We start from the raw sequence: 143,747 nt of genomic DNA, 5'->3' as shown, positions 1-143,747 counted from the left end.
TATGAAGTTGATCTCCACAGTAAGCTAGAGGGAAGACAAGGGTTCTGAATTGGGTACCATTTACCGTTTTTTGTTTGCTTGTTTGTGAGTTGCACATTTAAGATTAAAATTTTTTTAAAAATTATTATTTTTGGCTGTGTTGGCAATGCTTCTTTGAGAGTGACATCCAGGAACTGGGTCCACTTGTATTTAAGATTCCTAACAGTCACAACTTCCGTCCTTGCCGCCATATCCTCACTGCTGCTTATTCCTAAGCCGAGTTCAGAATTCTGGCTCTTTCCTGAAATGATTCTCCAAGCCTCAGCACATGAACATCTGACGCTGACGTCTCCGCTTCTTTCGTAGGAAGAACCTGACCCTTGACTCCCCACTTTATCAACTTGGCCCATCTCCGGACTCTTCAAATCCAGTCCCTGATCCTCCCTTCTGATAGTCTACTCCCAGTGTTCCTGTTCAAATAGTTATGTCAACTATGCAGAGCAAGAGGCACCTTCCTGTTCTAGTATTTTACAAAGTTCTATATTCCCTTTCATTAGTCCCCAAACAGAATCTTTTCTAAATAGCTCTCCTGCCATTTGGTTATTCCTATAGGAATCTCATACTAATTCCTTTATTACAAGATGCTTGTTCCATAAACAGATTATTTCTAATCTGGTATTTAGAACAGATTTCTATTAGCACACAGATTGTAGTGATTGCAAAACATCATGCATATTTGTGATATCTTATGAAAGAAATTGATTTTGGTAGAGGAAGATGCTTTGCTTGCATCTCGCCACCCCGTCCTACACTCTGCTTTAGAGTACAGGCAACGCTGGGGATATTCGCACCAATATAGAGTATTCCTTTTAGACGTCTTCAATTTAATACCAATGGGGAGATATTCACAGGTATCCAAAAAACAATTCACTTCTTTCCTGGAAAAAGCCAAACACAGCAGGTGAGTTAATTTGAATAATTGAAGCTGGCGGATAGTTTTAACATCAAGCGTGGGAAGGGTTACTATGGACAGGACTGGGACCAGCTGCTCTCTCTCGTGATAAAAGCCAGAACAGGCTGTAGATAGAGCATGGGGCTACCAAACAGAGGAAACCTTGGCTTTGGAGATGAGGTCTGAAAATTCCTCCTCTGAAAATGAAATGAAGATGAGCCTTCTATTCTGGGTACATAAACACTCAGTAAAAAAGTGGAGTAGTTTTGCTGATACAATATTTCAAAGCCTTCAGCAAAAGACCAAGGTATGTCTCATGTTTAATCGAAAGGAGCCAGAATGAAGACATAACTGGTATATAATTGAAGTAAACAGTAATCTTCTCAATTGTAATGTGTTGGAAGGACGGTAGTCTGTGTGGAGTCTAGAAATCTAGAGCCAAAGAATGAGTCATTTATCTCCACCCAGTTTGGGGAGGGGCTGTGCCGGACTGGAGTGAGTAGTGGAGCCCTCGAGAGGAATATCTCTGTGGGGAGATGCCAGGAGGGTTTTCACAAGGCTTTGTTCTGGTTCAATGCTCGCTGAGAAATCTTTCTTTTTCAACTTTCAGTTTTTATTTGTAGATATTATTTTATGTGATACATTCATTATCTTCATCATAAAGTTATATTTTTACATTAAATATATATTTTGAAAAATAGAAACATTTCACAAAATCACTCAATTTCACTTATCAAGCAACCATTTTTGGCATGTATTTTCTTCCAGTCTGTTTTCTAGGAATATGTATTATAATAGGGTGCAAACAATTTTGTTTTCTGTTTTTTCATTTAACATTCTATCAGAAACATATCCCATACAGGTAGATCATAATCATCATTTTTTTTTTTTTTTGGTGAGGAAGATTAGCCCTGAGCTAACATCTGTTGCCAATCTTCCTCTTTTTCTTTTTGCTTGAAGAAGATTGTCCTTGAGCTAACATCTGTGCCAATCTTCCTCTATTTTATATGTGAGTTGCTGCCACAGTATGGCTTGACGAGTGCTGTAGGTCTGCTCCCAGGATCTGAACCTGTGAACCCAGGGCCACTGAAGCAGAATGCGCCAAACTTAACCACTACACCACGGGGCCAGCCCCATAATCATCATTTGTAATACCTCCTCACAAGGATTACAAGGCTTGTTTGTATATACAACACAAAAGAATTAATTACAAAATTTCTGTGCTACCACATGAAAAGTTTTGTAATGGAGGTTGTCCATGCCAGCATGAGTCTCACCTGTGTCTGAGGCTGCACGGCTCCCTAAACAAGAGGGGTGATACCTTTTCATAAGTGTAAGAGTTGGGTACCCACATTGCCTTTTTCCAGACTCATCCTGGGATTCTCTGCCTGGCTATTCATTTGAGTTCAGTGATGAGTTTGGACCGTGGGCCAGTCTTTTTGATTTAGTAACCCCCCAAGACATTCCTAAGCATCCCTAAGACATGCCTTTCAGATTTCTGCTCTCACTGACAAATCTCTGACCTACCCTCGCCCTTGCAAGACCCAGGCATTTGGAATACTGAGCCCTCAATGAAGCCCAATGCCCAATCCCTTACCTTGTGGCAACGAAAAGCTCAGACAAAAGCATTGGGAAAATGAAAGTAGTTTTACTTGCAAAATTTATCAAGTTACTCCAGACTTCAAGAGAGCTGAATAACCGAGGTTAAAGTTAGCTTGTTCATGGCAGAAAAACATGTTTCTTCACATGATTGTGATCTATAAATAAAGGTTCACACATATGTGTAAGCATCAGTTTTGTAAAAGTCAAGGGTAAAATTGTTTTGATTAGAGAATTGGGGCTCAAGCTTTCATTTACTTGGGGGAATGGTGCTAGGCAGGTTGTTCTGTCTTTTTTTGTTTTTTTTTTTTGTTTTTGCTGAGGAAGACTGGCCCTGAGCTAACATCCATGCCAATCTTCCTCTATTTTGTATGTGGGTCACCACCACAGCATGGCTGCCAATGAGTGGTGTAGGTCTGCACCTGGGATCCAAACCCGCAAACCCGGGCTGCCAAAGCGGAGTGTGCCAAACTTTAACCACTACACCATGGGGCTGGTCCCCTGTTCTTGCCTTTTTAAAAAAACTTTATCAGAATGCCAGGAGGAGTTTTTTCCCTCTGACTGAATTTTCTGATGTGCTTAACAGTAATGGCAGTAGGACAGCGTGCCAGTTTTGCTTTCTCATTTGTTTTGGAGAGAAACTGGATAGAAGCGTGCAAGGATGCCACAGGAGGACAGAGAAGGGACCAATAAACCACCTTGGCTGTATCAGTTAATCTGTTACTACAATACAGCGCCTAACAAGCAACCACAAAGTCTCAGTTGCAATAACAGTAAGCATTTATCTCACATGTCTGCGGGTCCTCTGAGGGTCAGCTGATCAAAGGTCACCTCACTGGAGAAGTTCTGCCCATGAGTTTCTCATGCTCCTACTGGGACAGGCTCAGGCATGTTCTTTTCATGGTGATGTTAGGAGTTTATTTAAAGGGGCTTGGAGCTGGCACATTATCATCTCTGCTTCTGTGCTGCTGGCCAAAGCAAGGCACAAAACCAACCTCAAAAGGAAGGGATAAATGAACTAATCCTAGGAGGATGAGGGAAGAGTAAGCTTAGGGGTTTGGAATGGTATTCCAACAGAAGGAAGGGAGGGTAGGGAGGCAAGTATGCATGGAACAGAGTGATGTGTTTGGGAAAATAGAAGTAATTAATTGAGGTGCGAGGAATGTGGGAAGGTGACTGAAGATGAAGGTCTTAAGCGATAGAATAAGGCTAGACTATAAAAGGCCTTCGTACAAAACAAAGGAGCTTAAATAATTATAGAGCCGTGGAAAGCCATGTCAAAGTCTTGGATTTGCCTTTGATAAAGGTCATCATGGGAAAAGTATGTAGGAAAGATTGTCATGGTCAGAAAGGTGTCAGGGAGTTCAGTAGAGAGAGTAGAGAGGATATTGAAGGGGATGTCATAAGAGCTTGAATTAAGGCAGCGGAGGTGGGAATGAGGAGGAGGGAAGAGATATAAACAAGGAAGAATCCACGAGATTGACAATCTAGTTGCTGGAGTTATGAAAAGAAACCTTGCTTCTCAAACCTTGCTACTCCAAGGGTCATCCACAGACTAGTAGCATCAACTTCACCTGAGGAGCTCATTTTCTGATTTGGACAGTGTGGGAAGGCATGGGGTAGATGTTTAGTTCAGTTGAGGGCCTGTTGTGTTTAGGTCTCCATGGTTTGTTCCATGGAGATGTCCAGTCTACAGTGCCGGGTCTCAGGATAAAGATCTGGAACTTGAATCAGTGCATTTGGATGAGGTTACCAAGGGAAAGTGTTTTAAACCCAAATAACTGAAGTACCAAATATCTGAGCACTGAAGTCAGATCCTGGATGCAAAGGGTGAACTAAAGAATAAAAAGAACCATCTGAGGGATAGGAGGAAAACCAGCAAGGTGGTGTAAGAAAGCCCAAAGAGGAAGGGTGGTCAGCAGGGTCCAGAGCCGTGGACAGGTTAAGTGAGATTTTTAATGAGAGAGTCTATTGGACTTGGGAACCAGAAGGTTATTGGTGACATTGATGAGGCTAATTTTAGGTGAATGATGGGTTAAGTGACTCAGCCAAGATCACACATATGATTTAAATGGATAATTTGGGACTCAGACCAAGGCTCTGACTCCAAGTGGGTTTCCACCTGGTGCACCCCAGCTACTGATCCATTTCTAGAGATAAATTAATATGTTGACATCTGAGCCACGAAAGCCTTTTTGGGAGGGAGGAGAGCAAAGATACCTAAATGATGGTTTATCAAAAAACATCTGGTAAGTTCGTTAGGTCAAAGCTCTTGGATATCCTGATAGCCCCTAGTCGAACAGATACTTTTGGGATCCTAGATATGCAAAGCTGAGGATTCCCTTCAGCCTGGATCCCTGGTGACTCCAGCAGTCTGCAAGATCCTCCATCACATCATCTCTGTAGTTTCCTCACAGCGACGTGGACATCAAAGAACTTTGGGGTCCTTTCTTTTTACTCCACACAACTGGAAGTTTTGACTAGTAGGTCAGGCAAGAAGGGAATACATAATGTTAGTCCTTAGCTTTTCCACTCTCCCTTTGCAAAAGATCCTCCTTTTTCCACGTGGGCAATAAATACTGTGACTAATAAAATGTCAAATCGCCGGAACCTAAAGATTCGTGAAAAATCCCCTTCTCTTCCTTCCAGTTAAATATTGACACACAAAAATAAACTATCTGGCCAACAGTGTGGTTTCAAGCATTTTTCCAGGCAAAATAGGCACGGGAAAAGAATGTAAAGAATCTTGACTGGTATGCATTCTTGGGAGGTGAGGCAGGACTGAACGATTTCCAGTTTATGGGGACTGTGCGGCCTGAAAGACAGATTCGAGCTCTAACCTCCACTCCCCTATCTTGTTGTTTTATTTTGCACAGTCTTCCATTCAGTTTCTTAGATTACTGGAATGCTATATTACTGAAAATGATTTTGAAGTTGATTTTTTAGTACTTTTCTGTTTATGTAATCTATGATATAGAAATAATCTTACATTTTCTTTTTTGAGAGAAACTTCATTTTTTTTCTTTTTACCGACTTATTACATTGGTTGAAACTTCCAGAATAAATTTAAGGTAATGAGAATTGACATATTTTAGTCTTTATTACTTATTTATGCCTTCGTTGTGTCGCTATTAGCTATTACAGCTATTTGAGACAGGTACACATTTTATAAGCATTCTTCCATTCTTGTTTAGGGTTTTTAAATCTGTTTTTTCCCCTAGAAATGGATATTGAATGTTATCAAATGATTTTTGGCATATGATTTTTTGTGGTAATTATTGATATAATATATCAAATTACTAGGTTTATTCAAATCAAACCATTCGTATACTCCTGGAATAAAATTCCTACTTGTTCATGAGTTTTCATTTTTGTGCTGTAATGTGGTGATGATGGCGTTACATAGTAGTTAAGAGAATGTGTTCTGAAGGCAGACTGCCTGAAGTTAAGTCCCAATTCTACTATTTACTAGTTGTGTAATCTTGGGCAAGTTTCTTAACTTCTCTGAGCCTTGATTTCCTCATCTGTATAGGGGGGAGATTAGCCCCCGACCATACAGGGCTGCAGCAAGGGTACAATAGATTATGCGAGTCAATTATTGGATGATGCCGAGGGGGGTTGGTGGTGGTGGGAGGTGACGGCTAAAAGGAGTGGGATTTCTTTTTGGGGTAATGAAATGTTCCAAACTGAATTATGGTGGTGGAGGCACACCTCTGTGAGTATAGTAAAAGCCATTAAATTTAAATGGCTTTATTGTATTTTTTTTGCAGTAGAGCATTCACAGAAATTTTATTCCTTTTTATTGAGATATAATTGACATAAAATTATATTAGTTTCAGGGGTACAACATAATGATTCAATATTTGTATATATTGCAAAATGATCACTTACAATGAGTCTAGTTGACATACATCACCACACATAATTACACTTTTGCTTTTTTGTGATGAAAACTTGTAAGATCTAGTCTCTTAATTTTCAAATATACAATACAGTATTATTAACTATAGTCACCACGCTGTAAATTACATCCCCAGGACTTATAGTATAACTGGAAGATTGTACCTTTTGACCATCTTCACCCATTTCACCCATGCCCTAACCCCCTCCTCTGGCAACCACCAATCTGAGCTATGTATCTATGAGTTTGTTTGTTTGTTTTTTTTTTAGATTCCACATATAAGAGATCATACAGTATTTGTCTTTGTCTAATTTATTTCGCTTAGCATCATGCCCTCAAGTTCCATTCATGTTGTTGCAAACAGCAGGATTTCCTTCTTTTTGTGGCTGAATAGTATTCCATTGGATATATATACTACATTCTCTTTATCAATTCATCCATCAGTGGACAGTTAGGTTGCTTCCATATCTTGGGTATTGTAAATAATGCTGCAATGAACATGGGCATGCATATATCTTTGCAAATTAGTGTTTTTGTTTTCTTTGGATAAATACCCAAAAGTGGAATTGCTGGATCATACGGTAGTTCTATTTGGCGGAATTGTATTTTATGTTGGTGCCCAGTAAATGGTAGCTAACAATATTAATATTGATAACAATATTTAATATTGTGATTGAGAGCTTGGGTTCTGTAACAGAATTGCCTTGCCCAGCTCAACCACTTACTAGTTGTGTCACCTTAGGCAAATTACTTAACCTTTTATGTGTATTAGGTTCCCTTGGTGTAAAATAAAAATATTAATAGTATCTACCTCTTGGGTTGTTATAAATATATTGATACATTTGAAGCACTAAGAACAATGTTTGTCAAATAATAAGTTCCCAGGTAAATGTGAATTTTATTAAAATTATTTGTTAGCTAATATTTTATTTAGGATTAAAAAATATTTTTTCTAAATTATATTGGTTCATTATTCTGCTTCTGCTTTTTTAAAAACAACCTTCTCTTGTAATAAAGGAGATACTATGTTATTATATATCCATTTAAAAAATTATAAACAAGAAAATAGAAATAAAACGAATCCACAATCCCACTGTTGTAAGATAGTCGTTATCATTTTGGCATATAGCCTTTTTCCTTCTCACTCTCATTCTCTTTCTCCCCAGACAAATATGTGTGCATATGTGTTTTGTTATATATATTATAAATCGAGTATGTATATTACATGTAGTATATCTATTAATACACATAACACAATTTATAGGGATAATTCATGAAATAGGATTATGGTCTTCACTTGGCTTCATCTGATTTTAAAATTCAATGATCCATTGTGAACATCTTTTCATATCAATAAATATCCTCTAATTCTTTTAAGAGATGCATGACAGTCCATATGATGTACCATAATTAACTTAAGCAATTTCATACTGATAACTTTAGGATATTTCCAATTTATATTATTATATACCACACTGTAACATATAGCATATTAATACTTAGACTGTTAAAAATTAAATACTTAAATGTCTCAATATTTTGTTCTACTCTATAACTCAGTTCTTTATATGTAAATTACCTGAGCGTTATTTCGGTTTGTGTGACTTGGTCTGCTCACCATCTATTCCTCTTCTAATGCACCTCTTTGCATTGTACACTCTGGAAAGCTAAAACCTGCAGTTCCCACACACCTGTGCAACTAATGTTTCTCATGTGATTTAGGTTTTATGAATTGAATGTACTTGTGTGAGATGTGACTTTGCAAGTGAGTTGAATGGGGAGAAAGGTAGGGTATCTGACATCCATTTCAGTGAAACAGAAACTAGCAAAGCAGTATAGTTTCAGATCTGGCAACTGTAGAAGAAACTTAGCAGTTTGGCACAACTCTCTCAGCCCAGACCTGCCACGTAGCTTTGGGAGTCATTCCTGGAAGTACAACCTCTGGGCTATTTTTTTTTTTTTTCCAGTCCTCTTAATGATTCTGTAAGCCATTTAGTACCATGTAATAAATTCCTTTCTGGTTAAACTAGCTAGAGAAGACACTGGGTTTTTGCAACTAAATGGGATACATAATGGTTCTAATTTTATTTATCCCAAACATAATTCACTAACTAATCCATTCTCTTCCCACCGATTTGAAATGTAACCTCTATCATATGCCAAATACTTTTACGTATTTTAGTCTGTTCTTCTTTTTTTTTTTTTTTGGTGAGGAAGATTAGCCCTGAGCTAACATCTGTTGCCAATCCTCCTCTTTTTGCTGAGGAAGATTGGCTCTGGGCGAACATCCGTGCCCATCTTCCTCTATTTTATATGTGGGATGCCTGCCACAGCATGGCTTGAACCCCTGGCTGCCGAAGTGGAGCGTGTGAACTTAACCATTAGGCCACGGGGCAGGCCCCCTGTTCTTTTTTTGTTAATTGAATTTTTTTTTCTGTTTATTCTACTGCCAATACCACACTTTTTTTTTTTGTTACTGTAGCTTTATGGTAATCTTTAATATGTATTTGGATAGGGGTCCTCTATTAATCCAACATTTTATAAACCTCATGAGCTTTTCTTCCAGATGAATGTTTTGTCAAGTTCTAAAGATATCTTTGTTGAATTTTAATTTACTTCAGGAGGTAACTTACATCTTATGATATTAAATAGTCCCATCTCAAAACATATTTATGTCTCTCTATTTAAGCGGTCTTTATTTCCATAAATAGAATTTGTTTTTGTTGTTGGTGTTGTTTATATTGATCTTACAGATTTATTTTCATTCCAGTTCCCAGATGTTTTACATTTTTTGTGATTGAGAGTGACATAATCTGTATTGTATATTTTAACCAGTTTTATCTAAAATATATTGATTTACACGTTTTTTTTGTTTGTTTATTTTTTTGTGTGTGTGAGGACGACTAGCCCTGAGCTAACATCTGATGCCAATCCTCCTCTTTTTTGCTGAAGAAGATTGGCCCTGGGCTAACATCCGTGCCCATCTTCCTCTACTTTATATGGGATGCTGCCAAAGCATGGCTTAACAAGCGATGCGTCGGTGCATGCCCAGGATCCGAACCTGCAAACCCTGGGCCACCGAAGTGGAGTGTGTGCACTTAACCACTGCCCCACTGAGCCGGCCCCACACACGTGTTTATTTTTAACAATTTACTTCCCTGGAGTCTTCCATAAGTTCTCATAATTTTCAGTTACTCATAGGCTATCAGAGTAGTCAGTCTTATCTGTAAAATTATAGTGTTTACTCCTTTCTAATACTTACATTTCACGTTATCTTATTATGTAAAGTTATAGTTAATATAGCATGGTGGATTAGGTATCTTTTTGATGGATCAGCTTTGGACCTTAGTAGGATCATGAGAAGAGGAAATCCTTATGGTAGGGTAGTGTCCTTGAGACTGAAGAAATATCTACCGAGTTCCATTCCTCCTAGGCTATGATTCAGCATACACTTACCCTCCCATCTGTCCATTCATTCAAAGACTCCCTTGCTTAGCATGATCTTACTGTCCCATATTTAGCCACAAATGATCTCATCATTTTCCCAATGGAAGCCAACACAAATTTATATCAATAGGAGCCCCTGTTCTCTGAGTCCAGAATCTCTTCCTGATATCCATTCCTTCTGTATTTCTGTGGCAAAGCCATAGTGTGCAAAAGCTATTTCTGAGTATGCCAGCCATTAGAATATAAAAGAGAACTTGCAAAGATTTGAAAGAATAGAAATAACCAGAGTTAATGAGTGGAGAAAACAGGCACCTGTTGTTGGTAAATGAATTCCCTATGAACTTTCTGGAGAACAACTTGGAAATACGTTTCAAGATCTTTATAATGTGCATATGCTATGTTAATTAAAATTCTTTGGTTGCAAGTAACAGGAAGCAACTTGGGTTGATCTAAATAAAGAAAAGGGGTCAGAGAGTTTATTGTAAGAATACAGAAGTATCAGGCAATTCAAGGGCAGAGTTGCAGTTGGGCCTTAAAACTATTAGAACCAGGATATGAGAGGTGTCAAGAACTCAGCTCTTGAGTCTCCTATCTCTCCCCTCTGTGCCGCTGTTTGCTTTACCTGTACTTGTCTGTTACTCATGTTTGTTCTTGCTATGGAGCTTGGTTCTCAGAATCGTTGTGCACGGCTTTTGGCACTTAGCATACACTCCTCTGATGCTATGTTCTTGATCTTCAACGTGCCTCTGGACCACCGTGTTCGGGTTTCCCTATATAGCCACTTGGTGTTCTGACCTCTTAATTTTTGACTTTAGTCTGTCCTCAACTTTTGCTCAACATTTGCATTTTGGGCCGTTCTATCTTCTGACATTGGTTTCAAACTTGGTTCTAACTGGCTTAGCAATACGCTTATGTTATATCTTATCACTAAAGTACCTAAAATTACCACTTCAACCTGGAGATAAGTGATTTTTATAACATTTTTTTACATTACACATTAATTTTCAAAGAAAATTACTGGCCCTCTCTGTAATTAGGGTAAGTGTTAGAATAGAGATTTTGAGGGCCGGCCCTGTGGCTTAGCGGTTAAGTGCGTGCGCTCCACTGCTGGCGGCCCGGGTTCGGATCCCGGGCGCGCACCGACGCACCGCTTCTCCGGCCATGCTGAGGCCGTGTCCCACATACAGCAACTAGAAGGATGTGCAGCTATGACATACAACTATCTACTGGGGCTTTGGGGGAAAAAATAAATAAATAAAAATTGAAAAAAAAAAAAAAGAATGGAGATTTTGTCCTGGTTTTGATGTGGGGTCTATTTGAAAGACACATAGAGCCCGTTCAGACGTCATTCTGATTTGGGGCTGCCAGTCTGTGCCCCAGTATAGTAAGTATGGGTTGTTCATTTCATCTTTCTTGGCTTATAACAATAAAGTGACTCAGCTTGGGCTTTTATAAAACAATAAGTCATCCCACACTATGGAATAAAGTGTAGCACTTTTGTTTAATGATCTTGGTCATCACAGTGAACCCCCATCCCTCCTTCTCTCCACGTGTATATCTATGATGAATCTCTATTGTTAGTTACCAATTCTTAGGTTCTTGGTTAAACCCTGAGACTGGAGGGATCACTACTAGGCTGGTCTTCCCTGGACACCATGTCACAAGGGATATATACCATGTTAATTACCTCTGGATTTTAGATAAGACAAAATGATTTCACAGACCAAAGTTCATAAAAGACTAAGGTCTAGGGACAGAGCAAAGTTTAGTCCTTAAGGTACTTTCTGCTGTGACTACATGATTTCATCAACTTTTTCCATTAGTCTGGCTCTTTTTGGGTTCTTTTTGCTGTCTATGAAATGTGGGGATGCCGGAATTCTGTCTGTTCTATGATGGTAATGGTTCTGGGAAAAAAAAAAGCCATCTGCAAAATTCCTGAAGCTGTGGTGGGAGAGAGTTTAGAGACTTCTCTGGCTTTAGGCAGGGAAAAGAGTCTTTTTCAAGTTGAATGTTTCCTGAAAGATTTGCCCCCATTAATCAGAAAGCCTTTCTTCTATGGCTGCTTTCTATTTACAAATATTTAACAGCCCTTGGCAGCAGGAGGTAGGGTTAAGAGCTGTGTACTTGTAGACTTTCTGGTATAATGCTGCTGTTTCTAAAAATGGAAAACTTCATTAGTTAACATCCAACCTATTATGGTTTTAATCATTGTATCCTTGGGTGAGCTGATGTCTTAAATGTTAACATGTATGGGGAAAGATATTTCCAAGAAACAAGACAGGCTACTTAAATCAGTGATGATAATCTATTTTTATGCGTGTTCAAAGCAGCTGGATATAACAATTTGAAGTCATTAAAAATGTTTCTCATTCATTCTTGATAGATTTTCCAAAGGACTGTTAGTAGTTACTCTTGTTTATTCACGAAAAGGGCATTTAAAGAAATAAACCATTCCTCTCTTTAAGAATTGGCTCTGATTATTCTTCTTTTCTCAACCAAACAAGTGAATTTTTATAATGTCAATTATTTTGGTTAGTAATTAATTTTCCATTTGCGGTTAACAGATATTTTGTATGGAAAATTAATTGCTTTATTTTCTCAACTAGCATTCTCCTCCATAGCCTGAAAATTTTTAATTTTTTTGGTTTTGGTGAACTATTCAGTTCACATTCCCTCCTAATCTGCTCATATGTGTGTTAGCTGCTGGTTGCTATCCAAATGTGGAATTCATTTAACTAAGTACTGCCAGGGCCTTTTCTGTGGGATTCCCCCCCTCCTCCCCATTTCTGGAGACTTCTGTTCCTGAATGCCCGTGTCTGGGAAAGATTATCTTGGCAAAGAAGGAGGACATTGGGAAATAAGAGAGGGCAGCTCTTTGTTGCCAAGCAGAAGTAGTGCCTCGCTGATTTCAGAGAAATGTGAGTGAGAGAAGCGGGAAGCTCAGAGTCCCGTTGTGTTTAAGAAGTGTTAGTGATCTCATTCTTTTCCTTAAGTGACTTCAATCCCATAAAGCAAAGAGGGAAGCCTGAGAGCTTGACATTCAAGCTCATTAATCCCCTTTTTACACAGCCATGAATACACTGATATGAGATCCCCCAATAGTAATGTATGATTTGGTGGCGCTAAGATAATACTACTGAGCACTCAAAAATGAGTTACTTGATATATTTGTCTAGTTTATGGGATTTTGTTACTATTGCACATTACATAGCTGTCCTAATCAGTGGCGTTGTCTTCAAATGGTATGCATCAGAGGCCAGTTGTTAAAATGTTGAAATACTTCAGGAATCCTCTGGGTCTTCCCTAGATCCACTAACTAAGGTGTTATTCATCTGGCAAAATAGGGGCCTCCAGGCCTCCTATTGATGATGACCTTTCCAATCTTTCAGTGCCTGGGCCATATCAGTCAGTAAATGTTTTCACTCTCACTCCTAATAACCAATCTCCTTTCCAGTTATTGTTTATGCCAACTCATTCTTTCATTTTTTATTCATTTTTTTCAACAAATACTTACTCATGACCTGCTAAATGCAAGGCATTGTTGTAGGTGCTACAGAAGCACTGGTGAATAAGATGGATGAAGTCCCCTATCCAGTGGCATTTTCATTTGGGTAGAGAAAACAAGCAATAAACATGAATATATATTTATAACAAAGATATATCAATAATATCAAGAATATATCAATAAACAAAGATATAAACAAGAACATTTCAGTAGTGATGGGTGCTATGAGGTAGTATAAAGCTAGTGAGATAATTGCTAAGGAGGTTTGTTAGGTGGAGGGGTCAGGGAAAGTTCCCCTGAGAGGGAGTGTTAGCCAAGACACGAATGGGCAGTTCTTCTGATCTCTATTGGGCTTGAAGGGGAGGAAGACTATCCTTTACCCACTCTAGATCCTTTCTGGCTGGGCTACAAATTAAATTGACATGAGACCGAATAGCAGGAGAAAATCAAACAAAGCTTTATAACACGTATACATGGGAAAGACCCAGGGAAACTGAGTATCTCGACAAAATGATGGAGGTTCTCCTCTTAAATAGAAAGACAAAGGAGGATGTTGGGGGTGGGAAAGTCAGCTATGAGAGCTTACCAGAAAAGCAGAGTAAACAAGAGTATGCAGATTTAAGTCCTCGCCTTACACACTAACAAGAGTTTCTAGAGATAAGGTCATCCCCATCTTCTTCCTGGTAGAGAGGGGGAGATACTTTTACAAGAGGAGATTTCCCTTATAAACGTAAATGTCTCTTACAGAGGATAACTTCTACTTTTACTTGGAATGGGCTTAGCAAGGACCCTCCCAGTCTATCCATACCCACAGTTAAATTCTTTTAGGCAGGTAGTAGGGGGGATGGGGGAGGTCAAAGTTTCTTTCAGAGAAAATAATCAAGGTAAAGAGACATATTTTGAGGTGGCCAATTCTGGTCCCCCACAGGCTCCATAGCGTGTCTAAGAGTTGCTGGGTGGTCAGCTGGAGCTCCACTCCATTTGCCTCTCACATGTGTCCAGAAGCCTAGATTAGGCATTTCTATGGCAAGGGTAGAAGTGGAAGAGACGGAACATGTTTTTCCAGATTCTGCCTATGTCACATTTGCTGGCATCCTTGGCTAAAGGAAGTCACCTGGATAGATCCAGTGACAAAAAGGAAAGGTACCACAACATTCAATTGCGAGGGACGTGGATAAAGCAAGGGGTGAAGAAATGGGGTCATTAATGCAATCAATCAACTATATATTCTTCTGTTGATTTTTCTCTTTTAGCTAAAATATTTAAATTTTGAAAACCTCATCATTTTTTTCTCCTTTTCTATAGCAACCTGTTCTTGTAATTTTGGATGCATTGTCTCAGCATCTTCTCAAATTTCTCCAAGAAGACTAATTAGAATATGTTTTTCTTAGATCTTCTCAGTTCTGTGAGAAATTGGTTTTTCCTTGGGGGTTGTTATTATTTTTTGTAATTTGCCCATTTTGGTCCTTCTCATTGGTCCTGTGGTTTTTCTCAGATGTCTGCTGATTCTTGAGCCTATGTTCCCTTCCATGAAGAAGGGTTAATTAACATAAGGTGCAGCTGTGAGCTTTTTCTATAGGGCTTTCCTCCAAAAGGCCTCTTCCCTGAATGGCAGGGCTGACTACAGGGTTGGTGGACTTGGCAGGCTTTAATTTAGAGAGTAAAAGTGATGAGCAAGCAGGCGAATATCAAAATGGGGATGATTTTACTCCAAGGTGCCAGTCTCCACATGGGCAACGTTGATTCTATCCAGGTTTAGATATGGATGTTTTAGAGAATAGCCTCTAGTTTTTATTGGGAGTTAAATGCTGGTCCCACCCATCACTCTGCATGGTCAGGGGCCTGGGAAAGGAGTACGTGGCTGAGAGGAGCAGCTGTTCCACTGGCTGAAAGAGGTTTCTATTTTTCCTTCCCCTTCCATTCTCTATACCTGCCTCTGTCTAGCCAGAAGCCTCTTAAGCGTTTAGCCGAGGAGAATGGCTTTTACCTTCACTGGATCATTCTCTTGTTTCCTGTGCTCTGTTATCTGTCAGCATGACCCCATCAGCTTTCCATCTTCCAGAAATTTATTAAATCTGTGGTCTCCTAAGGCCCCAGACGGTGAGACAAACACATGCATTTCCTCTTCCGTCTTGAACCCGAAGCTCACCTAAACATTTATAACCTCACAGCAAACCCCTTCCAGATTAAGATTACCAAACATTAAATCCTCAAGGAGTATAAGTAAATCAATTTATATTAACTTAGTCCATTTTAAATCACTGATAGCACCTTATTGTTCAATTTTTCCTTTGTAACAACAACAAAAAAAGGGCATTAATTTTAAAGATTTCCTTTCAAAAGGCACACCCTTGTTAAATCCACTCTTGATTGCCTTGTGGTGTTAGCCATTCCAGGAGCAAGTTGCCCATAGCAATTACAGGTTTAACCTAACTTTGAACACTCTTTTCCTTACATCTGTTATACAGCTCTTAGAAGCTTCTTTAATCTATCTGGGAAAGACACAATTAGACATGAATGAGGATTGTTTTGAAATCTCTCTGCTGAAAAACATCTCAAATAGACCCTTTTGCCCCCACACCCAATCCCCTCCATCTACCCCCAGCAAAGAAATTTCCTGGAGATAAACTGTTCTCGAGCCAATGATTCTGTCCAAGAGATTCCAGGCTCCCAAGGGCTTCGGGCAAGTTGCCCACGCCGCACGCTGGTCAGTAGCCAGGGGTTGTCCAACAATACAAAGCGCTAGTTCGGTTGCCCCCATCTTTGAGGCTTAAGGTTTAGAGAGGGTGAGAAATTCCTTCATCCCTTTGCTTTGAAGTTTTGGTGGGAGGCTTCTCTCTTTTGCCTGGCTTGGAGAAATGAAAAGAAAATCTTAATGGTATATACACAACGTCATTGTAAACGGTTCTAAACACGTTCATAAGAGCATGCCCTTTTTTCGGAACACTGGAAAACTTATCTCTGGCTGGAATCTTGTTTGACCATTGAATCATGAAAGGCATATAATTATAATTCCTAGATCTTAAACAGAAAATGTCTTGGCTTGTTTTGGAATCTGTTAACTTCAATGAATAGTATGTACTGAAGGATGAAAAGAACATATATTAAACCAATTAGGCCTTTATACGCACATTGCAGTTGCAACACTGCTGTGGACACTCTTAGACCCTAAATAGCTCCCAACATTTGAACTGTTTTCAATTAAACTGTTTTATTTTAATTGAACTTTTTTTTTCTTTTTTTTTTGTCTACAATAGTTATGAGGTAGAAACTGGGATGAGGCCAAGTGGTTTGCACCATGGTGTCTGGTTCTATACACCAGTATGTAACCAGCCCTGCATCTCTCAGTGGTCACCAGTCTAGGAGACACACAGGTCAGCTTTCTTCTGTAGGGACTAACAAGCATCCAGGGGCTCTGCATGTGATCCTGGACCCCCTTTTCTTGCTTTCATGAAGTCAGGAATCCCTTCACCACTTGCCCAGATCCCATCCTAAGAAGAACAGAGGATAGGTAAATGCATCTGAGAGCCGGAGCATTGCATATGAGGTGACTGAGTTCCTAAAGGATGGTTTAAATAATGTTACTGGACCAAGTTTACTATGGTAAACTAAAAGGTAAGTTTCTTCTCTATGCAACAGGTGGGAATAATTGAGAAGCAATGAAAGGTACATTTTCTATATTTTCTCTGCACAGTGGTGTGAATAAATCTGTGACTCTGATAGTGTACGTATTTAATGACCCATTTCTCCAGCTTGGGATACAAACGTGTTCAAATTTCTTATTTTTCCAATTATTAATTCAAACACCCACTAATTCTTCCCCTTGAGTTCTCTCCTCCTATAACCTCAGTTGTCCAAGGACCCCAGTCAAAGGAGACCAGCTCTGTCTTAACATTCTGGAGGAGAGAGGGAACCAGAGGGAGGAATCAGTCCATCAGTTCCACGGTGCAGTTGTTGCTGTTGGAGACCTGTCCTGCCTGTCCTCTCTTGCAGTGGTGTCTTTGCTAGTCCAAACCCATCCCTGTGCCTTGGCAAGAGTTTGGACCAGCAAACCTTTGCGTGGGTCACTGGGCCAGAGCTGCTTCCCACTTCAGCCTCATGCTGTTACCGAACCAGCCTCCCCTCCCAAATTTCATACCCCTGTGTTGAGCTCCAACACCATCCCAAACTTCCCCTCCCTTCTGCTGAGTGCTTTTGGGGAGCTTTGCTCTTCTTTCTTGCTAGCAGACTTGGCCAGACCATCACAATCCATCCTGGCAAGTTCTCCTTACTTTGAATCTCAGGCATAATGAGTTGACTTTCCCCCAGGAAACCAATGGCTTCCTGAAAATTGCTCTATCTTGCCTTCAGGATATATTAAGATCTCTCTGGGAAAAGCAAACTCTATCAAACGACAGAAAGGTTCTCCTTTGCCCTTCAGCTGTGAAATTAATCACCTCATTCTACATTTGTCCAACTAATCAGGGCCCCTAAAGTGATATCTCCCGTTTCTGCTATTTGAAATTCGTCCCAAGAATAGAAGCACACGTGCAATGATTTTCAGTGTTATTTAAAATATGCAAATGATGCAAAATGTGTAACAATCCAAATATCCCACACGATTGTTGAGATATTACTTTGTATTTTCTTTCAGCTGCTGGAAAACTTAGAGATATTTGAGATGGCTTTTCCATCTGGAATTTATTCCCAGTTTTAAGGCCTTTGTTTCCTTTGCCACAGATGTTTTTGCAGGGCCAAAAGCCTGAGTTGCTTGAAGACAATCTTTCTTCCAGGCACTTGGGAAAGCCTAAAACAGTTGGAAAGATTGTGTTAAATTGTTAAATGTCTCAGAAGGGAGGGAAGACACAGGAAAATGATCTTTTTTTAAATGAGCGAGGTAAGAAAGCAGCAAGAGAATAGAGGACAGTAGTCAAGGCTGAGAAGGGGCCAGGAGTCTCCGGGGTCCAGTGGCGGTAGAGACCCCTCTCTTGGTGCCCTGGTGAGACGGCAGGATCCTCAGGGTACATTATTGCTTAGAGCATCTAAGGACACCGGGCTCTTAGGTACAAGAGTTCCTAGACTGACTCTATGATGGTAGAAATGCCCAAATATGGCATGGAAGTGGCCAAGGTCACAAACATCAAGTGATCACATAGACTTGAACAATGGACATCTCAGTGGGGACCAGTGTAAACCAAAACCTAGAACATCCTTCCCAAATACTGTGCTCTGCTTACGACTCCCAGAGCCTTTGCGTTACCCACTCTGACAGGAGTTGGAAGCCCAAAAAAGACCAATAATAAAAGTGAATTTCTGCTTCGAGTCAAGAGATCATGATTTTGCCAACTGATAATTTTGTTATCTGTGAGGATCACTTTTCTTGCCCATAAAATAAGGATACACACTACCAAGTTTATGATTCCATCTCTGAATATTCAAAAATCCAAATTTTCAGAGGAATGTTATAGGTTCTTCATTGCCCCAGGATAAGTCTCCAAAGGAGGCTGTGGGATAAAAATTCATCCTCCTAGGATGTAATAAACCCTTCAGGGCTGGGTCTGCACCTCCCCCTCACTCTTGAGAGTGTCTTGCCAAGAGTTACTCATAGTTAAAGGACCCTAGTCTCTGTTTTTGCTTATTCTCCTATGGGAGGCTAGAATAGACTATTCTGCTCTTATCTTGTTTGCTCACCCATCTTGGACCTATCCTTTAAGACTTATTTCAGGAATCGTCTTCCTCAAGAAGCTCCCCCTGACTCCACGGCCTGGGTTCCTTCCCTTTGCCATGTGCTCTTGCAGCAAACTGCCCTATGGCTCCTGAGACATCCTCTTGTTAACATGAAGCAAGTCGTCTTCTCCAACAAAATCTTGATTTTTAAAAAGCAAATTCCACAGAAGATTCTGATGCATGTCAAAATTATCCAAGATGGAAACTCACAGAGGGATAAAACACTGTATTGGAACGGTGAAATTGTTAGGAGCACAGATTGTGGAATCGGGTTGCATGGGGTCAAGTCTTGGGCCCACCACTTATTGTGTGACCTGGTGTAGGTTATTGACCTCTCTGTAAGCATATATCCCACAGGGTTGTTGTGAGGAGTAAGTGAATTTATATATATATGGTGCTCAGGACAGGGCCTGCCGGTCCTGCCAACACCTACCACTTAGTAGCTCTATTATTATCTGAACTGAATGCTGTTATGTATATATATAAATAATTAGAATTCTAGGACTATTCAAAGTTCTCTGTTGAATGTGGTGGTGTGGGAAGAGCTGGGCCCTGGACCACTGTCCTTCTCCTTTCTTTCCCTGCCTCTGGGTCTACCCATGAAGGACCTTGTGTACACAATTGTGTTCATTATCCTCATAACAGCTGCCCCCCAGCACAGTGGTGTGCACACCAGAAGAACTGTCCACTCTGGGGTGGAGAGACTCAGGAAACCCTGGGGTGGAGGGACTCGGGAAAAGGCTTGTGCCAGTGCTGAAATTCTGGGGTTCCTAATACCTGGACCATGGGTTAAAAGGAGCGATACAGGCTCTAGATGGGCGTGTCTCCTTGGCTCTTTGGAGCCCTCTCCCCATGGCTGGAGAAGGACCAGAGTGAGTGCTTCTAAATTATGGGGCCAAAATCAAGGCCTCCCCTTGCCTGGATCTAAGGTTGGTACTGGTCTGTGCTGTGGATTATTCACACCGACTGAGACTCACTGGTGCCGGTTGATAAATTACATTGTTTAGTGCCAAGTTTGGAATTTTCCTTGCTGAGCAAGTCCTTTTGTGCTATTTGTGAAATATTGTCAAATCTGCTTTGAGAATTTTCCCAAGTGTGAACAAAGATGTGAAACCCTTGACAACAAGAAGAGTTATGGTTTAGCATACTTTAACTGGGACACTTCCCCTTTCACACTTCCAGCACGTAGAGGCATAGACTTCCAAGGAATAGTCTTCATCAGAGCTACAGAAAAACCTCAATTTCCTCTTCAATTCTGAGAACCCAGATTGCATCCATGATAGATAGTTTGTAAACAGTAAAGAGGATAGAAGATTGTCTCCCTGCTTTTTCTCCTTTCTCTGTCCTTGTCTCTTCTTGGCATTTGTGACACTTTGAGGACTCCAAAAGCCTGCCAGAATGCACATCTCCCATGACTAGTAATCAGTAGTAGCTTTCTTGTAGAGAAGAAGACAGCTAGTGGGCTGAACGTGTGCTGTTAGGATCGCATAGAGAAAAGGTGGAACATGCAGTTTCCATCTCATTCCTTTTGTAGGTAGCTAAGGTTGAATTTGGAGAGTTTGTTCTTTACCCTGAAGTTCAACTGCTTCTTCAACAAGAAAGGAAGGCAGGGTCCTAGACCAAACTAAAAGATTGATTTTGTTATCAGGATTTATGCCTTATCTGCTAGTGTTTTAAGGGAGGTGTTCGAAATAAAAGGCTAATGTGTCATGATTCTTTAATAAAATCCGTAAAAATAAACTGCATCCATAAAAATAAACCCAATAATAAGGGCTATTTCCAAATTGAAAGTTCAGAAAGTCAAGAAACTCAGACTTTGGATTCAAGATGGTGATTTCAGCATACGATTTAACTTTTTAGCTCCTTCCTCTGTTCCAAATTTCAAATGAGTCAATCAAAAAAATCCAGTGAGAGGGAGCACTGGATTAGCAGTGGAAACTAGGGTAGGGTGTCAGCTACAAGTCAGAAACTTTGAGTATTTTTTTTTTTTTGCAAGGTAGAAGTAGGTGAATCTGGATTGATGACTCATGAAGGCAGACTGTCTAGGAAGCATATGGAAAAGACCTTCATCCAGCAGAATTCTCTGGAATCCTTTAACCCAGAATGGCAGAGGGGAAGAGGACAGTGATATAGTAGATGCTCTTATGCCCCACTCAGATCCCCTTCCCAGGCCTGGAAACCTATCCTTCAGCTCCTCCGCCAACACACTTCTCCAGAGGAATGCCCTCCAATGACAGGAGCTGTCCCGTGTGGTGATGCCTGAGAGGTTTCCTGCTACCACCACCTGACCTCTGCCCTGGGGTGGCTCCTAGCCAGGCTGACCAAAGCACAGGCATAACAACAGTTCAGTCTCCTTGGCCTCTGGGGAGAACAACCTCTGTGGCATAATTTATGCTCCAGAGCCCCCTGTGATGTCAAACTGAGCCATGCTGTAGCCGAAACTACCCCTTTGCCCAGCTCCTTTGTTGCCCAATCCCGCTTCCCTCCCTCCCTCAGGATTTCCCCTGAGAATACTCCCGCAGTAAATCACTGGCACGGGATCTTCATCTCAGGCTGGGCTTAAGGGAACCTGACCCAAAACAGTGACTAGAAGTGGTCCCAGGAAGCATACTCTAAGGACGGGATTCTGGAGTCACATCACACACTAATGGCAGTGAGGACTCCATCACTTGGCGTAGATGGAGTACTGACAGCCCTTGGCACACTACAGCAGTGCAACTGCTAATAAATATATTTGTGGTGAGCAAGTGAAGGGAAATACACTAGTTTGTGCAATGTCTCTGCCCTCGTAGTGCTCATGGCTATTTGACATTATCTTGTTTATATCTTTGTTTTCATGTTTATTGCTTCTTTTCCACTGGAAACCACCACATCTGAGACCTTGTTCATCTTGCTCACTCGTGTTTCTCCATCACCTACAACAGTGCTTAGCATTTAGTAGCTAATCAGTGACTATTGGTCAAATGAATGAATAAGGAATTAATGAATCGGCTGGAGGAGGGAATGGCTGAAAAGAAGATTTGTTAGTAGGTGTGATGGTCAAAATATTTACTGATATGGCCCAGGCACTGACAAGAGAAAGATCACCATCTATAGGGCGTGGAGTCCCCCTCTTGCTAGGTGATAACAGTTTAGTTAGTCCATCTAGGGAAATAGTCTCTATTTAGCCTCTCAAGGGGTTAGCCAAGAAGAATGCTTTCTACCTCTACTGCATCATTCTTTTGTTTCCTGTGCTCTGTTTTCTGTCAGCATGACTCCATTTGCTTTCTATCTTCCAGAAATATATCAAAATCTACAGTCTACTGGGACTCCAGGTGGTGAGGCAAACACATGTGCTCCCTCTCCCATCGTGAAATGGAAGCCCATCCAAACAGTTAAAATCCCACAATAATTACAGTGAATGTAATTGTGAATATGTTAGAGCTTCAGTCTGCCACTTTATTTGTTGCTTTCTATTCGTTCTCTGTTTTTTCTCTCTCTGTTTTCTTTTTCCTGACTTCCTGTGGGTTACTTGAACAGTTTTTAGAATTCCATTTCGATCTATAGAGTTCTTAAGTATATCTCTTTGTATAGTTTTGTTGTGACTGCTCTAGGTTTTACATTACATATCTGTAACTTACCATTGTCTATTGATGTCGACATTCTACCAGTTCAAATGAAGTATGGAAACTTGGGCTCCCGTTACAGCCCTTCAGTCTCCCGTATTTATAATATAATTGCCTTAAATACTTCCTCTACACACATTTAGGACCCAGTGGGGATGCAAGTCTTAGCTCCTGACTTGACTTAGGCTTTTCTGACTCTGCTCCTTCGGGGTTGGAGCGCCTCATTATAAACAGGTCAGGGTGGCAGTCTAGGTCCCCAATCGGCCTTTGTTGGCCTGGATAGGGGTGAGGTCAGCTTTTTCTCTGGTGTTTGGTGAAGTAGAGCAATTATTTTTTAAAACTTTTCTGTCTTGCTAGGCTGCCCTTTTCCCGGCTAAAGGAAGCGGGCTTTAGTGAAGGCTTTTTTGGGTACACGGCCATTGGTGTTTCTGCGTTTCCAACTTCTTCAGCTCCAAGTCTGAGACATTTGAGGCAAAAAAAAAAAAAAACCTAGGGAACTCACCACTGTGTTCTTCCTTGCGTCTGTCTTTGTCTTAGCTGACCTGCCTCCTTCTCTCCACCTTTCATGGTCTTCTTATGTTTGTTTTATATATGATGTTCAAGGCTTTTAGTTGTATTTAGTGAGAGGAATAGGGAAAAGCACATCCACTTCTTCCTGGGAGCAGAAGTCTGCTGTATAGATTTTTATAGCCTTTGGATACTGACTAAAGTGAATGTATTATTTATTAAAAATACTAAATAAAAATTAAAATAAAATCAGGGCCGGCCTGGTGATGTAGCAGTTAAGTGAGTGCGCTCCGCTTCGGCGACCCGGGGTTCGCAGGTTCAGATCCCAGGTGCGCACCGACACACCGCTTGTCAAGCCATGCTGTGGTGGCGTCCCATATAAAGTAGAGGAAGATGGACACGGATGTCAGCCCAGGACCAGTCTTCCTCAGCAAAAAGAGGAGGATTGGCATCGGATGTTAGCTCAGGGCTAATCTTCCTTACAAAAAAAAAAAAAATTAAACTTAAATAATGCAATGGAAACAGTAAAAAGCAGATTGGATCCTGTGGATATGAGATGTAATGAATTAGATAATCAGACATTTACCCTATCTCAGAGGAAAATAATATGAAATTAATGCAATGAGAGTAAAGATAGTGAATATGAAGGGCAGCTCCAGGACATGCATTCTAATAGCAACTCCAAAAAAGTAGAACTGAACACATGAAAGATGGTCAATAGCAAAGAAATAGTAGAGCACACTTGACAACTCACAAAAGGACAAAAAAAAGTTGACAGAAATATGTGAAAAATATCCAAAATGTCTCCAGGAATAAAAAAAATCAAATTAGGGGCCAGCCCGGTGGTGTAGTGGTTAAGTTTGGGTACTCCACTTCTGTGGCCCGGGATTCGAAGGTTAGAATCCTGGGGTTGGACCAAGCACCATTCATCAAGCTGCGCTGTGGCGGCATCCCACATACAAAATAGAGGAAGATGAGCACAGATATTAGCTTAGGGCCGGTCTTCCTCACCAAAAAAATAAAAATAAGAAAAATAAAAATCAAATTAAAGCAAAGGGATGAAGTTTCTCTCTTATCAAATTGTCTCATATTAAAATTTTTTTTTTCCCCAAAGCCCCAGTAGATAGTTGTATGTCATAGTTGCACATCCTTCTAGTTGCTGTATGTGGGACTCGGCCTCAGCATGGCCGGACAAGCAGCACGTCAGTGCACGCCCAGGATCCGAACCGGGCCGCCAGTAGTGGAGCGCGCGCACTTAACCGCTAAGCCACGGGGCCGGCCCTCATATTAAAATTTGATGGCATTCTAAGTTAGCCAGAGTCTGAGAAATGGGTACTTTCATACATTGCTATTGGTTGTGTAAATTGTTGCAAGATTTCTGGCAGGTAATTTTGCAACATACGTTAAGATTCCTAAAAATATTTATTGAGTCTGACTCAGTTATTTCAGTTCTATTACTGCATCCTTAGTAAATATTGAAGAGAAATGTGCAATGACTTAGCTATAGTGTGGTGTATGGCAGCTTTCTAGAATAGCAAAAATTAGAGACAATTATATTAGCAAAACCCTCAGTGGTATTCACTATGTATCAGGCACTTTCCTAAGCACTGTCCACGTATTAACCCACTTAATCCTTCCAACAACCTATGAACTAGATGCTATTATTCTTCTTATTTTATAAATGAAGAAAATTGAGGCACAGAGGGGTGAAGTAAATTGTTGGGGTTTGAGTCCGTGCCTGAGTCTGTCCATGCCTTTCACCACTCCATCTGCTGTCTGTCTAGATAACACTTATGCAACATGTATATAATGGTTTGTTATATGACCATTAAAATAACATTGTAAATGTTCATATTTAAAATATAAAAGTATGTTCCAAATTTATTGTTAATGGAAAACTAGCAGGTTACTAAATAATACGAGGCATTCTTGGGGAAAAAAATCTAAGTGTAGATTTTTAAAATGTAGAATCTAAGTGTAAAAGATTCATGTCAATGGATTAATGGTTTTTCCTTTAGAGCTGTGGTGTCTTGGAGTCATTTTGTTGATTGTGCTGTAGATATAATGATTTACCCAGTAATGGTAAGTTCTGGGCAAGTGCCAGATAAATTCATATTCATTGCAATAAGAAGAGAAGTCTTTCGCAAGGAAAACTGAATTTTCTCCAAATTTCTCTAAAATTGGATAAGCAGATGCGTAATTCCTTCCAAAATTGTCTTAAGTGTTTAAAAATTAAAAACTGTGTTTTCATAAAGCTTTGCAAAACTGATCTCATAGTGAGAAACTGGGTTTGTCAGCCATCAAAACTGAGATAAAGATGTTTCCTCTAAAAAATTAGAGGCGTTATCAAAAATTATCGTAAAAATTGTGACTCCTCAGGCATTTCCTGGTCTTTTTGCCTTCTTAAAAATTGAATTTACTGTGGTTCTTTGCTCTCTCCATGTCATTCTTCTGTAGGTCTCTCTCTCTTCTTCAGTCAATTTTTTCCTCATTGTCTGTCACTTCTGAGAGTACTTTGGGGAACGGACTGACATTGGGGTGGTTCTTTTACCCGGTTGCCATATACAAAGCGACCTGAGCAGAGTGACGTGGGACAGAATGATCCTGAGATCACTCTTCTCTCCTGAGAAGGTGATCTCTGAGTAGCAAGGTGACAAATGAATGAAGATAAAATGAATGAATCCATGACACTCAATGGACTTTCTTAAGATCCTTAAATGTAATACATAGCAATAATTTTTAAAGCCAAGATAGCAAAAGTGGAGCTGACATTAAATCATATATTTAGTCCATACTTGAGTTAAGTATCAATTGAAATAAGGAGCATCATACTAACTACCATGGTGTTAACATTGCTAAAAAAGAAAGTCAGAAAGCAGTGTCGTGCCAGCACTTCTAATTTTAATCACAGCTCTAAATAGTTAAGAGCACACCCAGAAAATGAGAGTGTCTATCTAAGTCTGGTGTTTTCTGTGGTTAGCATCTCTCTGACATAACTTTAGATAGCACAGGTGGTGTCTCTTCTTATGGACACAATTCTAAATATGGTGATGTGTACTTTCCAGAGGCTGTGGTTTGAAGGGAGAGTAATGATGGCTACTTGCGTAAATGCAAGTATGATGACGAAGATCCTGAGAAAAAATATCCCTTTGGAATCTCTTAGAAGTTTTTAATTAGGAGCGATTCAGTAAGGAAGGCATGTAGAGGTTTAGAAGTCATGTAATTATTTTCCTTCACATTTATTTTGCTTTATACTCAGATGATGTGATCTTTTAGAAGGCAAGGCAAACATCTAGACACATATATATTTTTGTTTATAATTATAAGAAAAACACTGGCAAAGACTTGTTTTTCAATCAGACCCTCACACCTATGAGCCCTTCCTACTGATGTAGTTTCTGACGCTTCCATAAATGTAATGGCTCACAGTCCCGAAAGCCACTGAGTGAGTAGTGCTGTTGTTTCTATACTGATCTGTACCAAAGTAAAGATTTATAAGTGTGTAGATCTTGGTGACTGTGCTACTTAGATAGACTTGAGACGAGTAAAAGAATGGTGACCTGAAATAGATTTGCTGTAAAGATTTGAATCCACATGGATGGGGCAACATCCTCCCCAAAATGAGGAAGACTTTGGTTAAAGTGGGGAAATGAGCATAGCATCAAGCTATTGCTCCCCAAATTCTCATAGAGTGACACATAGACCATGTTAAAATGGAAACATGCACATCAGTACTGCAAATCAGGAATGGGTAACAGGAACCTGCAAAAAACTGGTGAATTTCTGCCAGCTGTAATAGAAACGGGCGAGGGTGTTGGAAGCTACTATAATGGACACAGTCTGCCCCCTTGAGAACAAGTACCTAAGTCAGCAACACTGGCACACTAAGTGTGCACTGATATTGGAGAGGCTCTGAGACGCCTCCCTCAGAGCAACACCAAGCTGGGAGGCAGTTTCCAGCTTTCCTCCTAGATCAAGCATTGAAATAGAGCAGAGAGCCTGGTTCTGGGCAGGAGAATTTGAAGCTCTCATCTATAACATGTAGTTAGAAATATGAGTCTGGAGTTGGAGAGAGAGGTTTGAGCTAAAGATAAAAATTTCAGCTTGTAGGGGCTGGCCTGGTGGCGTAGTGGTTAAGTTTGCATGCTCCACTTTGGTGGCCTGGGGTTCACAGGTTCGGATCCTGGGTGTGGACCTACGCACTGCTCATTAAGCCATGCCGTGGCAACGTCCCACATACAAAATAGAGGAAGACTGGCACAGATGTTAGCTCAGGGCCAATCTTCCTCACCAAAAAAAATTTTTTTAATTTAAATTTAATTTTAATTAATTTTAATTTTAATTTAATAAAATTTTAAATAGTAGTCCCCCCTTATCCACGGTTTTGCTTTTGTGGTTTCAGTTACCTGCCATCAACCACGTTCCAGAAGCAGATAACCCTCCTTCTGACATACTATCAGAAGGTCAATAGTAGCCTAATGCTACTCACAATGCCTACGTCATTCACATCACTTCATCTCATCACCCTAGGCATTTTATCATCTCACATCATCACAAGAAGAAGAAGGGTGAGTACAGTACAATAAGATATTTTGAGAGAGAGAGAGCACACATTCACATAAATTTACTACAGTACCTTGTTATAATTGTTCTATTTTATTATTAGTTATTGCTGTTAATCTCTTACTGTGCCCAATTTATAAATTGAACTTTATCATAGGTATATATATAGCATAAACATAGCATATATAAGGTTTGGTACTATCCACCGTTTCAGGCATCCACTCGGGGTCTTGGAATATATGCCCCACGGATAAGGGGGGACTACGGTGGGTGGTTATTTGTAGCTGTACAACTAGAGGAGATCAAGGGAGAGTACACATAAAAGAGAGATGCTCCCTGAGGGTCGAGCTGTGGCGTGTTCTGATATTAAGAAGCTGGGAGAAATAGGAGGAAAGAAAGAACCAACAAAGAGGATTCAGGAGGAGTGAGCAGGTAATTCCTAAGCTGTTTCAACTATTCCAGAGAGGCTTCTTGATCAAAATGATAGACTGAACCCTTTCCTTTCCTCCCAAGATTTCACTGATGTGACGGTAAGTGTATACGGATAAGAATAAATCTATGTACATGCTGAAACCAATCTAAGCGCCATTACTTTGACAAATATTTGGAAAGAGGAATATGTCTTAATGTTCTTTTTCATGAATAATGCAGGGCACAGGAAATGCGAGCTGCAGCCTGAGGTACACAGGAGCCAGCTGTCAGGGGAGATGGGAAGGATTTCACATGAGTAAGGACTCCAGGCTCTGAGGCAGCAGATACAGAGAGCAGGGAGGGCTGTGGGTTGTCAATCAGGGTGGCCAATGAGGGGCTTATATGTCGAGCAGGTGGACTGAGAGGCTTCACCACCAGCTGGAGCCCCACAAAATGCTCTGTGAGTAGACTGGAAGATTTGCCTGGGAAGGGGCCTTGGTATGAGGGTTGAATCTGGGTAGGGAGGCAGAACGGAATACCGCGAGACCGTTACACTCTCACAGGAGATGGAAGGATGGAGTGAAATATACTGAACTATTGTATCCTCAGAGTGGAGTCCTTCATCACTTAGGCAATTTGGGGGGTTCAAACTCAGCCTGCCTATACCCTCCCCATGAACCACATGAACCATATGTGCAGAACTCACAGATAGCCATCCCACTGAAGAGAGGCCTTGCTGTATAAATATGCCAACAAAATTGCAAAGGAACCCCACTCCTGCTACCAATATGAATCAGAACAAGTCTTCATTTGTAATTGTAAATGGTAAGTCAGTGATCACCAGGCATATATGGAAAACAAAGGCATGAAAGAGGAGAGGCAGAAGAAAGAGGAAGAAAAAATAATGTAAAGAACAGAAGAGAATATAAAAATTCTGTGATATCGTAAATGATACTTCATCCATAAAATAGAGGAAATAAAAAGAATTAATGGATCTTAAAATACGTTATCAAATTAAAATAATTGAATTTCATTATTTGTTTGGCAATGCACAAATATTTACATAATCACATTATTGTAGACATTTTGTTTCTTTTTCTCACAATTAGAATCAGCTGATAGTCAACACCCAAATTTTAATTTACTGCTGAACAAAATGCAAATATTATAGATCCTGACAACATAGGAACAGGGTAGAGTTGACTGACAGAGCATAAGGGGAAGGGAAAAAGTGGTGAGGGGAAGTGTGGGAGCTCTAATTGTATCTTACATAGTCCAGCATCAATGGGTAACCTTTGCTTAAGTACATGTTTTAAAAATTATAATGATAATATAACTGATAATAAGTTAACATATCTCAGGAAATCAAGAGGGGGTTTGAGTAAAAGTGCTGTAAACTACCCATCTTTATGAAGGGAGATATTACATACCTTTTTAAATTGACCATTTCAGAAAGAGACATAAGCATATTTGTTAGAATTGCAGTGGTAATTGCCAGAAGAACTGAAACCAGAAATGAGTAAAGTGGTTTGCACTTAAGGCTGGAACTAGAGATAAATAGGAAGAGAGGACCTTTTATTTTTTATTTGTACCCTTATTAGGCGTTTTTTTTAAAAGAACATGTGTATATATTGCTTTTATAAATAAATAACAATTATTTAAAAATAAACTAACCAAGATCATAGAGAAAGAAACTCCTAAGTTTATGAAACTGTCATAATGCTGATGCCAAACTCTAACAGAGAAGAAAATGATAAACTTTTAATTTCATTAACTTATAAATATCGATGCAAATAAATGTTAATAAAACAGATTTGGTAGTAAATTAAAAGATTGATATGACACACCCAAAGAGAGTTTATTCCCAGAACATAAGGATATTTCAACATTAGGAAATCAATTTATACATTTCTACACATTAACAGATTAATTAAGGAAAAAGCCACAATCATCTCAACAGACTGAAAATTCAACATTCTCTCCTGATTAATAAAATCTTATAGTAAAAGACAAATATAAGTATACATTTTAACATGATTACAGTGGTTGAAACATGTATGACAAAATTTAACTCCTTAATATATAAAGTGCTTTTACAAAGCAACAAGAAGATACATCTAATAGAAAAATAACAGTAGGAGGCAAATTGCAGAGTAAATCAGTTGTCCCTAAAACATTGAAAAAATGTTCAACCTTATCTTATTTAAAGAAATGTAAGCACAAGCTACAAAATAAAAATTTTAAGCTATTGTATTGGTAATTATTAAAATACTAATACTTAGTATTGGTGAGGTTGAAAGAAATGGACTCTCTTGTCTGGCTGGAAGACGTATATGTTGATAAAATAATTCAGGAGGATAACTTGTCAATATATTAAAAAGCATTAAAAGTATATCTACCCTTTGATCTAGAAATTCCATTTTTAGGAATTATAGCTGAATAACTCACTTAAGATATATGCTCACAAAATTTAGCAACAGGATTAATTATCAAAATATTGTATTTTATAACAAAAAATAGAAATAAACCAAATGGCCAACAATAGAATAATAGTTAAATAAATTACACTGTCTGTATAATAGAATATTATTCAACCATCAATAGTGATGTTGCACATGAATATTTGTTGATATGGAAGATGTTTATGGTACCTTCAGTGATAAAAACAAAGATTGAAACAGTATAACAGTATGCTCTTGTTTTCATTAAAATGATTATCTATCATCTATCTATTTAACTACCTACTTGAAAAAGACTAGAAGAATATTTATCATGATGTTAATGTTAGTTATAACTGGTTGTTTTCATTTTCTTTATTTTGTACATTGTATATTATTGTACATTATTGCTTATTATTTTCAAAAAATAAACAAGTATTGCTTTTGCCATACAAAAGTAAATGTTATTTTAAAGTAAAACTATGTATATATTTTCTCTTTTGTGTAAAGTATGACAAAGGTTTAATCTTCTTTTTATAAAACAACTCTTACTAATCAATTAGAAAATGAACAACACAATAGAAAAATAGACTATAGATGATTCCCAAAATAAAAACTATAAATCACCTAGTAACAAGAAAAATTCAACCTCGCTAGTAATTTCAAAAGTAAAATCAAAATGAGATAATCCTTTTCTATAACCAAATAGACAAAAGGCTTCTAAAAAGTAGAGAATTAATTCTTTATGACAGCAAATGTGTAGGGCTATGAGATCTCTTGTACAATGCAGAAATGGGAACTATTTTTAGAGAATGTGACAATGCATAATAAAAGCCTTAATATTGTGCATGCTATTTGGCCCAGCCATTCTCTTTCTCAGAATTTCCATAAAGAGATAATTCTGGACATGTGCATATAAGGATGACTATTACAGTATTGTTTGTAATAGTGAAAATTAGAAAAAAACTCAAATTAAAAAATAAGAGGTTAAATGAATTACGATATATCCATACAATGGAATATCATTCAGAAATCAAATTGGACTTTCAGAAGAATATTTAATGCCTTGGAACAGGTTCATAATATACTGCAAAGTGGAAGAAAGTGTTCTTTTTCTGCTCCATCACAATACCAGGGAATGGAGTTTTTTGGTGCCACGTGCTATACCCTGGTCCTCTTTCACGGTTGATATTTGATCACTTAAATGACGTTGGTGCCTCACCGATGCCTGTCCCGACACTTACTAACAATGGCTCTGTGAGCGTCTCTCTCTTGTCTCCTTTTTTGAATTTGTACAGTGATTCTACACCGGGAAAAGTCTTTACTTAAAAAAGAAAACAATACTGGTAAATAATGGGTCCATGTTCCTGAGCTACAGAACCCTGGGACGAGCATGAAGAAAATGAGATAGTGATCTTAAACCTAAAAATGCATTTAGAGCTAACGAAAAAATAAACATGCCATCTCTTTGACTTTTTGATGAAATTGACAATGCTAAAATATACTTTTTTGCTATTCAATAAAAAGACTTGGATATGAAATTAATAGTAGAAGAGGTATAGTGTGTGCTTTAAAACTACATGCAAATTACCGATCACCTTCACATAGTCTTCGAAGCTCAGTTGTTCACTCTCTGATGAACTGAAGCACCACAGAATGGTGGTTGAGAGCCAAGCCTCTTTCGATCATAAACTACACTCTATTGCTGTGTGCGTTTGGGCCAGTTACACAATCTCTCTCTGCCTGTTTCATTACCTAAAAAATGGGCTTAATGATAGTACTGACATACAGCTATGTTAAGTGGTTTAAGTTAATAATTTAGAGGCCTTAGAGTACACATGGTAAGCCTTCAATAAATGCTAGCTGATAGTGTTATTTTTATTACTACCACTACTATAATGGGAGTTCTACTTGTTATTTTAGTTTTCAGTTACTTTAAATATTTAATAAAATTGAATGGTTTCCATAGTATTTACTTGCTCGCTCACTCATTATATTTACCTATATCTCTATGATTTTTTGTAATTTGGATTTTGTAATTTGGGATCTTGAATACCAGAGCCTAAAAAAACACACAGACCGAGCATCCGTGAGGCTCTAGAAGCCATGAGGAAGAGACGGGAAAGTAAGGGCAGTTACTCAGCAGCGGGGAGGGAAGCAGAGACCAGCTCAAATAGAACGGGGGCTATGGAAACCTGGTTCTGAGGGACAACACGACATCTGCCACATGCTGGGTCTTCCGAGGAAATGTCCCGATCCTGCTTGTCTGTGGGGTAGCTTTTCCGATTGGCCTGACTTCCGTGTCTTTCTTTTATCATAAACTCTATCAGCTGAGGAAACCTGAGGACATCTTTGAAGCTGGCAGAGCATCTGTGACCCACATATGTGAACCATTTAAAGTATGCCATGGATATCTACATGAAAGTTCTAGACTTGCTGGTGGCCCTCTCCAATTTTTCCACTTTTTTGGCCTCTTGGCCTTCTGTTTGGGACTCATGCTGCAACCTTATTCTTCATCTAGCCGTTTGGATGACTGTCTCAATTTTGGACTTACAATCAGCACCTTAAGCACCTCACGAGGTCTCAGTCCTAACGTCCTACTTCCCCGTTTATGAGTCAGAACTGTGAATGAGCACGTCCTTATCTTGTCATAGCCCCTGCAATCTGCTCTGGCCTGATAAGGGGAAAGGTTAGATAACAGACAGGTATGCAGTGACAGAGCAGGAGTAATGGGCAGTCAGATTGAAGGGGAGGGTATCTGAGCAAGAGGATTTCATGGGTGAGGGAGAAGGCAAAGTCCAGGGTAATTTCTATGTTTTTGTCTTGGTTTCCTGGAGGGACTATGAACAAGAAATGGCAGCTTTTCCAGCAAAGATGACAAGTTGTGGCATGCAGGTGGATTTGGAGAATTCAGGGGAGCCTTCCAGCAGACAGTTGAAAATCTGCTTTCAAGAATTCAGACCATTTCTCCATTGCCCTAACTACTAATTAGTTTGAACCAAAGTAAGCTGGTGTAAAGTAGACTGCTATTTTCTCTTCCCTGTGTATTTGCTTTTCAGGAGAATCTGGATTCATACTATATCAGGACTAAACTCATATCATTCATGTTGGCCTTAGATAAAGATATATTGTGTGGGGCTCTACTGAGAAATATAGTGCACCAGGAATCTGAGTTCCAGAGGGCTTTTTCAAGAATCAAAAGATGTAACAAGATGGGTTAATAGTAATGCAGAAAGTTGGTAAGCAACACTATGTTAATTCTACTGCCTATCGAATTGGTTTCTAGAAGGAAAAAAATGTCAGAATGCACAAAAACATCAGGTTTGAAGTAACTCGGAGCCACAAGAGCATCTTGTGAAATCTCATGGTATAAACCATGGTTTCAGAGATTTAACAGACTGTGGCAATTAAATTAATAGATGACACATTTGAAACGTATGGCTTCAAAAGCAAGTACAGAAGAAAATAGTAATACTTTGCAAAAGGTATATACATGTTAGTCCTCAAGGTTATTTAGAATATTATATTTCTGCCAAGTGTTTATTGTATGTATGAAATAAAAGGAAAAAATATAGCTAAATAACTGAAAAAGGACAGGAAGTCCTGGAAAGAAGAAATAAAGATTAAAGCAAAAGAAAAGGTACCAATAAAATTTTCAAAGAAAAATTAAAATTAATAAAACACAAAAACTTTTTTCAGAAAAACTATAGGAATAAAATAAGCAGATTAAATTCTTGACAAGTGCACACAGAAGAAACACTTCCAGAAGAGTCAATGACAGAAAAGGGAACTAAAAATCACAATAAGAATATAGCTTTGCAGATTTGTCATTTTATTCCTTAGACACCCCCTATCAATAAAGTAAACCACAACTTGTAGAATGTAAACAAATATAAAAGTATGCATTTAATGCAAGAAAGAAATTTAATAAAAAACTAACACCCGTCTTTGGGTGGGGAGACGATGAATGGTTTTTTCCTTCTTTTTAGTTTTCTGAACTTTACCTACATTTCTTACAGGAAGATACACTACTTTTATAATGGACAGGAATTAACTCTATTAAAAATGAAGCTCTGAACTACATTTCATATTAAAATTTCATACAGCAGAGTCTGACTCGGCTGCCAGCTAATTCAGGAACCGAACAGGATGACATTCTTTCCTGTACAATATGTAATACAAACTTTCCCCACGAGGAAGAATAGTTATCTCCGGTCATCTGACACATTTCCCAGCCTGCGTTTGCAATCATCAGCTTTCAGTAGATTGGTCTACTATACGAGTCCTGCACTGTCTTTGTTTCTCCCAAGAAACAAACAACATGCCGCTCGTGTCTATTATTATTCTTTCCTATTTGGGTCTTGTTGGCCTCTGGCGTTGGATTCCTCCGGCTCACAGAGTCTGAGCGGAGACTGCAGTGTTCTATTTGCACATCTTCGACCTTAGACACTCACAGTTCCCTCTGCCCTCTCACACATGCGTTCCAGAATTCGGTGGATGCTGGTGAAACTGGGTCTGTCCGCAGGCAGCTTGCTCCAACACAGGCGCATCAGATTGTACAGCTCCAGGGGGCAGTTATCAGGGCAGGAGAGGATGTTGCCATCTCGCACGTAGTAGATGACCTCCTCGTGGGCCATCCCGTAGTAGGGCTGCAGGCCGTAGGAGAAGATCTCCCACAGGACCACCCCGTAGGCCCACACATCAGACTCCGTGGTATAGCGGTTATAGAAAATAGACTCAGGTGGCATCCAGCGGATGGGGATAGCATCGTTTTCATTAGCTTTGTAGTAGTCAGCTGAGTAGATGTTTCTAGAGAGGCCAAAGTCGGCAATTTTCACCACCATGTTCTCACCCACCAGGCAGTTCCTGGTGGCTAAATCCCGGTGGACAAACTTGCGCTCTGAGAGGTAAGCCATGCCTGCTGCCACCTGCCTGGCGATGCAGAGCTGCTCAGCACAGGAGAGGGGCGGGGGGCCGGGGCTGGAGACCTGAGCCCTCGTGGACAAGTCGCTGTGGCTGAGGCTACACACGGTGTGAGGGGACATGCTGCGGAGGAACTCGTTGAGGTCACCGTAGGCCATGTATTCAAAGAGCAGGCACATGGGCTTCCCGACAGCACACACGCCTGGAACCAAAATAACGTCCTTGGTGAGGTTGGGTTTCTAAAGTGACACATGGAAAGAGCACCCCAAAAGCCAAGGAGCAAATCAGAAAATATGGAGCCCTGGTTTTTTGTTGACAGCATCATAGTTGAACCCTGACCCCACTTCTTTGTGTCAACATCTCCTGTTTACCTGGTAAGATGCAGCTCATTTATCACTCCTCCTAGTGTTCCTCAGCTCCCGACCCTTCCAGCATCAGATTTTCCTTCTACAAGCCTCTAACAAAGCATCTACCATCCTGTTATAACTACCCATTTATTGGAAGTTTGTCTCCCAATATTTTAGCACTTCGAAAGTAGAGATCACGTCTGATTCTTGTTTAAATTCCACATGCCTGCCACGTGTCTGGCAGAGCAAGTGCTCTATAAATGTTTGATGAATGAACTTATGAATGGATGTTTGCTTTGAGTATGTAACGTAATTCCTCTGTTTCTGCTACTTCTCTGGGGAAGGATAATAAGGAGGCTATTGTATAAAATTTGGAAAGGATAACAAAAACAATCCAAGATCTTAGATGCAGTCTTCAGGTTGCTGCAGTAAAATATTCTGAAATTTAGGTTTTACAATGTTCATTTTAGAAAGGAAAAAATGCTAATATAAATAGAATCTTAGATTTAGTGCCAAGAGGACGTTTGCAAATCTTGAATTCTTGCTATATTTGAGAGGGAAATTGGATACCTTGGAATATCAGATCATTTGGGCGCAATTTCACATCACCGTAAAAATAGATTATTAGATCTATTTTTTTTTCAGGCAAAAATTAGAAGTCTCTGTTCAAAAAGGAAGAGAAATAAAGAATACTATTCTCTTGGCTTATTTGTTTTGGGGTTAGTTTTTAATTGCAGGGAATTTAGCAATCAATATATTTACATATAGCAGAGAGAAAATTAAGGAAATGACAACATATTTCTCTAAGAAATTTTAAGAAAACAAATTTTTTTAACTGAGGTTATTTAATGAAATGTTTCACTCCCTGGTACATAAAATATTATTTGGAAAGGAACAGGGACATCTCTCTGATCAAAGAGTGAAGGAAAATCATAAGTGAAGTTTGAAGGAGGAAAGACTTGGAAAGCCCCAGTTTTTAGATATAATAAATTTCTTCACTTATATTTTCATACCTAAGAGTTTCACAATGTTAGGGTTATCAAACTCTGCCATGAGGGCTGCCTCCCTCTGAAAGTCGGCTTGCATGTCTGCTGAGGCCTCTTCCTTGAGCATCTTCACTGCCACCATAGTGAAAGGTTCATAGGGAAGTAAGCCCGGAGCCCTGAGAGATACATTTATTTAGAAGGAAATCAAAGATCAGGAACACCATACATATTCACATTATATCTACCCACATTCATACACATCCCCCACTTATGCAGCCTTTCCCAGAGCCACAGAGTCAAAGAAAGATGCCAAGAGTAGATTGTACTTAGAACTCCTTGACTCCAACTAATAAATTCGCTAGGGCTGTTTTCAACATAGATTAAGTTTGAAAAATGCATTATTTATAAATTACAGGCATTCTAAAGTGCACAGATCCAATGAGATTATCATCGCCATCCCAACCTCTTAATCACTGGCCAGAATCTAAATTCCTGGAAGGCAGAGACCATGATTTATTCATCTTTATATCCCCAAAGGGCCTAAAATGGTGCCTTGCATATTTTTGGTTTCCAATAAAGATTTTCATTAATCATGTAAGCTCCATACCAGGGCCACTATGAGTGGAGGTAAGGCTGTGTCCTGCCCAAGAGCACCCGGCCAAAGTCACAATTGGTGATTAAAACCAAATCCACATTCTCTGGCCCAGCTGTGAGTCTGTGAGCTACATCCATGCAGAGAGGGTATTTTATTCCAATTCCCACAAATGCATTAAATGGGCCATGTTGGCCCTAATACATAATCCTTTCTTGAGCTCATTGTTTTCTGACATTTTTGCATTATTTTTTTCCTTTTCTGTTTGCCATTCCATGAACATCTATTTAATATCTGTATGTGTCAGGCTCTGAGTTCTTAAACTGAAACTCTAGTTGGAAGGAAACTTTAAATGAAGTGGAGAATGTAGCAGTAGAAAAGGGAAGAGAAGTAAATTTTAGGATTATTTACTAAAAACAATGCCAGAAATTATGATTGAAAATCTGACAAAATTATTTTCTGAAAAGGAGATATGATTAAACTTTGCCAATTGCTTGTAATTTGAACACTACATAAATGAAGATTCTCTCCATATATACAACCCTATTTTCCAGCAGAGAGGAAAAATTAAGATTCAAAGTATAGTACTCAATACAAATAAGGTTAATGGTGTGAAGAATGAACTAATTTGATAATAACTATTATACATACTGTATAGACATCAAGGTAATGGTCTGGTAAATTTTCAGACACAATGTATTTCATTGGAGAGATTTTTACATGGGTAACATTACCTTGCTTGAAAGACCCTTCCGAACGCTCCCTCTCCAATATCTCTCACATATTCGATGTTATTCCTTGGATACTCCAGACTGAGCAATTTGGGATTCAGAAGGAGTGGCATCCTCTGGTACATGGGGTTGGGATGAAGTCTGTCTAGCAAGAGCTCAGAAGGAAGAGTAGTGAGGGTCACTGCTGCTGATTCTCTGTAGGTAAGACAGGTAAGACCGATAATGAGCTCAGAATCACGTGAGAGCTTTATGCTCAGACTTAGGTTCTAAAGAGATACGCTGTTTAGGACCAAACAAAACAAATTCTACTAAGGCAGACAAAGATCCTTCAGTTTTAGAGCAAGAAGTATTTTGTTTTTGGTCTAGAGTCAAAAGGCACGTGTTCTCAGGAATTTTGTCACTACTCAATCTAGCAGTGGCAATGGGGCTGAGGGGGAAGATGGGGAGAAGTAATAGCCATATGATTCCAAATTATTGTTTAGATTCTATCTGCTGTGAAAAATTAACCTTAGAAGATGCGATCCTATGCAAAAAGTTATTGATATTTTTAAAGATCGTGGTGGGGGTGCTTAATTTTAAAGCAAGGCAATGGATGTCATAAAGAGACTGGCAGTGTTATATATACATATGTATATATACGTATATGTATGTGTATATGTATATATATATGTGTATGTATACGTAATATGTATATATCCTCGCATCCCCAATTCCAATATGAAATATGTAGGTTTTAAAATACTATTACATGTGATTAGCTTAATCTAGAATCTCACCTTTTCTTATTTTTCCATTGTTTCCGTCTTCGGCAGCAATAAAGAGTAGTTATGGTAAGAAGCACAAATACTGCAAAGCTGGACGTGATGGAGATTATTACAGTCATGGAGTATGTAGGTGAGACAGCAAAGGAGGAAGAGGAGGAGGAAGGTAAATCTGGAATGTCCACGCTTGGCTTTGAGGATGGTATTGGCGGGAATGCTGTAAGTAAACGATAATGCTTTTTATTCATTCTTAAACTTTTAAGAAGCAATTTTTGTATTCAGGCCATCAGTAAACTGAATTTGATTTTAAGACTATGTTTTTATGTATCAGGATCTCCCTGGTTATATATCTATAAAGTCCAACTGTAAGAATCCAGTGAGGTCCAATTGTAAGCAATCCAGCTTACAGAATCATAGAATTTTAAAGATAAGTCTCAGAGAAAGAAAGTATTTTTTCCGAGACAAATGAAGATCCTGGGCTAGTGCTCTTTACACTGCATCATATTGTATATGACGTGACAACAATCATGGAAATTATTAAGTTCTTAAAAAAATATTTTTATGAAATTATACTTGAGGTCAGGATTGTTTAAAGCTAAACTTTTATACACATTTACTGTTGATTTACAAATAGAATAAGAATAATAGAAGAAGACGAAAAGTGGAAATATTAGGACAGAAATGAGCGAAAGTTAGTTCATCTAACAACTGAACTTCTATCAAACCCCTATTAAAAAGTTCAATGCGATATAAAACAAGATAAAATCTGCATTACTGCTGGAAATTAAAAGATACCATACTCACATCACTCTGTTTGTAGAGTGCAAATTCCATTCTATATCTATTAAATCAACCTTATTAATTATATTTTAAATCTTTTTAGTTGATTAAGACAAAAACATGGATACAGAATATTTTAATAACATAATTGATAAGAATGTTTTCATAGTGAAGAATCAACTTGGTGCCCTAAAAAGGGAGAATAACCCTTATTTTCAAATATCTGTGGAATACTGACAGACACGGTCTTTTGTTGGGCCACAAAGGTAAATCTCAATAAACTTCAAAAGCCGAAATTATGCGGATCTATTCTTTGACCAAAATGCATTTAACAATAGATTAAATAAAATCCAATAGGATATCCAAACAAAGAAAAAATTCAATAACTTTTCAAAAAAAAAGTAATAAGTAGCCATCATTACAGATTAGACAATAACTTCCTAATAGTGTACATGAAATTTGGCCAAAGCTATGCTCAATGATAAACTCATAAGGTTATCTCTTTCTGTTAAATAAAAAGAATGAAAGTGAATGAACTAAACATTTGACTCAAGACTTTGGAAAAGAAACAAAAACTACAGGATACAAAGGCAAATAGGTGATAAAGTAATAGCCATGTACAAGCAGAAATTAATGTGTTAGAATACACATACCACAAACGATAGACTTAAAAAATATGTCAGTAGTTGGTCTTATAAATATTTAAAGTAGTTTAATCAGTGGAATTTTAATTTTAAAAAGATAAGAAAGGCACAAACATACAAAATTAGGAATGATAAGGGAGTTATTACAATAGATTCAAAGGTCCATAAAATTGAAATAATGTATAATTATTCGATTACATTTAAAAAATCTTAAGGAAAATGATAGGAACAAATTAATTACCAAATTTGAAGCATTAGAAAATCTGAATATAGCCACAACCAGGAAATTTAAAAGTCATTATAGAATTATGGATACATTCAGTCTTGGAAGAGATAAAATTTCCCTATTTTATAATATATTCCAGTAAGACAAAAACCTTTCAAATTATTTTAGGAAGTTATGATAATATTAATATCACGACCTGACAATGTTAGCACAAAAGAAAAGTACATACAGAGATTATAGAACATAGATTTAAAAGCTCCTAAATGAAACATAAGCAATTGACTGCAATATAGTAAAGGAATAATGATTTAATATAAGGAAATATATTAATATAACACATTACGAAGGCAAAAGAAAACTTTTACTTCAGTAGATGCCTAAAGCTATTTGAAGTAGGACCCTTTAAAAGCAGAGATTACAAGGGGTGCCATGTATGACTTCTTGGTCTACGAGTGGACTCAGGGATTATATCCTTAGCATTAATGGCTAAGCAAGTGGTTTTGAAGCCTATGGAGGCTAAATTTGGTCTTCTAGCTGTGACTGGAAAAACATCAGCACAGTAGTAAAACATCTGTGAAGGTCCAATGACAGCATTTCCAACAGGTATCACAGTAATGGTGGACTTAGATTTCCCAGGTTCCTCTTTGATTGGTTTGAAAGCCAATCTGACTTTCTTTGGACTGAATCATCTGAAGGTTTTTTTAATCAAGCCAAGATGGGTGGGGAGAGGGGGCTTAAATTGGAGACCTAAACCTCCTATTAATAATAAAGCGAGAACTATCACTAGAAGACATGGAGAGGTGACTATTTTTGTATCTGGATTTTACAGAGCAGTTCATAGCATATGTAACATGTGAGGGAATGTAATGTAATTTGTAAAATTTGCAGTGTGATCTCAGTAAATATAAGCATAATTTTTCTCAGAAAATAGAACTTAATGACCTATTTCAAGAATAATCTATGATCACTTAGTAAGATTTATTTTCAAAATGCAAGAATTGGCATAGTTTGAATAATAATTTTGCTCTATGGATTTAATGATTTCTTCCTTTCAGCATGGTTTTGTTTTGTTATTCCTTGATTATTGTTTCTGATCTATTTGCTCTGGTCTTCCTTAAAGCAGCATCAATTATTTCTTTGGCTCCAAATTATCAGTTTGGATCTCCAGTTTCTTTCCTTTTAATCTTCTTCTCATCAATTTTATCTCTTTATCCTTTTCCTCTGAACATCAGGGGAGTTTTATTCACACATTCATCCATACATTAATGTATTCCTTAAATTAATATTGATTGTTAGGTATCAAGAATACTGTGGTGGACATAACTAGTCTTTGTGTCAAAGTATTTAACTGAGAAACAATAGTAAACAGATAATTGTAATAAAACGTAAGAAGTGTTAAAAGAGTTGTAAGAACAAGATGCTTATGAATATCTCAGCCCAACTCCAGGTCTAGGCATGCTGGGTAGGTTTTCTAGAGTAAGTATCTTTAAGTTAAATATAAACGGTGAGTAGGCAGTTGAAGTTGAAGGTGTATGTGTGTGTGTGTGGAGGGTAGAGTGGGGGAAGGGAGTGGGGTGGAATCAGGGTGGGAGATAGTATTTCACAAAGAAGGAACAGCATGTATCAGGGCCCAAACCATGCAGCTGTAGTGCTTTTCTAAAAGTGGACCTAAAAGTTTCATTGTGGAGTTGGGGAGTGTCCACCGGTGAGGCTGCAGACATCCGGTCTAGGTCATAAAAGGCCTTTCATGCCAAATTAAGTAATTTGGACCTTGCCCTGCAGTAAATGGAGAGAATCATTGGAGGTAGCATAGTAGCATGATCAGCTTTTTGCTTTAGAAAGATTGCCTGGCTGCAGCCTGACCTCTGTGACAGCTGACAAGTTACCAATGTGAAGTCCTGAATGTGGAGTTGGAAAGAGATGTTCAGTAACACACCATTCTATAGGATTTCCACGATACAGATAACAAGGAAAAAGAGACAATCTAAAAGTTCTAGCTAGACAGAAAGAACAAATTACTTATAGGAAAAAACCAGATTCACATCAGACTACTCATTTCCAAAACTAGAAGCTAGAAAAGAGTGAAATCACATTTATACACCACTGAGAGAAAAGAAATGTCACTCAAGAATTCTATACCTAGCTAAAATAGCTTTCAGCTGTCCAGGTAAAGGAAAGCTATTCTAAAGATATGCAAGGATTCAGAGACTCTGTCACCCAAGAATTCATTTAAGGAAATCCATAAAGTATGTGCATTCCCACCAAAGTCAGGAATTCAGGAATAGTGAAATGTCTGCTAAGCAGACATATAATGTAAATGGTACAAAGGCATTACATGCTCAAAAAGATATTTCACTTCAGCAAGAATTATAAAAATGAAAACTACTGAAATTGTAGACTGTGTGTTCGAGCAAGAAGAAAATAACACAAAAGATAAGCGATTTTTTAAAAAATCTTTCATCATCCTTCAAAATGAACTGGTAGTCATCTTTAGAGTTTACTCAGAAATCAAGAAACTCTTCAAGAAATATTTGAGGGCTTCACACACTTCTATAGAATATGGGATACTCTACCTGATAAGGATGGCTTCTTTGCTCAACTATTGCCCTACCTGAAGAACTAAAGCCTGTTTATTTAGTAATAATTGCATTTAACTCAAGGGAGCACACTTTTAAACATTCCCCACAACATGTTCAGATGAAATGGTCATTTGGAGTTCATTTTTCTTACATGTGCAAAAGATTTTATAAAACTGTTTTTTTTTAAGAATAGGAAATTCATTTATTGTAGCTGATTTATGCTTATATCCTTATAACCAAGGTACAAGGTGGAAATATGGATGCTTTTTTGTGTGTGTTGTTCCTGTTTAATCTAGGATTGTAGGTCAGTACTTTCCGTGCAGTAAACCCTCAATGAACACTTGAATGAATGAATGAGTAAACAATTGAAGGATAACAAAGACCATAGTCATCAATTAAAAGTCCAATCAAAATAAAATTTGGCTGCTTATATGACAAAGAATTGAAACATTTCTTTTCCACTCTTTCAATTTGGGAATAACAATTTGACAGGCTTCCAGAATAATAGATTTTTAGAGATTTCTATAACTGCTCTTGTTTACTAACTCTGAGGAATTCAGTTGGGACAAGTAGCATTCTCTCTTTTAATACTCTAAGTCTTAGTCCTTTAAATAAACTGGTAAAACCAATCCTGGCACTTAGCCAAATGCAGAGGCAATTAGACCTGGAATACATATCACAGGAAATGTATATGGTTTGAGCCTTAGAACACGAAAATCGGAGGAGGTTAATTGACGTGAAAAACTTTTCTAATTTCGTTCTGAACATTTCTGCATTCTGGTAGGTTAAAGTACCATCTAATTCAAGTTAGTTTGTAGGACATCCCTTTTCAAGCACCTTCTTACATTCTTTCCTAGGAATTTTGAGACTACTCTTTTAAAACCACTTAATTTGACCCTGTAAATGTTATACCAGAAATTAGCTGTCTTAAAAAACACCTATCTTCCAAAAGAAGGATCTCTTGTCACAAATAAAGATCATGAATTGGCTCAATGAAGAAATAAACAATTGTTTTCATCTATAAATAATTAGATGATACAAAAATCATGCATGCAAAGTCAAGAGATGACATTTTTAATTTGGTTTATTTTATAGCCCTAGAAGGGATAAAGTAGGTTAATAACCTTGAGGTAAGAGATTTCATTTGTATGAGTCACGAAATATGGTGCTCTCGAGGGCCTAATTAGAAGCTATAAGCTGGGATCTCCAATGATCTTCCTTCATGTTCTACCCTGGGTAAGTACCGTGAAAATCCTTTGAGAGGGGCCGTACATTCTGTTCTGGACAGCCTGAAGCATCAGTGTAAATATGCATGCATGAATCCAATTACATACACATAAGGTTTCAAGGTCACAAACAAAATTACTTACTTGTTAGGTTTTCTTTTTTATAATCTGAGGGGGAAAGGATAAAAATTTGTTTTAAAAGAGCATCCAGATATCTCATATATTCTGTGAGAGAGGGCTAAGAAATGCAAGTTCTCTTTCAGCTTTTTAATATACAACTAGAAAACATTCTTTGCATTCAAATGAGAAAGGTTTGGGTCTTTGAAATTAAACCAGCTGTTGGGGCTAACAACATAGTTCCTTACAAACAAATTTCATTAAAGCAGCATGCAGCGATTCAGCCTTGTTTTGTGTGATCAGCATTTCCAAACATGTGGCTTATTTTTGCATGCTTAAAAGTCTGCTTCGTTGGCTAAGAAAGAGGACTTTATTCCCTTATTCCACTCCTCTGACAAAATATGAGATGTTTCTTAGCCATTTCTTTGCACATTCCAGATAAATGTTACAAGCTCTCATAAGACTCCTTTATGAAATAATGTAAGATCTTAAGCAGCAGTAAAAAGTGCTCTTTAATTTATCATAGGACTAATGAAATAAATCCTTATGCTAACCTATGAAATTAGGATAGCAGTAGGATTCTTTAATTAGATATCTAAGAAAGGCAGAACTCAAAAAAAAATTAGAAATATTAGGAGATTTAAGTTCACACCTTAGTTTCTTCAAAATAGTAAATTTCTCTTAATCTCCAATGTCTTGAGAGAACTCTGTTACCTAAATATGGCAGTCTGGTACAAGCCATGGGGTCCCAGTGCATGCTGGGAAGCTTGCTGCATTCTGGCACGGAGAGCAGATGCATCCCAGATCTGTAGAGTCCTCTGTGGGTCTTTTCTTCCATCGCCAGCCATTCTTTTGCACAGAAGAGCTCCTTTACTGCCAGGCAGTATTCTCTAAAATATTTTATGGAGAACAAAACTTGATGAATCATAGCATGTTTAAGCCAAATTGGTGGCAGAGACTAAATTCTGTATTTTCAAAACATCGTCATAGGACATTGTCTGTTCTTGCAAAAGCGTTTTTGAAAGGACTCCTTTATTAGAAATAATGTGAGACTTTATGAGATACAGTATATTATCCTGTGAGATGAAATGCTATCTTGTTTTGTTTTTAAAACATAATGCTACTGGGGAAAAGAACTTTCAAGTTCAAAAGGTAGTTAATTGGGGATCCCTGATATGTTTTCTCTCAACTTCATTTTTAAATAACTACAAAGGTACAGAAACAAGGTACACAGGGTTTTAGAAGCATACATACTAAAAGTTATGGATCGTTGTCAGTCACTTTCCAACCAGAGAGATTTTCCTATAAACTCGGGGCTAATGGACGGGACGTGAGGAACACCATCAGCACTTCTGCATGCTATGTTCTCTGAAACAGAACAGCACCACCTTCATGGTAGGTTATAGGAGGGTATAAGGGTCCTTACCCAGCCCCAGCCTTGAGGGAGCTGAGTCCTGTTCCACTGCTGTGTACGCATGCATCTGAGAAAGCCAGAGTAATGTCTGTTTGAATATGAAGCTGTTTTGTTCATCCATGTGTTGTATGATGAATGAAGAGGCTGAAGAAAGGCTAGTTGGACTAGTTGGATTAATTAGAATTTTGTGGATTAATATTTGTTCAAGCTTATCCTATAGAAAATAGGATAGACTGTATAGGAGAAACCTGGTTAATTCCAAACTAAGGTATTTGGGATTAAGAATAAGATGAAATTAAAGATAAAGAAATGAAAGACAACTAAAGAAATTAAAGATAATAGCAATGTCATTCATTCAATATCTGAAGGATTCAGAGAGGAGGAAATTGTGTATGTATATACATATGTGTGTGTGTGTGTATACATACTATACATAAATATGCCACAATGGTGTCTTTTTTTAATACTTTGCCTATACCTACTTTCCCAGGCAACCTCTTGCCAAATGAGCCTGTGTAGAATGAAAGAACTGTGCATACGAATGTGATGGGAGCCATTGGGGGTCATGAGTACAACAGTAAGATTTAGAATTCTTGATGTGTCTGCCAGGGAAGGGGGAGCAATGGGCTTTCAAGGCTTCTGAGAAGCTAAAGGACCAGACGCCATTCCTTAACTCGCTTGTTCTTACACCCGGGCCCCACCCTTGGGTCGCATGAGCACATCCTTCTGAATTCACGCAGCACAGTTAAACTGTGCAAAAATCAATATGGGACATATGAAAAAAACTCTGTAGCCTACATTATGTGAAGGAAGCAAGTACCTGGGAAAATTATTTTTTCTTCTAAAAGGAAGAACACATTAGAGAATGGTTTTTTTCTTTTGCTTCGTTTTCATTGACGTGCATTAAAGCATGCCCTCTATAGAAGAGTTTTTCACAAGGAAAAAAATCAGGATAAAATGGAAAATAGACTTAAAACTAGGTTAAGTTGACCATAGTACTACCCGAAGAAAATAAAGACCACAAAGAAGTGAAACCAACACTAAAAGACTTAAAATCTTCATTGAAAACAGTCAAGAAAAGACACTGCAAGAAATTGAACAAATAATAGAGGGAAACTTTAGAAGTCCTAATTGAATGCAGAAAGAAAGAACCAAAAGAAGAAAATGATGTGTGAGAAGATAACAAAAAGGGAGAAACAAGCAAGAAATTCAAAGTGTAAATAATAATGTTTCCCAACAAGAAAACTAGAGCATATAAAAAATAGAAAACAATCAAAGGTGTACTATAAGAAAACATTCTTAAGATGAAATGGACATAAACCTGATCATTAAAGCATATTATCCATTATTTTTTATATTACTTATAGGAAAGAAAATAATGAAATAATGAACAGAAATCTACCCCCAAATATGAATTTGACAAATATTTTGAATCTCAAGGATTAAAGAAATAATCTTCTATCTGGCAAGAGAAAAATATTCCCCACAAAGGAACAAAATTCAGGATGGCCTTATATGTTCTTCATTACAACACCCAAAAAACAGTAGGTCAGAGGGCATAGAATTTTAAGGAAAATTGAAGGTAACACAAGACGTAAATACCTAGTCAAAAACACATATTTATAAGATTACAGAAAAAAAATTTTTTATGTGTAATCTTCTAAAAAACACCTACTCTAGCTGAACGAGAGATGAATCAAAAAAAAGGGAAGATTTTCTATGAAATGAATGACCATGAGCATCAGGAATAAGCAAGACGGAGAGCCCCTCCAGACACTTGTTGGCTATAGGATTATGCAATCAAATGGAAAAGCTGAAAATAATGGTCCAAAAATTGAGCATATGCAAATAAAACATAATTGAATAATACTAACCTGTTTATAATTCCAGATAATGTTTCAGAGAGCAAGTGTGGAGGATTCAGTAAAACTATGCTAACTTAAGTAGGCATACCCTCAACACCCTATTTTAAAATTACAATGTTCTCCCCTATCTTTGGCTCTCCTAATCTCCCCTACCCTGGTGCTCATTTTTTCTTTCCCTATGGCATTTATCACCTTCTCAGGTAGCATAGAAGTTATCTATTCATTATGTCTCTGGTTCATTGTCTTCTCCTGCTGGAATGTAAGCCCCATGGACAAATGTCCCAGAATAGTGCTTGGAGCCCAGTAAGAGCTCAATAAATATTTGTTGGATAAACGAAATTCCTTGTCACTCATGAAAAGATGCACAAATTATTGAATGACTGTCTGTGGTTAGAAAATCACGAGCAATAATATGCCTTTAAGAATCTCACAAATATCTAGTAGTAGGATGCAAAATGGTAGAACGAAGTGGTTTGAACCACTTCAAAGGATAAAGGGAAACAAAAACTATTATAAAAGACGTGACAAAAAAGCAAGGAAGCATTAAATGAGAACATCTGAAGAGCAAACTTATTAGTTATTAACAATAAGCCCAATTTTAGTTCAAATGTTATTGGTGCAAAAAGCAGAAGTTGCCAGAATTACAAGGAAACATTCTTAGAAAAAACAATCATCGTGAAAAGATTTACTGCATCACTATTGAACTATTGAATCAAATAGACAAAATTCACTTAAGAGCAGAAAGGATTGGACCATTTAATTACCAAAGATACTAATATCTACATGATGTATATGAATTTTGTACCTAGAAGCAGAGACTGTCTTTTTTTTTTTTTTTTGGTGAGGAAGATTAGCCTTGAGCTAACATCTGTTGCCAATCCTCCTCTTTTTGCTGAGGAAGATTGGCCATAGGCTAACATCCATGCCCATCTTCCTCTACTTTATATGGGACGTCGCCACAGCATGGCTTGATAAGTGGTGTGTAGGTCTGTGCCTGGGATCTGAACATGCGAAGTGGAGAGCGTGATCTTAACCACTACGCCACCGGGCCGGCCCCTAAATGTCTAATTTTCTAAAATTATTAATTATATATGAGAGAAAAGAAAATCTCAATAAAATATAAAAATGTGAAAACTTCTAGACTATATTTTCCAACCCCAATGTGAATAAAATGTTTAACTATAAGAATTAAAAAAAAAAATAGAAGCAATTTTCAAGTAAAAACTACTTTTCTAAATAACAATTGAAATTAGGAAAAAAAATCAAAGTATACTACAAATGACTTACATATTTAGGAGATAATTATGCTATTCTAGTAAATTTGAAATCTCAATGAAAGGGATTTTTTTTCTAAAGAAACCAAGAAGGTAAATTATTTTCAGTCTTAAAAAGACCATCTATATATGGCCCATGCAGGTAAACTGATCTAGGCCATAAATGTTGGAAAGCTACTCAGTAAATTTATTTTGTGCTAGCATACAAAGATCCAATTTGATTTTAATTCTGGCTGTTCCTTGAGAGATACTTAGATGTCATGTCTGATGAAAATGCAATCTTCTTAGGTGAAGAAACAACAAATTATAGCACTCTTACAATGTCTCCAAACCCTCAGAATCTTCAGTAAGTTGAGGAATAGAGCACTCTATTTTAATGACCTCACGTGTAGTCCTTTTATGCTAAAGAGAAAGTGCCCTAAAATTATTTCAGTATTTAAATAGTTCCTGGTTTTATCAAAACAGAGGTGGAAATGTGCTGTGTTGGTAGTTTTCATGTGTTTTCTTCAAAAGAAAACAATTATCTATCCAGTGTCTAATATTTACCATGGGAGTAATTTATCCTTCAATCATTTCAACTCTTATTTTGCAGTTGAGAAAACTGAAGTTTAGCCAGGAACACGTACATCTAGAAAGCAGTACAAACAGGATTTGAACTTTGTTCTGTTTGGCTCAAAAGCCAGATTGAGTCCTGTCTTTTCTACATAAGAAGTAAATAAAGGCAAAGATAATTCTATTGAACATGGATTCATGAATTTCAATGTTTAAAGAGTATGGAGTTTTTAAAGAAATATCAATTTATAACCTACTCCCCCTACCCCTCCAAATGAGACAAGAGTGTCAGTACTTAAATTAGAATATTGGGTGGGATGCATTTTAAAATAATATTCTGAAATGCTCACTAAGATCTCATATTTATTGGCAAATAAAGCTGAAACACTTGAAATGCAGTCCTTATTTTCTCTGTCTTGGCTTACTAATGAGGTCCATGTTAGTTTAGGATTTCTTCTTTTATTTCCTAGAAAGCAGGGATATTTATGAATATGATTATGTGAAGTATAACAAGGGTAATAGAATATTATACCTTTTATGACATTTTCTAGAAGCTCAGAGTGCTTATATTATAGGGTATCATCAGGGATTCGTATGGTAGGAATTTTGTCCAATTAATGACCTTCTATTTTGGACAGTAGCCAGCTTTGCCTTTACTATTGCACACGACAACTTCCTCTTTTGAAAACGCTTCCTGTTTGCAGACAGACAAATGGACTTTTCCCATTTATTTATTTTTTTATTTTACCTGCAAATGGGTATAGGAGTAGGTACTACTCCAGGGTTGCATTCTTGGAAGATGTGGTTACACAGCAAAGCTTCGGCAGCTGGCTGGCAGAACGGGCTCACTGCGTTCAGTTCATTCCAGGCGCTGTGGACCAGTAGTTCTTGGGCCTCCTCTGGGTCCGCGTAGGAGTTGTTGAAGAAAACGAGAGCATCTTTCGCCAGGACAGCATTACACACCTCCCCTCTGTACTGGGCGCAGTAGCCTTTGTTATCTTTCTGTGGTTTACTGAAAGAGGCAGGGAACAAGTTCCCATCACATGCTATTTCTTAGCATTCAGTCTGCTATTTTTTTTTTTGGTTTCCACATCTGCATCACAGAAGTAGGAGAAGATTGTACTAGCAAACTGGTCGAAATGTTCATCTGAATATTGTCTTCATTTCCAGCTGTAATTATATCACCTCCAGCTACTCCAGAGGGCTCTTATGAAAATCAAATGTGATAATGGATCTGGAGAAAGCTTTGGGAACTATCAAGAGCTGAATAGATTTGGGTATTTTTATTATTTACATTAAAAATAGAATTTGACTACTCTTAGCTAAGCCACCTCACACACTTCTTACAAATAAGTTGATTTAAGCAAATAAACGCTTCTAAAAAACATATTCATCCTGATGATTAACAAATGATTGAGCGTGATAATTGCTCTGATCCAAAAAGCTTGCAGCTTTGTGAACATAGTTTGTGTGTTATGGTAGCTAAGTACCTGAATTTTGTAGAACACATACATCTTTGTGACACCTTCCATACTCAGATCTCTCACTCATGCATCTTCCCAGAATTTCATTAAAGAATAAAAAGAAAGCTATGTAGCGAGGAGAAATCACAGGATACGGCTCTCAGAGGAGCTAAGTAACATCGTTAGCTTTGTTACATTCTCATCACCTGTCTTGGGGAAAGTAGTCTGGTCCCTCAGAGCCCCAATGTCCTAATCTGTAGAGTGATGTAAGTACTAAACTCAGATTATTGTGTGTTAGTGGGTAATATTATTACCCATTAATAATATTAATAGGTATGTAAATATGTGGAAAAAACCTGTAAATTCTATAGTGCTAGCACAAAAATAAGATTAAAAGCTTATCTGATATAACAGCTGAAGAGGATAATAGGGAGAATGGAAAACATTGCTCTCTTCACATATCCACTGCCCCCTTAATGGAATGCTGGGAATTATAACAATAACTCCTATACTCACCTGACAAATATTTATTGAGCACTTATTATGTGTAGGCACTGTGATAGTCTCAACATACTCTTATGCCGTCCATCAGATTTATATTGTTAACAAGGACAGAACCTCTTAAGTTGTATTCTCATTTAGATTTGTATAACTGTTGCAATTTAGCATTTTATTATCTTTATGTAAAGAATTTTAAGGTAAGAAAATTAAACCAATTGGAATTTGTGGGAAATTTTTAAATTGAGAGACTCCATTTGAATTTGAAAAATTGGTACTTTAATTAGAAACCATCACTGACTAGTCTTTAAAGCCAATCCATTAAATGAGAAACAACACATTTAGGTAAAACAATGAAATTCCAAGAAATAGTATACTTTAAAATAATGTTTTGTAGTATAGAATCTTCCTCTAATTCATACTAGCCTTTCACTAATTAGCCAACGTGAGTTTTATTGTATTACTTGTAGTTTGTTGGGGGTTTTTAAAATGAAGGCCTTGAATGAGAAAACACAAAACTCCCATGAAAACCTGGGCCAGGTAAGGTTGAGAAAACACCCAGAGAAATAGCTCATGACCCTGCCTCTTAGGGAACCTGGTTGACGATAACACTAAGAAAGTTTGAGAGAAGCAAGGACGCTGTGCTTTAAGAAACTGAATAATAACACCTAATAACCAGACATACCTCAAACTGGTTTACAAAATAGTCTCACATAGTAATATAATATCTTGGTAAAAAGGGATGATGAATAAGAGCAAGCATGACTCTTTTCACTTAATAAAAAGACCGTATCACATAAAAGTTAAATATTTTCCCCAGTGTCTCTGAGCCAAGAATTATTCATCCAGATTCTGCTGTCATGTGTTAACTATTGAATGACTCTGTTCTTTATTTTTCCCTGAGTGTTTTTAAGTTAAAAAATATTCATGACTTTTCCTTTAATTACACAAGCAAAAATCAATTTTTTGGAAAACATTATAAACTAAGAAAACATACACAAAAGAAAAACTAAGGAAACTAGCCTCAGTGATAAGGATTATCAACAATCAGTTAATAATCTGTCTCTCTGGATTTCTGCTGCTTCTCTTAATAGAAGCCCTAGAAAAATCCTTGGAACAACCTCAGTTAGCTTAATAGTATTGAGTCCTCATTTATTTTTGAGCACTGGGGACATGATGTAAAAGAAAAGATAAAAAAAACGAAAGAAAAAAAGCAGACTAGGTTTTGAATAGAAATGAGATCTTGGTTGTAATTTTGGTTTTTCTTTCTACCAGAAAAGAAAATCGTGAAGGTTTTCTTGAAGATAACTAGTCTGTGAAACCCTTTGCGTGCTGAGAAAAACCATACGAATACAAAGTATATGGTTCTTATTAATTTTCTACATCTCTGATGAGTTCCTGGGAGAGTTCAAAACTTAGTTTCGGTAGTATATCTATGCTAAGATTAGCTCCACAAAGTAAGGGATATGTAGGGCCAAGTATATGCATACATTATATATGTATATATATAGAGAGAGAGAGAGACTTAGAGAGAGAGAGAGATTGCCCAGTCACAGTTTCAGAGTTTAAGCAACTTCCTTTTCCTTTTTCTCTCTTCTTATGTAGATTTATTATAAACCTCAAATTTTACACAGTTGATCAAATTTTAGAGGTAAGACATGGAGGCAAATTGGGCCATTTTGTTCCTCACTTAAAACATTTTTTAAAGGAGCTTACAACAAAAACTGGGGAACAAGATGAATGCAAAGAATTTCCATTGGTGTCTTCTGCTGTCTTTTACAAGTGATGAGACCCCTCTCTACCCAACTGAAGTCGTGTTTCTCCGCATGCAGTTTTTGGGACGGCCAGGGAGCAACACCGGAAGCAGCTGGTCCTGTTGCTCGTTGGAACAGTGGGGAAGAGATCACAGGGATCCGCTCCCAGAATGCTGGTTATTTTGGAATGATCTGCCGAACTATCTCCAAAAACGCTAGTTAATATTGCACATGGAGCCTGTCCCTCTCTCGCCTCCTGACAGACTAAACCTGGCTGACCTCCCTTTCTGTCAAGTTTCTCTTTTTAGAAGCAACAATAGATATTTGATCTGAAGTCCCCCTTTTAACTTCTTTTATAACAAATAACTCGCCTTGGTCAAATGGAATATTTAAAGGATTTTCACTACAACTTTTATTTTTATTTCTCTCTGATTTAACATGTATGAATCACATTCAATAGAACTTTTTTTTTTTTTTTGCTGCGGAAGATTAGCCCTGAGTTAACATCTGTGCTAATCTTCCTCCATTTTATTGCTGACTAGTGGTGTAGGTCTGTACCCAGGATTCAAACCCGCAAACCCGGGCCTCTGAAGCTGAGAGCACTGAACTTAACCACTACGCCATGGGGGCCTGCCCCTTAATAGAACATTTTTAAATGTGATCTTGCAGTTTCTATGAGGGAGACCTCTACTCCCTTTGAACACATACTATTTTTTCCAAGGGCACGTGCGGATGACCACCTGTGGCTTGTTTGGGTTAAGACAACCCCATTACTCCAGTGGAAACGCCACACCCTATTTTCCTGCCCTCCCGAGGAGGGGCACACCGGATAGCTATACCTCTCCTCTGGTACAGGCAAATCTTCTGTCCTTATATAGCAACATCCTGGTCTCCCGTTGTACTTTCCCCACAAATGTGATGACCAGAGTTCTACGCCACTTCCGTCCCCAAAGCAAACTGGAATTGTATTTACTCTTTCATGCCTCCATCTATATATGATTCATTCTCTAAGGCAGGGCCAACAGATATAATCTTGCCTGTTGTCAAATTTGCCAGCTCAAATTTGGCCTGTTGCCTGTTTTTACAGAGCCTGTGAGCTGAGAATGGTGTTCACGGTTTTAAATGGTTGAAAAAAATCAAAAGAAGAAGTGAAAAATATATAAAATTTAAGTTTTAGTGTCCATAAGTAAAGTTTTATTGGAATAGAGCTACATTCATCCATTTACGAATTGTTTGTGGCTGCTTTCGCTCTGCAACAGTGGAGTTGAGCAGTTGCAACAGAGACTGTGTGACCCACAGAGCCGAATATATTTAATATCTGGTCCTTTACAGAAAAAGTGTGCCAATCCCTGCTCTAAGACGTAGGTCAAATGTCATTTTTCTGAAATGCCCAACCTAATGTGCTCAAGAGGAAGGGCACAGCCTCCTCTGAAAAACACCTCTTGTATTTCTTCTGGCTAAAATTAATACCTATTTATTATGTAAAATAAAGAGTAGCATAAAGAAGAAAATTTTTAAATTAAAAAAACTTGAAAATTAATTATAGTAGCCAAATAAACACTTTATATATTTTACATATTTGTACATATATCAGTTATAATCAGTATATACATAATAACAATATATACAGTATTATATGTAGTATATACATAGTATATAATCATATATACCATATAATTGAATTATCCTGTAAACACATTTTTGTATCGTGCATTTTTACATAGTATGATATAAACATTTGCCGATGCCATTAATTACTTTTCAAAAACTGTTTTTTAATCACATCAATTTCCCTTATTGGTAGATATTGACATTGCTCATATGTTTCACTGATGAATATAAGGCTTTTGTTTGTGTGTGTGGGTGTGCGTGTGTGAGGAAGATCAGCCCTGACATAACATCCATGCCAATCTTCCTCTTTTTGCTGAGGAAGACTGGCCCTGGGCTAACATCTGTGCCCATCTTTCTCCACTTTATGTGGGATGCTGCCACAGCATGGCCTGACAAGCGGTGCATCCGTGCGTGCCCGGGATCCTAACCCAGGCTGCCAGCAGCGGAGCGCGCACACTTAACCCCTACGCCACAGGGCCGGCCCCATAAGGTTTTTTTTAATTCTGTTGTTCATAACTCTTATTATTTCTTTGGAATAGTTCACTAAGAGTGGATTTATTCAATCAATAGATACAAACATTTTAAGGCTCTTAATAAAAATTGTCAAATGCTCTCTAGAAAAGTTATAACAATTTTCTCTCTGCCAGCAGAGTTTGAGAGTGCTTGAGTTATCACAAGTGAAAAATGATACAGAATTTTTCTTTAATTAGCATTTATTTGACTACTAATTTAAAATTTTTCATTTGCATTTATTTGCACGTGAATGATCTATTCCTGTCCTGGAGCCTTTGGAATTTGTACATGCTTCCATCATGATGTTGCCTTGAATTAATCTTTCTGTGTCTGTGTGTGTCCTCTAGAAAAATATAAATTCCTTGAGGGCAGGGAATATGTACAATTTGTTTTGTTTCTATACTTTTCAATATATGCCAGCAATAGAGAGAGTGGTTTAAAAATGCATAGGGAGGACAGGTGTGCTGAATGGTGTGTGAATGTGAATGAAAGATGACATTTCTACTGTTGGTGGTCTGCATGTTGCTTCACCTTTGAGCATGTTTCTGTTGGATAACCCTTCAGTAGATATTCAGCTTCACTGCAGAGTCCTTGAGGGTCAGTACTCTGTCTCTTAGAACTGTAATAGCCACATGTTAAGTCTCAATACCTATTTACCAGGTAAATGAATGCATCAAAGCTATATGAATTGGGACAAGATTCAGAACAAACCAAATTTTTTTATGCAATGAATTACCTCATTCCATGGAATGAGAATCAGTGGCTGGGCTTCCAGGTCCTGCTCTGTTACTGTGCTACCTGGGTTATCGCAGTGGTTACCAATCTGTGTTCTTAAGTCTATCTACCTGACCTGAGATTGAGGCTTTGTAGTTTGCTAGCTATTTGGTCCAGGCAACTCTTGGTGCATCAGATTCCTCATATAAAGAAATAGATTCCTCATATAAATAGATTAATAATTTATATAAATAAAAAACTAATAAAATTTTTTAAATTAAATTATTTTTAATTATTTTTATTTTGTAATTTAATTTTTTTATTTTAATTTTTTAAATGGAGTTATAAATTAAATAAAAAAATTTTATTTATAATCATATAAGTAAAAAATGAAATATAGATTCCTCATATAAAGAAAAAACAATAATAGTTCTTGCCCCATAAAGTTGCCGAAATGTTAATATGAGAAAAGTGGTAATCATAATGTACCACAAAATGTAGCTGTTATTATTATTATTATTATTATCAATTGATCATTTTGAATGTTTCCTCATTTGTAAAATTAGATTAAAAATAGTTGTCACACTTCATAGAATTTTTATGAAAGTCAATTTTATGCAAATAAAACACTGTAAGTTGCAAAATATTATATTACAAGGTGATCCTATCTTATCTACAGGAGAAAGCTATGAGGGAGATTTGGGGAGTTGGTTCTGGCTTCATTTTCCAAGGCTATCATTTACTAGCTATGTAAGTAACCTGAACTCTCCAGTTCAAAGGAACTCTCTTAGTTGCTTTTCTGTACAATAAGGATAATAATAGTACCTATTTCATAGGGATGTCCTGAGGACAAATTAAAATAATACAAGTAAAGCTCTTAGCACAGTGCCTGATACATAGTAAGTATTCAATAGACATTACCTATCTTCATCTTCATCATCTTGTAAGAGTATTAAAAGGGTTAGAAATGAGAAAGTTTCTGAAATATTATAGTGCTCAGCAAATAGTAGACACTTAATAAATGGCATGTCAAACACAAAACAAAACATTGGTATAATAACAATATCTTACCTCCATTCTATTAACAGGAAAGGAAGTTCCCACAGGAAATCAAATTAAAGGGGAAAAGAAACAAAAGTTAGTCCACTTCATCTCGTGGTTTGCAAGAGAGACTTTTGATACTTCGAATCTCTAACTTTCTGAAAAGTTCTCTGCTTCTGCTAGAAGGCCAGGTACTGCATTAACAGGCAGATTTGGAGAAAGAGATTAAGAAAATATTGAGTGTCTCCAGCAACTGAAATCTTCTTTTCAAGGTGAGGCAACCATGACGTCATCATCAGCCCGGGCAGTGTCATAGCTCTGAATTTCCCTCCGTGGGGATTTCTCGACTTTGCGTCAAGAAAGCGAGGTGGAGGTTAAGTGGGAGGAACTGGGAGAGGAGGGGTGGAGGAGAGGGTAGAGAGCTGTTATTCCCACAGACCCACTGGCTTCATGGGCGTGAGACCTGTGCAGCCACACAGGGTCCTGCACTCAGGAGAGCCCATGCTTAGTTGAATGCTCTGCTGTCACTGTCTTGAAACAAGTGCCCTGTGTTTTCGTTTGGCACTGGGTCCCATAAATTATGCCTATAGAGGTGAAAGTTCAGGGCCTTGAGGGGACTGCCCTTCTCCTCTGGTGAGTTATGGGGCTCACAGCGTGAACGGGACTCTGCCTAGGCATGAGGGCCCTTGGGAGGGTGGAATGTGACCAGAATTTCTGAATGATCCCATCTCTTTTTGTACAAGAAATCTAAAACTTCACACTCTTTACCAAGCACTTGGTGGTTTACTTCCTTCTGTCCTCCTTAACCTCCATTGTAAAAGCAAGAAGTAAAACACATGCTTTGCCTAAAACCAATTTCCTTATTAGAATTTGTCCTAATGTCGAGGTCTAACTCATTTTGAAGGTTGTAGGTCCACCTGGGTGTTATTCTTTTGGCATTTTTTAAGGATTCTAAAATAAATTCCTCTGAGAAATCAATCTTCCTGAAAAGCTTGTAAACTCAGCATCTGTATTTCTAATCATACTTGTACATGTGTGGAGGTTGGTGAGTGTGAGGTTTTTGTAACCTTGAGTGTGTGGCTTTTTTGTCTTTATGGACTTTTTTTTTTTTTCCCTGGGGAAGATTCATCCTGAGCTAACATCTGTGCCCATCTTCCTCTATTTTGTATGTGGGTCGCCACCACAGCATGGCTGATGAGTGGTGTAAGTCTGCACCTAGGATCTAAATCCACGAACCCAGGCCACCAAAGGGGAGCACGCTGAACTTAAACCACTAGGCCACGGGGCTGGCCCCTTTATGGACTTTTTTTTTTTTTTTTTTTTTTTTTTTTTTTTTGTGAGGAGATCAGCCCTGTGCTAACATCCGCCAATCCTCCTCTTTTTTTGCTGAGGAAGATGGCCCTGGGCTAACATCTGTGCCCATCTTCCTCCACTTTATATGGGACGCCGCCACAGCATGGCTTGCCAAGCAGTGCGTCGGTGCGCGCCCGGGATCCGAACCGGCAAACCCCGGGCCGCCGCAGCGGAGCGCGCGCACTCAACCGCTTGCGCCACCGGGCCGGCCCCCCTTTATGGACTTTTTATTCAATGAGCCTGAAGATGAGGCATAGAAACCAACCTAGATGAGGCACCTACATGACCCAAACCTCACGGCAATTCTGCCACTGTGCAGATAGAACAGATGGAAGGAGACATCGGGAAATTCTTCCAGAGAAAATAGTGTATAATTTGGAGGGGTGAAGGCAGATTCTAATAGCAGCTGAGCAGGGAAACCCGTTGAAACATGAGGAGGCCACGGTTATGTATATGAAAAAACCCTCAATTTAAAATGTAAAAGGAGGATTCAATACCATGGAGATGAGCCAGGGCCAAAAAGAATCCAGCTATAGTACTTGGAGCTTAGACAGGCTTCTATTTCAAACACAAGTAAGCAAAGAAAAATGAAGTTAATTTAAGGGTGCTTGGCTGTCTCAAGAATATTAAGAGAATCAGAAGATGCCCTCATTACTAGGCTTCCATGTGTTTCTTACAGAAATTTCTCCAGCCACATTTTCTTTTTTTGGGGAGGATGGGGAGCAGGGAAGGGGTCCAAAACCCCAGCAATTATAAACAAGTGCTTTTATCTCAAAACTAGATTTTTAAAAATTATGAAAATTTCCAACAGTCATCAATATTTGCAGTATCTTTTCAATTACCTGGAAAAGTCAGTAAAACTTTGGCTGTCTTCTAAAACATACAGCTACGCCAATAAAAGAAGCTGCCTGATTGTAAAAAGAACGCTTACCGCCTATGTCTAAATGCAGAACAGCTGGTAGCAATTTAGTGCGGCTACTGGCTGTTATTCATTATTCTTTTCCCTTTTATTATGAACAAAAACAAACACCTTTAATCAATTTAAAACCAGATAAAGCCCCCACGAAACACCAGGGATGGTGTCTGTTTTGTTGAGCAGAACACTCTCTACCTATCGTGGCTGAAACGCTCAGTGGTAAAGGGGGATATGTTGTCCTGTTGCATCACCACGTGTCTTGTAATTGGGGAGGACATTGGGGGGGACACGGAATGTGACTATCAGATATGAGAGAGACAGTATGAAACATGGTAGTACATTCAATCGGCTATATCAATTTTAAAATATAGTTCAAAGTTCTATTTATTTTCTGTAATAGTGTGAAACATCAACTCCTTTAAAAATATAGAAAATAAAACTAAATGGTCCATTTTGGGGTGGGGGACTCCAAAACGACCACATCAAATTTCTCCCTACCTCCCATTTGTGGTTATGCTTCACAAATTCATTTGAGTTTTAAATTTAGTGACCAGAAGCCCCAGACCCCAAGGTCAGTCCAAAGAAGAGGCATTGCAAACGGTGAGAGTGTTGATAGAATGAGAAGTGGCTTATGTTAAAGAAGGGATGAGACCACAGACTCATTCCTGTACCCTGAGACTGGATACGCATAGACAGAACTTTGGACCTCACGCTCTCATAAAGGACCTATTAATGCCATTGAGAATGGGAAATGCAAACATGTATTTTCCTCTGCTGAATTTCTGTATCTGTTTTTTTCCCTAGCACTATTTAGGTATAATTGACAGATAACATTGTGTAAGTTTCAGGTGTACAATGTATTGATTTGATACACTTATATATTGCAAAATGATTACCACTATAGCATTAGCTAACACCTGCATACCTCACATAATTACCATTTATTTTTTTTTTGTGGGAACATTTAAGATCTACTCTCAGCAATTTTCAAGTATATAATACAGTATTGTTAACTATAGTCACCATGCTGTACATTAGATTCCCAGAACTTATTCATTTTATAACTGAAAGTTTGTACCCTTTGATCAACATTTCCCCATTTCCTCCACCCCCACACCCTGGTAACCACTACCATACCCTGTTTCTATGAGTTAGACTTTTTTAGATTCCACATATAAGTGATATAATACAGTATTTGTCTTTCTCTGACTTATTTCACTTAGCATAATGCCCCCAAGTTTTATCCATGTTGTTGCAAATGTCAAGCTTTCATTCTTTTTTATGGCTGAATAATATTCCATTGTGTGTATGTACCACATCTTCTTTATCCATTTGTCCATTGACAGACACTTAGGTTGTTTCCATATCTTGGCTACTGTGAATAATGCTGCAATGAACATGGGAGTGCAAATATCTCTTTGATATCCTGTTTTCATTTTCTTGGGTATAAACCCAGAAATGGGATTGTTGGGATCATATGGTAGTTCTATTTTTAATTTCTTGGGGAACCTCTATACTATTTTCCCTAGTGGCTGAACTAATTTAAATGCCCACCAATAGTGCTCAGGGGGTCCCTTTTCTCCACATCCTCACCAATACCAGTTAACTCTTGTCTTTTTGATGATGGTCATTCTAACAGGTGGAAGTGATATCTCACTGTGGTTTTTACTTGCATTTCCCTGATGATTAGTGATGTGGAGCACTTTTTAATGTACCTGTTGGTCATTTGTATGTCTTCTTTGGAAAAATGTCTATTCAGATCCTCTGCCCATTATTTAATCAGATTCTTTGTTTTTTGCTATTGAGTTGTATAAGTTCTTTATATATTTTGGATATTAACCCCTTATCAGATAAATGATTCGCAAATATTTTCTCCCATTCCACAGGTTGCATTTTCAGTTTGTTGATGGTTTCCTTTGTGGGGCAGAAGCATTTCAGTTTGATGTATTTCCACTTGTTTATTTTGCTTTTGTTGCTTGTGCTTTTGGTGTCATATCCAAAAAATCATCACCAAGACTGATATCAATAAGCTTACCAGCTATGTTTTCTTCTAGGAGTTTTATGGTTTCAGGTTTTATGTTGAAGTCTTTAATCCATTTCAAGTTAATTTTTGTGAATGGTGTAAGATAGAGGTCCAATGTCATTCTTCTGTATGTAGTTATTCAGTTTTCCCAACACTGTTTATTAAACAGACTGTCCTTTCCCCATTGTATATCCTTGCCTCCTTTGTCATAAACTAATTGGCTATATATGCGTGAGTTTATTTCTGGGTTCTCAATTCAGTTTCACTGGTCTACAGGTCTGTTTTTATGCTATTCTATACTGTTTTAATTACTATAGCTTTGTAATATAGTTTAAAATCAGGAACTGTGATGCCTCCAGCTTTGTTCTTCTTTCTCAGGGTTGCTTTGGCTATTAGGGGTCTTTTGTGGTTCCACACAAATTTTAGGATTGTTTGTTCTATTTCTGTGAAAAATGCCATTGGAATTTTGATAGGGATTGCATTGAATCTGTAGATTGCTTTGGGTAGTATGGACCTTTTAACAATGTTAATTCTTCTGATCTATGAACATAGGATGTCTTTCCATTTATTTGTGTCTTCTTCAATTTCTTTCATCAAAGTCTTGGAGTTTTCAGCGTGTAGATCTTTCAGCTCCTTGGTTAAATTTGTTCCTAAGTATTTTATTGTTTTTGATGCTATTGTGAGTGGGATAGTTTTCTTTACTTCTTTTTCAGATGTTTTGTTGTTAGTGTATAAAGATACAACTGTTTACTGTATGTTGATTTTGCGTGCAGCAAGTTTACTGAATTTGTTGATTAGTTCTAACAGTTTTTTGGTGGAGTCTTTAGGATTTTCTAAACATAAGATCATGTCATCTACAAACCAAGACAATTTTACTTCTTCCTTTCCAGTTTGGATGCCTTTTATTTATTTTCTTTCTTTCTTTCTGTCTTTTTTTTGTGTGTGTGAGGAAGATTAGCCCTGAGCTAACATCCAATGCCAATCCTCCTCTTTTTGCTGAGGAAGATTGATCCTGGGCTAACATCCAAGCCCATCTTTCTCTACTTTATATGGGATGCTGCCACAGCATGGCCTGACAAGTGGTGCATCGGTCCGTGCCTGGGATCTGAACCTGTGAACCCTGGGCCGCTGAAGTGGAGAGCGCAAACTTAACTGCTACACCACCGGGCCAGCCCTGTTTTATTTATTTTTATTGCCTGATTGCTCTGGCTGGGACTTCCAGTACTATGTTGAATAGGAGTGGTGAGAGTGGGCACCCTTGTCGTGTTCCTGATCTTAGAGGAAAAGCTTCCAATCTTTCACTGTGGATTATGATATTGGTTGTGGGTTTGTCATACACGGCCCATATTGTTTCTTTTATACCTAATTTGTTGAGCATTTTTATCATGAAAGGATATTGTATTTTGTCAAATGCTTTTTCTGCATCTATTGAGATGATCAGACGATTCTTATCTTTCATTCTATTAATATGGTATATCACATTTATTGATTTGTGTATGTTGAACCATCCTTGCATCCCAGGGATAAATCTCACTTGATCATGGTGTATGCTTCTTTTAATGTACTTCTGAATTCAGTTTGCTATTATTTTGTTGAGAATTTTTACATCTACGTTCATCAGGGATAGTGGTCTGTAGTTTTCTTTTCTTGGGATTGTTCCCTCTTGTTCAATTTTTTGGAAGGGTTTGAGAAAGATTGGTGTTAATTCTTCTTTAAATGTCTGGTAGAATTAATGCCTGTGTCTATTTTAATGGCTTCTGGCTCTTCCAGGATTATGTTCATTACAGGGATCATGGGCAGGTCTCTGGTGTCTTGCTGGTCTCTGCCATAAGGCCTAGTATTCTGATGACAAAGAGAAGGCATCTTGCCAAATATCTGGCATCCTGGCGAGTTTAAATTGCAACTTGAGCCTTTCAAGGTTGTGACTGGAGGGGAAATGCAACTTCCTGGTTCATAGGGAGAGGTTCCAAAAGTTTTTCTGACTCCTTTTGATGACTAACAGTAAATGTAAATGAGTCAGAAAGAAGTATATCACATTTCTCAAACAGTGCATAAGGATTTGGGCATACGCAGGGAAGAGTTTTGGGAAAATGAAGGCTGATCTTTATTTTTTGCTGTCCTTCAAATACTAGGAATATCATTAGCCATAATCCTCAACACTAGACCAGATTTTTCCATTTCCAGTTTTCCTGCTGGGATGAGTAAATAAACAGATGGAATAAAAGCTTCAAAGTGAAACACGGAGACTGTGACAAAGGGGACTGTTGACTACAGAACAGTAGAGGAGGATGGGGATGACTGAAATGAGAGAAAGAAGAGTTTGGGGTAAGGAAGCATTGCCAGAATGTCAAGGGGAGGCACCATGTCTGACTTGAAGCTCTGGATCTCTGGTCAGCACCATCAGAGGCCGAAGGAGAAAGGGGCCGAAAGCAGAAATGGAGAAAGCAGATGCCACACCCCAGCTCTGGGAGATCTGGGGAGCATAAGACCGTGCGTCCTTGAAATGATTCTGAATTAAAACGGCTCCACAGATCCCTTTTTCACCAGAGTGGCCTCACTTCCCTGGAATATTGGTTCGGGGAGCACCCCAGAGTTGGGAGGTAGTTTCCTCAGTGATGACAGAGGGACCTTCATGAGGCATCTAGCAGGTGTAACGTAAAAGAAGAGGTCAAAGAGAGGAAAAGAAAATGGCAGACGTCTCATGGGGTTCAAGGTCTTATTCCATGGCACTCATGAGACACCCTCATTAGATCTGCCTGGGGAAATTTTAGGAAAATTAGGGGAGCTACAAGTCTCATAGTCAGTGAAACCCAACAGGAAAAACAGATCAGGGGATGAGCAAAAGGGTCTTGTAGCTTTTTATGAATTAGCTCCATGAGGGAGTCCCTCTTTACTCATCTTAGTAACTTCTTTTTTTCCATGTGCAGAAAGATTCACATTTATTGATTCAAATATAGTACCTAACATTTACTAAACATGCATTACCAGGCCCGTTGGCTAAAGTCAAGTCATTGCTGGTTCCAGTCTACATGACCGTTGTGCCTATTGAGGTCACTGATCCTCATCTGCATTCAACTCGGTTGCTGGAGCAGATTTCAAGCACTCTCTGCTCCTACACGTCAATCCATACACTGCTCCCATGACCTCTTTCCCCATGCACGTTCTACTGCTATTGTCCCCAGCCTACTGTTGCTGATTGCCCCCATCCTCACCCTGGTCTATTCTCAATATTGATGTGTAAGACCACTTCTCCCTACATCCCGGGACATTACCTTTCTATGCTGCCTGTCTACATCTTAAGGATCTTCCTACCACCAGAAGATACTACTATTTTTTAGGATCAGGGCTTCCTCTGTTGGTATATTCCATTTATTATTGGAGTTGGATCAGGTTCTCATTTGGGCTAGGACAGGGATAAAGAGGTGATGTTGCTGTATACAGTATGGGGGCAATCATGCTCAGTAGTCCTTTCAGCATCTTGGAGATGTTTGTGCGATGAATCTGCCTTTGTGTGGGGTAGATATCCCCATTTTATTAGGTTCTCCTCCTTATTGGTCATAGCACTGCCTTCACACTCGTCTTGGTACTTATTATGGGGAGGCTCTGAAGGTTACCACTCTAAAGGGGGAGTCCCTAACCAGTGTCTCCAGCTTGGTATGTTGTGGAGAGGAAGAAGGGAATTAAGGGAATTAAGGAGGTAATAATTCAGATAAACAATAATGTACACCTGAATTTTCACAATGTTATAAACCATTATAATCTCAATAAAGTTACTAGGGAAAAAAAAAGTATTCAGATACACATTTTATAGATTCCTATCTCTGGACCAAAATTCTAGAAGAGAGTTGTATTGATAAATTAAGGAAAAAGCCAAAAGCAGAGGGAATTTTTCCTGCTTCTTACTTGGGACTCTAGCAGAAGAGAACCTTAGAAGGGTCCCTTACTCCAACGTGAGTTGGCCATATTAGTGTAATGGTGCATGACATGGTTGGGTAGACAGCAGAACTGAGTTAGTAGGTCTGAATCTCTCTTGGATTTTGTAAAATAAAAAAGTGATCCAGAAGTTGCTTCAGGCTCCATGAGGGATAAGGAAGGAGCTGAGTTGGAATTCAGCAGGCCTGTCATCGTAGGGACAGATACGGCGACCTAGTGGCAGAGGTTACAGAGTAGACTTGATGAAGGATTTCAAGTCCTTCCTTGATGAAGCCCCTAAGAGGGGTTTGATGAAGGATTTGACTGAGATGTAGAGGGCTGTGCTGCTCCGGGAGGAGCCTCTAGGGGGCTCAGCCAGCCAGGGAGATCCTCTGGGTCCTAACCAAGCCAAGAGATGAGAACACAAGTTCTCCAGCTGTAGACCTCACCAGAGACCAGGGCAGTTCCAGAGGACACCACTGCCTGAATCCAAGTTCCCTTCTCCCCTGCCATGTAGTGAAGAGGTAGAAGGAGGAAGGGGAGGAAGAGACTGGCAGGGAACTGATCTTTGAATGACTGGATAGTTATCTGAAATGAGACTCTCTTAAGATTAGTAACATTCATTTTTCTCTTCTGCCCAGTGGAGGTGTAGGTTAAAGTAGATTAGATCAGTTTATTTTCTTGGATTTGAGTATTCATATGTAAATGTTTCTCTCTCTCTGCATACATACACACATGTGCTATATAAATATATATATATTTATTTAACATTGGGTCTTGATCAAATAAAATATAAGATGGTGAGACTAGAATAATTCCAGGTAATTCAAAGGCATCGACAATTTTAATTATTTTATTATCTCCTGAACCTTCTCATGTTCTTATGTTTTGTTTTATCTATTATTGTTTGTCCTAGACACCTTCTTCAAAATCTCAGACACCTCTTAACTCATTCTTCTACCACACTGCCACATCCAAGTGCTTTCAAATCCTATCATTTCTATCTGATAGGTCCCATGTATCTCTCCTCTTCTCTCTGTAGCAATTACTGCTGTTGTTGTTAAGACCTTCATTACTTTTCTAAACTCCTGGAATAGCCTCCTAACTGCTAGCCATGCCTCCCAACTTTTTGACACCCAACGTCTGTTACTTTGATCAAGGATCTATCTGACCATATTACCTGTCTCGTCTAAAATAATTAAATGACTTTCCATTGATTGAAGAATATATTCAACCTACTCAGGCTCTTCATAACCTGGCTAGAGCCCACATTTCAAGCATTCCTTCCCACTCTCCACTTCATTCCCAGTCTCCATCATGCTCTAGCCTTGCCAACTGACTTGCTGTTTTCCGAGCACACTTTAACCTTTTCATCTCACACTCATGTCTCCCGCTCTAATGGTACCTCTTTCCCAAGGATTCCTTTAAACTCTCCATCTCTTGGTCTGATGTTGTACTTTGTCTATGCTTCTGCAATAGAACATAGTCCGTGCCATAATATATATGGCTGACTGACTTCCTTTCTAGATTGAGAGTCCCAGGGACTCCATTTTTAATTATCCCATTTGTTAATTAGATTTGTATCCTTCACTCTACCTAACACAATGTCCTGAATCCAGTGTATTAATAAATGCATGTAAAAGAGTGCCTTATAAGCAACAAAGTGCTATGTAAATAGTAATTACTTTATTATTATTGTTAAATTGAGTTGAATTTACTTTTAGGATTCTCACCACTGTCTAGGAAAAATGATTTCCCATCAGTGGAAATTCTAGAATAACCGATATGATGTCTGAAGATCTATAAGCAGATATATCGTTGGAGGAGAAGGCAGAAGGGATCCTTGATTTTGGAAACTTCTCTTTCCTTCATGGGCATGCTTCAGGGGGCCAGCCAAGTCCAATGCTCCCATTATGTTTCTCTGTGGTCTCTATTCACCTCATATTAAAAATCACAAACATTACTGTAAATTTCCCCATCAGAGAAGATCAAAGAGGGGCACTGTAACAAAAAATAGCAGCTCTGGGGAGCTGGCCCTGGGCACAGGTTCTAGCAGTGCTTGCCTTACTTGTGAGGCCAAGCATCTCTGCTGACCCTTGGGCGGTAGGCACGTTATGAATATAACATGCCTGGTATTTCCTGGTACACGGATTATTTCCATCTCTAGGAATTCCACAAATGTTCTCAGAAGCCTTTGGGACATTTAAATTTTAAAAATAAACCTTTATACCTCAACACAAATATCCTAGAAATCCATGTGTCAGCTCTTTTCCTTGAAAATACCTGTAAGTCCTGTTATCACTTGCAAGAAACAGGAAAGGGAAAGACCACAAGGTACATCACATGCTCATATGTCAGAATGCCCTCAAGAAATCGCTGCGCAGAAATTGGCACAACCATGTTAAACATCTGCCACCTTATTCTTTGAGAGCCTTGGAAAGTCTGATCAACCCCGAGAAAGAAAGAAGGAGAGAGAGGAGGGAAAGGAATGAGAAGAAAGAAAAAGAAAGAAAGAAAAGAAAGGAAGGAAGGAGGGAGGGAGAGTGGGGGGGGGGAGAGAAAGAAAAGAGAAAGAAGGGGAACAAAAGAAAAGAAAGAAAAAGAGATAGAGAGAAATAAGCCCCTGGAAGCTGTTACCCATCAGTTGGGCAGATATATGAGGATTTAATTTTTGAGGCAACAAATCAGCCAAAATCAATGGCCTAGGTCAACCTCTGGAATAAATAGCCCAAAGGAGACTGGAGTAAGAGGTAAAAGAAAAAAGGTTTCCCCAATATGAGATGTTGTGGAATAGTGCCAACTCTCCCCTCTCCTGGAGCAATGCAAATGTCAAAATCCATCCTACCTGCTATACTGATGGTGGCTGCAGCCTTGGCAGTACTGAATTTCTCTCCATGCTTATTAGTAGCTATGCACGTGTAGAGTCCTGGCTTGGTGATAAACAGCTGCAGTCTTGAATCAATCACTCGGTCTTTCACACTTTCTTGAATGGACCCAGAGGAAGCCTGGAGTAGGGAAAAACAGAGGACGGAATTGGGTCAAGTATTTCCTAATATGCTGCATCAGCAGACTTGAAAGAAAATGGATTAGGATTATGATCAAAAGGTGTGTGGTGGATTGCAAAAATAGCCAAAAACTTTTCCCTCCCTATGCCCATGACCTTGCAATGTGACTTTGTAGCTCTTCCCTCAAGAGGTAGCATCTTTCTCCATGCTTCCAATCTAGATTGGCCATGTGACACGTTTTGGAAAGACACAAAGACTTGTCAAGTTCTGGCACATCATGGCTTGCCTTCTTGTTGCTATTGGAACCTGTGACCTCCTGTGAACAAGCCAGAGCTGGCCTGCTAGAGGATAAGGCTCACATGGCCTAGCTATCACCACTGCCTCAGCTGGGAGCCAACAGTAACCACCAGATATACGGGTTAGGCCATTCTAGATCAACCAGCACCCAGTCCATCTGCCAACTGCAGGAGGTTGATCAGCCAAGATCAGGCAATCCTGGCCCAAATCAGCAAAACCACCCAGTTGACCCATAGACTTGTGAGTATTAATAAATGGTTATTGTTTTAAGCCTCTAAGCTTTGAGGTGGTTGTGATATTGAGATAGATAACTAATGCAAGGTATGAGAGATATACTGTGTGGATCCTCCAAGATGTGTTTTTTATGTCTTGAAGATAGAGAGAGTCAATTTTGAGAGGTTTCAGACTTTTGGACTTATTTTCATAACTCTTGTTCAGCTCTCCACAAATACACATCAGAGAGATGGATGGTTATCAAGAAAAAATGGTTTTGAAGCCAATTCTATTTCTGAGGCATGACATACATCATGCCATACTACTTAAATCAGAAAATCAAATGTCTTTGAAGAGCCAGGATATCAGTGCAATATTAGTACATAATTGACAGGTTAATTTAAGTAAGTGCTAATTTATTAGTCATCATCATTGCAACTCTGTGGGAAAGACAGCTGCCCAGCACATTCTGTTAGGTTGCAGAGTTAGAATTTGTACCCTAGTTTGTCTGACCCCAAAGCCTTTGTGAGGTCACATTGGTTTATAACCAATGTGTAAATTTCAGGTGCACATTATTATATTTCATCTTCTGTATAGACTGCATGGTGTTCATGAGTAAAAGTCTAGTTTCCATGTGTCACCCTATGTATGTGCTTCTTTACCCCTTTTTGTCCTCTCCCTGCCCCCTTCCCTTCTGGTAACCACCAATCTGTTCTCCTTATCCATGTGTTTGTTTGTTTATCTTCCACATATGAATGAAATCATATGGCGTTTGTCTTTCTCTGTCTGACTTATTTTGCTCATCAAAGTACCCTCAAGGTCCACCCATGTTGTCACAAATGGCACGATTCTGTCTTTTTTTTATGCCAAAGCCTGTGCTTTTAATCATTATGTTATAGTGCCTTCCCTTGTCTAGAAAAGAGAACAAATAGTCATTAAAAACAAGAACAACAATAACCTTAACAAATTAACCATGAACAAAACAGATGTCTGACTTTAAAGTCATCATTAAGGATGGTGGCATGTTTTTACAACGGTGATACTTTGTTTTGTTGAGCACTATACCATCTTTTTAATAATTATTCTTTAATTATCCCTGTTTACATGAGGGAAAAATGCCAGTTTGAAGGAATTTTGAATGGAATGACAACCAAGGAATCAGCCTATGGTTTGCCTTGACCTTATCTTGGAGGAGTGGCGGTGAGTACCATGGTGGGCTTGAAAGAGATCTCTCTGTCGGGCAGTTGGGAATGAGAAATTTGGAGCCAGTTATTTTACTGTTTTGCCTGAGGCAGGATTTTCACAGTTAGACTAGTGAGGAGGAGGGAAGCCCTGAGGTGACACCAGCTTTCTTCCTTCTGCTGCCAGGTGGCTGGCTGGCCTGGAACCAAGCATCTCTCTGTAGCAATTAGGCAGTGAAAGTTTGTCCAATTAGCTTCTTTATCTTTTTATTCTGTTTCTGCCCTACTAGTCTCCATCCTTATGATAAAAGCTAGTTTATGTGACCTTCAATTTACCTTAACTGGGGAAACTTCCCAGGTCAGATCAAGTATTGTGGCATTTTCCCCAGATAAGCAGACAGGCCTCTATGAGAAATTGACAAGGTAGAGAGAAAAAAATATCTTTAAGAGACATACACCCAGGTGGGAATTCAAATAGAATTCATCATTATCATATTTATTAGCGGTGCAGCTTCTTATGGATTTGAGTGTCCAAGTTAGATCGAAATGACTGAACAATTTGAAATACAAGTGTGGACTCTCCCTGAATTTTAATACAAAGCAACAATGAGAAAAAAGACCTCAAACCTCGAGGGAGTGCAAACTGGTGCAGCCACTGTGCGAAAGAGTATGGAGATTCCTCAAAAAATGAAGGATAGAACTACCATATGATCCAGCTATTCCACTGCTGGGTATTTATCCAAAGAACATGAAAACAAAAATGTGTAAAGATACATGCACCCCTGTGTTCATCACAGCATTATTCACAATAGCCAAGACTTGGAAGCAACCTAAGTGCCCATCAAGGGACGAATGGATGAAGAAGATGTGCTATATATACACAGTGGAATACTACTCAGCCATAAGAAACGATGAAATCCAGCCATTTGTGACAACATGGATGGACATTGAGGGTATTAAGCTAAGCAAAATAAGTCAGAGGGAGAGGGTCAAATACCATATGATCTCACTCATTAAGTAGAAGATAAAAACAACAACAAACAAACACATAGAGACAGAGATTGGATTGGTGGTTACCAGACAGGAAGAGGGGAGGGAGGAGGGCAAAGGGACGATTCGGCACGTGTGTGGTGATGGGTTGCAATTAGTATCTGGGTGGTGAACATGAAGTAATCTATGCAGAAACAGAAGTATAATGATGTACACCTGAAATTTATACAATGTTATAAACCAACATTACTGCAATAAAAAAATAAATAAATTTTTAAAAAAAGGCCCTCAAACCTCTGTGCTCAATCAACGTGCTTTAGGCTATAAGATATTTTGTTTCTAAATATCATTTTTTTCCAGTTTATAAAAGTGAAATCTGTAGAATAGTTATCTTCCTCCTTTGTTAGTCAGTTCCCTCCTTCCAGAAGGGACGGTCTGTACAATGCCTAGAAGACAACTTATCCCCCAAACGCTGACGACACTCCCACTATTGTCCTGTTCACACCTAAGAAAGCCGTTCCTAAATACCTCCTCGTGGTCACTGAAAACATTCTCGGTAGGAAAGAGAAGTGAGGTTTCAACTGCCTGAGCTCTCTTCTCCTGGACTTCATCCAGGTGTTGAAACAGTTCAGCAAAGAGACCGACAAGTTACAAGACTCATCGCTTGATTATGATGTGGCTCCTAAATGCTTTTCCTCCTGTTTCCAGAGGCCTTGCCTTCTTCGGTTTGTGACTCATGCACAGCAGGCCGTGTTAGTCATAGTTTGAATTTGTTTTTCTTTCTTCATGGATCATCCTGACCAACAGTTTAGTATTTTTGATGACTTAAAAATAAAAACAACCCTTGCCCTCGTTTTGATCTTTTTGCCCTTCAGGCTTAAAAGATCAAAGGGACAAGTTCAGCTTATTACTGTGAGCTTTGACCAAGGTATGCCAAGGCAAAACCGAGTACTTAATTGAGGTGACCATATCTGGGATTTATAATAAATACGTTATGTTCTCCAAGTCAGCCAGGCATACTAACACGACGGAGCTGGATAAACAGTTCTCTGTTCTGTGTGTGATGTTCTTTTTCTGAAATACTGACCTCTAAAAGAGGCATCAAACGGGAAGCTCTATCAAACAGGCATGATAGTTCGCACCTGAGATAATGGGTATACAAAGCTTTTTGAAGGTGGCAAAGCATAGACCTGTGGAATATTACTATTATTTATTTATTTTTTTTTGGTAAGGAAGATTGGCCCTGAGCTAACATCTGTGCCATCTTCCTCTATTTTGTATATGGGATGCTGCCACAGCATGGCTTGATGAGTGGCCTGTAGGTCCGCACCCGGGATCTGAACCCGCCAACCTGGGCCACTGACGCGGAGCGTGCGATCTCAACCACTACGCCACCGGGCTGGCCCCTGTGGAATTTTTTTTATATATCATTAATACATTAATAATGCTGTTTTGAGAGACTCTCCCCCCAATTATGGATAATCTCATAACTTCATCATGATTTGACCTTAGTGCAGGAAGACCTCTGAAAGATATCCTAGCTTCAGTGGCCTTGTCCTGCAAATAGTTCCAGCTGGCTGAGAATACCTGTTAGAGGGAGGCCCTGTAGGGTCCATGTTCCAGGAGTTGTAATAATGTCTGTCTATGCATCATAGAAAAAGGGATAGTAGACTGAGAAAAATTTCCATATTGTTTCTGATCAACATAACCAGAAATATTGACCTCTTTCCATCCGGGCTGCTGAAATATTCCACACAATATATTCTACTTGATATATGTAATTATTTTAGTTTGCCTAGCTAGTAAGTTAAGATGACTCCAAAGCTCATGTACTTTGAACCAAAAACACTGCCTCTTAAAAATATGTGTAAAATATAGGTGAGCCTTCCTTTAAGAAAATTCAAAAACACAATCTTCAACATAGATGATTTGGCTATTTATTTTATAAAATTCTTCTAATGAACTAAAATGATTCAACCTTTAAAATATTTTAGGAACTATATTTATTGGACAAAGCAAGAAAGACCTGTAATTATTCTATACTTTTTGTTTGAATGCCAAAATAACAGACATATTATTGGTATAACTTTAAATAAATTTGGTTATCAAAATACAAGGATATTTTCTTTTGGAAAAATAAGCTCTGCTCTATCCACACCAAACTGCTATTTCCAATCTTGTAAAATAAAAGGAATATTGCTGCTTGCTCAGTTCATCTAAGACTACGAATTTTCATGAAAAATGAATGATATTTCCATAGGAAGGAAGGAGAATAATTCTAGATTACTTTGGGGCATGTTGCTCGCCTTTCTCTTGTTCTTCGGCTCTCACTGTTCAGGGCTTTAGTTTATTGGTGTGTTCACAGAGGGGAAGAAAAGGAGCCTTCACCTCTTTTAGAGTATCCATTGTACTTAGTGGTGTGTTAGGGAAGTTAGTTCACTGACTTGTAGTTAGTGAAGAACCACAGTTCAAACTCTCTATTATTTTGTGCCAAACAGCTCCCAGCTCTGCATTCATCTTCGTTCAGTCATCCAAAATGATATCAGGGCTGCGGGCTCTTCCCTGTTCTCCTCCACAGATTTTTCTGGTTTGCTACTTGTACAACATTAAACGCCTGAGATTGCCTCCACTTCCTGTGATTCGCGTCAGCACGGGCAAAGTCATCTCAATTTCCACTTGGACTTGTGTAGTAACACGAGGGACGAAACTTGGTGGTAAGAGCAACACTCTTTCTGACAATGAGAACGCAGTCAGATGTACTTTTGCTTTCTTCCTGGAAGAAAGTCACTATTGGTTTGTCTTATTCTTGTTTTAGAATCTGAGGCAATGGATCTATTTTGCCTTCTGCTTTTTGTGAATCACATCTTGAACGATTAAGTTGGGGTCTCGGTAAGACCAAAACTAACTCAAACCATCCTGCTTTTTTATGACTGCTCAACTCGAACAAGTAATAATCACACATTCTCCAGTTCCAAACTCATATGAGCCTTTTGAAAACACTGAATTTTTTAAAAGCATATATATTTCCATTTTCTTTATTACTGTTTTCACAGAGTAAGACAAATTAGTAAGGTTGTATCATCCATTCTTCAATTTTCTTAGGGCATATATTTACACTACCTTGAGAAGCTTCATACAACTACAACTTCCACGGAAGAGCCACAAAACATAATGCCAAATAAGATTTGAATTTCAAGTGACACTTGAAATTTAATTCGAGAGCTAAAGAAGAACAGAGACTACAAGTTACTTTATTTTAACTTAACAAAATTACAGAACTTTAGCCCTGATGTCATATTAGAGATTATCTTCTCCAGCCACCTGACATCTCCGTCATTACAGATATGGAAAAATCAATGTCTGAGAGGTAAATGGACTCCCTTAAAATTACATTAGCTGAAGAGGGGCATTTACAACCTAATTCTTCCAACTCCCCACCTAATTCTCATTCAACCATAGCTCCAGTTACAAGCTTATAAAGTGACATTAATTTGTTTATTTACTATATTTTGAAGAGATGGATGGTCGACAATTAGATAAGATAAACTAATTTTAATAACAAATTATGAGAAAAGTGGTTTCATCCAGGTATTGGAAAAGAAAAAAGAAAGCCTTCAGTAAAAACAATAGTGAAAAAAATAATAAGTGAGTTGTAAGTCTTAGAGGGTGGTATTGCAAGATGACATTCTTCATTTGTTGGGGTAGCCTTAGAATTTGGCATCTTTTTCCTGGTTTACAACATCCACCAAAATTTCACACATTGACACACTTTGTTTTCCTCACACTTCTCTCCCCTCCCCTCTTCGTTTTCCCATGTCTAGTGTCCTAGTTCTCATCTTTCCCTTTCCTCTCTATCTTTTTATTCTCCTCATTTGGAACACATCTTTGGTTTTAAAATGCTACTGTTAATATATTGTAATATGATAATATATGGACACTGCAGCCAAGACAGCAAAAAGTTGGAGAGGCACTATCCTGGAGAATGTGAAAAATGAAAATAGCTGAGAACCCCTTAGATAACTAATCAGGGTTTGAGTTTTTAGCTGTACTGAGAGCCATCCTCACTCTACCCAAAGGACTGGTTTGAACACGCACCCCATCTCCTTAAGGCAGGAAAGATGTCCTCAATAGGACCACCTGGAGAGTGGATATATGTCACCTGCTGTGTAGTAAAAGGTTAACTCAGTTGGCCTGAGGTGCACAAACCCTGCACATTTGAAAGAAAGGACTAGCTTTTGACATGCTCCTGAGATAACCTCTAATCCCTTGAAATATACCAGCTGATAAGAGTGTCTTTGTTTACCAGAGACCTTGGGCCATGCCAGATAGTTTACGTTAACAAAGCACAATGAATACCTCTTTTTGTTCACCAGGGACCCTAGGCCACGTTGTGTCAGTTTAACCTTTGGAAGGGCTGGACACTAAGGCCAGTCATGTGAGCCCTGCATGTAACCGACCCTCAGTAAAAACTCTGGACACCAAGGCTTGGGTGAACTTCCTTGGTACAATATTTCACATATGTTGTCAAACATCGTTGCTGGGAGAATTAAATGCTTTCCTTGCACCTCCACTAGGAGAGGACAACTGATTACTCTTTACTGATTTTAATCTGTATCCTTTCACTGTAATAAACTGTAACCATGAGTATAACAGCTTTTCTGAGTTCTGTGAGTCCTAGTGAATCATCAAACTTGAGAGTGGTCTCGGGGACTGACTCACCTGCAATTTGTTGACACAGCAGACGAGTATCTAATTCCCAACTGTAAAATCTAAAGAACAGAGTCAGGCTTCCTAGCAGCTCCAATGGAAGGAGCAAAGAAAGGGTAGCTCTGTTCAATGGTTTGGATCCAAGAGTTTCTAGATACAAAGGTTTTACAGAAGTTCTGAGTTGGAGTCATTTTTAATCCTCCCAAAAAGATCTTCAGAGAGACTTCCCATCAACTAACAAATTGGGGGCTAAGAGAAGGATGGCTATCCTGAGGAAAATGCATCACTGGTGTCCTCTTGAATATTCCCTGATTTCTGGAGAATCATGAATGTGTCCATAATGGAAAGAGTCAGTTTTAAGTGCTTGTCAGGCACATGGGTGTAAAGCCAACTTAAATGAGTATCAGTTAAATTAGAACTTATCCATTCCAATTACTGCTCCTCCCTTCTTCCTACCCCAAACCTGTAGGAGTCATAAATAGCAGTTAGGAAATAGGGGGAGAATGAATGAGTATGAGCTAAGAAGCTAACCACAGAACTTTTGTGGGACCAGGCTGTACTCCTGCAATAGTCCTGAGACGGGGAGGAAGAGAACGGTCTCATCTGTGAATGCAGTCTGAGGCTTTGGCTATTAGTTAGGGCTAGACACTTAAAATGACTAAATCAGGATGGTGTTAGTGATTTAAAATCACCTAGAGTGACCAGAAAAATCACAGAGTCTGCTTGAGGCAGACCTTGATGGTGGGAAAAGAACTTACTTTGCTGAATAAATGTAAAAGAGCAGAGAAGGTATTAAATAAGATTGTATTACATGCAAGTCATGCTTGCTCAACACCTGAGTTACAATAATAATCTCAGCTCCCATGTTTAACTCTCCTTTTTCTACCTGAAATCCCAAAAGATAAATAAAATCTAAAATTAGGAAAAATAAATCCATAGAAAAATCGAAGGGTATCATCATCAAAGGGCCACAAATTTTCAGCAGTTTCTGGATGATACAAAGAGATGTGACTGGATTGATAGAAAAATTAACATAAACTAAGTAGCTGAAACCTAAAAGTTTACTGAGAGGAGAATGGATAAATTTTCCCTACGGAGTCATGGAAAATTCCAAAGTTCAGGTAGCAGGGCTGTAAGACTTTGAGAGAGTCAGTAAAGTAGTTGAAGAACTTTGTGAACTATTATGTATGCATATAGCACTAGGCTGAGGCATCTGTCCATGTGAATGAGACTTTTTTTAGTAGGTTCTTGTGGTGGACATTTATGGTGGGGATTAGAGCCTGAAAGAAAGTTGACAGATTAAGTAGGACTCCCTCTGGTCTGTCCACAAAAATATGCAGAGAGTAAAGATTAGAAAGATTGCAGTTTTAAAGGAAATTCATTTAATTGAAGTCTAAGTAGAGAAAATACAGAGAAGAGAGAAGCAATAATTAAAGATACAATAGAGGAAAATATCCCTGAGTTTAAGCGAGATTTGCATTTCACCTCCAGTTCTGCATCAAAGGAAAATATATAAACTTGCCAATTGATTCTGTAGGGCTGGCATGATATTGTTAACAAAAGCTGATCGTGGTAGCTCATAAAAAATAGACCATTCCCATTTTTGAAGATAGACGCAATAATCCTAAATAAAATTACAGCAAATTGAAACAATGCAAACAACAAAAGCAATGTATTCAAATAATGAAAGAATGGTTCAGCATAAGGGAAACTTTGCAATTTAAAGTGAAAAACTACGTTTGTCAAAAAGTTGAAATAATCGATGACAAGGCATTTTATTGACTTTAAAATATATTTAAATATATTTATATTCAAAACACTTATTAAGATTAAAAATAAATATCCTTAACCTCATAAAAAATATCAGAAACTAGAAACTGAGTGCAAATCAAACATAAATAGACAAGTGGTTAAACTCCGTAAAATATAATTATGATAATAATCCATGATAGATTTCTGTTTCAGATATTGGCAAACTAGGTTATTCAAACCAACTCATACTGAAAAAAATTAAAATTCTAGAAAAATATTTTTTAACAGACATAGCAAACTTAAAAGCTTTTATTTCCCCTAAGATAACTTTCCAACCCCAGAGAATTTTAAATTTCCTTTGGATGGCCTTGAGGAGTGAGGAGATAGAAATCAACATTCAAGTTCCATAAAGGTGAGGAGTTTAATAAGAGATACAATAAACTAGCACCTCAAAGAACTAGATATCAAGGAGATATCAGTGTGAACTGCAAGTGAAATAATCCACATAAAGAACTGCAGACTATGTTATAATTATCTGGGATGTCCAAGAAGCTTCAAACCTTGAACTTGGTTTAAGGTGATCCAAGACTAGTAGTAGCCCTTGGTCCTTGGCAGAAACCAACAAAACTTCTCTCTGGAGAAAAGTACCTTCATATAGACCTCAAATTAATCCTTGATTTTTTTTTTTTTTTTGAACAATGAACAGCAGGTAATCGAAGATAACTAGGCACACAGGAAACAAAATACAAGGAATGAGGTTCAGCAGGAAAACAAACAACAGAACCAGACCTACCATGGCATCCCGTCTCACTCAAATAAAAGCCAAAGTTTTTTCCTTGACCTACATTAGCCTGTATGATCCACAACCCCTACACACACTCCTCACCTCTTTCCTTTTGCTCACTCACCTCTAGTCACGCTGATCTACTTGCTGTTGCCCTAACATACGATGTGCATTCTTATCTCAGAGACTTTGCCCAGTTACCTTCCCCTAGTTATGTACACAGCCTCCTCCTTTGGCTCCTTCAGATCTTTGCTCAAATGTCTTCTTCTTAATGATGGTTCCCTCACCACTTTAATGAAAATGGAATCTTTCTCCTAAGGTTTGTACTTTCTGTCTCATTTCTCCATAGCATTTGACACTACCTGCATAGAATACATATTCTCCTATTTGTTTTATTTTATTGTTTGTCTTTCCTCATTATAATGTAAGCTCTTTGAGGGCTGGGAACTTTACCTGTTTTGTTTGCTCCTGTATCCATAATGCCTAGAATAGTGTCTGGTGCCTAAGAGATGCTCAATACATATTTGTAAAATTAATAGATTAATGTTTCTACGCAAAGTGGTTACAACAGGGTCTGGCTCATAGTAATCACCTAATATATATTAATTATTATTACTAGTATTAAAAATGAAGAAAAGAATGTTGAACTGACAGACATAGGTTCTAATTCTGGATTACTTTTCATCAAAGTAGACTCCAGCAGTGAACTAATTCTTAAACTGATGAGTTTTATGAAAATTATTTTACTTGTGTAGGAAGGAATTGTTACCACTTCCGTTTTACACAAAGGGGTAAAGAAAGATTGGATTTTCTACTATTCTCCATGATACAAGAAAAGAAGTAAACCCATGGAGTTCAATTTCTATGGCAGTGACCTCTGGGATGAAAATATTGGAAGACTGAAAAATGGAGGTGCATTTGCGACCAATGACAGGGATCAAGGTAACTCTACAAACATGTAGTCTATCCTGAAAGTCACCACCAGTGGGCCTTCCCCAGACAAGTCCCCATACAGATGGCACTCACAGCATTTCCGTTTTCAATCCAGGTGATGGTGGGGACAGGGATGCCTGTTGCTGTACAGCGCAGGGTCACAAAGGAGCCAAAGGTGACATTGTGGGATTCAGGAGCCCGCAGGATTCTGGCAAAAACTGTTAGGAAAACAGAAGTAGTGAGTGACTCTCCTGTAGAGAATGGTCAAGCTGGAGTGATCTTTAAAAAATGCAGATCAGAGCATGTTTTCCTGTGTCATATCCTCCATGCTCCCTGTGTCTTAAGGATAATACCAACTGCAATGCCCTGGATTCTAAGCCATTTTTGCTATGACCCTACGTTTCTCATGACTCCAGGATACACCAAGCTTGTTCCCAGCTCAGGAGCTTGCCCACGCTAACTTTCAGCCTAGACCATTCATCTCTCAGATCATCACGTGGCGGTTTCCTTGTATGATCCAAGTTTCTGTTCAAGTGACGTTTTCTCAGACACGCCCTCCTTCACCACCCAACGTAAACTCTAACCCTCCCCCATTCACTTTTTCATCATTCTGTTTTATTGTCTTTACAGACTTTACCACTATCTGAAATTATTTATTTTTTTATTTGTCTGTTGTTTGTCTCCCCCCAGTAGATTGTGAGTTCTCAGCAACCAAAAACCTTGCCTGTTTTGTTCAGTACCTAGAAGACTACCTGACCAGAGTAATAATATTTAATTAAATGAATGAAATAATTAATGAATGCTTTACACCTTTGACTGTATCATAATGGAAGGACAGAAGAAATCTGTCACACTTTTCAGAGAATGAGGAGAGCATATTAGGCCAAAAAGAAAAGGAATATTTTAGGCAAAATGTGGGCAGGAGAGGGACCAGCCCAGTGGTGTACTGATTAAGTTCGAGTGCTCCTCTTTGGCTGCCTGGGGTTCACAGGTTCAGATCCCGGGCATGGACCTATGCACCACTTATCTAAGCCATGTTGTGGCAGGCGTCCCACATATAAAGTAAAGGAAGATGGGCACAGATGTTAGCCCAGGGCCAATCTTCCTCAACAACAACAACAACAACAAAAAAAGTGGGCAGGAGAATGAGTAATTTATATTCCTTCCTGAGGCTGAATCTCCACTAATTAGATAAGAGGAAGTTCTTTTGAGGTGAGAAGAAATTTTAAAGAATAGGGTTGAGGTTCAGAATGTACAATGAATTGAAGGATACTTAGAATCGCAGACTCACTAAACTTGGAAGCAACTTCAGAGATCAACTCGATTCCTGATCTTATTTTATAGATGTAGAAACCAAATCCCAGTTAAAATAAGTTGCTTTCCCAAGGTAATAAACCTGATGGGTGAGAAACCTGAACTCAAGTCTCCGACTTCAAATCCAGTGTCCTTCTAAACCACAACGGAAGCTTTTCAATTGCCCATTACGCTGTAAATATAATAGCTTATACTCTTGCCTTTTGTTTTCCAGGACTCAAGCACAAAACATAATATTAGACTATGAAACTCCAATCAACACAACGCTCTGAAGCTTAGTTCTAGTCAATTGAATTTGGTGGAGTTGGGATTCTGAAGGGAAGGAGGGGGAGGGAGTATACACTAGACAGGAGATGTACAGGACAATAATAGATCAGGTTCAGAACTGGGTTAGAAGTTGGTCTGATAGTTGAATATCTCTTCAAAAGGGTGACATGATTCAAGGAGATAGGAGAAGATATGATTTGTTTGACACCTGGATGCTTTTGGCAGATTCTAATTTCAGCTTTGCAGATTCAGATTAAGTCAACTTTCTATCTTTCGATATTGAGGACTCTAACAGGTGGCATCTAGAAGAGCATGCTAGAAATACAAATATTGGGCCCAAAGGCCAGGAAAAAGGAAAAACAAAGAAGGAGCCGTCTTCAAGGCAGCAAGTGGTTAAAAAAAAAAAAAAAGTGTTTCAAATGCAGCTGAATCTGTCCCCAAAAAACAAAACTGAGCCTGATTTTAAGTAAGTCCTGGGGTCTAACTACCAATCTATAAAAAATAGAGGGTTAAGAACATGTTAAACAACACTATGGAGATGCAATTCAATCAAATCCAAAATATAGACAATTTAACAGAGCGAATTATTTAGTTTTCTCAACAGATAAATGGCATCAGGGGAAAAAAAGACAGGGGAAGTACTATAGATTGAAAAAGACTTAAGAGACATAACCCCAAATGTAATGTGTGGATCTTGTTTGGATTCTTTCTCAACAAGTCACATGTAAAAATACATTTTTGAGACAATTGGATAAAAATTGCATGGTCCTGGAGTAGTGAATGGCATTAAGAAATTAGTGCTAATCGAGAGTGGGTTGGGTAATGAAAATGGTCATGTGGTTGTGTTTAAAAAAAAGTCCTTATACTAAAGTACATATGGATTGATTGAATTAACGTCTGGGATTTGCTTTAAAATAAACCAACAGCAATAAAATAGTAGTGGGATAGATGAAACAAAAGTGGCAGACTGTTGATCATTGTTGCTGTTGGGTAACAAGAACACGGAAATTTACTATATTATTGTATCTACTTTGTTTGTAAGATTGGAAATTTTATAATAACATTAAAATAGAAAAAAAATTATAGTGGAGCCTACCCTACAGCTCCAGAAAAACATGTAATGGGACACGCAGTTCTTCAGCCATTGAAGTAGCAAAAGTTACTAGAAAACCTAAAACCTGAAGGAAGGTAAGGTTCTGAGAAGAAATATTTGGCAGAGGTATCAGCCCTAAGATTTTCAGAAATACCCACAACAGTTTTAGATCAGAACTCTGCGGGGGATGATTGCAAGTTGAAACAAAATAGGACTCAGGGAAAATTTTCTCTAGCAGGCAATATTTACAGCCTAAAAAATTCCATAGCAAGGGGAGTGGCAGTCACCCTTGTGGTCAGCAGGGTCGGTTCCAAGAGTGAGTGACCTATGTAGCCACGCAGGGCCCCATGCTTGGTTTAATTTCCTGCTGTCCATGTCTTGAAATTATTAGCGATTTTTGAACTAGGGGCCCTGGATTGTTGTTTGTATCTGGCCCACAAATTACGGAGCCAGTCCTGGTGATCAGGACTAAAAATGCCTGCTTAAAAGAGGTGGTGAAGGCTGTACCTCTACCGGAGTTCCAGAGAAACAAGACTCAAAGGTGAAATGGAAGATAAAAAGTTGCTGGATGGGTCCAAGGAAGTGTCAATCAAGACTAGGTGACAAAGACTTTTCCCGTTGGAAATTCTAAATTTCTCAAGAAGACAACCGGCTAGGAGGCAGTGTACATTTCCTCCAGAGCAAAGAAACAGTGCCCCATCTGACCACCTGATAGGACATTTCTCCCAACTTAATCTAAGTTCATAAACTGTGGACCCTTGACAACTAACACAGACTGACTGGCATCCTAGCAAGAGTGCCCCCAGGTGTTCTCTTCTTTTCTAATGTTTTCTGGCAACAATAACGGAGACCTAGATTGCACAACATATTTGAGTCCACGTTCATCATTTGGCTGAAATAACTCTCGTCGGGATTTGTGTATCCTGAGTTTTGAGTGTGAGACTACTGCAATGATCATCCTGTGGGTTCCATTGCCCCTGAGAATCTGAAAAAAGCAGGAACCTTGATAAATTGGAAGTGGGATAATTTCAACTCCAAGAGTGTTGGAAAAGTGTAGACATCAGCTGCTGAAGATAACACTGACTGTACCTTTGACCCTGAAATGAGAGCCTTCTAGCTGAAGATGAGAAGAATAAGAAATTGGAAAAGAAGGAAATCTAGGGATTTTTTCTTCTTTAATTTATAAAGGCAAGAGTTTTCATTTGGGGACTTTAAATTCTTCCTGGAATTGTAGTCATAAGGGAAGGTTTATTTTGTTCTAATTTACAGCTTTTTTTTTTTTTCCTTTTGACTGGTATTGCATTATTTGGAATATCATTTGGGCTCATTGCAAAACCTCTGATGATTTATATTGCACAACACAGTTAAGCATAATGGGAGATGGTAAATAAAATAGAGTCAATTATCATTCTAGAGTTCCATGTGGCTTAGAGTTAATTTAATTAAGATACTGCTCTGTCCCATATCAGAATCTTCTGGGAGGTCCAGTGGGGCACAGAAGGGTACATAAAGGAGCACTATTGATATTGCACGTGGCTTCATGATGTGAGACTGTGCTGACAGACAGAGCTGGTCTCCTCCTGCAAGAGGATGCATATACCCTTGGCTGACCATGGGTTTCGTTGTTAAGTCCAGTGAGTCAAGAGAGAAAAAGGCTAGGAATTAAAGGGAAACTGATCTCTCCTGCACTTCCACATTTTTGCTAAAAGATAGAATAGAAACTTGCCCCCTTTTTCAGTATGGAAAGATAGCTTCCACCCTTCCTGCCTGACTCCCTCCCACAAAGAAGCTTGCAAAAGTTTTTTGAGTTTTGACTCAAATGTCTCCTTAGCTTGTTGCTTTCTCAACCCACCCCCCTTACCCTTATTTATGTTTCTTCATAGCACTTAATCACCTTGTCATAACTTTTGATTTGTTTGTTTGTTTTTTGGCTGTCTCTCTCCCTGGAATGTAAGCATCACAAGGAAAGAGCTTGCTTTGTTCATTAACACAGGCTGATTGATAGATAGATACACAGACAGATGATAGATTGATGGATAGAGAAACAGATCCAGAACCCTGCATGGTACATGGTAGGCACTCAATAAATATTTGTTGAATGAATAAATGAATGGACGAGTGACTCCTTTGATTGGTGAGACTGGAGAAAGGGACTTGTGTATGTTGTGAGTGTCTCAGGCTTCTCTGGGCTCTCACTCTCCCAGCTACCCTGCAAACAAGGTGGGTATGGGGTTAACGTGCAGTAGGTAAGTCCCCCAGGTCAGGGCTTCTCCATCCTACAACTCAGGTGAAATGTGGAAGGGCTGGGAGGGGCTGAGGAGATGAGGAAACAGAAGCACTGTTTGTCTAATTCTTGGATGGAGAAATAGAAAGCTTTATTTTTCAATCCAGCTTTATCAGCAATAAAGCTAACATTTTTATACCTCTCTGTATTTCTTACTAGTTCCAAACATGAATGGTGAAGGAGTGGTGAAAGAAATTCCACCATATTTACCAAACACTGAAAACAATAAAGCCAGTTGCAATTAAAAATAAATGCCAGGTTAGTCTCCATGGATAATAATACACCTGTAATAATCAACTTGGACATAGTCCAATAATTGTTGTTGTTAGTGCCATCAAGTTGATTCTGACTCCTAGTGACCCTGCGTACAGCAGAGTGGAACCCTGCCTGGTCTTTTTGTACCATCCTCTCACCTCCCTGCCCTGTATCAGACAATGCTCTGCTGCTATTCACTGGGTTTCCGTGGCCAATTTTTTTGGAAGTGGGTGGCCAGGTCCTCCTTCCTAGTCTGTCTTAGTCTGGAAGGTCTGCTGAAACCTGTCCACCATGGTGACCTTGCTGGTATTTGAAATCCCAGTGGCATAGCTTTCAGCATCACAGCAACACACAGCCGCCACAGTATGACAACCGACAGACGGGTGGTGTGGTTCCCTGACCGGGAAAGGAACTCAGATTGCGGCAGTGAGAGCAAGAAATCTTAACCACTAGACCACCAGTCTAATAATAAACTTCCATTATTTTAGTGGCAGCCACAAACTGAAAATACATTCTAGGTCATCAACTGAAAAAGTAATGTGATATGTTTCATATCAAGTAAAACGTGCATTGAACATCCCCATTTTGTATTTTATTTGCATGAAAAAAATATAAAACAATAATGTAAACAATTAAGCTGCTTAGTTGAAGAGACATGAAATTAGCAGTTTGGAGAATGTTTACAACTGTTTTGATTTGGATTTTTAATGAAAAAAATTATCCAACTCCTCTTTTTGTATATAGTCTCATCCATCATTCTCCAATTCCCTGTGAGTTCTTTCCCACTCGCTTTGCTGTGGGCAGGCAAGTTCTTGTTCCTGTGCATCATAGAAAATAGATACGGGCAATCTATTTATCCCTGGGTTTTCTCTCACAGGATCTATTCATGAGTTTGGGCTTTAATTTCTCTTGGGAAACTTTACAGTGCTAACTGCAGGTTAAGAATCCTATATTCAAAATTGGGCTTAAGCAACTAGTGATTTCAAAATCCTTTATAAAATAACCGTATTAAATTCTCGTTTTCTCTCTCCTTCCCGCCCTCCCTCCCTGTCTCTCCCTCTCTCCCCTCTTTCTTTCCATTTTTCAAAGCACTTTCAGATACATGATCAGTTTTATTATTGATTGTCATTTTAAACGGCTATTTGAGTTTCTAATAAGGAAATAGAACCATTATTCACTATGAAATTGCATTAATGGTGTAATGGAAAATACAACGACCAGGGGGCCCAAATTAAGTCCTGAAATTAATGACCAGTTTGGCTTGAGATGAATTACCTTTTTCTTGGTAAGGGAGCAGGACCAGAGGAATACAGTACCTAATTCCCTTATAAATTCTGTTCTGAGCAATTATTTCAAAGGACACAATGAGCTCACATGAATTTTATTTTCTCTTGTTCTTTTCTTTCTTTATTATTTTCTAGCTTTCCCTAAAGAAGTTTTTTAGGTTACTTGACTCAAACCGGCAATGACTGACAGGAGAAAATTGAAAACAAACAAAAACTAAAAAAAAAAAACCAGAAAATGCAGGAGCAGGTGAAATGATTTTATCTAAATTTAGTTATAAGCGGCCTGATGTTTAGAAATAGGAAAACATCTTGGATATCTAATTTGAGATACTAAGATAAAGAGGTTCTGTTTCAAATAATACCAGCCTATGGTTTACTTCTAGAGTCAAACTGTATTATATGAGAACTTGTGAATTTCACCCCAAAATATCAAAGTTTAGCTTAGAACAGCACCAAGTTTGAGTCTTAATCAGGATGAAAGTTGCTTTCTTTGAAGGAAAATTCTCGTTCTACATTAGGGCTTTTCCCAAACAAATTTGATTTCAAGCCACTTTCCTCTAAACATATTCCACTAAATATATATGTCTGTGTGCAATTAAATTTAACTTCATTTTGATTCATGTGGTTTGGTTTGGAGCAATTGCATAATACTCCTTGTCCTCTCGAAGTAATAACAATAAAAAACTAAGCTGGCGCTGTGACATTTTTACATTTCTCCAAAAATTGTACCTCCTCCCACCCCCAGAAAAAAAGCTTTTAGTCCGAGAATAACTTTATATTCCAATCTATGTGAGATTTATATTCTCATACGGTTTATGTCATTTCATTTTGTTTGCATTTTCAGAGTTTGGGATACCAATTCTAAACATTTCTGTTGACTCAATCTTTTCTTAACAAAAGTAAATGGTCAATAAGCATCTATAATATACTTATAATTTTTATATAATAAAGCAGGCCATCTAATAACTGTTAAATACTGTGACTTAATATTCCCCATACAGCGTTTGTATTTCTTAACAAAATAATGGCAGTTAGAGTTGTTTACAAGGTTAACAAAAATAAACAATTGAACAGAACCATACATTTAAAAAGAAGCAGTCCAGAAAGAAAAAGAAATACCTTTAGTATCTTGCTCAGGTTCACTTTCTTCTATTAACAGAAACAAGACAAAACAAACAAACACAAACACACAAACAAAAACAACACGTCATGAAAAGGGAAATCTTCAACCACAGAAACATCAGTTATGCAACAAGATTAATTAGAATCTGCTTGTTTCTTATTTCAATAAGAAGCAAATGCAGTCAAGGGAAACTGCTGACCTTTTAAAAGCAAGCTATTAAACGACATAAAATTTCAAAGTCTTACTTTTAGTCGGACAGTACTACACAGAAAATAAACTACGGCATACCCAACAACATAGCTCATTCATGCATTTTTATTTTAATGTTGACAATTACCCTTTCTTTCAAGGCAACAGACTGCCTACTATTCTGATAAATTGTGCTTCCCTTTGTTAGTCTGGCTTCTCCTCTTACGAGGCCTTGCTGTGAAGTCAGTGATGTTGAATCTGGGATCTCAGCTATCATTTCTATGGCAATAGACTCATGTTGTGGTAAACAGAGGATTAGGGGGTTTCTGCAGAACAGAGCCTACCACCAACAGAGATTCTCTTCTCCGTATCAACTCCCAGAGGCTGCTCAGAGAGCAGAAAGGAGCAAATCATTATCTTCTACGAAACTACCAGTGAAGCAAGCTACAGAGAAAATTTTTAAATGTCTAAATTGGGTATACCGAATTGAGAATCTATAAATTTTAAAACATCCTAGAAAAGAGACAACAACCAAATCAATTGTTCCATAATGTTTACTATAACCAGGTCAAGTCTAGGTCCCACAAGGAGCTCTATTTTTCTTTCCTGAAGTTTTATTTGTTGATGTCAATTTAAACCTTTGAATTAGTGATAAGCAGCTACAATATTTGTTTATAGCATGAAATAGCAATGCTATTGTTAACTACTTTTAATGATGAGAATACATTGCACAGTTCTTCACAGATTATGGATATTTTCACACACATTGTACATTATCTCATTTACCCCTAACCATATCCCTTTGATTGTACATAACTGGTATTATTCAGCCCATTTTCCAGACAAGGAATCTGAGACTCAGAGATTTGCTGCAGGTGCTGAGCCAGAAATGCCACTCCAGTTTTCAGACATCAAGTCTTCTATCCTAACCTAGCATCATAGTGAGAAGGCCTCATTTTTACACTTAACACCCAATCCTTTTAAATTTAAGTGAACTTATAATTTCCCACTTAGGTTTTACTCTGCCTGAACCTTCCCTACCTCCACCAACCAAATCAGTGGCACATTCTTGTTTTTATTTTTTTAAGTATCAAGGTCAAAGTCTACTTAAAACTTCTCAATTGAATACTTTTATGGTTAAAAGGAGATGGTTGTCCGTCAAATGTACCTCTAAACAAAGAAATTGTTTTTTACATCATCCCTAACGGTGCCTTGTAAAGCATAGGTATTGGATAAATATGAGTTCTTTTCATACTTAAAACTGGTAGCACTTGAAACTCCAGAGATTCTTTGAACACAGATGTTAATCAGAAGAAATAAATAAATGAAGGTCCATGGTTGGGCCAGATTAGGACTGAAAAATTGCATTTGAATGTCTTTGGACTGGGCATGTCTTTCTAGTTCCTCAGCACGATTACGCTTAGGGAAGACAAGTCCTATTTATTTTTCGCCAGCCAAGTAACTGTTTATGAGTGGCTGAGATGGGCATGGGACTCTTATGGGAATATTAAGCGTCTTTATTCCCTGGCTGCTGTATCTCCAAAATTTTATTCCACTAAAGTTGAAGGGCCTCAGTAAGTGTCGAGAATCTCATTCACTCATTATTTTCTTGTCTTACACTACTTTTTTTAGGCTTCTGGAACAAGTACGGGTAAATCCTGAGTCTCCTTTCAATTCTTCTCCAACCATCTTTCACTGGACTGTACTTCACAGTACACTGTGAGGACAATGCTGATTTTCCTTTGCTGTTTTTCACTTTGTGGCTTTTGTTGTTACTATTGTTCATTTTGCTTGATTTGTTTGGAATTGGAGGCAGTGTGAAGTTTTGAAAGAATGCACCCATTTCCTCCACTGCAGATATATAGAACCAAATCTAGAGATGAAAGAATGTCTAAACTTTGCCATTTTCCTAGGAGGAGGCTTAGAAGTTCTACCAGAAACTACATTTCCATATATAGACTACCAAATTTCATTCTATGCACAAATACAAATATCTGTCTTTATACGTACATATTTATATATGCTTATGTATTAATATACACACATATGTACACACATGCACACACAATTAAGGTTACTTTAAATTAGAGAAAATTATGCAAGAATAATCTGCAAAGCCTTTTTAAGCTTGGGTACAGTCATTCAGTATATGAGATTGTTTGTCATTTCAAGGTCAAACTGTAGTCCTAGTTTTCCATGTATCCTGCTTGCCTAGCCTACTATGATCCCTCTTCACTTCTGAACTTATTGTTTTACCACTTATCAATTTTTAAATATTCTGCGTCATGGTCTTTATTCCTTTTTAATTGCTAAATTCTCATTTAACTGCTTTATGTGTAATGTATTAGTCTTGTCTTTCAAATTGATTTGTACTCTTCTTTGGGGGATGGGAGAGGGAGCAGCATATCATACTTTACTTTTGTTTTGGTTTTTTTTCCCCCTAAAGTCCAGCACAGTCTCTCGCAGAAAAAAGAAAATACTTAGGAAACAAAGAGTTGGATTAGTGATGCATTTTCTTTCTCTGCTTTCTTGGGGTTGTGCAGTAGGACATTTAGAATAGAGGGAAAAAAGGCCTTTGATTGGAATAATCTGTGATATAATCAACATCCAAGTTAAATAGTATATCCATCATTTTCTTGAATAAGCTGATTTTTTGGGAACTCAGCACTATCATAGCAACCCATTTTAAACAACTTTGTTAAAAAATACATATGTGTGCTCTAAATTAAGTCAAAATCAGTCTCTTTACAATTACCCCCCACAAGACCTAGTTCCTACTTCTATCCACAACAAAGATGAAAAACAACCCACCAAATATTTTCATTTTTCCAAGCTTGCTAGCCCTGGTTCACCATCTTGATTGCTCTCTTTTGAATTACTTATTTTACCCTCTTATCTTAACTTATCCCCTTATCTTGTGGTACCCAGAACTGAAACTAACACACACACGGAGTCTAACAAATTCAAAGAATAATAAGACTCTTTCTAAATACTCTACTTCTATGAATATCAATTTGCATAAGTTTTTATTTGCAGTCATATAATAATACAGTTAGGTCATTGATTCCATTGAAAATCATGAATATCCAACACATTTTTATACTTCCTCTTATTGAGATCTGTCTCCCCAGTTTTGAACGTGAATGTTGTATGTCCGTGTGTGAATATGATTTGATTTCAAGAAAGATAAAATAAGTTTTTCCTACTCGAGTCACTGTATTAGTTGATTGGAGAAGGAATTTGGAAGGGAAATGTATTGTTATATAGAAGGAGGGAAAGCCATCAAAGTTCCCTGGTAAATGAAAGGAATACATTTAGTAAAATCATACAGGTCATGTAGACCTTGTGGAGAGAAAAAAACAAAACCAGAAGAGAAAATAGGCTCTGTGGAATGATTTCCATTCTTTTGACTACAAGAGTGAGGAGATCCAAGAAGATAATTGGAATTTGGCTACCTCGAGTTGAAGTCTCAACAGAGGCTGAAATAGCACACTCTTCGCTCTTTGTAGGATGGCATTGTTTATAATTTTATTCATAAGCAATATCTTAAAGAAATCTCTAATCATCTGGTACTCTAATAACACCATTCTAGGCTCTTTCCAGGAATATACTCAGAAATTGGGAAATCAAAATCTTATTAATAGGATCATTTCCTTACAGTTACGTACAATATCTTTACCACAATCCAGATAGGCAGATCTGGGTTTGAATCTTCCCTCTACTGCTTACTAGCTGTTTATCTGGGCTGTTGCTCAACTTCTCTGAACTTCAGTTTCTTCATGCAGAGAATGTAGGTATCAACTCCCAACTCACAGAATTATGGAGAAGATTAAATGAAATGATTTATACAAAGCAGTTAATACAGCAACTAACACACATCTAGCAAGTATTGGAGGCTAATTTTGAAGCCAAGTCTTCTGGTCTTTCTTTTTTTTTTTTTTTTTCCAGAGCTATTTCTATCTCTAGAGCATCTTCCTGACTTATGAAAGCTGTTCCTCCAATTGACTTCAAAGGGAGATGGTTTTTAAGTTTTATCTCATTTTTTAATTTAATTTAATTTAATTTTTAATTTAAACCTGCCGTAGCTGACTGCAACCCAGATATTGATCATGTTGAGCAACCTTTTTCTAGGTGTTAAAAGCCTGTGCTTAAATCCATTCCTTAGTTTAATTATCTGAGAAGAGAAGAATCACTCTGTAGAAAGAGAAATCCGTTCTTCAGGCTCTTATTAAAAGATGGATGCTAATCAATACTAGATTGAATCTGTTCTTAAATAGGCTACATTTTTCTCATCTAGCAGCATGTTTTAAGAATTATTGACTTGGAGATGCCTGTTAGAAGACAAGTACTACAAAGAACAAAAAGGGTCATTTCAATTGTTTTTATCTTTTACTTAAAAAAAAAAATTGGCCCAGGGATGGTTGAAAAGTAGTCAGGTTGAGGCTCCGTGGTACTTTGTTTCTGAACAGATTCTTCTTTTGTTTTCCAATCATTGAAAGAAAACCTGACATTAATAATGATAAACCTAAGTAAACACCTGGGTTTTTTTCCCTGACTTCTTGGCAGCTAAAGCAAAGAAACCCGATCCTGGTGTGCTGCCATTGTTTACATTTCTGTCCCCTTTGAAGCAGAGCATCTCATGAGGAGGTTTAGCCACTGTGGCTCCATCTCGGAAGGAATCCGAATGCAAGCTCCTTTGGAAGACATAGTCAGCACCCTCACAAACAGTGACTCTTCTCCAGGTCCCCAAAGTCAGGCTTGCCTGCCTCTGCGACATCACTATTTTCTAAAGCAGCTTGGGTTGGGACCATTTCTGTGGCCTTTGAGATTATACCATTTTCCTAGCTTGTAAATATGGATGGTGAATAACGACTATAAGCACGAAGTGTTTACGAAATAAATCAGACAAGAGCCACAGGAAGTTAGCTTGTTTTTATTTCAGCCCTAGATGTAGACAGAGCAACTGTTAAGAATATTTTTGTTAAAATGGTTCTGAAAATATATTAGGAATTTAACCACAAGCCAATAAAAAAGTTAGACTTAAGTTCTGATTGACTTGTTCATTCTTTAAAAAAAAAATTCGTTTTCTGGTTTTAATGGGAGGAAATGCTAAATTGCTTAATTACGAGGACAGAAGTCTTTCTTAGTTTACCCTTTTAAAATGTTTTTATTTATTTATTTATGTGAGGAAGATCAGCACTGAGCTAATATCCATGCCAATCCTCCTCCTTTTTTTTTTTCCCCAAAGCCCCAATAGATAGTTGTATGCCATAGTTGCACATCCTTCTAGTTGCTGTATGTGGGACGCCGCCTCAGCATGGCTGGAGAAGCGGTGTGTCGGTGCGCGCCCGGGATCCGAACCCGGGCCGCCAGTAGCGGAGCACGAGCACTTAACTGCTAAGCCACGGGCCGGCCCAAAACGTTCTTATTTTGAAAGAATTTTAGATTTACAGAAAAGTTTCAAAGATAGTGTAGAGTTTCTATGTACCCTGCACTTCACTTCCTCTAGTGTCAGCATCTTATATAACCATGGTACATTGATCAAAATCTTAGTTTAGTTTTAAATAACATTCTTTACCTAATCTCATGAAAAGGCAGATAACTGAGCTCTGACCACAATCAAACAAGCTAAAGTTTAAGAACCAGAATTTTTTTTTTAACCAACTAGAAATTTTAGCTGGAAAAAAAATAGGAGCCATGCCCTTAAGTGACACCATAGTATCTTATTTGTCTAAAATGTCTTGGATTATGAACATTTCTGTAGGCTTTGAGATGGAATTCTGGATGCCCAAATAGGGCCATCAAACTGTAGCTTCCCGTGGTGATGAGATGATAGATACCTATGCTTTTAAAAATTATGTCCAAGAAAGAACACCACAGAGTATAATCTCAGTGTTAATCCATGAGTCAAATCACAGCTCATTCTGGTTTTTATAGCACCAGCAATAGATACTATGCCAAACTCTCTCATCCATCATTTACTCACTGGTTTTGAGTCAGTGTCAGCTTGTGCTTGCATGGTAAATCTGCATTTTCCCCTCTATTTCCTTTTTCCTCTCTCGCTGTGATATGATCTGCACCATGAACAGCTATTCATCAATCAAAGCCCTGTTGGCCCTCACCTCTCTGAAGCTTTCCCTCACCTCTCACTATCTCTCCTGTCCTATGAGTGTATCCTGCACAAACTTCTACCATTGAAAATATATTGAACTTTAATTACTGCAATTACTCGCTTGCACGTACATCTTCCTTACTAAATTTGAAAACTTTTCAAGAAATGAACCATGTCTTATTTATCTCTGTTTCCTTAGGAGTTACCTCATTATGTGGAATATGATAGACACTCAACAAATGAATAAACTTGAAACGATGCGAACATTTATCCTACTAATTATGGATAAGCTTTCTCCTTAAATTTGTAAGCTTCATCTGGAATGGACATTCCATGTAGAAATCTTTAAGTCAGTGTTTCTCAAAGTGTGGTTCATAGACTACCTGCGTGAGGATCATTTGGGCAGTTATTAAAAGGCCCTAACACAGACCTATCAAGTCTGAGTCTCTGGAGCATGCACCCTGGAGCTATGCCTTTTAATAAGATCTGCAGATGCTTTTGATGTGCACTGGTGATTGAGAACTGCTACCCTAGAGGAAGAGTTGTATTAATTCATCAACTTAGTTATTTCCATCTCTTTCCATAGAGGTTTTGAATTGAGTATAATCAATGATATGACTATAAATTAAATGAAATAACAACACATTAGTATCAGGGAAAAGGAGACTTCTGGTTGGTTTAGTGTAACAGATACTATAACTAAGCTTCAAATTGGATTCTGAGATACATGCCAGGTAGGGCAAAAAAAAAAAAAGGTGAAAAAATAAAATACGCAATTCTTACTACAAGAAGGAAAACAAAATGCCAGTTTCTCAGAAGAGACCAGGCACTAAATTTTTAAAGCAATTTCTCACTTGAGACTTACTTTGGAGCAGGGAGCGATGGAATGATCAATATTTTCAACACAATTTTTGGCAAACAGCTATTTCTGTAGTGACTAAAATATGATGTAAGGTTGGGATATGCACTAAGGTTGCCTGGACTTTCATATTTTATACTATTTTTTTTAGACAAGTTGACTCTAAACAGCTCCTTTCCCATTTGCCAGTAAAGGCACATCTTCATACCGCTCCTTAGAGCAGCATCCTTCATCACTTGCCGCAGTGAGGCCAAACCAAAGTTGTAATCTCTAACAAGTACCAAGAACGCAGGTACCAAGCATTGCTGATTGACGGTAGATTTATGTTCTTTGGAAATGAGAGGAGCAGTTGGTAATGTTGACAATCTATTTATGAAATTTGAGAAGACTGACTAGCAGTATTCTCTGGGTAGAAGTCATCCAGCTTTATAACAATTGTTTACATTGTTATACCAACCATACCAACAACAGCCAATGTTTATCAAAGGGCTGCCAGGTAGACATTGGATATAAGCTATCTGAGCCCATTTTAAAAAATCTATGCTCTGAGTAATATTGCCCGCATTTCACAAATGAGGAAATAGACTTGCAGAGGTTAAGTGAATTATCCAACCTCACATAACTAGTAAGTGACAGAGTCAGGATTAACACCTGGGTCTATCTGATGCTGAAGCGTGTGAACGCTCCAGAGTACTGCTCTACGCGGCATAAATATAGAGAAAGAAAAGACTCAATAATGGGGAAATGGGAGATGTCCTGGCCTTGGAATCAAGACATCAAGTTTCTGGCTAATTTGGGCAAAGTAAGCTTTTTCTGGTCTCAAGTTTCCTTACCTGCAAAATAAGGGATTGAGATATCTGGCCCACTCCAGATTTAAAGTCTATGATTACTCTTCTGACAGGACCAAAGTTCATAAAAATCAACTCTATATTAAATAAAAAGTTAGTTTTTGCCATCGATCTTTATTGTTTCTACCTCAAAGATAAAGGTGACACGTGGACTAAAGAGCTGGAATTGTCGTCACAAGTGTTGAGATCATTGCTTCTGTTGCACAGAAGTTACATTAGTCCTAGAACAAACATTGATAACTATTATTTGAGTGATTACTCTGTGCCGCACACTCTTGTAAGAGCTTTAAGTATATTAGCTAAGTTTATCCTTCTACAACTTATGAGGTAGAGAGTATTATTAACCTGATTTTACAGGTGGGGAAACTGAGGCACAAAGAGACTAAGTAACCTGTCTAAAGTTACACAGGTCGTAAGTAGTGGAGCCAGCATTTGAACTCAGGAAGTTGACTCCAGACTCTGGAGCTCATGCAGTTTTTTCACTAGTCTAGAGCCCACGTTATTAGCCAGTGCATTAAGTTCTCTCCAAAAATCATGCCTTGTATATTTAACACTCATGGAAATGAATATACTAATTAAAATTTGAAATTTATACATTTGATTTCTGAAGGAAATAACTGGATATAATATTATTCAAATTCCGTAATGCCATAGAGTTATAACAGCTTTCCGTGATATCTTTGCCTGATTCAAAATAGTGATATTTTGAAATTAAGCCCAGTGAAGGCATGGCGGTATCTCTCTCACACAGTGTCTGGAACAGCACTCAATGAATCTTTATTGGCTGAATGAATGCATTAAAGAGAAAGAACTTTTCCTGTTTTGTGTATATGTTTGAAATTGTGCATCGCAGTTTAATGCCTAAAAACTAGAAATGAAAGCTTACTCCAATTAGAGTATGCATATTTCAGGTCACAATAACTTTTCATTTCAAATAATATAATGTCAACATTATATTCAACTATTCAATTGTCTTAAACAATTTAAGACAAATCTTGGAAGCACATTTTTCTTCAAACCTGTAATTAAGGAGAGCCTAACGCTTCTTTAACTTGAAGTATTACCTATTCAGTGCAATAATCATTATATAACTTTTTTTTTCCTTAGAGAACTTTACTGACAACTCTTCCGCTAAAGGATCACTTGACCGTTGCTTCTACAAAGCACTACAGAACTTTTTAGATGAGAATGCAACATAATATCCCCTAAGTTGGAATCAATGGCTCAAACTCTTCTCTTAGAGCATGCATCCTATTTATCATGCAGATTTAATTTTCCCCAGCATGGCCCCCGGGGATATCGAAGGTTTGCATCTTTTTCTTTTGTTTGGTTTTGAAATACACAATGTACTCATGACAGCAAATCAAACCTGTTAGTGGCATCAAACAGGTAGAATTGATGCCGGGAACAGGACCACTGCAAATTTTATTAAAACTGCGAACTACGAGCACAGCACACACTAGGGTTTTAAATACCTCTCTCTGTGGCATTTGTCATGTTAAGAGCTGCAGCACAAACAAAGGAAAAAGCAAATCAAATGTTGTGTAAACATTACACGATTGCTTCCACTTTTCTAGATGCAAAAGGAAATCTGATCTCTAGGAAAGAAGGCAGCCGGAAGTCTAATGTTTTTGGAAACAGTGCTGATCTCTTATAGTTAGATCTATTGACATTTGCCTCTGGGACATCATATGGATATATCATCATATGTATGTATATTTTGTATATAAAATGATTTGTTTTGGTCTTTTGGAATTCTGCTTGTTGTCTTAGATAACTACATACGTCTGCAAAAAATCTTCAAAAAAAAAAAAAAAAAAGAATCTGATAGACCAGGTCAGCCCTAAGGATAGGAGGTGAAGCCTTTCAGACTGCAGAGAAATGGACTGCCAGCACTCAAGTGCCCAGACAAGTGTTAGAGACTCATGCACTGAGGTCACTTGAATCTGCCAAATGGCTCACCTTCTGTCCTCATTCCCCAGTATGGCTCTCCCAAGTGTTGAGACAGGGTTCTGCTTTGGAGACCCCCTGCAAATGAGGAGTTGTTTAAACATTAGGCAAGCCTACAATAACCCTCTACCTAGAAGGGCTCTGCTCTTGTTCTTGGTCTGCTTCTAGGGCTCTTATTTGCAGCTTTGTGCTGGTGCTAAGCCACCTCTTCCCACTGGTGATGGCTGACTGAGAACCCTCCCTTGGTTCCAGCTTCACTTCTACCCAATTTGTTTCTTAATGGCTTAAAGCTCCAAGGGTAAACAAGGTAATAGAAAATGCAATCAACAGGGAGCCCAGTACCCTCCAACATCCATCTGTTTTGAGTCTTAAGTATTCTACACTCAACCAGTTTCTGTACACAAAGCAGGATTCATCTGAATGTGATATTCACAGGAGGTAATAATATGGTCCACACATAACTCCAAATAAATAAATCGTTTCGTAGTAGTTAAGTCAAAGAATATAAGGGAAATACGTAAGAATACAAGAGAAATATAAAAAAGTTAGATATGTGTAAATTTTTTAATGGATCTTTTCCAATGATTAAAAAACTCATAACAAACAACCTCGCTGGCTATAAAAACAAGAATTATATGGTCATATTAAAAGTGTTTAATTTCTGTGGTGTGGTATTGATTAAACATATTTTTTTAAAGGGTGAATATCCCTCTGGGCAAAAACAGGAAAGGAAAATCAGAATCTTCAATTCAGAGATCATCCAAAGCAGCCGTGATGGCAGCCTCTCCTTGAAAACTCCGGCCCTACCACTCAAATCAGTACATGGCGCCTTGCACCGTCGTATCGCTCTCCCACCAGTGTCTATCTTCCAGTAACGATACGTAATAGAAACGGTGTGGATCGTTCTTTGGATACACACCATATCTAAAGTGGAACATGAAGCAGATTGGAGAAACAGACAAGACTGTCCCATGACTTAGAAGAGAATTCTTTGTATAAGGCACTGAAAAGTCGCTGTGTCTCTGTTTTCAACATAACAAAACTAATATGCAGCAAATATAATTGTTGGGGAGAAAAAGGCTACCTGGAATCATGCTACTTAAAATGATGCTTTCATCTCTGTGAGGAACTAAGTAACAGAAATGATCTCAAGTGGAAGAAATAGTTCTAGTAAAATATAAGGAAATCTTTATAAGCCAATATGATTGATTTATCTTTATCATGGTATGTTCGTTCTCATATTTGAAGACAGCTAAGGAATGATCTTTGCTGGTGAGCAGAGGCCACAGGCCAGGTGTGATTGCCTTTAAGAGGGGTAAGAGAAACCTCAATTTCAGAGATGTTAAAATGCACTACAAAGAAAAAAAAAACAGTCAATGTTGATTATATGAAACCAATGACTCTGAGATGCATCCCAGATGTGGTAAAATATGAAAAAATGAACATCGTAGAATATGAAATATGATATGTAGATTTCTCTGGACCTCATCACATCCTGCCATGAAACCTGTCCTAAAGCTCATCGTCACAGAGATACCTGAGACAGGGCTTAATCTTTCCAAAGGAAGAGCCTCCACAGTTGTGAGATTGACGAGTCTTTTCTGCATTCCAGGTGACTATGAAATTTGGGAAACCACAGAGAATTCCCTGCAAATGTCAAATCAGTATACCTATACAGTTCTTACCTGGCAGAGCTTCACTTTTCTATGGGAACTTATATTTATTTTGTTTTATGCATCAGTAACACCCAACCAAGTGTAGAAAATGTTTATTGAGAAATCAGAACCCAAATCAAATTTTAGTGTTGGATCCTCCAGGCCACCACAGAATCATAAATTTGAGGTTTCTGCCCATAAGAAAGAAGAGTCAAAGAGGGAAAGAATCCACCAGCAGCTGCAGCTCTCTGAACCCCTTCATTTCCTACTCCATCTAGGTGGCTCCCTTACTTTCTCTTGCAGGCCTCAAGCTTGCTATCTTTATGGACGGATTCCTCCCTAAGGAAATGGCAAGTTCCATGTTCTGTTCATCAGGACCCCATCTCTAACAGTATTCGGCTAATAGTCAAGTGTTGTGAATTTCCAATCAACATAGAGTTCGATTGCCTTTGACAAAACTTTTCCCATCCTTGATTTTGTTCTAGAGCAGAATAGAGCAACAGAACTGCAAAAATAATATATCAAACAGATAAACAGAAAGATTGATGCCACTTTATCAAAATAGTATAATATTTGGAAGAAATAATTTTTCCCAAAGCATAAATACATGTATTGATTCTTTATGATTATAAAGGTCTTTTTATAAAAGTTCAAAAAGTCTAGAACTATGTAAAGTATATGACAGAAGAAGTTAACCTCCCCATATAATTCTATACGCAGAGATGATGACTGTTAAGAGTTTGGTGTGTATACTTTAATATATAATATATAACATACTGTGCTTTAACTCACTTTTTCACTTAGGAATACATTAACATTTGTAATGAGTTATATTTCTAAAGAAATAGAACAGTACTTTACACATGGTAAGCACTGTATAAGTACTTATTAAATAAATGAAATAATAATAAAAACAGCAAATAATTATATAGTGTTTATGGTGTGCCTATATTAATTCATCTAATCATCGCAACAACCTAAGACGTAGGTGCTGTTTTTTATCCTATTTTAAAGATGAGGAAACCTATTTTAGAGATGGGAAACAGACCCAGGTCACATATATGGTGAATATTTTTAGAAGTTAGTACATAGAGATCAATCTTATTCTTTTTAATGGCTGCGTGGAATTTCATCACATATTTTGTCAGTCTCCTACTAATGCAAATTTAAATTCTTTTAAAATTTTTACTATGATATACAACTTTGTGATAATCTTCAACATAGACTTGTGTAAATAATTCCTTTAGATAAATCAGGAGAAGTTAAATTTTTGAGACAAATCTATACACATTTTAAAGTTTGACTTTTATTAAAAAAAAAAACACAGAAGACCTCCACTAGGCTATACCAAATTGTAAGAATAAAGGAAAATGCTGGTTTCCCCATATCCTCTCTATTGCTGTCATTATAATTGTTTGTCCTTTGTAAGCAATCTGTCTTTTCCTCAATATTTTGAGATTATTTCTTTGTCTTTGGTATTCATAATGATGTGTCTGGATGTGACATTATTTATATATCTGCTCTTTATTTTTACTGATTGGGACTTGGTGTGCTTCTCATACTTGAAGATTTGTTTTTCTTCAATTTTGGCAAGTTCTCAGTCATTATACTTTTGAGTACAGCCTCAGATTTTCTCTATTCTCTCTGTAACTTATATCCTCTATAATTTCCTAAATTCAATTTCATATTTCTCATCTCTTTTATCTCTCTGCCTTGAATTCTAAATTCTAAAGAACTGACTTCAAAGGTGTGGATTGCCTCTTTATCTCTAATATACCATTACTCATCCACTGAATTTAATGTCTATCATTATATTTTTCATTTGTGAAAATTATATTTAATTTTTTATCAGAACTGCTTTTCTTCTTCCTAATGTATTTTTCTTTGTTTTTTTTTCCTCCTTTTGTGTCTTTCAATAGTGTAAACATATTTATTGTAAGTGTCTATTATATTGTGTTTTTAAATGAATTTCCTGGGGTTTTAGTCTCTTTGTATATTGTGTCAGCTAACTCACTCAAAGCAGGTTGTTTCCTGTGGATGCTATAATTTTGCATTGTGAACTCATCCTCAGTGTGGCTTTATCTATGAAAATCCTATGTAACATCGGTAAGGTATTTCTTTTTTTGTTGTTATTAAATTTTTGGCTTGGGACCAATGGCAGTGTTGGCAGTATGAATTCAAAATCAAACCTATATGATATATAACCCCGAGTGTTGAATATTCATTCATAAGAAGACTTGGTTTCTCTTCTCATGAAGAGATAGACAAGGCTCTGTGTTGTCTTTCTGTGCCAGTGGATGGAATTTTTCTGGCCCATCTTTTCACATCTGTGATTCTCAGCTTTAGGCAAGAGTCTCAGTGCTAACATTCACAGGGGCCCAAGCCCTGTCTCTTGTCCCTTTAAGAGTCTTAAACCCCGTCTTCTAGGTTATAGAGATGGGCACCTCTTTCATTACCTCCAGGACAATGAGGAACCAGCTCATGAGCTCTCTGCTCTGTTTTATCAATTCCTATTCATTCCCAGCTTCTGGATATTTACATTTTATTCTTATGAGTTATACAACTAGCCCAGCATTTCTGAATGTTTGTAGTAGGAAGATTTTCATATTATCTTGTCTGTCTTATTGCTGGAGCTATAAGTGTTTAATCTCAGGTTTGTGTATTTGGTACATAAAGACTCCATGACTCATCACTTCAACCATTCTCTTGCAGTATTCTCAAATCCTTTGTCCTATTTTCCTTCCTGGCAAAACTCCAATGCTTATATCTTGCCTTTAGATTTAGCTTTCTACTTTTTCTGGACTTATACCTACACTGCTGAGCAATGCTGGGGATAAAACCTTGCAACTATGCAAATTGATGCCATTCCATATTTCCAGTCCCCTTCTCTACTAAAACCTTAAAGTTGCCAGGCAATCTTAGCTTACCTTGTGAGTCATCTCTCCCATCCCCCACAGCTATTTTAAAACCTTTCCACTCTCCTCATCCCCTTACCCCCCTTTACAGAAGTATTTTCAGAAGATAACCTTACTTTCTGCTTCCTAGAGGAAATAGAGACCATCAGAACAGAGCATTCTTAAATTCCATCCACCAAATTTAGGAACTCATACGAGAATACCCCCCTTTTTTCCTTTCTTCCTATTACAGGAAGGAAGTTTCCTCTTCCTGTGTAAGTACAGTGCTCAGGTAATTTATCATCGAAGCCTGGATACTTTTGGAAGTAAAAGAAGGCCTCTATTAATAATTATTCCAGGACAACAGGTGTAAAGCAGAACTGTCCTGGGCAACCCAGGACATGTGGTCATCCGCTGTATAAAGTTTATTGCTCCGCTTGTGCCTTGAATACATCCCTTTAGCTTCTCAAGCATCATGTTCCCTTGAAAATTCCCCTTCTCTCGTATGTTCAAATTCTCTTTCTCTCTGGGCTCTTTCTTAACATTTTCAATTTTTTTTAACCTTTAGATCTTTTTGTGTGTGTGTGAGGAAGTTTGGCTCTGAGCTAACATCTGTTGCCAATCCTCCTCCTTTTGCTGAGGAAGATTGGCCCTGAGCTAACATCCGTGCTCATCTTCCTGTATTTTGTATGTGGGACGCCCCCACAGCATGGCTTGATGTGCGGTGCCTCTGTCCGAGCCCGGGATTCGAACCTGCGAACCCGGGGCTGCCAAAGCAGGAGCGCATGAACTTAACCGCTATGCCACTGGGCCAGCTCCCTTTCAATCTTTTTGAAAGAGAATTCTCGCAAAACAACACCATCTTTTGCCACATATACCTCCAGCTACTGCTCAGTTTTTTGACTCTTCTCTTCTCTGCCAAATTTATTGAAAAATTTGTCTACACCCACAGTCTCTTGTTTTTTCAGCTCCCATTCTCCATCATTTACAGAATTTTGGCTTCTTCCCTCATCCCCATTCTGACACTTCCCCTGATAATGTCACACATGATTATCTTGTTCTTTAGTAGAAGAGACAGCATTCAGCATTACTCAGTTTTTTAGACACCTCTATCTGTGCAGCCTTGAGTGAGTTAGTTATCCCCTCTGTTCCTCAGTTTCTTAAACTGGCACAATGATTGGATCTTCCTCACCGATTGTTAGTGAAGGTTAAATGAAATAATCTATGTAGAGCATTTAGCATTTTAAAATGTTAGCCATCCCATTGTTCATCTTTTTAGAAAGATATCCACATTTGATTATGCTTGAGTTGGATGGTTCCATCAGTAATTTTGTGTGTCACTGTTTGAACCTTTTAAGACAAGTCAGAAGGGCAGAATATCTTTGCATTACCATTCTAGAGATCCAGCAGCCTGAGGATGGCATTCTAGAAAGGGAGTTTTGCTTCTGTGTTGAAGGGTGTTTTTTCACGTTTGTTGTGGCAGCTAAGAGTTAGTGAACACGCTGTACCAAATCCATGGTCTGGCATGCTTATCTTCATTAGAAGCTAGCAATGGCAGAAAAGGCCCTGACTTTTCCTGGCATACCCACTTGTGATAAGTGTAGCCCAGCATCAAATGGCACTTAGGGAGTTCTCATGCTAATTTGCTCAAACTAGTTTGCAGAGTTACTGACACAATACATAACAAATTTTTTTTTTATATGCCCCCACTGACTGCTACCCAGCCTCATCCTCAGCCCTCACCATTGCCAAGCTAGCAGTCATTTGCAGGCAATTTTGGGATTCTTCCGATCGCCTATCGGTTGCTTTTTCACCTCCTCTGTGTTGTAGGTTGAATTGGCCCTTCTTTTATTTATTTTTATTTATTTGTTTTTTTTTGTGAGGAAGATCAGCCCTGAGCTAACATCCATGCCAATCCTCCTCTTTTTGCTGAGGAAGACTGGCTCTGGGCTAACATCCAAGCCGGTCTTCCTCCACTTTATATGGGACACAGCATGGCCTGACAAGCGGTGCATCTGTGCGCACCCGGAATCTGAACCCGGGCCGCCGGCAGCGGAGCGCGCGCACTTAACCACTACGCCACGGGGGCTGGCCCCCCGGCCCTTCTTTTAAATAGATCATGTCTGCATTATATCTTGTAGAAATGCCTCAACTATTTCTTTCGGTGGAAGCCAACCTTTCAGAGCTTCAAGAGCCAAAACAGATTTGCTGCAATTTTTATGTTCTAATAATGATAATTATAGTTGATGCCATTTATTAAATGCTTATAATGTACCAGCAATGGTACAGAGCATGTCACCTATTTTTGTGTTATTGGCTGCTTTAATAGACACTAGAATGGAGTAGAAATAGACATGTGTGCTAAAATGATCATCTTACCTACTCTTAGAGTAACTTTAAATGATATTATGAGCTCTCAATACTAGCAAGTGTAATAAAACCTCTAGCATACATTAACTGTTAAAGCAATGAGCATGACCATTGAAATGTTAGGAAAAAAGGCAATATTCAGTTTTACTGATAGACGTGATACAAAACAAAATGGCAAGGCAAGACTAATTATAATTGGACTCCAACTAATTGAGAATTGTAATAATTTTCTCTAGGCCAAAGCTTAAGCAAATCATTTGAATATCTATGACCACAGTGACCTAAACAATCAATATTATATATTTTATATAGAAGCTCATATGTTGAAGAGGAAAATCTTTATGATATCATACACAAGTTGATAACATTAATCCTGTATCGTTCTATACATAGTTCAAGGAAACACTAAATCCGGGAAGATATTCAATGTGTCTAAGTGTGTGACTGAGTGTGTTTGTGTGTTTATTTTTCACTGAATAATTCACATCAACTGGTTGTTGCATACTGAGCTTTAAATAGCATTGGTAAATTGGAAGACATTAAATTACAGCAACTACGCTGAAAATACATCTTTTTTACATCTGACAGCCACTATTCCCACCAACCTCATTCTTTCCCATGAGGAGTTAATGGAAATTTTATGAGCAATTGATACAATGACATAATAAAAGTATGTTACCTCAATTAGAAGCAAGTTTGGGAATTGAGATCGTTAAAGCTGTGAGAGGAAGTTCTAGCTAGGAAATAAAAATAATCTTAAAGGATCTAATAGAAAACTGTGTGATTGAGAAGGAAGAGATATGGGAAAGGATAGATTTTGGCCCAAGCAGAGTAGGATGGAACCAAAGTAAGCTCTGGGTAACCCTTTAAGCCTTCTCTAATTGAACTATAATTTGTGCCAATGTGTGATAGTCTAATCACTTTATCAATCAGATAAGAGAAAAGCAGAAAAATAGGTAATAATTCTTACAGTCAACACTTACTGAGTGTTTACAAAGAGACAGACACTCTGCCAAGCCTATCAACACCTCACCTCATTGAATACTCCCTAGAAACCCCACTTTACAGATGAGAAAACTGAGAGCCAGTGGTGTTAACTCCATGGCTTATAATAGGAAGAGCTGGGAAGTTCTGTACTTAGTCTGTTTGCCTAGCACAGGCGTGCTGGTGGTTTCTATTTTTAAGCAAAATGTGATGTAATTTTAGGTCAAAAAGGATCCGACCGCCAAATGGACAGAACACCTAGCCTTATCTGGAGTCTGATTTCTCAGCGAAGACCTTTCACAATTAGTTGTTGAATTGGTTGACTTCCAAAAAACATTTTAAAAAACGAAAAATATTTTGACAATGTGACTCAATGAATTAGGACCATTTTTGGGTATACATTTTGAGTCGGTATTTTATTTTTCTCGGTCCTTTGTAACAGAATACAATTTGAAAAAAAAAGTTACTTTTTTTCTTGTGGTCTCTTTTTAAAAGTCATGTCTATACTTTGAAAAAGATAAAATGAGTGTTTTCAAATATGTAAACAAAGGAGAATTGTCCAAGCCAGGCAGAAGTTCTAAAATGGTGTCCTATTGTTTTAGTATTATAGTGAATTTAGTCTGTTTTTGTCAAAATTACCAGTGACTGTGGGCAATAGACGGAATATGATATACTGTAGTAGCGAAAATTTCTTTATCTTTTCAATTTTTGTTTTCACAGTTTTGACCTTTGGATCTAATATCTGGGACAGTTGAGGGAACTGGACTACCTACACCTCTGTTCTCGCAAGCTAAAGTACAGCCTTCACGGTGGAAGTGTGAAGCCCTCTGATACCACCATACTGGCAAGGAATGCAGCTCCTTACCCTCGACTTCCAGCTTCACCAATTTGGAATATGCCGTCCCGAGGCTGTTTTTTGCCACACATCGATAATGTCCTGCATCTTCCTTTTGCACATTATGAATCCTTAAACTCCCAGATTCAAGAACTGCGATGCGGGCATTTTCCTGCCAGGAATACAGACAAGAATTTTAAAACATCCATGGCTGTATCAGGGACACATTTGCCATATTTCATCAAGTCATCATCATCACCATTATTATCAAAAATATCATTTGAACATTTATTTGGCATTTATTGTGTGTAACATACAGCATTAAATGAGACAGCTCAAGATTACCTAAATTAATTTTAACAATGATCCCATAAGATATAGTTTATTTTTATTTTCTTTTATCACATGAGGACACCAAGGCTTATTTGATTTTGTAAGTCACACCCAATTCTGATGATTAAAAGCATTGTTTTTAACTACCTCATTTACCATATACCCAAATGGTATCCTTAGGGGAATATATGTCCTTTGAAAAATTGGAAAATTCTACAAATAATACAAAAACTGGACTTTGAAGTTCAAGTATTGCATTTATCTTCTCTTTTGAGACTCCAAATTCAGTATCATACAAAGCCACCCTTATTTTTATTGTAGAAAATACACCAATATTTATAGCAAAAGGAAAGCCAGAGAATTATATAGGTTACCGTAAAAAATTCAACATTATTTGTTTTGTTTTATTTTAAATAAAACAAAGCTAATCGATTCTATACTTCATTTCAATTAATTGACATATACAAAACCTAGGTATTCTCCACGGAATATTCTGAGCATAGTAAGATGAAAAACAATGTCTGTGACCTCATTGAGTTCACAGTTAGAAGGTGATACAAGGATGGAAAGAGACAATGATGATGCAGTATAATAATTTATCCATAAGTGTAGTTATAAGATACAAAAGCAGTAAAAATAGGCATGTGAATAATAAATTTTTAATTTGACTACTCTTTGTGATTGAAGTATTTATCAACGTGTTTGTTCACCAGTCTTGAGTCTTCATGCTCTACCTTCACTCCAGATTGTTCTCATTCCTTTTCTTTCAAAACTCACCTCTCTCTCTCCTCCCAGAAATTGTTTGTTGGGTCTAAAGCCCGGATTTTAGTTCTATCTTTTTTTACCCCTTAAGTTTCAAAGATTCAAGGTTGAAAAATAAATGATTCAACTAACCAACCAACTAACAAAAAAGACTCTAGTTTTGCTCTGCCTCTTTTTTCATTCCTAAAAAGAACTACTGGTTCCCATCTCTTTTTTCTTTAACCAGCCCCAACTGGAATGCCTTATGGTTTGTGTATATGGCAACAGAAATCTTTAAGTTTGGTTAAAATGTTGTATATGGAAACAAATTTATACTAGAAATTTGTAATCGTCTGAGTTTGCAAAGGACTGTTGTATTTGAAAATATGTTGCATATACATGTTTTAACATAATAATCACTTACCCTGAGAGCATTGTCTCCCTTAATCCATGACACTGATGGTTTGGGATTGCCCATTGTAGTACACGGTAGAACTGCCTTTAATCCTTCTATTATTTTTACATTTATGGGAGGACGAGTTATTTTAGGTTCTAAGGGGAAATAAAAATTCAAAATTAAAAAGGCAATATGGCTGTACTAAACTTAGGAGTTTCTAACTTTCTGTTTAATTCTAAATATCCACTTTAAGAATAATTTGTTACATTACAAAATTCACCAAATGTTAAGACAGGTTTTTAGTGAATATCAAACAGAAATCATTTTTAAAAGTTTAAATTATCTCTTTTTTATTAGTATCTTATTTGAAAAACACAAATTCATGAAACATATTAGGTATTTGAAATTATAGTATTTTTTGTGTTAAAAATAGTTAATAAAAAGTTGATTAAAATAAGCTGTCGCCAGAACAATTCATTATTATTTAATTCATACCAACAGACTTGAAAACATTTGAAAAGATATTTTTAATATAAATTTATATTTTTAATATAATTTTGGTTATTACCTACTATCCCTTTAGTTCCATCTTAAATTGACTATTAAATTTGGTGGTTAAAAATTAGAAACATTTATCCTTTAGAAAGTAAACCAGATGTCATTATATTAGTAATCAGAAACATTCTGTCATATAATTTAGGGTAACTGTGCTCCACAAAGCAAACTTGTGTAATTTACTCTTCTGTAAAACACTTTACTTCTTTCAGAACAAATAGTTTATGTCAGCTAATTTCTATTCTCCAATATTAAGCTTTCAGAGGAAGAAGTTATTAAATCTAATGTATAGAAGAATTGACAAGTTCAAGATGCCAGTTATTTTACTACTTGAATTATTCACAAAATAATGAAACTACATTTATTTCCTTAGTAATCTTATGTTACAGATACAAAACAGAAGACTGTCTGAAAGAAAGACTTCTGAGAAATGGATGCATTCTGTTTCTTTCAGGTCATGTGCCATAATCAATTTGTTACTTTGACAGAGAAGAGCACGAAATGAGGATTTTTTTACTTCTACTTTAATTGTGTGTGTTGTGGGGGTGGTCTGGTGGTGGTTGTAAGTGGTATTTGCAAAGACTGCATAGTCTATGGATTTTTAATCGAATCATTTATTGCCGTATAGAATTGGTATGATTTTGTGGCAAAAATATAAGGCAGGCTTTAAACATGTTACAGGAAAATATGAACTTTGTCACTTTGCCTGCTTTCTAAAGCATACAGTTCTTCTAATCAACACTGATTACCTACATTTAGATAATGGCCAGGCACCTCAATTGTGAGTTGGCAAAAACTTAGCTTAGGAGTTGATATTCTTATGACATAGTCAAAGAGAGTGTTACCCATTCCTTCCATTGGGTTCCCTGCACGCATCCCTGTGGCAAACCTGAGTCACAAATAATGTCTTAGGCAGAAAACCTTTGTTTAAAGCAAATAACTCCTATCTTCTCAGTGAAATAGATGTCTTGATCATCTGTTGGGTGAGAGGTGAGGAGAACCCTTGTGGGAAATTGAACATGAAGTAAACTAGAAATGAATTGAGTGTGGATGTGGAGTCGTGGATTCCCCACTCCACGGGAACTGAGTCAGGTGGAGCCATGAGCACTGACTAATCAGGACTGGTCATCTTGTTGAAGCAGGATGCTAGAAGTATCCTGCTAAGCCAGCGTTGAGCCCTTAGTTGATGGACCATAAGGGAGTTGGGGGAGGGAGCTCCTGAGGGAGGTCTTAGGGCAGCTGGAGTAGCGATGGAGGTGGGGACCTCAGGGGTCTCAGGCAGCAGCACTTTACCAAGCAGTGTGGAAGCACTGCAAAATTTTAACAATTGGGCTGGCCATACCAGTGTATACCTGCATGAATGGGTGAGCTTTCCTAAGGAGAGGGTGGAGAAAAGAAGCAAGTTTAGGCTAGAACCAAAATCAAGAACATTCAGTGCCAGAGAGAGTATAAGAAACATTCACAGGAACAGTAGCACCACCACCAAAGCAGTGAAATACTTAAATGTGCTCTGTCTTCAGAATTAAGCCTTCATTATTTAGCAAATGAGAACAACCCAACTTCTTTACTTGACTTTTTCACTGCCCACATGCTGAAAGAAAACGTGCTTGTGGGTACCTCCCTACCTACTTACAGAAGCCCCAGATCATCTTTCCCACAAGGTCCCACTAGCCCACTACATATTCATCCTAATTAATCTACGACATCATTTATAAGTATGATCAAACATAGAAGATTAATAGACGTTTGAGAAACACCGTGAACACGAAAGAAAAGAACCTAAATAAAATCAAAACTTACCCCGAAGAAAACAGAAATAAAGCAGGGAAAAAAGAAGAAAATATTTCTAAAAAATGCATTAGTGATATCCATAGAGAGACTTGAGTGACTATTTCATCATAAAACATGTAGCTTGTTATGAAAAAAAAGGAGCAATCAGAGAAGAAATTCTTTGAAGGTTAAAATATGAGTTTTTAAGATCACAGTACTCAATATAAGGGAAGAATAGCAGAACGGTCATATTGAAGACTAAATTCACGCTATGGAAGGAAAAGTTAAATCTCTAGTAAGTTAGAATATCAGGATAGATATGTAGAAAATATGGGGAGAAAAAATTAGAGTCATGAAAATTGAAAAAAGACATCTAATATTTGTTAGTTAAGAGTTTAAGAACGAGAGCTAGAGAGTGAAGAGGAAGAGACACAGAAAAAAGTGTACCTCATTTTGAAAATAGAAAAACTTTTAGTCTTCAGATCAAAAGGCCCACCTAAAACTGAGTAGGAATAATAAAACACACACCTAACATATTCTTGTCAATTTGAGAAACTTATGAATTCTAGAAATAAAGAGAAAAATCCTAAAATTTTTAAGAAAGATAAACATCAGATGTATCTGTAAAGAAATAAGAAAAAGATTTCTCATTTACAACATAGAAACATGACAATGAATCATTGCCTACAAAAAGGTAAGGGAAAAGCCTTTCTAAACTCTCATTCTGTGTCCAGACAAATTGCTCTCCAAGAGAGATGGCAAAGTAAAGACTTTCAGCCGTGCAAAGATTCAGAATATATATCATACATGCTCATTCTCTGAAAAGAAGCAGCTAATGACTTCCTCCAGCAAAACAATAACAAGAAAATATAAAGATAAAAAGATTTTTTTAAAAAGTGATGAAAATCAACAACAAAAAAACTCACAAAAATGGTCCCAGGTAGAAATGGATTCCACTAATCTGTATGGTGCCAATGTGCATATTTATGTGATTTTTTTTTCCCATCAGTAATATGGGGTCAGAGAGGAGAAAATGAAGGTTACTTTATTCCAAGTTTGACAGTTTGAAAGCAGTGGGTGCTTATAGCCCAGGAGGTCATGAGATCTGAGGATGCTGGTAAGGGAGTGCTTGATGATACAACATCAGGTAGGAGAGAGAACCAAGTGAAGAGAGAACTAAATGAAGTTCTAACTGCGGGTCAATGAAAGGGAGAACAGAGAAGGGTCAAGGACAGGTGAACACGACCATGTGGGTGACGGTTTGCAGTGGGAACTTTGTAAAGGAGTGAGAGAGCTAGACTCTGTTGTTAGCTGAGAAAGATGGAGTTTGTACCTTCTATTTAGAGGCAAATCACGAGTGCAGGAAACTCCTTCCCTCATTGGACAGAACTAGAAATAGAAGCGTCCATGTTCGCATTGTGACATACCGGAGCTTAAGATTTTAAATGCAGTCCAATTCCTGGGGGTGACAGGTCATTGATTGGCTAGACTGATAAAGAGTTAGGGCACACATAAACTGGGCTTTTGGAGGTCAAGGAATTGTTAAGGATGAAGTGGCTAGTGGTTCTGTTTCACGGCTGTTAAAATCCATTAGGACAACGGCAGGAGAAGAGGTGGTTAGAAAGATAGTAAGTCTGGAATCAAAGTCTTTGATAAATATGAGGGAGTGCCTGGAACGGAGTAGATGACTTGATGAATAGAGTTAGAGGAGAGAATGGTCAGAATGGCATAAGTCCTCATGAGAGGAAAGATTTTGCACAGGAGCTCAAAATATAATGGCTTAAAAACAGCAGTGAGAGCTGGGAGATTAGCCATGAGTATTTGTTAGCCTTGTAGGCATGAAGTGGGGAAAAAATAAACAACCTCCATTTAAGCAGAAAGCTCACTCAAGAAAATCAAGTTTGAACTAAGGCAAAGGGTAGAAGAAGTGTCTGCAAAGAGGTTAGAGATAAAATGGATGTTTGGCTGTAATGGAACTCTTTCAAAAGCACAGGGTAAAGATTTTAGGGGGATGTTCCCCGGTAACAGAAGTCAGGGTGGAACAAATAAAAAGCTGTGTAAAGGCAAGAAAATGGAGAGGGGAGAGAAATACGAGGCTTGCCTTTAGGGTGATGGTTGATAGCAGGAATAAGGGTGTGGAATTAACTGCCTCAATGTTGTGTTTTGAACTTGAACTTGTCTCACTGCTGAACCTCCAGATCTATGGGAGGCTCTATTTACTGCCTGCTTCAAAGTGTACCAAGTCAACTTTAGAATCGATAGATGAGTCTCTCTCTCACTCACTCATCTTCACTTGCAGAGCTCCACAACTCTCAGCGGCTCCTCCCACGCCATTGTTGGCTATGCAGCAGTAAATGCCATCATCGCTGTCTTCCACACTCAGGATGGTGAGGAGCTGCCCGTTCTCCCGGATGCTGTACCGGGTGTCAAAGAGCCTGCAGGTCACAGAGGAAAATGGCAGGTTAGGTCCTCAGCTGTGATTTTTTGGCTATCATTAACTGATCAAAAGGATGATTGTCCATAGAAGAAGTAGATTATAGGTTAGAGGAAACTTGAGTGAGTTCTGAAAAATGCAATAACCTTATTTGATAATATAAAGTTAACATTGTATTCCAATTTTCCCTAGGCTCCAATAATCAAAGCACCTCTGAGTCCTTCAAAAATGCTTTCAAAAGATGATGTCTATGGATAAGACCAAATGTAAACTTTATTTTATTTGAGAAAGTATATTATTACCAAGATATATGAGTCTTCTTCCCATAATTACTGGGAAATAGCAGCTAGGTAATGAACACGCACACACACAAATGTGACTAGCAGAAAGGGTTAAGTAACTAACAAATAACTGAATACTTGTCCTTTCATTAAACAAATATTTGTTGACTGCCTAACAAGTGCCAGGCTTGGTTCTAGTTCTTTGGGATACAAAATGAAGCAAATAATCCTGAGTTCCCCATGTCAATTAAATCACTATGTTGCTTTGGGCAATTCTCTGAACCTCACTGAAGTTCAGATCTTACATTTATAAAATGAGGAAATTTGCATTTTACATATTCTAGAAGGTGAACTTTAGTGCTGCCAAGAGCTGTGGTTGCATTTATGTCAAAGTTAAATCGCAAGGCAGCTGTGGGCATTCTTACCAGAAAAAAGGCAGAATACTTACTTAATGAGAATTTTATTTTTAGTCCAGGAAATTTCAGGCTGGGGATAGGATTCCACTGCACACATGAAAGTAGCCACTTCTTCAACTAAGGCATCCACTGTTTCAAGAGGAGTGGTGATGACAGGAGCTGAAAGGAAAGGAGAAATAAAATGAGAACATTCTAGAATGCTGTTTACTAACCCTTCTGTAAGCAATCAGAGGCCAACACATACCTGAATGAGAATTATATTTCCCCACAGCATAATAAATTTGCCAAAAGGAAGGAAGATTCTATGTAGAGAATTTTGTTTCTACTTCCAAACCAGGGAGTTGAGAATCAAAAAAGAAGGTTCTCAGGAGAATAGGACTTAGAATTTATAAGATATGTGTAGGCTCAGATCCAGGCTTTGTGAAGCCCAAAGTTATATAATTTGAGTGCCCTCTTTAAGAAAAAATGTATAAAATTATGAATACGAAATGTCTGGGGCCACCCCCACATCAATCAACTTGAAAGGAGGTGTGATTGAAGGGAAGTCAGAGGTGAAAGAGACAGAAATCTTAACAATTGTTGTTTAAAAACAATTTTTCCCAAATTTCATAAAAATACATGTTCATATGAACACATTGCTGGAACCCACTGAGAGTCTTAGAAGGGGCTCTTGCAATCGAGAGACTTTGAAGCTCAAGCTTCATCAGATTCATAGAGAATTCACACCTGCATATGAGTAAATTAGAAAGAGACTCAACAACAAAAAGATAAATAATCCAAATAAAAAAATGGGCAAAGGATCTGAATAAACATTTCTCCAAAGAATGTATACAAATGACCAACAAGCACGTGAAAAGATGCTCAACATCATTAGCCATCAAGGAAATGCAAATCAAAACCACAATAAGATACCACTTAACACCCACTAAAATGGCTATAATCAAAAAGAAAGATAATAACAAATGTTAGGGAGGATGTGGAGAAACTAGAACCTTTGTGCATTGCTGGTGGGAATGTAAAACGGTGCAGCCACTGCGGAAAACAGTATGGTGGTTCCTCAAAAAATTAAATATAGTATTACCATATAATCCAGAAATTCCACTTCTGGGTATACACTCCCAAAAGAATTGAAAGCAGGGCCTCAAATATATATTTGTACACCCATGTTCGTAGCAGCATTATTCACAATCACCTAAAGGTGGAAGCAACCCAAGAGTCTGCCAATAGATTAAACAAAATGGATAAACAAAATGTAGTTTGTCTATACAATGGAATATTATTTGAAAATAAAAAGAAATGAGGTACCAATACATGCTACAACATGGATGAAACTTGGAAACAATCATCTAAGTGAAAGAAGCCAGACAAAAGGACAACATATTGTACAATTCCATTTGTATGAAATAGAATAGGCAAATATAAAGAGACAGAAAATACATTAGTGATTGCCTAGGACTGGGGGACAGGATGAAGGGATTAGGAGGTGATGGACGGCTAAGGGGTACAGGATTTCTTTTAGGTGTAATGAAAATGTTCTAAAATTGATTATGATGATGAAGGCACAACTCTGTGAATTGCGCACTTTGAATGGATAAAGTGCATGGTGTGTGAATTATATCTCAATAAAGATGAGTTTCGTGTGTGTGGTTTACAAAAAGAAAAACAACACGAGGAGAGGCTGTAGTCATGGTCCCTTTTCTCCTCCCACACCTCCCTCAGATGAAATGAGGGTCACTTGGATTAGAAAAATTGTAGAGAAAAAAAGAAGTTAGGAAGGATGGGAATGGGTTGGTAATGGGATGCACCTCAACGCTTCAGGAAACCTATGAATCCCACCAAAACAAAGAGGTGTGGTTCTAGTCACCTCAAGGGCTGGATGGCGTGGGAAAGTGCCAGCACCTGTTTTTGGTGAGTCTTGAAATCTACCCCATTGCATAATCTGATATAAAATAATTATCATCACCACTTAGTTATCATTATTATTATTTATCAGAAGTCTATTTACTGTTTTCCGTGTAGCAGGCACTGGGTTGACTAGCAAAAAGATGTGTAAAGCACATCTCTACCTTGTAAGGGCCCACAATCTAGATGATAAGGTAGGAGAGACACACAAAATGATCAGCTGTAATAATCAGTTATGCCTGCTACCCTGGTATAATGACTAATAGTGTCCCTTATGCTACAAAAATACCTGAGTTTGGACAATAAATTATATGGTCATTTTAGTTAAAACGCAAGGTGCATATGAAAGCCGAGTAAGCAGTGTGAACGATATTTCAGATGCAGGGTAGGTGGTGACAGCCTCATGAAACACTTCAAACCAACTGGCACGTTGGCCATAAAAGACGCATCTACTATCTAAACAAACCTTATTTTTTCAGTAAACTCATGAGCTGAGAGTGAGGGGAAATGGTGGTTGGGAATGTTCCACTTATCCCATATCTCCCTTGTTAATGTTATTCTTTTCTCAAGATCCAGTTTAAGCATCATCTCCTCCCAATTTCCCTGACTTCCTAGATAGAGCCAAATGCCCTTTTCCTTAAACTCAGGTCATTCTGTCTATGTCACTCTTATAGCACTTGTCACACAGACGCTATTAAAATGATCTGTGCATATCTTTGTCCCACACTCAATTATCAAAACCTTGAGTTTTGGGTCAGGGACCACGTCTTAGATCCCTTTCAATCCCCAGGGTTAGCACACTGACTAACGTATTGTTTCAATGAACCAGACTGTATTTCTGAGGCCTTTATAAAAGGCATACATTTTAGAATAGTTAAGAGACATAAAATATAGATTGGCAGGCTTTTAAAGCTTTTAAAGGAAGTTCCAGAAAAATAAAATAGAGAGAATAGCTTAGAAATAATATGCAAAGGGATGAATTGCTGATCGTTTTTCAAAATGGAAAAAAAAAAGTATGAATATTCAGATTGAAAGTTCCCACCAAGTGCCAAGCTAGGCAAAGAAAAATAAATTCATCCCTAGATACATTGGATTAAAACTATAGAAAATTAAAAGAAAATCTTAAACCCTACTAGAAAGAAAAGATCAATTACCTTAATAGGAATGCCAATTAGGCTGACCTGAGATTATTCAGACTATCCAGCCGCAATTGATACCAAAAGGCAATGAACTAACATCTTTAAAAGACTGAGAAAAAAATAACTGTTAGCCTGGAATTCTCTAGTCAGCTTAGATAATTATTTTAAAATGAAGAAAAAATAAAGACACACAAATATTGAAAGCGTTTACCACTCTACTTTCTCTGAAACAGTCCCTAAAGGATATAAACTCAGCAAGAAATAAGTTGTTCCCAAAAGAAAGGGCTGAAGGATAAGAAACAATAGTAAACATAGAAGGTGGTAAAATATAATTGCAATTTTAACACACTGTAGAGTATTGAAAAAACACACACGCTAATTTTTGTGTTTAAAAAAGAGTGGAACTAAAATTCTAAATAAATAATTACAAGACGAAAATTCAGGGAAGAAGTTCAGAAGATAGTTAAAATATGTTAAGCTCTTTACTATAAACAGGAAGATGACAGAAATACTGAACAATTATAAACATGGGGAGAAAAATATATAGCTAAATGCATATGTTAAAATTTTATTAGTGGTTACTACTAAAAGAATGGATGAAAACCCAAAACTTCCAAAGTAGCAGGAGGAAAAGAGGGTCTAGAACTGAAGCAATCAAAAAAAGAAGAAGAAGGAAAAGAAAAGGAGGATAAGAAAGCCAAGAAAAGGCATGGTTGACAGAAGACACAAAAGAATGTGGAAGAAACAAGCACAAATATATCAGAAATCACAGTAAATGCCAATGGGATAAACTGCCCTATGAAAAGATAGACACTATCGTACAGGATTAAAAAACACAAAAGACCCACCTACATAAATGAAAACAGAAATGTTGGAAATAAAGAGAAGGGAACACATATACAAAGTAAATGCTACCAAAATAAAATGATAAAGCAGAAAGAAGTACTAATATAAGAAAAAGTAGAATATAAGATAAGCATTTTTAGGATGAAGAGAAATACTACTTAACGATAAAAAAAACAATCCATCAGGAAGATACAACAATCATAAAGCTTAATTATTTAAAACCATAGACTCAAAATAAATAAAGCCAAAGCCAGAAGACATTACAATGAAGTAACAGGCTTCTAAATTTTTAAAGAAAATCTCACACACACACACACACACACGTATATATGAGACAGAGAGAGAATGGAAGAATGAATGAACACAAAGTGTTAAAAGCATTTATCCCTAGGTGTGAGCATTATGCATAATTTTATATTTTTGTTTTTCTGTATCTTACAGTGTTAAAAAATGAATACATATTATCTCTGTAATTAAAAAAAACTATAACAAATAAATCAGAATGTCACAGAAATTTTTATTTTCCAATGCAATAGAAGCAAATTTGTAACTGATAAAGTTTGAGAAAGTCAATCTCCTTTCTAAATATATATTTAGAAAATATATATTTTCTAAACACCTAATGAATGAAGTAAGCAATTAGTTACATAGAAATTAAGAGATAAAAACAAAAAATGTTACATTAAGTTTGTGGGATGCAGGTAATGATGAGCCCAAAGGTAAACTGATAATCTTGAATGCTTTCACTGTTTAAAAAGAAAGACTATTGAGCAACTAGGCATTGAGAGCCAATCTGGTACAGGGCTTGAATTCAAATTCCTGCTCCCTTACATCTTGGCTCCACCAATTCACTTAACTAGTACCTCAGTATCATCAGCTGTAGATGGAGATGATAATAAAACCACCACTTGTCACGAGGATTAAATAAATGAATATATGTCAAGCATTTAAAATTGTCCTTGGCCCATAAGGAACACTGTGTGTTATTTGATTCTGCAATTTAGAAACAGAAACCTGGCCTGTTCAGTTGTTCTCTTGGTCTCTGGATTACATGCAAATTTACCATAATATTTACTTCTGGGAATCGATCCAAGGAAATAATCTCAGAGTGGAAAGGCATATAGATGACTTTCACTGCACAAAACAGATTAACTGTACTAAATCATACTTGTTGTGTGAAAGTGGGGCAAGAGTTAGGCACACAGTTTTGTCTTCTAACTCTGGTCTGCTGTGGCTGGCTTGCAAGAGCAAGTGTTAATTTTTCAGGAATTTTGTGAGATAATTGTTAAATACAAGCATTATTAAAAACTAAGTTATATACATTTGTAATTAAATTATAAAACTTCGTTAAAAACTAAGTAATAGTACTAAAATTTATCATTTCCTAATTATTTAACTATTATCTATGTTCTTGAGGTTATTTATATCTAATGGATCTGTATGGTGGAAATAGTATATAAAGGTGTGTTCCCGCACATCTCTTCCCAATTCGGGGTTTGCTGTTAGCTTGAAATTGGCTATGGTTGAAGTATTTACACTACAGAAATCAATAAATGCAACAAATCAGGGCCTTTGTTCTCAGAAAGTCAGATATTAAACATATACCAGTCACTCTTATCTAAACAAGATATTGTTTACACAGTCACTGCAAATGGTATTTTGAAGTATTGATAATATAGAATATGCTCATGCTTTCGTGTTAAGTAAAAATAGCAGGCAGCAGTATTACATAAACAATTTTATTATGACATTATTTTTTAGGATATATAGAAAAAAATGGAAGAAAATATACCAACAGGTTAACAGTCCTCAAGTCTGAGTGACTTTTTCTATTTTAAACTTTTGCCTATTTTATGTTTTCAAAATCATTATTAATGACTCTGTATTATTTTTATAAAAAGAACTTTATTCATTAGTTTCTTCTTACTCGATACACAGATGCAGAAGTGACAGAGGTAACAGACATACTATTAATATTATCTTTCCAATGAGGTGACACAAACTCTGTTGATATCAGTTAAGACCAAAGAAATAAATCTTAGAATGTCTTGACAAACTTAGACATGGAGAAATACTCGAGGTGTTACTAAGTACTTTATTAAGTTAACACCTTCCCATAGTGTTCAGTGGCATGACAGTCTTGTGTAATATTTGACTCTGTTTTTAATAATTTTAGCATCTAAAATTGATTAAGAACCTGCTACAGGCCATGCATTATAATTTTCGTTCGTTATCCCGTTTATTTATCACAACAAACATAAAGGCAGATATTATTATTATTCTCATTTGCAGATGAGGAATGGAAGCTAAGAATGGTTAAAGAACTTGTCTAAACATAACAAAAGTAGGAAATGATAGAGCTAAATTTCAAGGTTAAGATTGGTTTAAAGTTCCTATCTTTTAACTCTAAGCTATACCATGACTTCAGTATAGTGCTAGTTACTCACAGATGGGGGAAAAAAATAAGATTGACACCAGTATCAATTTCCAATGGCAGAATATAATTGGTTAAATCCGCTTTGCCCATATTCCAAAATTATCCAAACAAATCTGCTTTCAAATGTTTACTGACACACTCACAAAGTTGTGTTTAATGATATTTGTTGGCTCAGCAGACTGTCTCTTGTTTACTTTCTTTCTACTCCCCGGCTTTCATGTCAGCCAGAGCCTGTTTAAACTAGAGCACTGTTTCTTCCCTCAATCCAAGGACTACATGAATAACAAATATGTGAAAATGAACACAACACTCTTCTGGACCCAAAGAGTAACTTGGCTTGAATACTAGCTACTCGATGAGAAGGACCTATTATCCTTTTATGGTTCTAGCACTTGGCCATTGACATACCAACTTCTGATTGAATAGTTGCTGATTAATGTGACAAAAGGATGGAGTAAACAAAGAAGTCAGGTGTATTTGCTCCTTCCTGTTTTACTAAAATTAGTGCTCAGACATGGAACATATTCATGTTTTTCTAATATCATGAATATAGTGTTGTTTTTTGGTAGGAGAAAACACTTTGGTGTTGGAAATTTTTCAAATCCCCCAAAGAAAGAGGACTTTCAGTATTGCTCATTATTTGGCATATCTTAGAAACTGACACATTTATTCTACTGGTGATGTAATAAAATATAAGTTATTGATTATAATGATGTCTTCGGAACTTGTAAGGTTTGTTAATAATCTGAATAATCACTTATTAATGCTGTATCATTAATTCCTTATCACAGAACACAGTCTTCGTCTTTGCCTTCAGGGATGGCACTGGGCACAGGCAAGGAGGATTTCTGGCTTAGCCTTTTAGAATTTCTGAAATTGTCTCTTCTGGGGGCATTCCTCTGGGGTAAGACATGATCTCATTGGGACCCATCTAAAATGTGCGTGTGATTCAGGAGTGATAATTTCACCAATCATTGACAATCCTTAGCATAGTACATAACATTATGTGTTGAGCACTGGTAGGCATTTCTTCATTTTATGAGGAAACTGAGGCTCACAAGACTATGTGCTCTCCCTAACACAGAAAGATATTGGAGACTGGGAAAAGGAGCTTCAGCTTAACATTCTCTTCCAGGCCTTAAATGTCCTTGTTTCCCTTTCTTCATTATTCAATCTAGACTGCGGGGTATGTTGCCATATAAGCTCAGGTCCCTTACTCTCTAGCCCTTTAGCTGCACTGACCCTGGAAAGCACCAATCATGAACTAATCCAACCAGCTGTCTTTGCTGCTCCTATGTTCACCTGGTATTGTTGGATAAAGAGAAACACCGGTGCAGATCAGGGCCACTATAAAGGCGCAGTCCCCAGCCCCAGCTGGGTCCTCAGCATGGCCCATGTAGTTCTTCTACATTCTCTGGTCCACTTCTCTCATCTTCCTGAATGGGGCCACTTCCTTTGGGTCCTCTACTCACTCCTCATTTGTCACTTTTCGCCAGTGACCTCAAGTCCTATTTCACTGAGAGGTTGCCTACTTCATCTTTGGAAATATGGGAGAAATCTTGACATTTCTGCTCCTTCTTTTTGTTCTTTAAGGTGAATAACATTTAAAGCAACTATATTTCCCGAAACATGCAATGAGTTAGTCTTTCAATGCACGTCCACGTAAAAGATTCATCCAGGACTTGGTGTTCTGGATTTCAGTGACAGCTGTGCTTGCTCTGACTTAGTCATATGTCAAATCTGTGAATCCTATCCCTGTATACATAATGATTTAGAAGAGGAAGTTACTCAAATATATCTCAAGATAAATCACTTAGACTGAAAAACTTCTAGGGATGGTAGTAAATGGAGTAATTTTAAAAGTGGAGTTTGGACAGGAGTTCTTTGTACATATTAAACAAATTCAGTGCTGCTTACATGAACTTCTATACTCCCACAGAATTTAAATTCCGCCATATACTTAATACTTCCCAATAAAGCAGTAAATATTATTGAAGTACGTGGTTAAGGCGAGTCTTCAGTGAAACATTGGCTACTTTCATACATGATGGTTTGCAAAATTCTCCTACTTGTGGGTTATGACATTGAGCTCATCATTGAAAGTATCACTAGTCGAAATGATTCAGAAAGACAGTGACTTTTCCCCTTGTCTTTGAACATTAGGAATCTCAATTAAACTAACACTAAAACAATAAACTGTTAATTCTACAAAGTCGGTTATTAATTTTATTGAGGAAATGGTACGCCAACAGGAAAGAATCTATTGAATATTCTTGCACTGTGTTAAATTTGTCAATCTATTTTGTAATACATTATTATGCAGACTCTTTGATTCATTCATGATAAAAGACCTAGGAAAAAGTTATCCCATCTAAAATACCGTTTTTATTATTGCCTTCTGACAAGAATAGAGAAAACAACCTGTGAAATAGTTTGTGTGGAACATGTTTATTACTTTTAATAGTATTAAAATAGTAGCATGTTATTGTGTTATTTTTTACTAATATATTCCATGCACTTCAACATTTAAAATTTTAAGGACTGTGTTTTCATGATAATGTTTACTCTCAGAATAGGTGAGTGTAGTTAATGGATGTTTGCTCTGCTAGGCCTGGTGTTTTTGGCTAAATCCATACTAGTGTAGATTTTACAATAAATACAATAGACTAGGCAAAAATATTGTTTTAATTTTTGATTTTACAGCCTAATTATAGCAGTAAATAAATTATAAACAAATAAAGTTGGATTAACAATCTGATTATTTCATTCAAAAGCCAAGGATGTTTGGTTTTGTTACCTTCATGCCACCGTATTTTGAAGTTTTCAAAATAGAGATAGTATGCATTTGAATTAAGGGCTTTACCTGTCAAGTTTGGAAGCTGAAAATCCTTTCCTTCTAGAATATAAATTAAGAGTTCATATAGAGAGGTTGGTTTCTTTTCGTGTACCAAATTCTAATTTGAACCATCAAAATCAACTGTCCTTCTCCTTATAAGACTGAATTCTAGAAAATTTTAGCATTTAACCATGTCATTTTTATGTAACTTTGTGGTTTAGAACAGCACAAATAAGACTAATAACAAACTATAAGTTTGAACATCCTGATGGCATCTTCCCGGACATCCGTTGTATGATCAGGAAGTATTAAAATAATCTGAAGCCAATGTTAAGGCTTTCTGGCTATTATTAGCTGCTTGAAAAGATCTAGATTCTCTTTTATCTGGAGACACTTTAAAGTGTTAATTGGCAATTAAACATTTAAAAACATTTGAAGATACCATTCTGCTCGGGTAAATGGAAAAAGAAAGAAAACAACATAAATCTATGAAATCAGACTGTGTGAAGAAAGCTGTATCTCATTAGCATGTGAATCTTGACCTTGCAGCTCCAGAAATCTTAGTGAATCACAAAACCTAAAGCTGTTTCCCGTCTACATACCGACGCTACCTTCACTTATCTACACAATACAAATGTGTTCAGTTCTTTGGTAAAGTAATATAAAGGGAAAACAATTAATTTAAATGTGACATCAAACACAGAACTCTTTTTACTCTACTGTAATATATTTAATTTGAAAACTCTTTAATTGATACCATTCAATCTGTTTTCTCATGTCCTTTTAAAAAAGATTTCAATGAAGCCCTCAGTCACCTCGCAAATCATATTTTCCAGGCTTTCTTCCTGACGTGAAATACACTACTCTCAGTTTCATAATACGCTGGCCAGAAACCGTTTCACCGTGGACAGTCTTGCTACCGCGACAGGTGTTTGTCAGTTTCTTAAGTTGCTTTCCTTTCCCCCTGAGGTGGTGTTATTTCCGGTACATTCCACAGGCACTGAAAAAAACTTTTGCAGTCTCTTGCCAAGTCAAATCATGACTCCAGCTTCAAAGTTGTTAAGAACCCATGGTCTTCAGGCTTTTATTATATAGGCAAATTATGTGCATCTTTCTCTAATTTTGATTTTTTAGGAACTCAACTATTAAGAGTTTTGTAAAACTAAAACTGAAAAAGGAAATGATTTTTGTTCAGAAGCAGACACTCTCAATGTCTGGGAGTAGGTTGATTATATTCTTAGCAAACCTGATGTGAAAAGGTTTTCGTCATCCATTTAGACCACCCTGAAGCCTGACATACACATAAACAAAACAGATCTTGATAACTTGCAGTCTACCTGCTAATGTTTCCCCTGCAAGTGAGGGCTCTGCATGTACTGTATGGCTAAACTTTTTATTGCAGAACTTATAGGCAGGAGGGATACCAGTAGAAAAGAGACTATCAATCAATTGCTTATTTATATAGTTTTCTCCCTCTCCATACATTGTACTCCTACTACACCAAGTAAAACCCAATCCCGCCATAATATGCATCCGTCACGATCAGAGCACACACACACACTTTAGAACTATGACAAAGCAACAAGAAGACAAGATTGCTCAAACCAACCTTTTGGAAGTTTTTCAGTCCCGCTGAAGGCAACCAAAGTAAGAATATGTACCAGTGGAATGTTGACGAGCTCTCTCATGATTAATCCAGGCTCAGGCAGGAGAAAGTTCCTTCTGGACAACGCAAGGAAAATGCCCCCACAGTTTACATTTTAAAGCATAGTTTGTTACCAAAAGGTCCTGTGCTAATGACTGTTTGTGTCAGCAGCTCCACAGGCTCTAAGTATAATCAGGAATTCTCAGACTTGGCTGTAATGATGGACACGGCCAGCTGGTGAGTATCCACTTAGGCCAGTAATGCAAGTGTAGGGCTGGAGGAACAAGGGAAAGAAAATCCCTTTAGAATCCCTTTTAAGACAGTGGCAGAGGGACAATACCAGATGCCTTTTGGAACCATCACTGTATTCGCTGAAGTATAGTTTTCGTGACCTCCGATTCAGCTCACCACCTCTCCGCACTCAGACCAGAATCCTGGGTGTATCTGATCGTGACTCCTCCCCATCTCTCACTCCACCTCCCAAATCTAACTCATTACCAATTCCTACAGATTGTACCAACTCAATATTCTTTGCTTTCTTCTCCTCCTTTGATTCTAACTAGTATCATGCTATCCCAACCTCCTTTTCAGACATTCATCTTCTCTGAATGACCGTGATAGCTTCCTGTCTGTTCTCTCTGCCTGTGTATTCCCATCCTCTCATCTCTTTTCAGATAGCCTGTCCTGCTCAAAAGCCTTCAGTGGCTCCTCTTCACATCAAAACATATTCAAACCTCCCTGATATGACACAGGAGGCCTTTCTGGACTCTGCCTAGCTTGTCAGCCTTATCTTTTATAATCTTTGCCTCTTATTTTAATATTTAGCAACTTGTTGTAGGTTCCGTGTATGCAGCTTTCTTGACTCCATGAATTGCTCATGCTGTTCTGCCCTCTTGGCATACTTTTCCCCTCCTCTCCACCCAGTTAACAACTATCTCATCATCTCCTCCTAGGAGCCATCTCAGACAAAAAATCCCATATCTTGCCAAGGTTGCATTAGGTTTGCCTCCTCTGGGCTTCTATAATGTATTGTGCACATCTCTATCATTGCACTTACTGCCTCGTTTGAAGATTTTTTTCCCCTTGTGTTGATGGCACCCTCATTCTTTGGCCTCGTGAGTCCACTAAGTCGGCAGCTGTCAGCCAATTACACTCCTTGCAGCAGGCTCTCCTGAAGGCGCACCTCCATGGCTTCCAAAACATTCAACTGTGTGAATTGCCTTTTCCCACTGAGCAATATGTCTTGGAGACTTTTCTATGTTAATATATACAGCACCTCATTATTTCTATTGGCGACATAGTCTTCTAAATCCTGGATGTATGATGGCATATCTCACTAATCCCTGGTAATGTATGAGAGAACCCATTTTCCCACGTTCTCATCAACACTTACCTTTGAATACATTTAAATAGAATAAATGTGGTATTTCCTTGTTTTAATTTACACTTATTTCACTGAATACTATTGGTAATAAGAATTTTTCATATACTTATTGTTAATCATTTTCCTCTTCTATGGCTTTTGTCTATTTTCCTCTTATATCATTTTTCTTTTTCTTATTAATTTATAGGAGGTTTTAAAAATATTCTGGATGTAAATAATTTATATAATTTGTCTGTTATATATTTTACAAATATTTTCTACGTAGCGTATCTCTACTACCTAGCCATAGTGATTGGTTCAGAAATGGGCTTATGTCTCAAGCTCGCCGGTCCAAGTTCTCCCTGGTATTTTACCAGACCAAATGCAAAGTAAATTCTTCCTTCTTAGATCACCACCTTTGAGGACTAGGTAAGCCAGGACTGTTGGAGGCTTTCATGCTCCATTAACAAGAAATAATGTGCAAAGCCAGATCTATCCTGTGGACTTCCTTGTTATTTAAATTAATAAATTCCTTTTTTTTTTTTTTTTGGCTTGGATAATATGAGTTTGACTCCTTAAATTGCAATCAAAATAACTTTAATATAATTTTAATAGATGAGACATAGATTTGATCAGTTTTCTGCTCTGAGAGTATCCTGCGAATGCCACATATTTCGTGGGAAATTTAGACATTAGCAGGATGAGCACATTTTTAATGTGAAATTTAGGAATCAGCAGGATGAACAGTGTGGTTGCCTATCATTCCCATAAGTAGCACTAGATAAAGCACAGAGTTCTGGAAATTTGGTGACTATATATTTGTGAGCTTACTTCAGCTCAGGATCAGTACTAGCCATCAGTGAGCCAGTCAAGGGGCCTCTTCATTCAAATGTCCAGGAGGAAGATTTGTGAGGGAGCACTCTCCATCCTCGTTTCCCTTTCCTCTAAAATATAGGGCAAGCATTGATGGTGCCCATTTGGAATCCAACAGGAACCGCACCCTCTAGACCAGTGACCCCGGAAATTATCCCCTATGTCAAATTCCGCCATGACCTGAGTCTGAAGGTGACAACAGTACTGCGCAAAGCTAAGAGGAGACAAAACTCTTCTGAGGGAAAAATCAAGCCAGAATTTGAGACAGAGCGCTGGTTCAAAATGAATCCATCCTTGGCTGAGAGAAGCCCATGGAGAGCATGCTTAGGCATAAACACTGCAGCAGACCCCAAAGCGTGGCAGCTGGAGGCTGTCAGCCAATTATGCTCCTTGCAGCAGTTTCTTGGAACCTGGATACAAAATGGCCTTCCATCCTACAAGACAAGCAAATCTACTCCTTACCACAGCAGGCTCATTCAGCTGCTGAGAGTGGAGACTGGGTGCCAGTCAGTTATTTGGCTTCTTTCTGGGCATGAGGAGAGTATGTGGGGCTCATGGCCAGTCTTCCCTTTAATAAAATACACCCAGCCACCAATTAAGCTTGCCTTGCCACCTGTAGTATCTCTGCTTCTTCATCTTGAGCTGGCCAAGGCTCCTGGGAAGTAGGCTCAGAGGGCAAGTAGCACCATTCTGAGCCACATCTTGAACTAGACACCGGAATTTAGCTGCACAGCAGCTGATAAAACCAGCCCCATTCTTGCTGGAGTCAGCACACCACCAAGTAAGTGCCCCTGGTCTGCACCATGCTCTCATACATCTGGTGAACTTGGCAAAGAGCCCCTTCTAATTATCGCAAAGAGCAATGACTTAATTTTCTGCCTCACTGGTCAGCAGACAGTGGGTCAGAAATGCCACATGGATTGCTTTTTCTAGAAAACTCCTGGGGAGTCAAAAAGATATTCTGGAGTTATATTTTTAGAAAAATGGATGGAATCTCCCATTAAACATTAGGATAGCAATTAGAGGTGCATCAATATTTTGGGGGGGCATACATCTTATAAAATTGAGAGGGACTCTTAAAAGAATATGTTTGTTCAATGAATGAATGAATTATAATGAATACCCACTGTATGCTGGACATTCAGCAATAAACAATGGAGTTCAGGGTCTGGTGAGGGAATGAATATTAAACAAATACATAAATAATTAACTAAATTGTAATTTGGAGAGATACATTGTACTGTGAAATTATATAAAAAATGAACTTGGCCTAGTCAGAGGGCTCAAGAGATGCTTCTCTAAGAAAATGCCACTGAGGCTAAGCCCGGCAGGATAAATAATAGTCAGACAGCCAAACTAGGGAGGCCTGGGAGCAGACCATAACAGGTAGTGGGAGAAGAATGTGGAAATGACTCGGGACATGAAGGAACAGGGTGGTGTGATGGAAATGAAGAAGGTCAATGTGTTTGGAGTGTAGAAAGTGAGGGTAAAAACTACAGAGGCAGGTAGGGAAGATCATTCAGGATCCTGTATGTCTCAGGAAGAACTTCATTCCAAGAGTAGTGAAAAGCCATGGGGATGTAGATTTCAATTAAAGCTATAAAAATGAATCAGATACACTAAGCGGAGAGCACAGAAGGAGAGGAAACCCTAGAACTGGGCCATGAAACATCCCAACCCTGAAAAGTCAGTAAACGATAAAGAGCTAGAAAAAGAGATTGACCAAGAGCAGCTAGTGAGATAGAAAAAAATATATTAATAAAATAGAGTGACACAAAGGTGAAGGGAAGGGAAGAGAGCATTTCCAGAAGGAGAGCATGCTTTCCAGGAGTGTGTTGAACGCTTCCAAGAAATCAAGTAAGGAGGAACTGAAAGATTCCATTGAATTTAGCAACATAGAAGTAATTTACGACCTTGGTCAAGGGCAGTCTCAGGGAATAGTGGAGAAGGAGATGAGAAACCAGAGTGGTATAGACAGATCGAAGAGTGAATAGGAGGTGAGAAAATGGAGACAGTAGGTGCATATGATTCTCTCAAGAAGAGTGGTTATGAAGGAGAGGAGACTGTTAAGCAGCAGCTGGAAGGAGAGGTTGGATGGAGACACCATTTATTTTTCATGTATTTTGAAGGTGTGCTATGAAGGATCATATAGAGAGAAGAGGTTAAAGACACAGGAGAGAGAAAAGATAATAGTAAAGTTTCAAGGAAGGCAGCAGGGGCTGGAGTCCCTGAGCACAGGATCTTGTAATAGAAGATGATGAGGAGGACATGAGTAGGGAGATTAGTAGGCGAGATGGCAAAGAGTTTACTGAGCCCTGACCTGATGACTTCTATCATTTCTATAAAGTAGAAGGTGAGATTGAAGATTTAAACAGTTATTCTGGAGAATAAGAGAGCGCACAGTTGAGATTCTTCACTATAGAGTTATACTGATATTCATATACCCTGGCATGATTTTTTTCTCTAGCACTTCTCAGCTTCCCAGATGACAGATGTTGAATGGTTAGGTTTATTTTGGGGGTGGGGGGGAGGCAAGGGTATTTGTTAGTGATATATTAACCCAAGGAAGGAGCATTCCAGAAGAGAGAATGAAATGTGATGCTAGGAAGCAAATTGGGTGCATTGAGAACAGAGATAGTCAGTAAACAGGTGATGATACTGGCAAGACAAAGAAGGTAGGAGAATGGACAATGGGAGCAAGGACTGTAAAGGGAGTGATTTAGCAATGTGCATAAGTTTAAGCCAGTTTAGGAGTTCACCTCGGGAACACAGCCCATGACCCCTGTAGTTTTGCCTATGTGTAGTTAAGGTCATTTCTCAAGGTGGAGACCAGCTCTAAGGCCATTGTTATTGTGCATGAAGTACAAGGAGGTTGTAATAATGGGGATGGAGAGGAAAGGATAGATGTGAGACAAATATGGAAAGGTGAATCAGAAGGATTGATCATAAAGTCTAAATGAATACCAGATTTCCAACTTGAAAAATTGAGTGAATGTAGCGAGTGGAGTATTTAATTATATGCTAACAGGAACTTCCAAAAGGAAAATTTGTCTACTGAAATGGACAGTTCATATCCTTAATGTCACGGTCTGCCGTCTGGGTCCCAAAACAAAATAGATGGCCCCTTCAAATAGAATAAAGGGAAGTATACAAAGGTGTAAGGCGTCAGGAAACCACAAGAATTGGTGCAGAAACTGTGAACCACTAACAGTCGCTCTTCGCCATCTCTGTGCCTGAGATTCAAAGGGGCAGAAACTCAGTTACTGGAACCTAGAGGTAGAGATGATGATGTTGAGAGAGAGCTTCCTAATAGGAACTAAGACCTTTGGTTGAGGAATTCAGCAAGCTCATGAGGATGACTTTGACTTCTGGCAGATTCTCACCATTGGTCAAACCCAACAGGAAACTAGAGGGCAAGAAAGCCCATTGATAGAGTTCATGGAAGTCAGTTTCTGCAGGCACAGAGCAGGGGAGAAGTGGATTTAGAGGACAAATGGAAGGAGAACAGTCTTGCTGGCCTTTTTAAGGAGTCCTAACTTTTCCCAGAGCACAAATGAAACACCAGATAATAGAGGCATACCTATACTCCCATGCATTGCAACGATTATTTTTTGAATCAATCAGCATGTCACACTTTCATCCACCTCTCTACTTGTTCCCAAAGCCTGACTGCACTGCTTTTCTGTCATACCAGCCCTTGCCTCTTTGAAGTACCACTTTGATACTCCAATGTGTTACAAGGGCTTTTGCAGACTATGGGTCTACTTCTCTGGCTTTCTAGACTATGGAACAAAACCACTCTCTGAGACCTCTAACCTGTCAGTTATATCCCTGAATTCAGCACTTCCTCCTGGTTCATCCAGACCCAGTGGCAGTATCGAGATATCAGTCTGAAAACCCTATGGAAAATTCTAATATGGGTACAGTTCAAAGACCCTGGAGTTCTCATATATGGCTTTAATAGTACTGAGGGAAGAAGCCCTCCACTCTGCCTACTGGGGATGCCAATTTCATCAGCCAGCTGCTAGAGAAAGCTTCGGAAGTGGTGTTATTCTTATAGGCTTCGTCTACCTTGCCTCAATCTGCTGCCAAAGGCTGTTTAGACCCTTAATGCTGCTGCCAGAGGGATTTTCAAGTAATTAAAAAAATTATCCACTATGCTCCTATTAAAATGGCCCACATCTGGAACACTGACAGCACCAAATGCTGGTGAGGACGTGGAGTAACAGGGACTCTCATACATTGCTGGTGGGAATGCAAAATGGTACAGCCAGTTTGGAAGACAGTTTGGTGGTTTCTTACAAAACTCAACAGACTCTTACCATATGATCCAGCAATCACACTCCTTGGTATTTACCCAAAGAAATCTTTAGTAGGTGAATGGATAAACAAACTGTGGTACATCCAGACTATGGAATATTATTCAGGAGTAAAAAGTAATGAGTTATCAAGCTGTGAAAAGACATGGAGGAAACTTAAATGCATATCACTAAGAGAAAGAAGTCAATATGGAAAGGCTACACACTGTATGATTCCAACTATATGACATTCTAGAAAAGGCATAACTATGAAGACAGTAAAAAGTGGTTGCCAGGGGTGGGGTGAAGAGACAAATAGGCAGAGCACAGAGAATTTTTAGCACAATGAAAATACTCTGTATGATATTATAATGATGGATAGATGTCATTATACATTTATCCAAAACTATAGAGTATACAACACCAAGAGTGAACCCGAAAGTAAACTATGGATTTTGCATAATTATGATGTGTCAATGTAGATTCATCCTTGTTAGTAAACGTACTATTCTGGTGAGTGGTGTTTATAATGAGGGACGTACGCAAGAGTGGGGCCAGGGGCTATACGAGAAATCTCTATACCCACTTCTCAATTTTGTTGTAAACCTAAAACTGCTCTAAAAAAATAAGTCTTAAAGGAATTTGTGCAAAGAGTCAAGTACAATGATATTATTCATGTTTTGATTACAGTTTTCATATACATTAAAAAATCATGACAACTACAGATGTCATTTTATGACCAAATACTAGTCATAAAATCATCTTTGCAAGGAAGACAATATCTTCTATGGTGAAGTTTTTGTTTTTTTAAAACAACTCAGTATTTGAACCTCTTCCTATGTTTGTGCAAGTTTCAGTAGGAGGCAGGTCCCTGCTCTCCCTACAAAAGCCAAGAAAAGTGAATACTTACTCTTGTGAACACTGACAGCTGAATATGAATGAGTGGCCTAAGCTCAGACAATCAGACGCCTTTGCTGGGACTTTGAATTTGGAACTAGTGACACAAAGAAGGAGGTAGTTAGAATTCATTCTGGTGGTGGTGGCATCAAGTGTTCAGTGGCAGGGGCGCCAAGAGCAGCATGCAGTCATGGCAGTGCCTCAGCAGTATCCAGTGTCCGGTGACGGCAGTGCCAGTGGCTGTGCCCAGTGTCCAGCAGCAGAGCTGTGTCAGTCCGACCAGCCTGTTCCTCTGCTGAGATCTGGGCCATAGCACTCGCCTTTGGTTCCTGCCTGCCTCTCCAGCATTCTCAAGGATTCCATAAGCTACCCAACATCCTTCCCCAAAATTCCATTTCTCCTAAGTTAATCAAGAATTCCATTCTCTGTTGATTGCAACAATAAATGTCTATTTTGCAGACAGGAAATTCAAGCTCTGAAAGGTTAAGTAATGTGTTTTAAGTTTTGTAATTAGTAAATGATGGAGGCAGAATTCTAATGCAGGTCTGTCTGACTTTCGAGTATGAATTTTCCCCCCAAACCACTACATCCATATTGCAGATGTACACTTCTTATTATAGGTGGGTGTTTTAATGGCCAACCAAGATTAGAGGTTAAACTAGTCAAGGTAAGTGGTGATTTTATGTTCTTCTCTGATGAGTGTAAACTGAGAAGTCAGGAAATCAGCAAACATGGTTATCCAGTGACTCTGGAAGAAGAACGGGGATGGCAAAGGCTATCCCAAGATCACACTGGGCGTGGCCTACCATATGTGAATGAGTCATCCGGGCTTCTTTACAAATTTGAGTGAACAATCATGGCCAGCAGCCTGGCTTAGATGGCCATCCAATGTGTACACATACCTACTGATGAGATCAGTCAGGGTTCTGGTGGGACTGAGCCTAGCTAACTTGGGAAGGCAGATAAGTGTATGCCTCCTTCTCTCTGGGACCAAAAGTAACTTCCTTGGCAGGCACAGCTTAGGTATTCCTGAACTTCTAGGAGCCCAGATAATTCATGCAGGATTTTCATCCTAGTCACTGCTCCTCTTCTTCTTCCTGGTGCCTAGTAAAAGAAAAACCTCAGAACTTACTGCCTTCAAACTTAACATCATTCCCAAAAGTGTTCCAGTTGTCTATGGAGATGTGGGAAGTAATGACTTCCCTGCAAAGGTAGGAGATGACAGCATCAGGAACTATTGACCCCAGAAAGTTTCTCCATGGAATTACTGTCGTTTGTGTTCACCCATTGTTTTTGCAACTCACAGGGTTATGAATGGGAGACTTGATTGCTAGATTTTATCTACGTAGCCTACTGTCATCAATATTGATTATGAACTTCTTGGTCACCCACCTATCTTGGTGTACCAGTACCTAAGATGTTGGACAAGTATACAAGTGATGGAGAGGTTTGGGGGTTTGTTTTCTTCTTAACAGAGAGAAGAGTCTATTTCCCCCTCCACTGGGGCCTCAGTTTGACGTCAATCCTATACATGTAGCCTTAGTTCGTGTGATCTTTCTTGGAGCTGGAGATCTAGACACTAAAGGAGAGCTACTTGTAGTAGGATTTCATTTATACTTCAGCTTCTCCAAACAGAGTCCTAGTGCATTTTGTGAAGAAGAAAAATGACAAGCCACATTTTTAGCAGAACTGTTGCTCCCTGAGACAATGTAGTCTATATGCTTGAGGTAAACCCAATAAAACTTCAATAGTATTTTTGGAAATAGAATAACTGATTTTAGAATAAATACATAGAAACTAAATAAGCAAAAATAATCAGGGAAAATTGGTGAAACAATAGAGTAACAAAATTTGCCTACCAAATGTTAAAACACGTTGTAAGGCTATAATAATTAAAATAGTGTGATACTAGACTGTAAATAGATAGATCAATGGAAATTGAATAAATGATAAAGATGACATTTTAGATCAGTGGGAAAAGAGAACTTATTAAATCAGCTGGGTAGCCATCTAAAAAAATTAATTATATCTGTACCTCATGTATTACACTAAAGTAAAATTCCAGATTAATCAAAAGTAGTCGAAGAAAACATGAAAAAAAATACATATATATATATATATTCTTGTGGGAAAAGCCTTTCATATGGCACAAAACCTAGAAGTCATGTAAGAATGAATACATTTGACTACATAAAGTTTTAAAATCTGCCTGGGAAAACATTGCCAAAAGTTAAATATCAAAATGGAAAAAGAAAAAAACTTGCTAAGTGAATAGTTATCTCAGTATGTATCCTACTTGAATTTTCCTCAACACATGACAATATTGGCCAGTTCTTTTTATTTGAAGTTCTTTTTCACTTGGCTTTTTGGATAGTGCTCTTTCCTGTTTTTCTGGTTATTTTTTGTTGTTTCCTTCATAAAACCCTTTTTTTCCCCAGGTAGAATTTAAATATGGATTTTTCCCAAAGTTTAAGTCCTTGGCACTCCTCTTTTACCCATACACATACCCTAGGAGTGATTGTTTTTAACCATTTTAGAGCATTAGACAACATCTATATATGTTTGACTCCTACACCTGTATCTCTGAATTAAATCTCTCTTGGAAACCCCTGAATATCTAGTCACCTACCTGGTTGCCCCATGAGCAACTGAAACTCAACAGTTGAGATATAATATTATCAATCTTAAAAATGTTTAATATTCAACTAGAATTAATAAATGAGATCAGCGAGGACAGAAAATCTTCAGACTTTGCTTTCTCTCCCCATCACTGAAAGGGGAGATTTAAAACAAAATGCCACTTACAGGCCATATCTCCATAACGGCTTTCCACTGCTCTCATTGGGCTAAAATATTTCTGGAAACCAACATACCTCCAGAAACTGGACCCAGTTCCAAACTCCTAAAAATGAAGGTATTGGTGGGAAAGTTGGAAAATATGTGTTTCCTCTTATTGGTGAATTCTATGAAAGCAAGTACTTGAGAATAGTGACTGGCACATGGAATGTGTTGAATTACTGAGAGTTGAATATAAATTCAGAATTTTTTCAAGTTGACATGGCTCTAAGTTGACCTGTAAAACATGATTTTCAGTGTTAAAGTGCCCTTAGGGGTAAGTTAGTATCAGACAAAGAACTAATCTTACACAGCTAGCTGTATCTTTAAATAAGGTAGTCTCCATCGTTTGTTCCCCTATCTGCCCCAATCCCTATAGGGTAGTGGGAAGTTATTATAGGGAGTTGTGAGAGACAGTTTAGGAAGGTATTATGATTTCAGAGCTAATAAAATCTGATTCAAAACTTTTTCTCAAGGCTCTCAAGACCTGGAGTCTAAATTTCTACTGATCAAACAGCCTGTCTTAATTTAAATGACTCCAAGATCCTAGTAACAGGGGAAATTGGTCCTAAGTCCCTATAACATCAGTATGTCCAATACTAAACTCATCATCTTCCCTGACATCTGGGAATTCCTTTATCTTTTGTTTTAGTGAATATCACCATCTTCTACTCAGCTTCCCAAGCCCTTAAGCTGTCAATCATCCCTAACACCCTTCTTTTTCCTTAACCCTGTATTTAATTTGAGTCTTATCAGGTTTACATTCTGAAGCCCTTTCTAATTTGTCCCTTCCTCATTGCCCTCACTGCCTTACTTTAAACTCTCTTTAATTTATTGTCTGTTTACCACGGCAGCTCCCTAATGGGTCTCCCTGCCAATCATTGCTCTACACTGATGTCAGAGAGCTCCCTCTAGCATATAAATTTGGCCACATCATTCTCCTGCTTGGAATGTGTTATGGCTTCTCACTGTTTGGATAAACTCCACACTCCCTAGCATGGCACAACTCTGTTCACCTCTCCTGCCTCTTCTCCTATCTTCCCTTCCTCACACTCTTTGTTTGAGACATAACTGTAATACCTTGAAATCACCATGCTCTTTCTGACCTCCATGCCTTTTAACATGGTTTCCTTTCTGCTGGGATGTTACTCCCCTGCTTATTTTTGGCCAAACACAGCTTGTTTTCCCCTAGTTTTTACTTCCCTGAGAAGTCTCTTTTGATGCCCCAGTCCAGGTAGGACGTCTTCTTCTCTGATCTCATCGGAAGCTCCCACTCCCTCACTTCTCTTTCAACTCACAACACACTGTACAATAGAATTCTTACCTGCTCATGAGGTCCTCTCTCCACAAGAATGTGAGCTTATTGAAGGTTGATTTTTGTGTCTTTTATCTCAGTGATTCCTGTGCCTTGCAGAGTTCCTGATGTGTTATAGCACTTGGTACCTATTTTGTGATGAAATTAATAAATTATTGAATAAATGAGTGAATAAATGAAACCATATCCTCCTTTCTCCCTAGGAATTTTAGGCCTTGTAGTACATTCCTTTGCTAGAGGAGTGAAACATTAAAAGGGATTTCTTTGGCTTACTTTCCTAGGTCTTATTTTTTCTTTCTGTCTAGAGTAGTGTTTAGAGTATTAGGTAATGCAGAATTGCATTTTGCACCTTGGAGAGATGAGTGTTTGAAGGCACACTCAACGCTGGAGAGAAAGCAGGACTGGAGTTGCATAGTGCTGGGTACTTGAAGTCTATGCTTTTGGTAGAGAAGAAAGGTTATCTATGTTATTACCCAGATCACTAGGGAAAAAATGGCGGGCAAGAATTCTGGGTATATTCTGTGTTTGGGAAAAGAGTGAATTTAATTTGAGTCTTCCCTGGCCTTTCTCACTTGGGAATCTGAGGGTGGTGGTAAGCAGATCTCCCTCCTTGGTTCCTTTTATAATAAAACTGGTGCTTGAGTGCCCTGCATGCCCCCCTTCTGCATCCTCATCACTTCTACTTCCCTCAATTGTAGACTTCATCTAGAGTTTCCCGATGTGTTATAAAGAGACACAGGGAAGACTGTAAATGGCGATCTAAGCCCCTTCCAGGATGACAAATTCATCCCTATTTCTCATTGCCAGTCTCCTTCTTCCTTCTTCATTATAATAACTGAAGTGTTCCAGACTTCTACCACAGTTTCCTCAAAAACATTAGATATGTTTTTAGGACACTGTGGAAAAGATAGGAAAACACTGAACTAGATCATCTCCAAAGGAAACATCTCATCTTATGCACTTTATTTCTCAGTTTAGTCTCAACCATCAGCACTGTTGACATATTCTGACCATGGCTTAGAGATGTACAATTCAATTCAGTTCAGCAGATCATTGCTGGGCCCTATGCCAAGCACTGGAATCCAAAAGAAACATTGACAACTGCTTCCACTAGGCCATGTGGTAATGTAAGTAGAGAAGCTCTTGGCAGTGCTTGGAGCACTGCAGAAGGATCAGAGCAATCGTAGCCCAACCTGCCCTGACAGTGGTGGAGTGTTAGGCCACCTCTAAGATGGCCCCCAAATGTGGGATGCCCTTGTGGATTCCTCTTTCCTTGAGTGTGTGGTCTGGACTTAATGACTCATCACTAATGAATACAACACAGCAGAAGTGATGGTATGTGACTTCTGAGATTAGGTTGTAAAAAGGCTGCTGCTTCCATCTGGCACATTAGGACAACGGGACTTGGTGAAGCAGAGAGAGTAACAAAAATGATGCCTGGGTTTTGGATTGAATAACTGGACACGGATGTGGTGTCATTTACTAAGATGCTAAAGATTAGCTTAAAAAAACAGTTCAAGAAGGAAAATGTTCTTTTGTGTGTGTGTGTGTGAGGAAGATCAGCCCTGAGCTAACATCCATGGCAATCCTCCTTTTTTTGCTGAGGAAGACTGGCCCTGGGCTAACATCCGTGCCCATCTTCCTCTACTTTATACGGGACACCGCCACAGCATGGCCTGACAAGGTGCGCACCCGGGATCCGAACCCGGCCGCCAGCAGTGGAGCCAGCTCCCTTAACCGGTCCGCCACAGGGCCGGTCCCAGGAAAATGTTCTTAATCATGATTTGGGATTTGAATGTGAAGTTTGAGATGTGATATCAAAATAAAAAGGTCGGATTTAGGTCTGGAGCTCAGAAGAGAAGTTTAGTCTTGAGTATAAATTTGGGAGTTGACAGCATGTTGATGTTTAATCATGAGATAGCAGAGGCTGTCATGGGAGAGTACAGATGATGCAAAAAAGAAGGCCCAACATTGAGCTCTTAGTAATGCCAACCTTTAGAGGCTGTATTGAGGAAGAAGAGCAAGTTAATAAGGTGGAAGAGAAAAATAGAAACAATTGCCAGAGAAGTTGGAGGAAATGCCGACATGTGCATTCTTGTGGGAGGGAGAACGAAGTTCATCAAGGAGGGAGTACTTAACTTGGTCAAATGCTGCTGAGAGAGTGAGGGAGTTAAGAATGGGAAGCGTCCATCTCATTTGGCCACATGGTGGTTACAGGTGACCTTGAAAGGAGTAGTTGAAACTTGCAGATTTAAGGGCTAACATGAGCACAAAAACATAAGGTTGCCAACATTTCACATGATGAATCCTTAGGCCATCTCTGCATCTATTAAATTTCAGTTTGATTTAATTTGATTTATGGAATCCTCATTTCAGAAAACTAAAACATAATATATTTGAACCATTAACACTATAATTTAAAGTAGCTTTGTAATTTGCTCCCAAAATTACTAGCTCTCTTTTTTGTGCCAGATGACTGAAAAGTCAAAAACAAATATATTCAGCTCTCCCTTCGCCATACCGAGCAATAATTGCTAGGTGCACACACAGATTATGAAAATGCTTCTTTATATGATTGAATTCAATCATATTGACTGAATACTAGAAGATGCTAGAGGCATCTTCTATAAATAGCATAGTATACTTATAGTGACGATGTTGGATAAATAAGGGCTCAGGAAGTGTGTACTAATGTCAAGGCTACCTGGAAAGGAATTTTCCAGTTTTGAAAATATACCACCGCAGGGAAAGAGAATCCTTTATTTAGCCCCTCAGCAGCTCAGCATTGCAAAATAACACTAGGAAAATTACACCGCACACTGAATCAGTATGACATAGTCAATTTATTCATAGTCTATTTTTGCAGCGATCTCTTTGAGCTGATGCAAGGATTAATAAATGTGGTTTATGCATAACTCTGACGCTCTCAGGAGATTTAATTTAATAAAAATATCAGCCCACAGATAAGTCTTGTTTTTGTAATGTCCTGGTAATCACCAGGATTATGGTAGGCAAACCAACCATGCTTTCGGCCCTTTCTCAAAGCCTAGGTGTGTGGCCTATGAGCCAGATGAGAGCTTGCTTTAGGTTAACCCAGGGCAGGGGCCAGAATGAACTGTGCTGACCAGGGAAAGTTCTGGAGATTTTTGAGGTGTGATTTACACAGGCCTTTATGCGTTATTACAGTACGTACTCAAGGAGATATTTTCCGTGGTTTTCTATCTTTGTGAGTGAAGTAAGATTTTTCAGATGTTTCTTTGGCTACAGTCTGCTAAAACAGTTGTTGGCTGTATCTCTCTGGATTAGGAAATATTTGAGGACTGCAATAATCTGATGTGTGATTTTTAGGCACTCTTTGCTCTCTGGCATATTTTAAAAAAAAAATCTTTTTCTGACTTTTAGCTATTCAGTGTAAAAAATGATAATAAGAGGAGGCCAGCCTGGTGGCATAGTGGTTAAGTTCGTGCACTCAACTTCAGCGGCCCGGGGTTCGCGGGTTCAGATCCTGGGCGAGGACCTACACACCACTTGTCAAGCCATGCCGTGGCAGCATGCCACATACAAAATAGAGGAAGATTGGCACAGACATTAGCTCAGGGACAATCTTTCTCGCCAAAAATAAATAAATAATAAGAAGAAAACAACCATAAAACATTGAGAACAATAAAAACAACAGTCAATCATTTAACAGTAGTGCCCAGACTTAGAAAACAAACATTATTATGTTTGTACATTTATTCTCAACTTCTTTCATATTACATATGTGGAAAAATATACATTAAATAAAATTTGAAGCACACTGCACATAGTTTTGTGTACCTTTCTTCCATCATTTATACAAATTTTATTTTTTAATGTACAGATATTCTATTATCTGCATAATTATTCACTCATTTTAGTTATTTCCAATTTCTAACCATTAGGAATAAAATGTCTGCATCTCATCCATTCTTTTTCATGTGATCCTCTAATTACGGACTTCAGACAAATATAGAAATGGAATTACTGAGTCAAAGTGTGTGAATATTCATAAGCCCTTGATAAATGTTCTCAAATTTCCTTCCAGATATTTTCACCAACATGTACTCTATCATGACATTATCATTTGTGAACTGTCTCTGATTATTTAATGGGTTAAAAAAGGTATTCTCTGGGGGCCGGCCCAGTGGTGTAATGGTTAAGTTCGCATGCTCCACTTCAGCAGCTTGGGGTTTGCAGGTTCAGATCCCGGGCGCGGACTTACACACCGCTTATCAAGCCATGCTGCGGCAGGCGTCCCACATATAAAATAGAGGAAGATGGGAATGGATGTTAGCTCAGGGCCAATCTTCCCCAGCAAAAAGAGGAGGATTGGCAACAGATGTTAGCTCAGGGCTAATCTTCCTCACCAGAAAAAAAAAAGTATTCTCTGTTATTTTGTTGTTAGTGTGAAATGTAACCTTTTGCAATGCGTGTATTTGCCATTAATATTTCTTTTCCTGTAAATTATGTGAGTTTGTGTTTAGTCTAGTTTTCCTCTAGGGTGTTTGGGTTTTTTCTTATTTAATTTATAAGATCTTCATATACTAAGAACTTTAAGTATTACACACATTGTCAACCTTTTCCTCATTTGTTCAGTTTGCCTTTTATGACTGAAAAAAAAAAAGATTTTAATTTTTTAAAAACCTAATTGATCAGTCTTTTTCCTTATGTCCTCTTCCCAGCCTCTGCTTTTATGTTCATAAAAGTTCTCTGGGTTCCAAAAAATTATAATAATCACCTATATTCTCTTCTAGATCATCTAGGAGTTCATTATTTTTACATTGAATTTTTTCAACAATCCAGAATTATTTTTAGTATATGATGGAAAGTAGAAATATGACATCATTTTTAAAAGTGTCAATTGTTCCAGCACTATTTACTGAAGTCTTTCATTCATCCCATTGATCTGAAATCGCATCTTTTTAGTATATTCTATTCTTTAGGACAATAAGACAGTGGGCAAGGAAAGTCAAAAAAGAATTACCTTGAATGATAACTAAGATAATTGCAGAAAGCATCATGTTAAAACATATTCTGGGGCAAATTTAGAGTCAGAACGGAGTGCCATGATTGATTACTGATGTCTCCCATGAGTACATAAGTGGAGGGTAATAGTAAAGATGCTTTAAAATTTGTGCTTTATGCTTTATTAATGTCTGTCTGTTCTTGATCCGCTATCATAAATGGTAGCTTTATGTATCTAATAATATAGCTGTAATATATATAAAGCAAAAATTTATAGAATTACCATGAGAAATTGGCAAGTCCACAACCGTCGTGGAAGGTTTTAACACACCTCTCTATAATTGAAAATTCAAGTGGAAAAAAAATAGTTTTTTTTCTAGTTTTATTGAGGTATAATTGACAAATAAAATTGTAATATATTTAACGTGTACAATGTGATGATTTGATATATGTATACATTATGAAGTGATTCTCACAATAAACTTAACACATCCATCACCTCACCTAGATACTTTTTCTTTTTATTTTGGTGAGAACACTTAAGATCTCCTCTCTTAGCAAATTTCGGGTATATATTACAGTATTATTAACTGTAGTCACCATGCTGTGCATTAGATCTTCATGTACTTACTTATCTTTTAACCAAAAGTTTGTACCCTTTGACCAGTCACTCTCCATTTCTCCCAACCCCCTGGCTCTGGCAACCACCATTCTTCTCTCTGTTTCTATGAGTTCAACCTTTTTTTTTTTAAGATTACACATATAAGTGATACCATACAGTATTTGTCTTTTTCTGTTTGGCTTATTTCACCTACCATAATATCTTCCAGGTTTATCCATGTTGTCACAAATGGCAGGATTTCCTTCTTTTTTAAGGCTGAGTAATATTCCGTTGTATATATATACCACATTTTCTTTGTCCATTCATCCATCAACAGACACTTAGGTTGTTTCTATAATTTGGCTATTATTAATAATGCTGCAATGAACATGGGACTACAGATGTCTCTTTGATTTCATTTCCTTTGGATATATACCCAGAAGTGGGATTGCTGAATTGTATGGTAGTTTATTTTTAATTTTTTGAGGAACCTCCATACTCTTTTCCATAGTGGCTGTACCAATTTATATTCTCACCAAAGATGCACAAGTGTTCCCTTTTCTCCACATCCTCACCAATATTTGTTATCTCATGTTTTTTGATAATAGAAATTCTAACAGGTGTGAGATGTTATCTCATTGTGGTTTTGATTTGCATTTCCCTGAAAATTAGTGATGATGAGCATATTTTCATCTACCTGTTGGCCATTTGTTTGTCTTCTTTGGAAAATATCTATTCAGATCTTTTGCCCCTTTTTAAAATGGGTTATTTGTTTTTATGCTATTGAGTTGTAAGAGTTACTTATATATTTCACATATTAACCCCTTATCAGATTTATGGTTTGCAAATATTTTCTCCCATTCCATATGTTGCCTTTTCACTTTGTTGATTATTTCCTTTGCTGTGCAGAAACTTTTTAGTTTGATGTAGTCCAATTTGATTATTTTTGCTTTTGTTGTCCTTGCTTTTACTGTCAAATTCAAAAAAATCTTTGCCAAGACCAATGTCCGGGAGATTATTCCCTACATTTTCTTCTAGGAGTTTTACCACTTCAGTTCTTACATTAAGTCTTTAATCCATTTTGAGTTTATTTTTGTGTATAGTTTAAGATAGGGGTCCAATTTCACTCTTCTGCATGTGGACATCCAATTTTCCCAACACCACTTATTGAAGAAACTATCCTTTCCCCCTTGTGTGTTTGTGGATCCTTTGTCAAAGATTAGTTGACTGTATATACCTGAGTTTATTTCTGGGCTTTCTAGTCTCTTTCATTGATCTGCGTGTCTACTTGTATGTCAATACCATACTATAGCTTTGCAATATAGTTTGAAATCAGAAAGTGTGATACCTCCAGCTTTACTCTTCTTGCTCAAGATTGCTTTAGCTATTCAAAGTCTTTTGTGGTTCCATATGAATTTAGGATTGTTTTTACTATTTCTGTGAAAAGTGCTATTGGACTTTTGATAGAGATTGCATTGAATCTGTAGCTCGTTTTGGGTAGTATGGACGTTTTAACAATATAAATTTTTCTAATCCATGAACATGGGATATCTTTTCATTTCCTTGTATCTGCTTCAATTTCTTTCATCAACATTTTACTGTAGTTTTTTTATAAGGAGAAATTCAGCAACAGATGAGTAATTGTACAAGATCTTTGAGTTTGGTCAAATTCTGAGATTTAGTGCACTGGTTTAGCCTGTGGGATATTCATGTGGACACAGGCTAAAATCTTATCTTATGGACTGAAAATAGCAGAGCTCCTATTTGAGAGAATAAGAAGATGGAGATTCCAAACAAGGAGAAGATGAACAAATTAAGACTCAAATACAGAAGGCACATCATAAAGGCCTGATTTGGGGTTTAATACCATAATGGCCTTAAAGGTAAGGAAAGGGTAGATCTTGACATAAATGTATCTTAATTTCAAGGAAAATATACTCAATTGTGCATGGAAATAGGCTCTTTGAATATCACCTACAGCTAATGATCAAAGGACACACTTCATGTGTATATAGGGTGAGGGGAAAAAAAATGTAGTTGCTCCCAATTCTGTTGTTTTAGCAATGTGTTCTCACACATTATCAGTCAGTATTTTATCATTGAAAGTAACAGACAGCAATATATAAAATATTTTTTTAATGTTTGATAATCAAAATATCAATTCAGCAAATAACACAACCCTATTTGTATCATTCTTGAGTTCAAACCCAAAGTGTCATAGACCATCCCTACTATAATGGCTGGCACATATGTGACACTCAATAAGTTCATGTTAAAAGAACGAATCAGATTCTAAGGCTCTAACAACCACATGAGTTTTGCCTTATAACATTATAATAATATATCATTGCTAAATATGGTATTTGCCCCATAGTATTTATCAGTAAAGCCTTTAAAACAAAATAAAACAAATACAACGACTACCTCTGTTGTTACAGAATTGTGTATATTTATTATGTTGTTCTTTTTTCCTTTCTAAATTTTATAAAATTTCCACCTTAAATCATTATTGCTGAGATGGCCCTCCCAAGAACACAGAAATAGGGATATACAGCTACCACCAGAGATAAGCTCTGACATCCAAGCATAACTGACTATGTGTCAGTACATAGACACAAAATCTCATGAAAAGAAAATAGAGTGGATTCCAGGCTGGAAGGGCTTGGGTATAACCTGCTTTGAAATAATCACATATTTAATTAAAGATTTTTTTTTTTTTACCAAAAATATGGGTTTGCTATACCATAGAAACATAAATGAATATCTTCAGAGGTCAGCATTGATTGTACCCATCCCAGTCGTGTCCCAGGGAAATTGAGTTTTAGCAACCAGGCTTGTAATTGTTCTTAGAAGTATCTTTTGTAAGAAGATATTAAGAGCGAACTCTGCCTGAGTACTTACTCTGTGCCAGTCCTTGTTCCAAGAATTTTACATCTATTAACTTACTTAATCCTCATTAGAATGCTGTGAGGCAGACACTATCACCGTCCTCATTTTGCAGATAAGGGATCTTATTTTGTAATTTGCTCAAGCTCACATAGTTATAAAGAGGCAGAGCCAGGATTTCAATCGAGGAAGCCTGAATCCAGCACCTGTGCTCTTAGCCACTACCCCGTGCAGCTCCTTTCATTTATTCATTTAACAAATATGTCCTGAATGCTTGCAGATGTGTCAGCCACTGTACTTGTTACTGAGAACCTAGTGGGGACTCAAAACAAAACAAAACAAAACGTGGTGCC

At 37.9% G+C, this 143,747-nt stretch overlaps 1 protein-coding gene across 5 annotated transcripts; it reads right to left on the bottom strand.

Annotated features, from left to right (window-relative positions):
- Positions 1-35,055: 35,055 nt before the first annotated feature.
- Positions 35,056-123,383, bottom strand: MUSK (muscle associated receptor tyrosine kinase). Of its 5 annotated transcripts, none has more exons than XM_058524732.1 (15): positions 123,305-123,383; positions 112,568-112,694; positions 111,688-111,839; positions 107,107-107,234; positions 105,639-105,780; positions 86,909-86,938; positions 79,384-79,508; positions 68,274-68,433; positions 57,255-57,261; positions 50,379-50,642; positions 45,240-45,415; positions 38,969-39,170; positions 38,196-38,387; positions 36,897-37,045; positions 35,056-35,738 (listed from the first exon to the last, which is right to left on the bottom strand). In XM_058524732.1, the coding sequence occupies exons 1-15, from the start codon at positions 123,381-123,383 to the stop codon at positions 35,056-35,058; spliced, it is 2,616 nt and encodes an 871-aa protein (XP_058380715.1). The 5 variants fall into 5 exon arrangements, with proteins under 5 accessions (XP_058380715.1, XP_058380717.1, XP_058380719.1 ...); XM_058524734.1 differs by lacking the exon at positions 86,909-86,938 and adding an exon at positions 44,553-44,576; XM_058524736.1 differs by lacking the exon at positions 50,379-50,642.
- Between the last annotated feature and the right edge of the window lie 20,364 nt (positions 123,384-143,747).

This window comes from Diceros bicornis, chromosome 28 (assembly GCF_020826845.1).
Source record: "Diceros bicornis minor isolate mBicDic1 chromosome 28, mDicBic1.mat.cur, whole genome shotgun sequence".
Taxonomy (NCBI): Eukaryota; Metazoa; Chordata; class Mammalia; order Perissodactyla; family Rhinocerotidae; genus Diceros; species Diceros bicornis.
Note: the sequence above shows the minus strand (reverse complement) of the source record. Positions and strands in the feature narration are given on the sequence as shown.

What these genes read in the sequence shown, in the direction of transcription:
- MUSK (XM_058524732.1), bottom strand. Translation starts at nt 123,383, where the DNA reads ATGAGAGAGCTCGTCAACATTCCACTGGTACATATTCTTACTTTGGTT. An exon ending in AAAAATAAAATTCTCATTAA is followed by an intron (nt 111,840 to 112,567) that starts GTAAGTATTCTG and finishes TGTGACCTGCAG; the next exon opens with GCTCTTTGACACCCGGTACA. An exon ending in AGGGAGACAATGCTCTCAGG is followed by an intron (nt 105,781 to 107,106) that starts GTAAGTGATTAT and finishes TATTCCTGGCAG; the next exon opens with GAAAATGCCCGCATCGCAGT.